General features: G+C 51.5%; 1 pseudogene; it reads left to right on the top strand.

Moving 5' to 3' along the window:
- Window positions 1-7,443: 7,443 nt before the first annotated feature.
- Window positions 7,444-118,852, top strand: LOC146797247 (ATP synthase peripheral stalk subunit b, mitochondrial pseudogene; annotated as a pseudogene).
- The last annotated feature ends 25,327 nt before the right edge of the window (window positions 118,853-144,179 follow it).

The raw sequence follows: 144,179 nt of genomic DNA on the forward strand, positions 1-144,179 counted from the left end.
CTTCAAGGCGAGACGGCGAGGGACAAAGAGGGCGAAGGATGGGCGGGGACAGCCTAAATACCCCTGCCCCCTCCCCCCTCCCCGGAAATGGGTTGACCGGACGTCTTCCCTGGCCGTGGCCCAGGAACTAGACCGGCGACCCCAGTGCTTTCCTGTGGCACTAAGGCGGCCGCCCTTTTAGGGTGGCTTCTGCGCAACCCCCCCGGGCAGCCTTGCAATCATGTTTGTGATGGAGTATCCCAGTCCGTAAAACTCTAAACCAGTCCCTAAATGTAGACTCTTGAGCGACAGTAAGGACCCTGTCATAAAGGGGATGCAGGATTATCTTGATGTGATCTTCGCCAGTGTTTGTTTGGTTCTGGACCAGCAACAGGGGTGGGGGGTGGGGGGGGGGTTGTTCCTGCGCTGTGTGGCCGCGGCCAGGCAGTTCTGGCCGCACAGCTCCTGTTCAGGTTGGGATGAGACTAATTTGCAGACGGTTGGTCTTTACCTGGAGTGGTATAATAGGCAAAACAATGGACTGGAATGTAGCCGTCAGTACTTCGTGGTGGCTTTGAGGTACCCCAGTGTTGCACCCTTGGTTTATTCCTGTCCTCAGTAGATTCTAAAATGCAGAAACTGCACCCTCTTGTGTTTTCTTGTCAGTCCTGGTGGCCCCTGGGAATTGTAGTCTGGTGATGTTTCTTCACTGCTGAGACTTCAATAATCAAAGCTATGCTAGAGTGGAAGCCTCCAGCCTTCTAATTCAATCAAGCCAATTTGGTCTCATTATCTTTCATTTAACAAAATCTCATCCACATTCTGAAGATCGTGAAACCTAAATGGGTGACTGGGAAGCGTGCCAGGAAGAAATGACGGCAATCAGGCTGTGCGTTAACCACCGTGGAGCCGGCAGGAGCATCACTGGCCGCGTGGGCCCTACACACTACTACTGTGATGAGAAGAGCGGGCGACCTCCATGGTGAACTCTGTCTTCATGTCGGCCTGTCTGCGGCCTGGTCTGGTGTAAACTGCTACAATGGTATCAGACTGTAGTTATTTGACTGATGTTTGAGTGGAGCTGACAGGCTGCCTCAGAACACTCAGTGAGTGAGAGGGTGGGGGGGGGGGGGGTTAGAAGAGTCATTGTGAAGATTAGCCTAAGTCCAAATCGAAAGATGGAGAACGGACGCTTGAGGCATTGGCAGCCCTTCCTGTCGTCAATCATCAGATGAAGGGGCTGAGACGTAGAGAGGGTGGAGCCATGGGAGGGTTGTGACCTTCCTCTGAATCTGTTTATCTCGAAAGGAAAAGCAATCAGCTACTCTGGGAAGGGGACTGCGTGCGTCTGGCGGGGAGGCGGGGGAGCACCAGCTTCATCAGACGTGGCTGTGAAGCTCTGTGCACAGGGCCTTCTGGACAACGCAGAGAGTCATCAACCAGTATGCTTCACTGTCAATGCCAAGACACCAGCTCTGAAGAGACTTGACAGGTCTCTCTTACCACAAATACCATCAGCATTGGACTTTTTAAGCAGTCGGGTCATAGCAATCTGGCTCTTCCTGCACTCTCTACGCAGTGTACTTCATTTTAGTGCACTATATAGTGCGGCAGTGTCCTACGGTCAGGAAGGTGGCTATGCGTTAAAAGCAAGTGGCAGGAAGATGCATGATGGGAGTTTCAGCCCTCTGAACCCAATCAGTCCCCAGGGACGTACAGTCAGGTGTTTGTGCTGGATGAACCCACTGAACTCCATGGGGGGGCATTGGAATCAAGGCTTGTCTGCAAGGCGACCCAATGAAACCTACTGGACACATTTGTATGGTTGGCCAGATGAGAATGGTTCCAATACCAGGATATCCAGGAGTTAGCCTACTTTCTGTTTGTGGAACTTTGGTGCTTCCATGCGGACTGCATTGATGCATCCCTCTTTGGACTTGCTAGGCCCCAGAAGGCTGACCTTTGACACAGTAGAGGACATGCAGAGAACCTAACCAGGCTGGCCTACACATGTGCCCGCTACCTGCAGCATTGCCCTTTATTTAACCAGAATAAGACGTCATAGGAAAAGCCAATAATGCATTTATCACAGGTGTGTCCCATCTCCACGTGTCAAACAGAAGCAACCGTAGACACCTCCCCAATCTGAAGCGAGAGATGTGCTAAAATAAACATAACGAAAGAGGTGGAACACTGAGGACAAGTATCAGTGTCTCTGCGACGGCACTGAATGAGCATCAGGTTGCATCTTTCCTGCCCCAAATGACCAGGAGTGGGCATTAGGGATGAGTTGGACTCCCACGTGTCTTCTGCAGATTTTTGCAGATAGGTTTGTTACTCCTCTCGACACACTTAGTGATAGAAGTAGAAACCAGCTCAGTAATGTTCATAAAGGTGCCCCTGGGAAAGGCTGGTAATAAGGGCAACTCCCCCAGACTCGGGCAAGTTTACTCATCACAAGCCATCTACCTGGTTATTTTTCGGACTGAGTGGCTCTTTGGGCTGAAGGAACCTTTGGGTGACAAAGGGCCTAATTCACAAAAGTAATCTGAGACAAAGTCCGAACTTTACGACTTTCGGTATTCAAAGAAGGCATTTTGGAGTACTAAAGTAAGGATTTTGTCTTAGCTAAACTTAAGTTTTGGTCTTAAGTTAAACTTAAGACAAACTTAAGTTTAACTGAGACAAAATACTAGTCGTAAAGTTAGGATTTTGTCTGTGATTACTTTTGTGAATCGGGCCCAGAGTCCTTGACTCTTTGGGCTGGGTCAAGAGTTCCTTTGATACCAGACACAGACCATGTCTGAAGTCAAGAAAGGAGTCTGAACTTACTCCCAGGGTGCCTGTTGTTAACTAGAGGTGTGTGCCAAACTCCACTCCGCCGTCAGAGTTTGCAGAGTTTTGCCCAATCTGCGCTCTGCTTGGAGCATGGAGTTCGGTAAACAATCCGCCAACCACCGGCGGAGCGGAGTTTTCCTCTGTATCCCCAGGTTGGACGCTCATACAAGGTGTGACCAGCATAAAGTGTGTCTCAAACTGAGGCTTGAAAGGCTGGCAGTCCACTTCCTGACAGGGAAAAGAGATTGACTTTCACTTTGTCTTAGAATGCAGCTCTTTCAGAAGCAGGCCCAGACACAAACAGATGTGTCTTGGGCTGCTGCTAGAAAGGGCAGTTGGTCCTGCAGTTTTGGTTCCAACAAGGGGGATCTGCCTGCACAGATCCATGTCTGCTGATGATGAGGTGTGAATTCAGGAGCTCGCGGCCCGGGGCGGCATGCCAGGATCACATGCGTCGAGAGACATGACGTTGACAATGAGACTGATGGCAGAGTGTAGGCCGGAGGTAGGGCTTCATGATATATATTTCACTGTTGGGGTGGGTGCAAGGTGGCTGGAGCGCACGGCGGGGTTGCACGGGCGCAGCGTTCTCTTGCAATCTGAGCAGTGTCAGGGTGACATCTTTGGGCCGAATAGCTGCCACATTGCCTCAGCAACATAGTGATAATTGCCTCACTTGCTAATGACAAAATACATGGGTGATATTTCAGAATTTCAGCCAAGAATATGTTTTGCAGTTTCTGGCAGCGCGTCTCAGTCTAATCATTCGGAGTCACGTACTGTGGTGAGAGGCAGCCGTGTGTTTGTTTTCTATAATTGACACTCATTGGTGGCACGATTGGAGCTGCGATTCTTTGAAATAGGAATGGTAAAATAAATAGACTCTGAAAAATCTGCTATGACGCATCCCTTCCAGGAAAAAAAAATGTGGGTCTTTCTAGCTACTTCTAAAATCAAAACAATCCTCCAAGTACTTTAGTTTCATTCTGACTGTAATTACTAAGGAGAGAAATACAGACCCCGCGCATACATCTTGCTCCGGAACTCTTGCTGTAATTTTCAAAGAAAAGAACCCAGAACATCAATCATTGCTAGCGCCAAAGTCTTGCTCCTCCTATCTGTGGAACTCTGTGGAATTTGTCATCGTTTTTCGATAACTCCGTGAGATTCCGCGGAGTGAAAGTCTGCCAGCTCCGCCCAGGGCTATCGCTAACTAGCATTTGATCTCCTAGGTCAGTGCTTTCCAAATGTTTTAGAACCATGACCCAAATTTTAGAATGACAAAATTTCACGACTCACCCTTGCTTTAATGGAGATGAGGCGAGCGTACTTTTTAAATGCAATAACAGCAAATGTTTGTAAACATCACAACCTTGGAAACGGTCTTCAATAGCGGAATGTGGCCAGGATATTGATCTGCCCAAACAACAGGCAGCTGGTGAACTCCTGAGCTGGAACACTTTTCAGAGTGGGCTGCTGGCCTGTGGCATCCTTCACTAGAAGGACAAGGCGTCTGAAAATTCATGGGGTTGATACCAATGATTTCAGCAAATATGAGAAACCTCTTCTGCCGTGGAGCATGGGCAAAGGCCTCATACCTATTTTTATGTTAAAGTGAAGCCCGGTGGTGCATTTTGGACAGTCTCTCTCTATAGAAACTTATATGTATATTGCAGTTTTATATGGCACGAACACAGTCCAAGGTCATTAGAACACTCTACATGAGCACCAGACTACATTACACAGTGCCAGATTAATTTAATTATAGACACAGGAGAGTAACAGCCAGGCACATGCATCAAAGCTTTTTGAGATCACAAACGGTGCGATTCGCAAAAATCGCCATTTGCGATCGCAAAAATAGCTTTTGCGATACATAAAACAACTTGCCACTCGCAATGTAAGAAATCGCAAATTTTGGCGATTTCTGGAATTGTGATTGCATTTAAGGAATTGCAAATTGCGATACATTAAATGCAATGCAAGATGCCTTTAAAAATAGCGATTTCGCTATTTGGGCCCGCTATTTACCACATGGTAAATAGCGAAAACTTTGAAAAATGCACTAAAGTGCATTTTTCAAAGTTGTAGGTTACACACACACATGTCCTTGGGACATGTGTGTGCGCAACATATGTGCACGGATCAATTTCAGGGGTGCAACAGGGTGTTCTTTTGACACCCTTGCACCCTTGAAGTTGCATGCGCAATTTGCGAGTACCTCATGGGTACTTGCAAATTGCGCTTGCAATTTCCCATTCATTCCTAGGGGCCTCTAGGCCCCTAGGAATGAATGGGAAGCTATTCCTTATTTGTGACTCGCAATTTGCGAGTCGCAAATAAGGAATGTGTAGGAATCGCTATTATTATAGCGATTCCTACATGCATAGGATTTTGCGAGTTCTTAATTGCGAATCCTTAATATTCACAATTAAGGACTCGCAAAATCCTAGCTTGATGCATATGCCTGTATGTGATTTGCCCAGAATCAAAGGACGTTCTGCCAACAATGGACTTGAACCTGATTCTCCAGATCCAAAGTCGACAGCTATGGCTATTTGGCCTCATCCGTATTTCTGAATTTATGTGTGAAGTGATGCACACGTGGTATGGTTGTGTATGATCGCATGTAGTGAGCACATTCTCTGTTGAAGTGACTTTGTGATCTAATAAACACCACAGCAACAAATACTTGAACTTTTATCCGGAGTCTTTCTTGGGAATACTTCATTGCAAGGGTTTGTTTTGATACTGGACTTAGGGACATATATCTGCACCTTTGCTCTTGTTCACAAACAGGGCTAATGATCACTTACATATAGACAAGGACTTTTGCGACCCACCCAAAATCAGCTTGTAACCTCCCGGTGGGTTCTAATTCATAGTTTGGGAAAGACTGTCCTAGGTTGACGTCAGAAGCACGCACAGGATGGCGGGTGATACTGTGGTCTTTTTTTGCAGCAACGGTGTTAGTCAGTGGTCGCAACCCGTGTAGGGTGATGTGGTACAGCGTCAGCTAATGTCCTTCCAATGGAAAGTCTGGGCATCCAGTGGTCACGCTGGGAAGTGTTTTGGTACTCCCTCAAGAAAGAAAACAACGTATATTCAGAATTGTGTCCAGAGGCATGGATTATGTAAACAGCCGTGTTAAGAGTATGCATACATCCTTTGCCTTCACATTGGCATCAAGGAGTGACCTTACTTTATTTTGAGTAATTTTAAGTTGCCTGCAAATTCTTAGCTCAGAAATAGGACCTGTTGTCTGCGTGAAGTTTGTTGATGAGCATCAAGAACCTTCTACACATTTGGAATTGCTTCATCTGCCAACGTGGGTGATGCTATCTTCATTTCAGGATATTTGGATTGGTCTTCAATAAAGTCGAAGAAATTAATGCCAGCTAGAATGCAGCTGAAGTCTGCACTGGCCCAGACCCAATGGTGATATGGGCTGTCTTCTATGAACGCAGTGGCCAGTGTGTCTGGTGGCTTAGCGGCTTAGCAAACCACATACTTTCTGATCATGGCTTTGACCATGTCATCCAGTTTCAGAAACCAGACCTTGTTTCTCAGTCTTGCTTTGATTTTCAGTATTTCCCAGTGACCTGCTTGAGCTAGGGGGAACTCAGTTGGTTAGGGCCATAGAAATGACAGACTTCAAACCCATGACTGAAAACGAGATCTTGAAAATAATAGCAAACTTGAAGCCCACAGTCCAAACTTCCGACCCACTGCCCTCCACCCTAGTACAGAACCTCAACCATATCATCTCCTTTTTCTGGACCAAAATCATTAATGCCTCCCTCTCTTCGGGCTGTGGTCCTGATTCCCTCCACATAGATAAAGTCGCTCCCATTCTCAAAAAACCAGGAATGGACCCCAATGACTTCAACAACCTCAGACCTATCACAAACATTCCCTTCCTAGCCAAAACGGAGGAGAAATGTGTCCTCCTTCAACTAAACCGACACACAGAGGAATTCAATCTCCATGACACTTTCAAATCAGATTTCAGGAAAGGCTGTGGCACCGAAACTGCTACGCTCAGTGTTTCGGACGAAATTCACAGAAACCTAAGTGAAGGTGAAGCCTGCCTCCCATTCCTACTTGACTTTTCAGTGGCGATCGATACAGAGGATCACACCGCTCTACTTGAAACTCTCAGATAGCGCACAGGTGTCCATGGCCTATCTTCAACATCGCGGTCAACAAATACAAATTCACAGTTGTCTCTCCAACCCAGCTCCTGTGACGCAAGGAATACTTTAAGACTCTATCCTCTCCCCGGTCTTATTTAATCTCTTCATGGAACCCCTCACCGCATTTTTTAACCAATCTGGGGTCAAATACCACCTATATGCCGATGACATACAACTCTACTGCGAAATCAAATCACCCTGCGACCTCCGACAAGTGAACACCACACATTAATATACAATCATGGCTCAAAACCAACCATCTTAAACTAAACCCCAAAAAGACAGAGCTTCTTCTCTTTTCCCCTAGAAACAATCCTTTACCTATCCTGGATTGAAGAGAGATGTCAGCTGGTGCCCCTTAAAGCTGCTCTCACGTGGCTGACAGACTCCTCACAGGCACTGAAACATTTGATCACATCCCTAGTCGTAAATGGCTTCCCACCAAAGGAAGATGTTTCTTCAAGACAGCCTGCAACACCCGCAAAGAGCTCCATACAAAGACCGAACATCTAGAAACCAGAATTTCAAGAGCTGGAAGAGCCCGAACTTCTTCTCATTCAACTTCAAGAAGAAATCATCCCAGGCTCGCTCTTTCGCAGGTAATGCTCTGAAGATCTGGAACTCGCCACCCAAAGTCCTCCGCTGCAATTCCTTCGTTCCCTCCTTCAAAAGTGACCTCAAATATCTACTCCTCAACAACAAGCTCAACACCCGCACTAACTGCTCAATGTTTCCCTCATTGATTAATGCCTTCTAGATCATCGAATGACTTGCTGAATCGCCTTTCTATCGCTGCTGATGCTCGTCCCCATTTGCCGTGTTTATACTTTGTGACTTTATAATCACACTGTTATGACTTTGACATTATGACGACCTTCTTGTACCTCTTGTAAACATAATAACATATTTCTAGAACCTGTAAAGCACTCCGATACAAGATGATTGCCCACCCGAAGGCGACTATAATAAGTCACTGCCACTCTGTTGGGGGCATGGTGCAGAAATCAGTGGGGCAGTGTTTATGGAAGAGAGTTTCCCAAGATTCTTTGCAGGTATTTTGCTTAGAAAGCTGTATGCAGCTATCTAACTCAGTACAAGTATCCCCCCACCTCCACAACCACACCAATATATCCTTTTCTTCCTTCGGTGGTCTCACCTCTGTGTCTGCGACAGGCAGACGGAGGCAAGACAGTCTGAAGGGTTTTGGAATACTGGGTGGTATGCAATGGGGTTTAGATGATGACCTTTTTAATAGAGTCACAAGCGAGATACGGTCACTTGAAGACTTAAAGGTGTGTCCACATCAGAAGCGGTGGATGGCTGGGTCATCCTATTCTTCTTGGAATTGTAAGTTCTTCTGTCCAGAGGACATGAGTTGCACGTTGGTGTGAGCTACTGGGCTCTATCCTCCACGTTTACTTAGAGGAGTGGCCTCCCCAATCCTTTAGGATGGGCATCCAAGGAGAAGTTGGTTTCTTAGGTAGTACTGAAGTCGTGGACTGTGGTATCTGCTAAGAGAGTGTCTTCTGGTGCTTGAAAGGCCTGCTGATGCTTCGCACCCACAGTCCAAGGTGGTGTGGATTTGATATGGCCACATGTTAGTTAATTAAGAGTTTCGAGGTTTCTTACAAATCTGTCACAGCATGTGACCATGCCCAGGAAGGTGTGTATCGCTTATACTGCTGATTTTGAATCTGTCGGCTTGATTTTTCACACCTTACTGGGGTCAGGAGAGGAAACTTGAGCCAAAGAAATCAACAAAGGGTCTGAGGAATTCCAGCATCTCCCTCTTCAGATTACGACCAAGTCAGAGGCACTGCAGAATAAACCTCAGGTGGGAGTTTTCTTCTTACATGGTCTTGGAATGAATGAGGATGCCATCTCTCACACTGATGCCCCCCCATAGAAGACTTCTGTGACAGAGTTTTGCAGACCCTCTGTGGCACACTTCGGCGATGCTAAAATGTAATCTCCTGTACCTTTGAAGATGGACAGGAGAGCGCGTTAACTTCCAGCTACAAGAGGCCCCTGAAAACAGGCCCAGCGGCAGTGTTGTGGGGTGTGAACCACTCAGCATCGGAGCACAGGGAGCAATGCGGAAAGAGGAACCTGAGAGGTGAAGTAGCACGTGATGGAGATGTTCCAGAGCCAACTGGGAAGGTGCAGTTGTGGCTAGAAGATGCCAATGCTGAATTCCAGGGCACGGGCGTACAATGCAGGAAGAGCAGACAACACACAGAGACATATGACCAGCTTGAGCTCTGTAACCCAAGTATCCCGCACATGCATTAGAGCCTTTTTATCCAACCAACATAACACCTCGTGGGGAGAACGCTCAACAGGTCCACCTTAGGGGTATCCCATGTTTGAGACCCTTGTAGACCCAACACCACATCACTCTCCCAAATTCTTTGATTCACTTAGTCGCTCAGAGAGCCTCGTTCACAACAGCGCTATTCTTTGGTTGTATCCAGACTCAGAGTTGCACCCGGAGCAAAAGTCTCGGCACTGGGGTGACCTGACCAGATGTCTTGGCTCTGGGGACAGCCTCACTGCAGGACTGAGCACAAGCCTGGGGGAAGCCCACATACTTCTAAGAAGGGGGTCAATAAGGGGCCCCACAGTCCAATCTTGGTAAATTAAGGGTAAAAACATCATCTGTTCTTGGACATGGTAGGCTGAGATCCTATCATATGTCCCACCCCACCACACCGCAACAGCAGATGCCTTGCGTTACATATCTGAAACATTCTGAAAAGACTATGGCTGAAGAAAGCAGGGTTGTGCTGTGCACATGATGCTTCCAGGAAGGTTACACACTACTCTTCGGGCAGTTGAGAGGCACCTCTGGGTGACATGCCCAGTTACCTATGCCAGCTCAGACTGGCATACATGTCGATGAGGATATGGCCGGTGGTACCAACAGCATCTACTTTTGTAAAAAAGCATGTTCAACGCCTTTTCTGGCAGCTGCCTTTTCTGTGTTCAGTTGCTTTTGGGAGGTTCCCAAATCGGCTGCCAGGGATAGCAGCTCCTAACACTGACATGACTTTGGGAACCCCTGACATATACTTGCTAGCCTCAATCCAGGGTCCAGAACAGAAAGTGAACAGGGCTATGATTTGGTATGTTATGTGAATTTGTAGAGTGCATGACTCTCCCGGGAGGACATTCTGATGCTGAAAAGCCAGAGCATCATGGACTGAGCCAAGGCTAAGACTAGGTAAAGAGCCATATTTCAGTTTCTTGTGAAATTCAAGTACTGAGGAGGGAGCTCCAGGCTTTGGGAGTGAGATAGGAGAAGACCTAGCCTCCGGGTCTGGTACTGCATATAAATGGGATGCCTGTGAGTAGGAGTCCAACTTACTGGAGAAGTCCGGTAGGTATCTGGAAGTTAATGTGATTGTTGAGGTAGGTGGGGCTGATGTTGCACAAGCTTTGTATGTGTGTATGAGGAGTTTCACAAGGGCGCTTTTGTGGATGGGGAGCAAGTGGAGCTCTTTGAGGTGCGGGGTGATGACAGTGCGGGGTGGGAGGTTGAGGGTGAGCTTGGCAACTGAGTTTTGTATGGTCCGGAGTCTTCTAGTCAGTTGAGTGTTGATTCCGGCATAGAGTGCATTGTTGTAGTCCAGCTTGCTGATCATGAGGGTCAGGGTGACAGTACTGCAAGGGTTGGTAGGAGCCCACTTCAAGATCTTCCGAAGCATCGTGATTGGAAACAGGATGGGGTGACTGCATTCATTTGGCTTGTCATAGTGATTTGGTTGTCAACTACAAATCTGAGGTTGTTTGCATTGGTGGTTTGGATGGGTGTTCGTCCGAGATCTGCAGACCACCAAGTGGTGGTTATCCATGGTACTTCTGTCTTCTTTGTGCTGAGTTTGGGGCAGTTGGTTTTCATCCATCTGGCGAGTTTGGACATGCAGGGAGACAAATTGGTTCTGTAAATATTTTCAGTTGTTTTTACAGTTTTTTCCAAAGATTCTTGGTTAAGTGAGAGACATGTGATCAAACCAGTAATACCATGAGCAATAATGTGTTGCGGGAAGTTACCTCTGATACCCCAGGAATTTTGGTGAATTAATGTCCATGAATGTCCATTTAGCACTGACCAATGTAATGATTGTTATAAAACTGCAGGAGCTGATATCGGGCTTGGAAGTCCAGGAAATGCAGTCTACGGCCAAAGGCTAGGACTGGAGACCAATAGCTTTGTAGATTATCCCAGACAAATATTACACCACTGGACAGGCTGGAATTGACTCATGGGGCCCGATTCACAGAAGTAATCTGAGGCGTAAGTCTAACTTTACGACTTTCGGTATTCACAAAGGGCATTTGCAACTAATAAAGTTAGACTTGTGTTCTAAGTTTAGACCAAAAGTCTAACTTTAGTAGGAGTAAATGCTCTTTGTGAATACTTAAAGTCATAAAGTTAGACTTTCGTCTCAGATTACTTCTCTGAATCGGGCCCATGGCCACCACACTTAAAAAGTGAGTTCCGCTCAACATAATAGTGTAGTGACCATGCTTGGTGGAACATCTGAGATTGAACACACACTAGCGTACAAGCGACCACACACCGCAGAGCTCCGAAGAGGCTTGTGATTGACACAGATGGAAGGAGGACACATTACCAGAAAGTAAATCAAGCACCCCCAAACACAAGGAACAGAAACTTCTACTAAACATTTGATGGAACATATGAAGTGGTGGAACAGACAACCACCACGGAGACCAACCCACATATAACTGTGGGGCTCAGTCTCTTTCTCATACTCACGTTGCGTATCGACCTTTGGCTCTGGCCTCTTCTCATTGCTCCCGTCTCACCAAAACACCCCTTGGGTGTCCGACCAACTCTAAATCCGGGGGTGCATAGGAACCCTCTGCAAAGATGTGAACCAACAGCTTCCTTAGTGTAGAGGAGGGAACCCCAGGGGCAGAGGACATATCGGAGAGTCCGTGAAGGCTGCGCTGTGGACCTCCGACAGCGAGCGAAGGGCCCTGGATGGCGCCTACACTGCTGCTGGTCAACAGAGGGAGGATACCCGCAGGAGTGACGCGAGCATACGAAAAAGAAATAAAACCCCCGTTAGGAAAAGATGATGTATTATAATAATATTAAAACAACAACAATCGAAGCCAACGATAATACTAATAAAAACAATAACAATAACAATTACCATAATCATAAAATAAAAGTAATAACAATAACAACAATAATTATACTAATAATAATAAGAATCATAACAATAAAAGCCGTAATAATGGTAAAACCAACAATAACAACACTAATGATACTAAAGATCATAAAAATAACCATAAAATTAACATTAGTCAAAATAACACAGATGCTAAAACCAATACTACGACTAATAATAAAAATAAAAATACTATTATTAACGATAATAGCCATAAGAATGGTAAAAAGAGCAATAGTAGCACACATAATAGTAATAATAATATTAACCATTGAAATAGTGAAATGATAACAATAATAATATTAGTAAAATAACACGGATGCTAATACCAACAATACCACTAATAATAACAAAACAACAACAATCCTGGTACTAATAATAACAACCCTCATGATAATGGTAATAATACAAAGAATAAGAATAAGAATAAGAATAGAAGCCACAATAATAATGGTAATAATAATAATAATAATAAAGATGATAATAAAAATAATAATACTGACAATAGTGATCTACTAGTTATAATAATAATAACAAAGCAACATCAATACTAGTTCCAAACCCCCTCCTCCTACTACTAATAAAAATACCAAAGCAAGACCACCAATAATGATAACAACAATACGAATTACCGGAGAGGAAGGAGGTGGTCCAGTCCAGGGCCTTCTCTTGGATCCCGGCGTCGTAGAGGCGTGTTCGTAGTGTGCGGTGGCAGACCGTGTTGAAGGCGGCTGACAGGTCCAGGAGGATGAGGGCCGCGGTTTCTCCGTTGTCAAGCAGGGTCCTGATGTCATCGGTGGCGGCGATGAGGGCATTTTCGGTGCTGTGGTTGCTGCGGAACCCGGACTGGGACGGGTCCAGGATGCTGTTCTCCTCGAGGAAGCGGGTCAGTTGTTTGTTGATGGTCTTCTCGATGACCTTCGCTGGGAACGGGAGCAGGGAGATGGGTCGGAAGTTCTTGAGGTCCTTGGGGTCCGCCTTGGGTTTCTTGAGTAAGACGTTGATCTTGGCATGCTTCCAGCTCTCCGGGAAGGTTGCTGTCAGAAAGGAGATGTTGATGGCTTTCCGGAGACCATTACAATCACCATGAGGGTTGTCTGGATTAGTGCAAGGTGCTTCACTTAAATAAGTGTGCACCAAATTCTAAGCCAGCCTCCTACAAGGTGTTTCTGGTTGCATTGACAGACCCCATTCGGGCACGTGTTTCCGGTTGAAACAACAGATCCCGTCTAAGCCACGTGTTTCCAGTTGCAATAACAGATCCCGCCTGGGTCACATATTTCCAGTTGGATCGACAGACCCTGTCTGGAGCACATGTTTCCGGTTGCACTGACAGGCCTCGTCCGGGGCAGGTGTTTCGGGTTGCATTGACAGACCCCGTCTGAGACACGTGTTTCCGGTTGCATTGACAGACCCTGCCTGGGGCATGTGTTTTATGTTGCATTGACAGACCCCGTTTGTGGCACATGTTTCAGGTTGCATTGACTTACCCCATCCGGAGAATGTATTTATGGTTGCATCAACAGATTCCGTCCGGGCATATGTTTCTGGTTGCGTTGACAGATCCCGTCCAGGGCACGTGTTTTTGGTTGCATTGACAGATCCCGTCCAGGGCATGTGTTTCCCGTTGCATTAACAGATCCCGTCCGGGGCACATGTTTCTGGTTGAAATGACAGACCCTTCGGGGCACGTGTTTCTGGTTGCATTGACAGATCCCGTCCAGGACATGTGTTTCCCGTTGCATTAACAGATCCCGTCTGGGGCACATGTTTCTGGTTGAAATGACAGACCCGTCGGGGCACGTGTTTCTGGTTGCATTGACAGACCCCATCCGGGGCATGTGTTTCCAGTTGACAGACCTCGTCCGGGGCACCTGTTTCTGGCAGTATCAACAGACCCTGTCTGGGGCAAGTGTTTCCGGTTGCACTGACAGACCCCATCTGGGGCACGTGTTTCTGGTTGCTCCGACAGACCCAGTCTGGGGCACGTGTTTCCGGTTGCATCAACAGATCCTGTCCAAGGCACCTGTTTCCAATTCCATTGACAGACCCCGTCTGGGGCGTGTTTTCCGGTTGTATCGACAGACCCCGTCTGGGGCACTTTCTTTCATCATCAATCTTTATTTCGACATTAGTCATAAAAGTATACATGCAGTTGGCATTAAAAAAATAACGACAAGATTAGTGCAAATATACAAGACCATACAGCATTATACAATACCTCCAAACAGTCTAGACTTTAAAAGACCTCTTCATGGCAGCTATGACACTATGACGGGAGGATATAATTTCAAGCAAGGTTGTCACAAATCCTTCTTTTCCTCCACAGGGTCAGCCCTTGCCTGGATATTGTCACTAATGATTATAGTGGAAGGCTTCCTGTGAGGGAACCTAAGGTTTGGGCCCCTTCTCTAACGGCTCTATTTAATGCAGTCCAGAGGGGTATGGCGGTACCTAGCACTTGGCTGGGGGCTGAGATGTCCCAATCTTTAAGAACGGCTCACCTCTCCTCCCAGCCAATTATAGGCCTATCAGCCTTATTGATGTACCTCAAAAAAAATTTGCAAGGCTGATCTTAGATCGCCTTTGGGACTGGATAGAAGAGTGCTCCATTCTAAGCCCTTACCAGGCTGGGTTTAGGAAGAACGTGTCTACTACGGACCAGATATTCCGCCTGACCCTGCTATTTTGGAAAATTGTTAAAACTGAGGGCGGCTCGTTATATACTGTCTTTGTGGACCTCCGTGCGGCGTTTGACCTGGTCCCCAGGGTCAAACTATGGTCTGTCCTTTTATAACTCGGCATTCCTGCTCCCCTATTGAACATGATAATTCGACTGCATAGGGGAAATTTCGCACAGGTCAGGTGTGGGAAAAATGGTGCTTTAACATCTAGATTTCCTGTTGACAGGGGAGCCAGACAAGGGTGTGTTTTGGCTCCCACCCTGTTCTGCCTCTATGTCAACGGAGTATTTACACATCTGAATGAGGTCATAAATAGCGATGCCCCCAAGCTCGCTGGATGTCGGGTCCCTGCGATTATGTTCGCAGATGATACCCTACTACTTTCGAAGTCTCCGATGGGCATTCAACGAGTGTCGGATGGTTTTGAGATATTTTGCCTCGAGCGGGGCTTATAAATAAATACTCTCAAAACAAAATATATGATCTTTAATCCACTGGTAACGACGCGCCCCAACCCGAGCATAGGGAGAGTTAGCCTAGAAAGGGTCCAGACTTTTGAGTATTTGGGGATCACCTTAAATGAAACAATGACATGGGTCCCACACCAAATCAAAGCCCAACTTAAACTAGCCCAAGCAGCGGGGGGGATTATAAGACTCCTAAATAAATCATGTGCCAAACCAATTGGCCCACCCCTTGAAATATACAAACTACAGGCAAGGGGGGGAGTAATCTATGGTGGCGAACTCTGGGGCTTTTATTGCCGTCCAGAGATCACAGTTACAGAAAATACATTTTTAAGGCAGTTGTTGCCCGTCCCCCCCAGCACTCCTTTACTGCCACTGAGACTCGATTTGGGTCTCAGATCTATAGATGAAGAATTGGGTCACAAACCTCTAACATTCTGGCGGAGGATTTGGACTACCCCAGAGCTTCAGGACTATAGAAAAGAACTTTTGGAAGTCCTAGGGCTCCCTAACGCAGGGAAACATCCTTGGTTGAGGTATGTGAAGGAGGAATTGGGGAGAATAGGCCTTCCGCTGCTGTGGTCTGACCCGGCGACAGCGTGTATTAGTGTTTCACGCAAGCATTTGGCTAATTTATATTACAAAGCCAAATTAACTGCCTCTGTACAGAAATCTCAAGCTTCCATTCTAACACAAACTTTCCTATTGTTTAAAGATTTTTATCATTTTGAGGATGTTTTAAACGACATGAGACCATATTTTACAAGAAAATTGTATTTGCAGTGGAGATACGGTACCTTACCTATAAGAGCCTTCACGTGTAAATGGTCTCCGCTCTCTCCAAAAAATTACCCTGGTTGTGATGTCGATCAGGAAACCGAACTGCATACACTATTTTTCTGTCCTGCTTACAAAAAGTTCAGAAGGTGCTGGATTGTTCCCGTCTGCAAAAATTTGGGGTTCAAGCACTGTATGCATGCTTATCGAATTTTTAAAACAGACCTAACTTCTGTAATAGTTTGTGCTGTGTCATTATTTTTTGCTTCCGATTGCATTCACAGACCACTTGCACGAGTTTCCGGCTGAATTGACAGACCCCGTCCGGAGCATGTTTTTCCGGGAGCACCGACAGTCCCTGTCCAGGGAACAGACCTTCATACCCGGTCCAGGGCACAGACCCTGTCCACGCCACGTGTTTCAGGTAGCATTGACAGACCCTATACAGGGAACAGACCTTCATACCCGGTCCAGGGCACAGACCCTGTCCACGCCACGTGTTTCAGGTAGCATTGACAGACCCTATACAGGGAACAGACCGACAGACCCTGTCCAGGGCACAGACCCCGTCCACGCCACGTGTTTCAGGTAGCATTGACAGACCCTATACAGGGAACAGACCTTCATACCCGGTCCAGGGCACAGACCCTGTCCACGCCACGTGTTTCAGGTAGCATTGACAGACCCTATACAGGGAACAGACCGACAGACCCTGTCCAGGGCACAGACCCCGTCCACGCCACGTGTTTCAGGTAGCATTGACAGACCCTGTACAGGGAACAGACCTTCATACCCGGTCCAGGGCACAGACCCTGTCCACGCCACGTGTTTCAGGTAGCATTGACAGACCCTATACAGGGAACAGACCGACAGACCCTGTCCAGGGCACAGACCCCGTCCACGCCACGTGTTTCAGGTAGCATTGACAGACCCTGTACAGGGAACAGACCTTCATACCCGGTCCAGGGCACCTGTTTCCGGCAGCACCGACAGACCCTGTCCAGGGCACAGACCAATAGCCCGTCCAGGGCACGTGTTTCCGGTAGCACCGACAGACCCCGTCCAGGGCACGTGTTTCCGGTAGCACCGACAGACCCTGTCCAGGGCACAGACCGACAGCCCAGGGCATAGACCCCGTCCAGGGCACAGACCCCTTCCAGGTCACGTGTTTCAGGTAGCACCGACAGACCCCGTCCAGGGCACGTGTTTCCGGTAGCACCGACAGATCCTGTCCAGGGAAGAGACCCCGTCCATGGCACGTGCTGCCACGTGCTCTCCCTAAAGAGACGCCCCCCACTCTCTTCCGCCTCTGGCCCAGACCTGCCCCTCTGCTCGCGCCCTGTGTTCCTTGGCACCCCTGAGTGCACTGCTGTGCCCAGCTGTGCCCGGCGCGCCGCCAGAGCACCTATTTGTTTTACAACTTCCCATTAGCCTGAGGTCATTCCGCCCCCAGATGAGAGCCTTTTTCCTACCGCACGGGCTGTGATGTCAGGGCCCGAGCTGCAGGGCTCTTCCCAGGCCGCCGCGCATAGAAAGGGGGCTCTGTGCCTCTGCACAGGGCTCCAAACCCCATGTTTTCCTTGGCAACTCCAAGGCGCACCAAATGATTAATCAGAGCTGGAAAACCTGAGAAAATATAGACAGTTCGAACTCTGCTTTTTTCATGTTTTCACTAAAAGCCATATGGTGTGGACCTGGCCGAGAGCTTGGACGCGTCATCACCTGCACGTGGGGTGGATGAAGACAGACAGGTGTCAATCAACGCAGACGGCAGAACGTGACCTCTGACCCAGGATGAACTGGATTTAATGTCTTCCGCAGTTCAGCGGCAGCAAAGAATACGTCCAGGGACAAGCATCGCTTATATATCGTGGTTCATAAGAGTGACTGTCATAACTGAGCACAGCAGAGCCCCCCACACCCCGAGCTCGAGCATGGGGTCCCCCAATCCAACCTGCTCGTCAATGACGCTCCCCTGCTGGCCTGGAAAATGGCAAGAACCCATCACTCCCTCTGCAGCACTGAACGCCCAGAGCCGGGGAGGGATGGAAGACTGAGCGCCACTGAAGCCCTCGGACCATGAATCTATAAAGGGGGCGAAGGGGGGGGGGAGGGGAGGGGAAGGAGGAGAGACTGGGCCAAGAACTCCGGCTCCGAGCAGTGCACTCAAGGGGCCCGTCCTGAAGCCTCTTCCGTCTCCCATCAGTGCACTCCAGTGGGAAGGGCCAGTCCTGAAGCCTCTTCCATCTCCCAGCAGTGCACTCCAGTGGGAAGGGCCAGTCCTGAAGCACCTTCCGTCTCCCAGCAGTGCACTCCAGTGGGAAGGACCAGTCCTGAAGCATCTTCCATCTCCCAGCAGTGCATACCAGTGGGAAGGGCCAGTCCTGAAGCCTCTTCCATCTCCCTGCAGTGCACTCCAGTGGGAAGGGCAAGTCGTGAAGCATCTTCCATCTCCCAGCAGTGCACTCCAGTGGGAAGGGCCAGTCCTGAAGCCTCTTCCATCTCCCTGCAGTGCATACCAGTGGGAAGGGCCAGTCCTGAAGCCTCTTCCATCTCCCAGCAGTGCACTCCAGTGGGAGGGACCAGTCCTGAAGCCTCTTCCGTCTCCCAGCAGTGCACTCCAGTGGGAAGGGCCAGTCCTGAAGCCTCTTCCATCTCCCAGCAGTGCACTCCAGTGGGAAGGACCAGTCCTGAAGCCTCTTCCATCTCCCAGTAGTGCACTCCAGTGGGAAGGACCAGTCCTGAAGCCTCTTCCATCTCCCAGCAGTGCACTCCAGTGGGAAGGGCCAGTCCTGAAGCACCTTCCATCTCCCAGCAGTGCACTCCAGTGGGAAGGGCCAGTCCTGAAGCCTCTTCCATCTCCCAGCAGTGCACTCCAGTGGGAAGGGCCTGTCCTGAAGCCTCTTCCATCTCCCAGCAGTGCACTCAAGGGGCCAGTCCTGAAGCCTCTTCCATCTCCCAGCAGTGCACTCCAGTGGGAAGGGCCCGTCCTGAAGCCTCTTCCATCTCCCAGCAGTGCACTCCAGTGGGAAGGGCCCGTCCTGAAGCCTCTTCCATCCCCCAGCAGTGCACTCCAGTGGGAAGGGCCAGTCCTGAAGCACCTTCCATCTCCCAGCAGTGCACTCCAGTGGGAAGGGCCAGTCCTGAAGCCTCTTCCATCTCCCAGCAGTGCACTCCAGTGGGAAGGGCCAGTCCTGAAGCCTCTTCCATCTCCCAGCAGTGCACTCCAGTGGGGAGGGCCAGTCCTGAAGCCTCTGCCGTCTCCCAGCAGTGCACTCCAATGGGAAGGGCCCGTCCTGAAGCCTCTTCCATCCCCCAGCAGTGCACTCCAGTGGGAAGGGCCAGTCTTGAAGCCTCTTCCATCTCAGAGCAGTGCACTCCAGTGGAAGGGGCCAGTCGTGAAGCCTCTTCCATCTCCCAGCAGTGCACTCCAGTTGGAAGGGCCAGTCCTGAAGCCTCTTCAATCTCAGAGCAGTGCACTCCAGTGGGATGGGCCAGTTCCGAAGCACCTTCCATCTCCCAGCAGTGCACTCCAGTGGGAAGGGCCAGTCCTGAAGCCTCTTCCATCTCCCAGCAGTGCACTCCAGTGGGAGGGACCAGTCCTGAAGCACCTTCCATCTCCCAGCAGTGCACTCCAGTGGGAAGGGCCAGTCCTGAAGCACCTTCCATCTCCCAGCAGTGCACTCCAGTGGGAAGGGCCAGTCCTGAAGCCTCTGCCGTCTCCCAGCAGTGCACACCAGTGGGAAGGGCCAGTCCTGAAGCCTCTTCCATCTCCCAGCAGTGCACTCCAGTGGGAAGGGCCAGTCCTGAAGCCTCTTCCATCTCCCAGCAGTGCACTCCAGTGGAAAGGGTCAGTCCTGAAGCCTCTTCCATCTCACCGCAGTGCACTCAAGGGGCCAGTCCTGAAGCCTCTTCCATCTCCCAGCAGTGCACTCCAGTGGGAAGGGCCAATCCTGAAGCCTCTTACATCTCCCAGCAGTGCACTCCAGTGGGAAGGGCCAGTCCTGAAGCACCTTCCATCTCCCAGGAGTGCACTCCAGTGGGAAGGGCCCGTCCTGAAGCCTCTTCCATCTCCCAGCAGTGCACTCCAATGGGAAGGGCCAGTCCTGAAGCACCTTCCATCTCCCAGGAGTGCACTCCAGTGGGAAGGGCCAGTCCTGAAGAACCTTCCATCTCCCAGCAGTGCACTCCAGCGGGAAGGGCCAGTCCTGAAGCATCTTCCCTCTCCCAGCAGTACACTCCATCGGGAAGGGCCAGTCCTGAAGCATCTTCCCTCTCCCAGCAGTGCACTCCAGTGAGGGGGGGGCAGTCCTGAAGCACCTTCCATCTCAGAGCAGTGCACTCCAGTGGGAAGGGCCAGTCTTGAAGCATCTTCCGACTCCCAGCAGTGCACTCCAGTGGGAAGGGCCAGTCCTGAAGCACCTTCCATCTCCCAGGAGTGCACTCCAGTGGGAAGGGCCAGTCCTGAAGCACCTTCCATCTCCCAGCAGTGCACTCCAGCGGGAAGGGCCAGTCCTGAAGCATCTTCCCTCTCCCAGCAGTGCACTCCAGCGGGAAGGGCCAGTCCTGAAGCATCTTCCATCTCCCAGCAGTGCACTCCAGTGGGAAGGACCAGTCCTGAAGCCTCTTCCATCTCCCAGCAGTGCACTCCAGTGGGAAGGGGCAGTCCTGAAGCCTCTTCCATCTCCCAGCAGTGCACTCCAGTGGGAAGGGCCCGTCCTGAAGCCTCTTCAATCTCAGAGCAGTGCACTCCAGTGGGATGGGCCAGTTCCGGAGCACCTTCCATCTCCCAGCAGTGCACTCCAGTGGGAAGGGCCAGTCCTGAAGCCTCTTCCATCTCCCAGCAGTGCACTCCAGTGGGAGGGACCAGTCCTGAAGCACCTTCCATCTCCCAGCAGTGCACTCCAGTGGGAAGGGCCAGTCCTGAAGCACCTTCCATCTCCCAGCAGTGCACTCCAGTGGGAAGGGCCAGTCCTGAAGCCTCTGCAGTCTCCCAGCAGTGCACACCAGTGGGAAGGGCCAGTCCTGAAGCCTCTTCCATCTCCCAGCAGTGCACTCCAGTGGGAAGGGCCAGTCCTGAAGCCTCTTCCATCTCCCAGCAGTGCACTCCAGTGGAAAGGGTCAGTCCTGAAGCCTCTTCCATCTCACCGCAGTGCACTCAAGGGGCCAGTCCTGAAGCCTCTTCCATCTCCCAGCAGTGCACTCCAGTGGGAAGGGCCAATCCTGAAGCCTCTTACATCTCCCAGCAGTGCACTCCAGTGGGAAGGGCCAGTCCTGAAGCACCTTCCATCTCCCAGGAGTGCACTCCAGTGGGAAGGGCCAGTCCTGAAGCACCTTCCATCTCCCAGCAGTGCAGTCCAGTGGGAAGGGCCCGTCCTGAAGCCTCTTCCATCTCCCAGCAGTGCACTCCAGTGGGAAGGGCCAGTCCTGAAGCACCTTCCATCTCCCAGGAGTGCACTCCAGTGGGAAGGGCCAGTCCTGAAGCACCTTCCATCTCCCAGCAGTGCACTCCAGCGGGAAGGGCCAGTCCTGAAGCATCTTCCCTCTCCCAGCAGTGCACTCCAGCGGGAAGGGCCAGTCCTGAAGCATCTTCCCTCTCCCAGCAGTGCACTCCAGTGGGGGGGGGGGGGCAGTCCTGAAGCACCTTCCATCTCAGAGCAGTGCACTCCAGTGGGAAGGGCCAGTCCTGAAGCCTCTTCCATCTCCCAGCAGTGCACTCCAGTGGGAAGGGGCAGTCCTGAAGCCTCTTCCATCTCCCAGCAGTGCACTCCAGTGGGAAGGGCCCGTCCTGAAGCCTCTTCCATCTCCCAGCAGTGTACACCAGTGGGAAGGGCCAGTCCCGAAGCCTCTTCCATCTCCCAGCAGTGCACTCCAGTGGGAAGGGCCAGTCCTGAAGCATCTTCCATCTCCCAGCAGTGCACTCCAGTGGGAAGGGCCAGTCCCGAAGCCTCTTCCATCTCCCAGCAGTGCACACCGGAGGGAGGGACCAGTCCTGAAGCCTCTTCCGTCTCCCAGCAGTGCACTCCAGTAGGAAGGGCCAGTCCCGAAGCCTCTTCCGTCTCCCAGCAGTGCACTCCAGTGGGAAGGGCCAGTTCTGAAGCCTCTTCCATCTCCCAGCAGTGCACTCCAGTGGGAAGGGCCAGTCCTGAAGCCTCTTCCATCTCCCAGCAGTGCACTCCAGTGGGAAGGACCAGTCCTGAAGCCTCTTCCATCTCCCAGCAGTGCACACCAGTGGGAAGGGCCAGTCCTGAAGCATCTTCCATCTCCCAGCAGTGCACTCCAGTGGGAGGGACCAGTCCTGAAGCCTCTTCCATCTCCCAGCAGTGCACTCCAGTGGGAAGGGCCAGTCCTGAAGCCTCTTCCATCTCCCAGCAGTGCACTCCAGTGGGAAGGGCCAGTCCTGAAGCCTCTTCCATCTCCCAGCAGTGCACTCCAGTTGGAAGGGCCAGTCCTGAAGCCTCTTCCATCTCCCAGCAGTGCACTCCAGTGGGAAGGGCCAGTCCTGAAGCACCTTCCATCTCCCAGCAGTGCACACCAGTGGGAGGGACCAGTCATGAAGCACCTTACATCTCCCAGCAGTGCACTCCAGTGGGAAGGGCTAATCCTGAAGCATCTTCCATCTCCCAGCAGTGCACTCCAGTGGGAAGGGCCAGTCCTGAAGCACCTTCCATCTCCCAGCAGTGCACACCAGTGGGAGGGACCAGTCATGAAGCACCTTCCATCTCCCAGCAGTGCACTCCAGTGGGAAGGGCCAGTCCTGAAGCCTCTTCCATCTCCCAGCAGTGCACTCCAGTGGGAAGGGCCAGTCCTGAAGCACCTTCCATCTCCCAGGAGTGCACTCCAGTGGGAAGGGCCAATCCTGAAGCCTCTTACATCTCCCAGCAGTGCACTCCAGTGGGAAGGGCCAGTCCTGAAGCACCTTCCATCTCCCAGGAGTGCACTCCAGCGGGAAGGGCCTGTCCTGAAGCCTCTTCCATCTCCCAGCAGTGCACTCCAGTGGGAAGGGGCAGTCCTGAAGCCTCTTCCATCTCCCAGCAGTGCACTCCAGTGGGAAGGGCCAGTCCTGAAGCCTCTTCCATCTCCCAGCAGTGCACTCCAGTGGGAAGGGCCAGTCCTGAAGCCTCTTCCATCTCCCAGCAGTGCACTCCAGTGGGAAGGGCCAGTTCCGAAGCATCTTAAATCTCCCAGCAGTGCACACCAGTGGGAAGGGCCAGTTCCGAAGCCTCTTCCATCTCCCAGCAGTGCACTCCAGTGGGAAGGGCCAGTTCCGAAGCCTCTTCCATCTCTCAGCAGTGCACTCCAGCGGGAAGGGCCAGTTCCGAAGCCTCTTCCATCTCCCAGCAGTGCACACCAGTGGGAAGGGCCAGTTCCGAAGCCTCTTCCATCTCTCAGCAGTGAACTCCAGTGGGAAAGGCCAGTTCCGAAGCCTCTTCCATCTCCCAGCAGTGCACTCCAGTGGGAAGGGCCAGTCATGAAGCATCTTCCATCTCAGAGCAGTGCACTCCAGTGGGAAGGGCCAGTTCCGAAGCCTCTTCCATCTCTCAGCAGTGCACTCCAGTGAGAAGGGCCAGTCTTGAAGCATCTTCCATCTCAGAGCAGTGCACTCCAGTGGGAAGGGCCAGTTCCGAAGCCTCTTCCATCTCCCAGCAGTGCACTCCAGTGGGAAGGGCCAGTCCCGAAGCATCTTCGATCTCCCAGCAGTGCACACCAGTGGGGGGGGGACCAGTCCTGAAGCCTCTTCCATCTCCCAGCAGTGCACTCCAGTGGGATGGGCCAGTCCTGAAGCCTCTTCCATCTCCCAGCAGCGCACTCCAGTGGGAAGGGCCAGTCCTGAAGCACCTTCCATCTCCCAGCAGTGCACACCAGTGGGAGGGACCAGTCATGAAGCACCTTCCATCTCCCAGCAGTGCACTCCAGTGGGAGGGGCCAATCCTGAAGCATCTTCCATCTCCCAGCAGTGCACTCCAGTGGGAAGGGCCAGTCCTGAAGCACCTTCCATCTCCCAGCAGTGCACACCAGTGGGAGGGACCAGTCATGAAGCACCTTCCATCTCCCAGCAGTGCACTCCAGTGGGAAGGGCCAGTCCTGAAGCCTCTTCCATCTCCCAGCAGTGCACTCCAGTGGGAAGGGCCAGTCCTGAAGCACCTTCCATCTCCCAGGAGTGCACTCCAGTGGGAAGGGCCAATCCTGAAGCCTCTTCCATCTCCCAGCAGTGCACACCAGTGGGAAGGGCCAGTCCTGAAGCATCTTCCATCTCCCAGCAGTGCACTCCAGTGGGAGGGACCAGTCCTGAAGCCTCTTCCATCTCCCAGCAGTGCACTCCAGTGGGAAGGGCCAGTCCTGAAGCCTCTTCCATCTCCCAGCAGTGCACTCCAGTGGGAAGGGCCAGTCCTGAAGCCTCTTCCATCTCCCAGCAGTGCACTCCAGTTGGAAGGGCCAGTCCTGAAGCCTCTTCCATCTCCCAGCAGTGCACTCCAGTGGGAAGGGCCAGTCCTGAAGCACCTTCCATCTCCCAGCAGTGCACACCAGTGGGAGGGACCAGTCATGAAGCACCTTACATCTCCCAGCAGTGCACTCCAGTGGGAAGGGCTAATCCTGAAGCATCTTCCATCTCCCAGCAGTGCACTCCAGTGGGAAGGGCCAGTCCTGAAGCACCTTCCATCTCCCAGCAGTGCACACCAGTGGGAGGGACCAGTCATGAAGCACCTTCCATCTCCCAGCAGTGCACTCCAGTGGGAAGGGCCAGTCCTGAAGCCTCTTCCATCTCCCAGCAGTGCACTCCAGTGGGAAGGGCCAGTCCTGAAGCACCTTCCATCTCCCAGGAGTGCACTCCAGTGGGAAGGGCCAATCCTGAAGCCTCTTACATCTCCCAGCAGTGCACTCCAGTGGGAAGGGCCAGTCCTGAAGCACCTTCCATCTCCCAGGAGTGCACTCCAGCGGGAAGGGCCTGTCCTGAAGCCTCTTCCATCTCCCAGCAGTGCACTCCAGTGGGAAGGGGCAGTCCTGAAGCCTCTTCCATCTCCCAGCAGTGCACTCCAGTGGGAAGGGCCAGTCCTGAAGCCTCTTCCATCTCCCAGCAGTGCACTCCAGTGGGAAGGGCCAGTCCTGAAGCCTCTTCCATCTCCCAGCAGTGCACTCCAGTGGGAAGGGCCAGTTCCGAAGCATCTTAAATCTCCCAGCAGTGCACACCAGTGGGAAGGGCCAGTTCCGAAGCCTCTTCCATCTCCCAGCAGTGCACTCCAGTGGGAAGGGCCAGTTCCGAAGCCTCTTCCATCTCTCAGCAGTGCACTCCAGCGGGAAGGGCCAGTTCCGAAGCCTCTTCCATCTCCCAGCAGTGCACACCAGTGGGAAGGGCCAGTTCCGAAGCCTCTTCCATCTCTCAGCAGTGCACTCCAGTGGGAAAGGCCAGTTCCGAAGCCTCTTCCATCTCCCAGCAGTGCACTCCAGTGGGAAGGGCCAGTCATGAAGCATCTTCCATCTCAGAGCAGTGCACTCCAGTGGGAAGGGCCAGTTCCGAAGCCTCTTCCATCTCTCAGCAGTGCACTCCAGTGAGAAGGGCCAGTCTTGAAGCATCTTCCATCTCAGAGCAGTGCACTCCAGTGGGAAGGGCCAGTTCCGAAGCCTGTTCCATCTCCCAGCAGTGCACTCCAGTGGGAAGGGCCAGTCCCGAAGCATCTTTGATCTCCCAGCAGTGCACACCAGTGGGGGGGGACCAGTCCTGAAGCCTCTTCCATCTCCCAGCAGTGCACTCCAGTGGGATGGGCCAGTCCTGAAGCCTCTTCCATCTCCCAGCAGCGCACTCCAGTGGGAAGGTCCAGTCCTGAAGCACCTTCCATCTCCCAGCAGTGCACACCAGTGGGAGGGACCAGTCATGAAGCACCTTCCATCTCCCAGCAGTGCACTCCAGTGGGAGGGGCCAATCCTGAAGCATCTTCCATCTCCCAGCAGTGCACTCCAGTGGGAAGGGCCAGTCCTGAAGCACCTTCCATCTCCCAGCAGTGCACACCAGTGGGAGGGACCAGTCATGAAGCACCTTCCATCTCCCAGCAGTGCACTCCAGTGGGAAGGGCCAGTCCTGAAGCCTCTTCCATCTCCCAGCAGTGCACTCCAGTGGGAAGGGCCAGTCCTGAAGCACCTTCCATCTCCCAGGAGTGCACTCCAGTGGGAAGGGCCAATCCTGAAGCCTCTTACATCTCCCAGCAGTGCACTCCAGTGGGAAGGGCCAGTCCTGAAGCACCTTCCATCTCCCAGGAGTGCACTCCAGTGGGAAGGGCCTGTCCTGAAGCCTCTTCCAGCTCCCAGCAGTGCACTCCAGTGGGAAGGCGCAGTCTTGAAGCCTCTTCCATCTTCCTGCAGTGCACACCAGTGGGAAGGGCCAGTCCTGAAGCCTCTTCCATCTCCCTGCAGTGCACACCAGTGGGAAGGGCCAGTCCTGAAGCCTCTTCCATCTCCCAGCAGTGCACTCCAGTGGGAAGGGCCAGTGCTGAAGCCTCTTCCATCTCCCTGCAGTGCACTCCAGTGGGAAGGGCCAGTCCTGAAGCCTCTTCCATCTCCCAGCAGTGCACTCCAGTGGAAAGGGTCAGTCCTGAAGCCTCTTCCATCTCACCGCAGTGCACTCAAGGGGCCAGTCCTGAAGCCTCTTCCATCTCCCAGCAGTGCACTCCAGTGGGAAGGGCCAATCCTGAAGCCTCTTACATCTCCCAGCAGTGCACTCCAGTGGGAAGGGCCAGTCCTGAAGCACCTTCCATCTCCCAGGAGTGCACTCCAGTGGGAAGGGCCAGTCCTGAAGCACCTTCCATCTCCCAGCAGTGCAGTCCAGTGGGAAGGGCCCGTCCTGTTGTGTCCAAATAATTATTCCAAGGGCCACACTTACCACTGGCCCGCAATATTAGGTAAGAAGGAGCAGTTGGCAACGTGGAAGGTTCAAACGTTTATTAGCCACCACAGAACTCTATATAGAGGAGCCTCGTCGATCCTCACCCATCAGGTGCGCCGAGGAAGACTGCTGGCTCCTTGACAGTAACACACTTTTATACATTATCAGTACAGCATACAAAACCATATATGTGGAAAAGTACCAGTTAGTCCTGGCGCCCCTAATGAGCTCATGCCTATTTCTAGTTTCGGTTACACATACAAAGGGTTACTATCTTTACAGAGAAGGTCGAAAGGGTGACTCCCTTCTCGTCCCAGGCCTAGAGGAATTTGCCTGATACTCCCTTTTAGCAGATGTGACCTTGCTTCTCAGCAACTCAGCCTGTCTCCTAATTAAATGCAAGGAAAAGGGGAAAGCAGAGGGTGTGCGGAAAAGACCACGTGACTCCCAAGTGAGAGAGAGAGAGAGCCGCAATCCAAGATGGAGGCGGTTCGGTTTCTCGGCCCTTTTTGTCGTACTAAACATAATCGGGGATTTCGAACCGTTTAATACACCATAACGAGGTAAACTATCATTAGATATACTGCGCTAATCATATCGTAATATCTTGAATACCTCAGAACAGCCCTTTTAGCGCAGCATAGCTAATAACGGGGTCAGTCTTCAAAAATACCCTCATCAATCTGCATTAAGTCGTGTGTCTCCTTCTGAGCCCGCTGAGTATCTATTCTGGTTTGGACGGGCTCGGGCCTAGGGATGGATCGGCGAACTTGAGCAACACAATATGCACAGCAAGCAGGCCCGCACTGTAGACAAAGGCAGCAGGTGAAAATGAACCCCACTATTCCCAAAAGAATCATGAATAACTTCCATCCCCAGGTGGTCACCAGATCCCAAAACCACCCGGACAAAGACCAAGTACCAGTCTCGGTGTGAATTTCAGAGGCTAGCCGATGCAGTTTCTGAATGGCTAAATGGACAGAAGGGGCGGAGTCAGGTATATATACACAACAGGAGCTGCCGATGACTCTACAAGCTCCTCCGCGATCAGCCAGGATAACATCTAAAACAAGACGATTTTGGAGGGTCACAAGCCGGGTCGCCTGAAGCTCCACTGTGATATTAGTTAATATTCCTGCAGTAGTATTAACCACCCCTTCCACTACTCTAGATAGCCTCCTGACTTCTTTACTATTGAGGATGGGTCCCCATATAGGCAATGCCCCTTTTATGATATCAACGAAGTGTTGGGCTGGAGTGTCAGTCTGGTCAGTGGCATCATTACTGGCGGCTTCAGCTTTTAGGCTCCGCCGATTTAAGGAATGAGATTTGTGATAATCAGAAGGAGCTATGTAGACCGGTGGGTAAAGAAAAGATAAGTAACATCGACCTGCCCATCCCCTGGGTAGCCAAGTGTATGCATTTTCACCGCACACGAAATAAACATTGGGAGGGGTGAGTGTGGGGGGACTACTGAAAGTCTGTAGTTTATAAGTGTAATTACATCTACTATAACCTACGGATAGATGTCCAGTACCCTGCACGCAGAAGGAGGAGGACGTATTCAATACCGGGACCGGAATGATTTTCTCATCTGAGACATTTCGCTCCTGGAAATACTTGAAATACTCAGTAAAATTAAAGGTCATGAAATCCAACACTTCATCCCTCAACCAGGTATCATTCTCATGATCAGTGTATACGTTCATACAGGCGGTAGGATCGAGGGTACCATCCGTCCCCTCAGCATTAGGAGTAAAACCTTGGTGTGTCTCTATATAGGCTAAGATCAAGGCATAATCCTTCTCTGAGAATCGACGTTCATCTATAGCATAGTGTTCATATAACATGGATAACATTTTGAACCAGGCTTCGCAACTACCTAAATAAGACAAGGGCATTGATATGAACAAATCTTGCTTATGCATCACTGACGGGAGAAGACCACAGACCCAACAATCAGTAACATTTGTGGAACTATGAGTCTGGTGTAGCATCTCAATGAAAGCATTATGTACATATGTCTGTCGGTGTCTCTCCTTATGGGGGGCAAAAGTCTGGAAATGATGTTCCTTAGGAGCAGGGGTAGACACTATCAAGGTGTGCACAGAATGGCGAAACTCTAGGTATATAAACAGACCTAAGCATAGTACAAATGATACAATCAATATAGAAATGAAAACAATTTTAACACGTGTTCTCCATGAGGAGAACATTGGCAAATGCGGGGGAATGGTACGAGGTACTATGGGCCGCCCTTCTTCAGGGACAAAACGAGCAAAAGGGTACATTTTCTCACTAAAAGTCCAATATAATCTCGGGAAAAGGGCTACGAGCAGTCCGACCTGCCGGAGGGTGCTTCTTTCCAGTGTCCGTATAGAGCCTCACAGGCAAACTCCTATTGTTCAGAAAAACAAAAAGAAAGAATAAAAACTTCTCGCGTTGGAGTCGCACTTGACGCAACCCTTGTTGAAAGGAAACTCCACCTGGGCCCCCACCAACCGACCAATGTCTCTACCTTCGTTCTGAACAGAGCTCTACTGAAAGTTCCATGCTCTCAACGAGTTCAGTCCAGTGTTCTACCAATCCTCAGGTCTTTGCCGAAGCCTCCAACTTCACTCGCCAAGGCTAGACCTGGGATTCCCTATTTCCGGGGCCGTAGGTGATATCGATCCCGACCAGGGGTTTCAGGATTCACAAACAAAACAGGCACAGTGGGATCAGACGAGGAGCCGGGCTCCCGACCAGACGCCTCGCTTTGAGCAATTGAGTGGCCGCAAAAAGGGTCTTTCAGGCTCACAGCACTCTCCCCTCGCCCGTCAACCTTTCTGCGGGTGTCCAGGGAAAGTCGTTCTCTGGTGCTGGGTTCGCCCTGAGTTGGCAGGCCTTCCTCCTGGTCAAGCTGCTCCCTTGGCAATGGGAGAGGAACTCGCTTAAGATGGGAGATATGGATCCAGCGCTGCTTACCCTCGACTTTCACCGCCGTTCGCGTTGCCAGGAGCACCTGGTACGGTCGGGACCAGCGCGAATCCAAACTCGATTTTCGTTGGTAGTTTCGAACCAAGACCCACTGCCCAGGTTCCACGCTGTGTCCAGGTCCCTCCGGCAGGGGCTGCAGTACGGCAGATATCTGTTGATGAATGGAATGGAGATCTTTAGTCAAAGCATGCAAATAATCAGTCAACATAGGATGGTCGATGTCCCTGAAGGATTTGGGCCGGGGTACTCCCCACACGTTGGCAGGTCTGCCAAAAATTACCTCATAACGGGAGACACCGCTCCGGGAATGGGGAGTAGTTCTTACAGACAACAGGGCCAGGGGCAGGAGATCAGGCCATTTTAGTCCTGTCGTGTCCTGAAGTTTAGCCAGTTTCAATTTCAGAATCCCATTATATTTCTCAACTAGACCCGCTGATTGAGGATGTCGGGCTGCGTGAAACTTCTGCTGAATGGACAGACCCTTGCATACATGCTTAACTAAGTCAGCATTAAAATGTGTCCCGTTGTCACTCCACATCACCCGTGGCAACCCATATCGAGGGAAAAACTCCTTTACCAGAGCTTTCGCGGTTGCCAGGGCAGTATTTTCCTTTGTGGGATACGCCTCCACCCATTTACTGAAAGTACAAATCACCACTAGCACGTATTTCAAATTGTTAACTCGCTCTAGCTGTATGTAATCCATTTGAAGTACTTCAAAAGGCAGGGTGGGCGGCGCAAAACTACCCGCCAAGACGGGAATGCTAACCCCAGGATTATGCTGGAGACAAATCATGCAATGCTGAACCAGGTTCCTAGCTGTCTTATGGATATTAACATTATACCAGACAGGATCCAATGTGGCACAGATGCCCTGAACCCCTACATGTGAAGGTCCGTGCGCCATAGTTACTACTGCATTTACAAATGCGTTTGGCAGTAACCATCTACACCTCTCTGACAAGTCAGTCCAACATCCATTCTCATCAAGCCTCCCCACCTGTTCTTGCCAGTATGCCAGTTCTTCCGGGGTCACCTCCTTTTGTAGCTCTTTCACACTGTCTATGGTGTTGTTAAAAACCCCTGCCTCTATCATTTTTGTCACTACAAGCATGGAAATGGTGTCAGACTGGGCTGTTTCTTTGGCGATTCTATCCGCAAAGGAATTTCCCCTCCCCACATCATCAACTATAACCTTGTGCGCCCTGCATTTCACTATGGCCAGGGTTTTAGGCAATGTTAATGCAGCCAGCAATCGGTCAACTAATGGTCCATTCTTTATCTTTTCGCCATGAGATGTCAAGAATCCTCTTTCCGCCCATAACCTCCCGAAGCTATGTGCTACACCGAACGCATACTGGCTATCGGTGTAGACATTTAGCCTCAAACCTTTCCCCAACTCGCAGGCCCTGAATAATGCAAACAATTCGGCTGCCTGTAACCGGGCCGATACCTCAGGTAGCAAATTGGTTACAAATCTATTAACAAATAAACGTACACCCCCCTCCGTTGCCAAGTCCTGTCCGCTGAAGTCAATGAACACTCCCTCAAACCTTGTGAAAAAATCAGAGACACTCTTGTCCTTCTTTTGCTTACAGGCCGTCAGCTTGTCCCAATCCACTTTCCTGGGTGGGATCAACGAATGCATATAAGTTATTATTCTCTCAGGCAAAACCAGTATCTCAGGTCGGGGCTTGTTCCCTGGTTTACGATCCCGATCCCAATTTCTCAGTTGGTCCCATGTCCCACCAAATTCCGTAACATGGTCCTGGTCATGTACCTGGCGCCAAATGTCCACCGGTACCAATAAGGCAAAGAATAATTCAATGTCTGCCAACGTCATTACTGCTGACGAGGCGGCCTCGGTCAGTTCCTTGTAATATGCGGTGGGGTTCTTTCTAGGATCTGGCAACTGGCTTTTTAGGGATAGTACCTCACTCCGCTTCCAGGGGGTATAGACCCATTGTTCCTGGAACCGGGCGTCTGCCCCCGGACGGGTAACGACGCCGTGGGCATCCACTACTGCAGCAACTTCTGGATGGAAGATAGGGTGCACTTCTCGCATAGGGAACTGGGAGAATCCGGCGGGAGTGGCAGACTGCAAACGAGTTCTATAAGAGACCAAAGTTTGTATCTTCCCATACACCTCCTCCGGTGTCAACTGAGACTTATGGACCTGATCAAGAATATCATATAATATAGCCGGAGCCTTCCCTTCCTGGTGTACCTGTTCCCACACAGAAATAAGACGGTTGGCCATATGCTCCAGAGCATGCTGTTGCATCACCGGTTCATAGTCTCTCATAGTACTCCAAATATCGGCAAGCGTATAAATGGGATGTCGCATCCACTGGGATGCTTGTGTAGCAATAGTTTACCTTTCTTCCGTTCCCAAGGCCGAACGAGTGAACAACTTCCTACCCTCAGTTAGACTGGCCGGACGTATCGGAGTAGTTACAGCTGTTACTGGCGTGGTACTGGCGGAGGAGGAGGGCAGAACAGAAGGGGAAGGCATTGACCCCTGCGACAGCTGAGGGGTCCCGGCTGCAGCTGTTGTCAATAAATTAGGCAGTATGGCCATAGCTTCAGACACAGATGTCGGTAACCGGGAGAGGTTCGGCAGGGAGGGAGGGGTAGTAGTGGCCGGAGGAGCCGAAGCCGAGGCCCCCAGGGACATATTGGGAGCCGGGGCCGAGGCCCCTGATACCTCCGGATATATTCTCTGCGGTACATAAGGGGGTGGTGGCCTGGTGTCCAATAAATCCTCTATCTCATCTTCTGCATTCGGGCGGGTCACATAGCTCTTATCCACCTTTAATCGAAATTCGCGGTTCATGCAATCCAATCCCCTTTCTACTCTGTCTCGGTCATAAGCCATAGCTTTCTGAGTAACATTCTGTCCTGCCTTGGCTCTGGCTACTTTCTCTTCCCTCATTCGCCGTTGTTTGGCCTCTTTCTGCCATGCAATTAGAGCGTCAAACATGGCCTGCCTACTTCGCCTAGAAAACAGCTGTTCCTGTAGGAACGCAATTTTCTTCTCATCAAATGAGCCCGTTTTGGGCCAGCGTAACTCCTCATTGCCCTTGGTATACTTATGCCACAGAGTGCTAAACAACAACGGAGAGATCCCATGTTTGACATACATAAAATGGCTAGGACTGCCCTCCGGCGGGGCAGGTTGGCTCTCAGCTAGTCTGGAGTCACTTGTTCGACAGCAGCAGCCAAAACAGTTCAATTTACTAAAACAAGACATTTTGTTAGTTTTTGGACATGTATACACAAACAACAGTCAACACGAATCATACACAACATACAATCAGTATCAGAGAACCAAGCCCGTCGACTCTGGTTCACAGTCCAAACACCAGACTGCACGCGGGATTCCGGCCACCCTCCTGGCTCACCACTAAGGCCAACCCCAAACGAGGACTTGCCCCGTCAGGAGTATGCCCTGTGGCTACCCAGTCTAGGTCGCGGGCCCTTCCACGCACAATCTGTTTTTTCATTCTTCGGCGCGCCGTTTTTACTCAAATCAAATACAACCTGTACGTACTTCGAGTCAAAACCACGGTAATGCTAACCTCGATCAAGCAAGACACCACCCTCCGGTGCGTGCCTTCAAATCAATGCACCGCTGTCCAGCGCGAGCTTCAAACAAACGTAATCCGTGTTCAAAATCAAAAATGCATCGTTCTCAACAAATGCTCTCAAATCAATCAAATAGCACGCCGTCTTCAACGCGTGCCTTAACCAGTAATGCACCGTTTACAACGCGTGCGTCAAAATCAAATCAATACTCACCGGGTGCACCCAGATACGAATGTTCATTCTCCGCAGCCAACTCCTCCCGACCAAATCGATCCAGTTTCTGGGTTAAGCCCGTAGGACCCCGGTGAAGGGTAACTAGCAGCAGGGGACGTACCGAAAAGTCGTGCAGGGTGGGAGAAATCCTCAGGCTCCTCTCCCGCCAACCGGTCAGGACGCCCCCAACCCCACCACCCGAATACGGGGGGGGAGACCCTTTCACGGGGTCCCTTCGTGGTCGCCAACTGTTGTGTCCAAATAATTATTCCAAGGGCCACACTTACCATTGGCCCGCAATATTAGGTAAGAAGGAGCAGTTGGCAACGTGGAAGGTTCAAACGTTTATTAGCCACCACAGAACTCTATATAGAGGAGCCTCGTCGATCCTCACCCATCAGGTGCGCCGAGGAAGACTGCTGGCTCCTTGACAGTAACACACTTTTATACATTATCAGTACAGCATACAAAACCATATATGTGGAAAAGTACCAGTTAGTCCTGGCGCCCCTAATGAGCTCATGCCTATTTCTAGTTTCGGTTACACATACAAAGGGTTACTATCTTTACAGAGAAGGTCGAAAGGGTGACTCCCTTCTCGTCCCAGGCCCAGAGGAATTTGCCTGATACTCCCTTTTAGCAGATGTGACCTTGCTTCTCAGCAACTCAGCCTGTCTCCTAATTAAATGCAAGGAAAAGGGGAAAGCAGAGGGTGTGCGGAAAAGACCACGTGACTCCCAAGTGAGAGAGAGAGAGCCGCAATCCAAGATGGAGGCGGTTCGGTTTCTCGGCCCTTTTTGTCGTACTAAACATAATCGGGGATTTCGAACCGTTTAATACACCATAACGAGGTAAACTATCATTAGATATACTGCGCTAATCATATCGTAATATCTTGAATACCTCAGTCCTGAAGCCTCTTCCATCTCCCAGCAGTGCACTCCAGTGGGAAGGGCCAGTCCTGAAGCACCTTCCATCTCCCAGGAGTGCACTCCAGTGGGAAGGGCCAGTCTTGAAGCACCTTCCATCTCCCAGCAGTGCACTCCAGCGGGAAGGGCCAGTCCTGAAGCATCTTCCCTCTCCCAGCAGTGCACTCCAGCGGGAAGGGCCAGTCCTGAAGCATCTTCCCTCTCCCAGCAGTGCACTCCAGTGGGGGTGGGGGGGCAGTCCTGAAGCACCTTCCATCTCAGAGCAGTGCACTCCAGTGGGAAGGGCCAGTCTTGAAGCATCTTCCGTCTCCCAGCAGTGCACTCCAGTGGGAAGGGCCAGTCCTGAAGCACCTTCCATCTCCCAGGAGTGCACTCCAGTCCTGAAGCACCTTCCATCTCCCAGCAGTGCACTCCAGCGGGAAGGGCCAGTCCTGAAGCATCTTCCCTCTCCCAGCAGTGCACTCCAGCGGGAAGGGCCAGTCCTGAAGCATCTTCCCTCTCCCAGCAGTGCACTCCAGTGGGGGGGGGGGGCAGTCCTGAAGCACCTTCCATCTCAGAGCAGTGCACTCCAGTGGGAGGGACCAGTGCTGAAGCCTCTTCCATCTCCCAGCAGTGCACTCCAGTGGGAAAGGTCAGTCCTGAAGCCTCTTTCATCTCCCAGCAGTGCACTCCAGTGGGAAGGGCCAGTCCTGAAGCCTCTTCCATCTCCCAGCAGTGCACTCCAGTGGGAAGGACCAGTCCTGAAGCCTCTTCCATCTCCCAGCAGTGCACTCCAGTGGGAAGGGCCAGTCCTGAAGCCTCTTCCATCTCCCAGCAGTGCACTCCAGTGGGAAGGGCCAGTCCTGAAGCCTCTTCCATCTCCCAGCAGTGCACTCCAGTGGGAAGGGCCAGTCCTGAAGCCTCTTCCATCTCCCAGCAGTGCACTCCAGTGGGAAGGGCCAGTCCTGAAGCCTCTTCCATCTCCCAGCAGTGCACTCCAGTGGGAAGGGCCAGTCCTGAAGCACCTTCCATCTCCCAGCAGTGCACACCAGTGGGAGGGACCAGTCATGAAGCACCTTCCATCTCCCAGCAGTGCACTCCAGTGGGAAGGGCCAATCCTGAAGCCTCTTCCATCTCCCAGCAGTGCACTCCAGTGGGAAGGGCCAGTCCTGAAGCACCTTCCATCTCCCAGCAGTGCACACCAGAGGGAGGGACCAGTCATGAAGCACCTTCCATCTCCCAGCAGTGCACTCCAGTGGGAAGGGCCAGCCCTGAAGCCTCTTCCATCTCCCAGCAGTGCACTCCAGTGGGAAGGGCCAGTCCTGAAGCACCTTCCATCTCCCAGGAGTGCACTCCCGTGGGAAGGGCCAATCCTGAAGCCTCTTACATCTCCCAGCAGTGCACTCCAGTGAGAAGGGCCAGTCCTGAAGCACCTTCCATCTCCCAGGAGTGCACTCCAGTGGGAAGGGCCTGTCCTGAAGCCTCTTCCATCTCCCAGCAGTGCACTCCAGTGGGAAGGGGCAGTCCTGAAGCCTCTTCCATCTCCCAGCAGTGCACTCCAGTGGGAAGGGCCAGTCCTGAAGCCTCTTCCATCTCCCAGCAGTGCACTCCAGTGGGAAGGGCCAGTCCTGAAGCCTCTTCCATCTCCCAGCAGTGCACTCCAGTGGGAAGGGCCAGTTCTGAAGCATCTTAATCTCCCAGCAGTGCACACCAGTGGGAAGGGCCAGATCCAAAGCCTCTTCCATCTCTCAGCAGTGCACTCCAGTGAGAAGGGCCAGTCTTGAAGCATCTTCCATCTCAGAGCAGTGCACTCCAGTGGGAAGGGCCAGTTCCGAAGCCTCTTCCATCTCCCAGCAGTGCACTCCAGTGGGAAGGGCCAGTCCCGAAGCATCTTCGATCTCCCAGCAGTGCACACCAGTGGGGGGGGGACTAGTCCTGAAGCCTCTTCCATCTCCCAGCAGTGCACTCCAGTGGGATGGGCCAGTCCTGAAGCCTCTTCCATCTCCCAGCAGCGCACTCCAGTGGGAAGGGCCAGTCTTAAAGCACCTTCCATCTCCCAGCAGTGCACACCAGTGGGAGGGACCAGTCATGAAGCACCTTCCATCTCCCAGCAGTGCACTCCAGTGGGAAGGGCCAATCCTGAAGCATCTTCCATCTCCCAGCAGTGCACTCCAGTGGGAAGGGCCAGTCCTGAAGCACCTTCCATCTCCCAGCAGTGCACACCAGTGGGAGGGACCAGTCATGAAGCACCTTCCATCTCCCAGCAGTGAACTCCAGTGGGAAGGGCCAGTCCTGAAGCCTCTTCCATCTCCCAGCAGTGCACTCCAGTGGGAAGGGCCAGCCCTGAAGCACCTTCCATCTCCCAGGAGTGCACTCCAGTGGGAAGGGCCAATCCTGAAGCCTCTTACATCTCCCAGCAGTGCACTCCAGTGGGAAGGGCCAGTCCTGAAGCACCTTCCATCTCCCAGGAGTGCACTCCAGTGGGAAGGGCCTGTCCTGAAGCCTCTTCCATCTCCCAGCAGTGCACTCCAGTGGGAAGGGGCAGTCCGGAAGCCTCTTCCATCTCCCTGCAGTGCACACCAGAGGGAGGGACCAGTCATGAAGCCTCTTACATCTCCCAGCAGTGCACTCCAGTGGGAAGGGCCAGTCCTGAAGCACCTTCCATCTCCCAGGAGTGCACACCAGTGGGAAGGGCCAGTCCTGAACCCTCTTCCATCTCCCAGCAGTGCACTCCAGTGGGAAGGGCCAGTGCTGAAGCCTCTTCCATCTCCCTGCAGTGCACTCCAGTTTGAAGGGCCAGTCCTGAAGCCTCTTCCATCTCCCAGCAGTGCACTCCAGTGAGGAGGGCCAGTCCTGAAGCCTCTGCCGTCTCCCAGCAGTGCACTCCAGTGGGAAGGGCCAGTCCTGAAGCCTCTTCCATCTCCCAGCAGTGCACTCCAGTGGGAAGGGCCAGTCCTGAAGCCTCTTCCATCTCCCTGCAGTGCACTCCAATGGGAAGGATCAGTCCTGAAGCATCTTCCAACTCCCAGCAGTGCACTCCAGTGGGAAGGACCAGTCCTGAAGCATCTTCCATCTCCCTGCAGTGCACTCCAGTGGGAAGGGCCAGTCCTGAAGCCTCTTCCATCTCCCTGCAGTGCACTCCAGTGGGAAGGGCCAGTCCTGAAGCCTCTTCCATCTCTCTGCAGTGCACACCAGTGGGAAGGGCCAGTCCTGAAGCCTCTTCCATCTCCCTGCAGTGCACTCCAGTGGGAAGGGCCAGTCCTGAAGCCTCTTCCATATCCCAGCAGTGCACTCCAGTGGGAAGGGCCAGTCCTGAAGCCTCTTCCATCTCCCTGCAGTGCACTCCAGTGGGAAGGACCAGTCCTGAAGCATCTTCCATCTCCCAGCAGTGCACTCCAGTGGGAAGGACCAGTCCTGAAGCATCTTCCATCTCCCTGCAGTGCACTCCAGTGGGAAGGGCCAGTCCTGAAGCCTCTTCCATCTCCCTGCAGTGCACTCCAGTGGGAAGGGCCAGTCCTGAAGCCTCTTCCATCTCCCTGCAGTGCACTCCAGTGGGAAGGGCCAGTCCTGAAGCCTCTTCCATCTCCCAGCAGTGCACTCCAGTGGGAAGGGCCAGTCTTGAAGCATCTTCCGTCTCCCAGCAGTGCACTCCAGTGGGAAGGGCCAGTCCTGAAGCCTCTTCCATCTCCCTGCAGTGCACTCCAGTGGGAAGGGCCAGTCCTGAAGCCTCTTCCATCTCTCTGCAGTGCACACCAGTGGGAAGGGCCAGTCCTGAAGCCTCTTCCATCTCCCTGCAGTGCACTCCAGTGGGAAGGGCCAGTCCTGAAGCCTCTTCCATCTCCCAGCAGTGCACTCCAGTGGGAAGGGCCAGTCCTGAAGCCTCTTCCATCTCCCTGCAGTGCACTCCAGTGGGAAGGACCAGTCCTGAAGCATCTTCCATCTCCCAGCAGTGCACTCCAGTGGGAAGGGCCAGTCCTGAAGCATCTTCCATATCCAGACTCTCCAGGATTGCGCGATTGCGCGATTTCGCGGTTTGCCGTGAAATCGGCACTGTTGTAAAAATGCCACGATTTTTACAAAAGTGCCAGCGAAATTGAAGGAATGCAGGGAAAAGGTTAAGGTTGTACATTTCTAAGGTAGTTGTAATTCTTCACTTGCCTGCATGGATGTTACAATACTACAAGCAGTGAAAAATGTTTAGCACTTGTGTTTTCCTGTGTCAAGACCACCTTATGCATCATTCACAAACAAGATGCCTTGTTTTTTGCATTTGTGTCAACAGCACTGTGCGACCACTTCACTATATATCGTTAATCACAGCAGATGTCTGCATTCGATGTGTGGTTTTAATTTTCTCCACTTACATATGATTCTTTTAGAATACTGTGCAAACTGTGATCTTTCACCTACTCGTTCCATCAGTCGCTGTGTATTTAAGAATCAGCAGTTTCCACATAAGCTTTTACCAAAGTCCGTTCTGTGAAAGATAATTTTTGATTTATTCATCGATCACCATATTAATTATACATTTTTGCTAAAACCGGCATTTTTTATTATCTTGGGAATTAGTGTTGTAGTGTTTGTGTAGTGTAGTGTTTAGGGTAGTGTTGCAGTATTTGAGGGTTTAGGATGCTGTTGTAGAGTTTTAGAATTATAAGGTTTTAGGGTAGTGTTGTAGTGGGTAGTGTAGTGTTTTAGTGTAGTGTCATGGGGTCGTGCAGGGTAGTGTAGTGTTATTGTAGGGAGAGGACTTGGAAACGGGGGAGGGTTGTGTAGGGGTAGGGTAGTCACTTACCTTGCAAACTTTCACCACAAGTATAGCTTTACCATGCATGCCTTTGCATTGTAATGACATGCCTGCTAAAGGCATAGTCGTGGTAAAAATTTGCGTTGCAATGGCATGTCGTTGTCATTGATATCGCGTAGTAATACCCACGTTGTAATGGGGTGCATGGTATTACTATGCGATGTAATGACATACATCCATAACCGAGCTGCTGCACCTTGATGTGCACGCTTCTGCCGGGCCTACCAGCTGATAGGGAATGCCACGTTAGCGGGTCATTACCCGCTGATGAATACATGACGATTTACCTCTCACAATGATGCAGCCTTTAGAGTCACCTCGGGTTTGCTTGATCTCCCTCAAACTGCCACCTATTGTCTTCAACTGTTAAATAATGGCATAAATAGATTTAAGTAAAAAAAAAACCAATGCGTTATATTTTAGCCCTTTAAAATAATGGAAGGCCCTGCCTTTTGTAAATTCACATTAATAGCAAATTTTAGGAAGTTTGCTTATTACAAAGAAAGCTTTGGTCACAAGCGAGATCCTGGTTCAGCAACTGATGAAGATTTCACTGCGCTGTGAAGAGGCTGAAGATACCAAGGCCCATGGAGGTAGCTAGGCTTGGCAGTTGGTGATGGCGCAGTGACTCAATCAGGTAACCAGGCCCCACGCTTGGCCGTTGGTGATTGCACAATGACTCAGTGAGGTAGCCAGGCTCGTTGCTTAGCAGTTGCTGATGGCACAATGACTCAGTGAGGTAGCCAGGCCCCTCGCTTGGCAGTTAATCAGACCCTCCAGGATTTTCGCAATGTGCCAGACCTTATCTGCCATCAGGAAGGAAAGTAAATGACCCGAGACACAGAAAACCTGACGCCTGGTTTGTAGGTTCTGGAATACCATTTCCTATGTGTTGGAAAGGCGTTCGCCGGAAGGGGGTTCGATACACGTCCTGCCCACCCCTTTGACCCACCTCTCCCAAGTAAGCCGAACCAGGCGCGCACACCCTGGGACACCACACGTATTCTTTGTAGGACGATAAGTTCTTTTATCGATGATTTCAAGGGATCTTTATGACCCAAAAGGCAAATAGTACAGCAGTGGCACAACGTACCACAAGTCAGTCGTGGGGAATGGGGGTAGCGGGACAGTCTTTCAAGATAGTGTCTCTGCGAAATACCCTGCGGAAGCTCACAATCCTCGAGCCAGAGGGTGTCGTGTCTCTGGGCGATCTCTTCCCGAGTCGTCCTCAAGGGGAGCGCCGCGAGTCTCTCAGCAGGCACAGGTGGTCGGAGTTCAGGAGCCGCGATTCCGTCAGCAGGGCTCAGATGGTTCAATAGCTGGGGGCCGCGAGTCACTCAGCAGGCCTAGGTGGTTCAGTGTTCGGGAGCCGCGACCTCGTCCGCAGGGCTCAGATGGTTCAATAGCAAGAGGCCGCGAGTCACTCAGCAGGCCCAGGTGACTTCAGCGTTCAGGAGCCGCGACAGCGTCTGCAGGCTCAGATGGTTCCAGGTCTTCTCTGTCCTTGTTTCTCCGGCACCCCTTGTTATACTCCGCTGGTTCTTTGAAGTCCGGAGTGCTCGCAGAGGGGGGGACTGGGGTGACGGAGGGGGTTCGGCGGGATTTCCTGCCGCTCACTTCTTTGGTCTTTTCAGGTGGGCCTGGGAGGGAACCCAGACGCTCGGTAGGGGAGGCGCCTGCTCCCCAGGGGCCTGGTGGCCGATTGAGTCCTCCCAGGGAAGGCGATCCGAGGTGTGACTGGGCTGGCGCCTCTGGGTCTGTGTTGAGGGCTCCCGCTTCCTTGGTTGGACATGCGTGGTAGGGTGGTGAGTTGGTCAGGCCTCTGGCCGGCCCGCGGATCGGGGGTGGCTGGGGCGGCCGGAGTCGGGGATGTCGTGTCTTGAGGGTGGTTGCAGGTTGGCTGGATGATGGAGAGGGCCACGCCGTGAGGCCGGTCTCACACTATGGGATGCTTCCAGGACATCTTTGATGGGCTTCTCAGAACCTATACTAAAGCAAATGGAGGATTGCATTTCCAAGTGATAACAGCCTTCACCTGTGGGCTGCTTCCTCTGTTCCATATCCCAGGTTGTCTATTCCGAATTGGAAAACTCTGCTAAAGCAGTTTCCATTGATTTAAGGCTGAAAATGAATGATTATGAGTAAAATAAAGTGCCGCAAAAATGCCACTAAATTGCCATATTTGTGCCGCTAATCTTCCATATTTGTGCCGCTAAATTTGCTAATCCATGCCACTATATCCTGGGGGGTCTGAATATCCCAGCAGTGCACTCCAGTGGGAAGGGCCATTCTTGAAGCATCTTCCGTCTCCCAGCAGTGCACTCCAGTGGGAAGGGCCAGTCTTGAAGCATCTTCCATCTCCCAGCAGTGCACTCCAGTGGGAAGGGGCCAGTCCTGAAGCCTCTTCCATCTCCCAGCAGTGCACTCCAGTGGGAAGGGCCCGTCCTGAAGCATCTTCCATCTCCCAGCAGTGCACTCCAGTGGGAAGGGCAAGTCGTGAAGCATCTTCCATCTCCCAGCAGTGCACTCCAGTGGGAAGGGCCCGTCCTGAAGCCTCTTCCATCTCCCAGCAGTGCACTCCAGTGGGAAGGGCCAGTCCTGAAGCACCTTCCATCTCCCAGCAGTGCACACCAGTGGGAGGGACCAGTCATGAAGCACCTTCCATCTCCCAGCAGTGAACTCCAGTGGGAAGGGCCAGTCCTGAAGCCTCTTCCATCTCCCAGCAGTGCACTCCAGTGGGAAGGGCCAGTCCTGAAGCACCTTCCATCTCCCAGGAGTGCACTCCAGTGGGAAGGGCCAATCCTGAAGCCTCTTACATCTCCCAGCAGTGCACTCCAGTGGGAAGGGCCAGTCCTGAAGCACCTTCCATCTCCCAGGAGTGCACTCCAGTGGGAAGGGCCTGTCCTGAAGCCTCTTCCATCTCCCAGCAGTGCACTCCAGTGGGAAGGGGCAGTCCTGAAGCCTCTTCCATCTCCCTGCAGTGCACACCAGAGGGAGGGACCAGTCATGAAGCCTCTTACATCTCCCAGCAGTGCACTCCAGTGGGAAGGGCCAGTCCTGAAGCACCTTCCATCTCCCAGGAGTGCACACCAGTGGGAAGGGCCAGTCCTGAACCCTCTTCCATCTCCCAGCAGTGCACTCCAGTGGGAAGGGCCAGTGCTGAAGCCTCTTCCATCTCCCTGCAGTGCACTCCAGTGGGAAGGGCCAGTCCTGAAGCCTCTTCCATCTCCCAGCAGTGCACTCCAGTGAGGAGGGCCAGTCCTGAAGCCTCTGCCGTCTCCCAGCAGTGCACTCCAGTGGGAAGGGCCAGTCCTGAAGCCTCTTCCATCTCCCATCAGTGCACTCCAGTGGGAAGGGCCAGTCCTGAAGCCTCTTCCATCTCCCTGCAGTGCACTCCAGTGGGAAGGATCAGTCCTGAAGCATCTTCCATCTCCCAGCAGTGCACTCCAGTGGGAAGGACCAGTCCTGAAGCATCTTCCATCTCCCTGCAGTGCACTCCAGTGGGAAGGGCCAGTCCTGAAGCCTCTTCCATCTCCCTGCAGTGCACTCCAGTGGGAAGGGCCAGTCCTGAAGCCTCTTCCATCTCTCTGCAGTGCACACCAGTGGGAAGGGCCAGTCCTGAAGCCTCTTCCATCTCCCTGCAGTGCACTCCAGTGGGAAGGGCCAGTCCTGAAGCCTCTTCCATCTCCCAGCAGTGCACTCCAGTGGGAAGGGCCAGTCCTGAAGCCTCTTCCATCTCCCTGCAGTGCACTCCAGTGGGAAGGACCAGTCCTGAAGCATCTTCCATCTCCCAGCAGTGCACTCCAGTGGGAAGGGCCAGTCCTGAAGCATCTTCCATATCCAGACACTCCAGGATTGCGCGATTGCGCGATTTCGCGGTTTGCCGTGAAATCGGCACTGTTGTAAAAATGCCACGATTTTTACAAAAGTGCCAGCGAAATTGAAGGAATGCAGGGAAAAGGTTAAGGTTGTACATTTCTAAGGTAATTGTAATTCTTCACTTGCCTGCATGGATGTTACAATACTACAAGCAGTGAAAAATGTTTAGCACTTGTGTTTTCCTGTGTCAAGACCACCTTATGCATCATTCACAAACAACATGCCTTGTTTTTTGCATTTGTGTCAACAGCACTGTGCGACCACTTCACTATATATCGTTAATCACAGCAGATGTCTGCATTCGATGTGTGGTTTTAATTTTCTCCACTTACATATGATTCTTTTAGAATACTGTGCAAACTGTGATGTCCTTATGTTTCAAGTTCGGAATTGTATATCTTTCACCTACTCGTTCCATCAGTCGCTGTGTATTTAAGAATCAGCAGTTTCCACATAAGCTTTTACCAAAGTCCGTTCTGTGAAAGATAATTTTTGATTTATTCATCGATCACCATATTAATTATACATTTTTGCTAAAACCGGCATTTTTTATTATCTTGGGAATTAGTGTTGTAGTGTTTGTGTAGTGTAGTGTTTTAGGGTTTAGGGTAGTGTAGTGTTTTAGGGTAGTTTAGTAGTGTTTGTGAAGTGTAGGGTTTAGGGTAGTGTTGCAGTATTTGAGGGTTTAGGATGCTGTTGTAGAGTTTTAGAATTATAAGGTTTTAGGGTAGTGTTGTAGTGGGTAGTGTAGTGTTTTAGTGTAGTGTCATGGGGTCGTGCAGGGTAGTGTAGTGTTATTGTAGGGAGAGGACTTGGGAACGGGGGAGGGTTGTGTAGGGGTAGGGTAGTCACTTACCTTGCAAACTTTCACCACAAGTATAGCTTTACCATGCATGCCTTTGCATTGTAATGACATGCCTGCTAAAGGCATAGTCGTGGTAAAAATTTGCGTTGCAATGGCATGTCGTTGTCATTGACATCGCGTAGTAATACCCACGTTGTAATGGGGTGCATGGTATTACTATGCGATGTAATGACATACATCCATAACCGAGCTGCTGCACCTTGATGTGCACGCTTCTGCCGGGCCTACCAGCTGATAGGGAATGCCACGTTAGCGGGTCATTACCCGCTGATGAATACATGACGATTTACCTCTCACCATGATGCAGCCTTTAGAGTCACCTCGGGTTTGCTTGATCTCCCTCAAACTGCCACCTATTGTCTGCAACTGTTAAATAATGGCATAAATAGATTTAAGTAAAAATAAAATCAAAGCGTTATATTTTAGCCCTTTAAAATAATGGAAGGCCCTGCCTTTTGTAAATGCACATTAATAGCAAATTTTAGGAAGTTTGCTTATTACAAAGAAAGCTTTGGTCACAAGCGAGATCCTGGTTCAGCAACTGATGAAGATTTCACTGCGCTGTGAAGAGGCTGAAGATACCAAGGCCCATGGAGGTAGCTAGGCTTGGCAGTTGGTGATGGCGCAGTGACTCAATCAGGTAACCAGGCCCCACGCTTGGCCGTTGGTGATTGCACAATGACTCAGTGAGGTAGCCAGGCTCGTTGCTTAGCAGTTGCTGATGGCACAATGACTCAGTGAGGTAGCCAGGCCCCTCGCTTGGCAGTTAATCAGACCCTCCAGGATTTTCGCAATGTGCCAGACCTTATCTGCCATCAGGAAGGAAAGTAAATGACCCGAGACACAGAAAACCTGACGCCTGGTTTGTAGGTTCTTGTTGGACAGGCCTCACAGACGGCTTGCTCCCTCCCCGCACGACAGGGCCCGAACTCCGGCCCACCTGGCATATCCCCGCGACAAGCACCCGTACTCCGTCTCCCGACGGACCCTCTGCCCTCGGACCCCTACTCATCACGGGGTCCAGCCCCACCGGCTTCCCCGGCCGAGTCAAGCCGCCCTCTTGGGCCCTGCACCACGCGGCCGCATGGCCTCACCTCGACCCTAACCCCGGGCCTGGCCGGCCCCGACATCCCGGCACCACCATCCACCCAGGAGGTGAGCGGACCACTTGGCAGGTCAATGGGAGAACGAAGTGTCAAGGGCTCTCCCCCGCCAGGTGCCGATCGCCCCCAGCTCCCCCAGGCACTGGCTCCACCCCCTGCTGGGTGTCTGGACACCTTCATCCCGGACCCTCCGACCTCCAAGTGCGAGGGTCCGGACATCAAAGGGCACCAGCCCTATAACTGAGGCAGCTCCGGAGCAGGAAGGCAGTTGTATCCTGGAGTCGAGAGACACCGAGTGAACTCAACCTTGACGGTCTACTGGCGCTGCCGTAGCCGCTCTTGTGAACCATCGTCCTGCCTGCTGGCGCTGCCGCGGCCTTCTGCAACATTCATCTTCCTGGGACCTGCTGGCGCTGCCGCGGCCCGTTGTAACGACCATCCTCACCGGGACCTGCTGGCGCTGCCGCGGCCTTCTGCAACCTTCATCTTCCTGGGACCTGCTGGCGCTGCCGCGGCCCGTTGTAACGACCATCCGCACCGGGACCTGCTGGCGCTGCCGCGGACCGTACATCTTCCGGGGACCTGCTGGCGCTGCCGCGGCCCGTTGTATCGACCACCCGCACCGGAACCTGCTGGCGCTGCCGCGGTCCGTACCACCTAACCACCAAGCTCGAGGATTGTGAGCTCATCATCATCTCATCCGAACTACCTGATTGATAAATAGACTGTCCCGCTACCCCCTTCCCTACCTTGCGAGACTCTAATCGAGGGGACCCCTGAGTCCAGACCTCCTTGTACCACTCAACCGTATCTTAAATAAGTGCTTATAAAGAACACTGAACCTTATCCGTGTGTGATATCTGTCTGTGGGGGGGAAGTTACTTGTCTGTACGATCGCTGGAGACGGCTCTCCCCGGAGACCTCTCCCCCTGACCCCGGCCGGCCCTCCCGGTCCGTCTACCTTTTCTAACATTGGTGGCCAGCGGCGCGATCCGAATCAACGCGTAATCGTACAGAGAGTAGCTCACCCCACGACATAAGCACGATGTCGACCAAAGATAGCAGCTCCACCGAGAAATTCCAAATGGAGAAATTAGAAGAATACAACCACCGCGAACTGAGACAATTTTGCATAGAACTTGGCATTGCTACCACCGGCCTGAGTACCAAGGATGATCTAAAGCGCGCTCTTGAGTCATGGACAGAAACTGGGGTCACAGGGCCCTCCGACCAAAGCAGCGTCACACCAGACCAAAACAGCATCACACCAGAGGGGAACGCCACGGCTCCCGAGGAGCGGGGAACGGGCCTCTCGCAAGAGGAGATCCGAGAAAGAGACAGAGTCAGATTACACGAGTTGGAGATGGCACGACTCAAGATGGATGGGGAACTCAAGTTAGCTGAACAGAAACTCAACCTCGAGCATATGCGGCTTCGAGAGGAACGAGAAGAAAAGCAGAGACAGAGAGAGCTGGAAGAGAAAAAAATAACGCTCGAGCACGAGCGCCGACTAGCGGAAATAGAACTGCGCAAACAGAATAAGGAACTGGGGGTGCCTGAGCGACCACACACCCCGGGGCCAAGTGAGAAAAAAGTTCACATCCCCAAGGATGTTGTCCGCGAATATGTCCGAGAAGACGACATACAACAGTGGTTTAAAGCCTATGAGATCGCAATGACCTCCCACCGGATCGACCGGAGTGATTGGGGAGCCGGACTTTGGGGGAGATTTATCAACGAGGGTCGCGATGCCCTGCTGCAGCTCCCCGATCACCAAATGTCGTCCTACGACCACATGAAGGCTGCCCTCCTCACCCGCTACGGCCTCACGCCCGAGATGTACCGCCAGAGGTTCAGAGATTGCACCCGGATCCCAGGTACAACTTGGGTAGAATACGTGAACTATTTCAGCCGGGCCTTCGAGGGTTGGATCAAGGGAAGTCAGGGCACCACCTACGAACAACTCTTCAACCTTATGGTATGGGAGCACCTGTCAAACAACTGTTTCGTCGAGCTCAGGCAGCACCTACTCGACAGTAAGCTGACTGACCCCCGGCAGCTCGCCGCCGAAGCTGACCGGTGGGAAAGCACCCGAGTGGGCCGGAGAGGGCCACACGACCAGAACAGAAGCAACCAAGGCCAGCACCGTCCTCGGGGAGGAGGAGGGGGCCAGGGGCGAGGGAGAGACGCCTTACCAGCAACACCCGTGGCCAGCACCCCGCCTCCGGCCGGCCGGGGCAACCCCCCGTTGCGGCCTGGGTACCGAGCCAACGTCACGTGCCACCGGTGCCAGCGACTAGGCCACTACGCCAATGACCCGAACTGCCCGCTAAACCAAACACCCAAGCCCCGCCAGGTAGCTGCCGCTGCCCTAGGGGAAGAGCAATCATCGGAGGGACCCGAAGAGTACGAGCCGGCCCAGCAAGGGTGGGAACCGGCCGCCATGGTCCTGGCGTGCTTAGGGGGAAGAGACATGGTTCCGCGGGCTCCCCTACCCGCCAACACCAGAAAATACGGTCAGTGGGTGACCATTAATGGACAGAGAGCCGAGGCCTTGCGTGACACCGGCGCCAGCGTGACGGCCGTCCGCTGTCATCTGGTGAAGCCCGAGCAGATACTGCCGAACATTCTCTGCCCCGTCCGCTCGGCAGATAACTCTGAGAGTATGTGTAAGATGGCCTGCGTCCCGTTTGAATGGGGAGGGGTCTCCGGCCTACTGAAGGTGACGGTCCGGGACGATGCCCCCGTGGACTGCCTCCTGGGGAATGACCTCGAGAGTTCCCCGTGGGCCACCGTCGAGAAAAGAGAGCACCTGGGGATGCTGGGCCTCCCGGACTGGGCCTGCATAACCACCCGATCCATGGCCGCCCGTGCCGCCCCCCGATCAGAAGAAACCGAATGGCCAGCACCTCCGCCCCCGGTTGCCCCCGTAGAGGACAACGGCGAGTCCGACCTCCCGGACCCGACTACCGAAGAAGACGCGCAACACCAGGACCTTCCGGATCTGGCTCAGTGGCGTCAAGAAGGGGGGCCCACCCAAGAACAGTTCCGCCAGGAACAAAAGACCTGTCCCTCCCTCGAGGGACTCCGCCAACAAGCCAGTACCCAAAACGCCGGGGACACCACCGGAACCCACTGGGTCTACTGGGATAACGACCTGCTCTACAGCGAGCAAAGAATCGCCGAGCTGGGGGCCGGTCGAGTTCTGGTGGTACCGCTCCGCTTCCGAGACTTTCTGCTCAACCTGGCCCACGATGTCCCCCTGGCTGGACACCTGGGCCAGGACAAAACGTACAGTCGCCTGGTGACCCACTTTTTCTGGCCGAAAATGAGGAATGACGTCCTGAACCACTGCCGATCTTGCCCCACATGCCAAGCCAGCGGGAAGAGTGGTCGGAAGCTGAAGGCCCCTCTGCAACCCTTCCCTGTGGTCACCACCCCGTTCGAGAGGGTGGGGATAGACATTGTGGGGCCTCTGGACCCCCGCACGGCACAAGGACACAGGTTCATCTTGGTACTAGTGGACCATGCCACCCGCTACCCCGAGGCGGTGCCCCTACGGACAGTGACAGCTCCGGTGGTGGGCCGGGCCCTGATGGGGATCTTCTCCCGGGTAGGCTTCCCCCGAGAAGTCGTCAGCGACCGAGGTACGAATTTCATATCTAAATACATGAAGTCCCTCTGGCAACAATGCGGGGTCACCTACAGATTCACGACCCCCTATCACCCCCAAGGGAACGGACTAGTGGAGCGTTTTAACCGCACTCTCAAGGGGATGATTGGGGGATTGGAAGAGCCTCTCCGTCGCCAGTGGGATGTACTGCTCCCGTGCCTCCTCTTCGCCTACCGGGAAGTTCCCCAGAAGTCCCTCGGTTTTAGCCCCTTCGAACTCCTGTACGGGCACCCTGTGCGAGGGCCCCTCAGCCTAGTCAAGGAAGGTTGGGAGATGGCCCCCTTAACGACCCCTCCAGACGTCTTCAAATACATCCTGGCCTTACGAAACCAGACCCGGCGCTTCAGGGAGATGGCCAAGGCGAACCTCGAGGCCAGCCAGGAGGACATGAAGAGGTGGTATGATCACAATGCCTCCTCCGTTGAATTCGAGCCTGGGCAGCAAGTATGGGTGATGTCCCCCACCGAACCATGTGCCCTGCAAGATAAGTGGACGGGGCCCTTCAAAGTGGTCGAGCGTAAAAGCCCCGTCACTTACCTCATCGACATGGGGTCCTCCCGGAACCCCCTTCGGGTCCTCCACACCAACCGGCTCAAACCACACTTTGTGCGCTCCGAACTAAGCCTCTTGATGGCTACAGACAGTGGTACAGAAGAAGACTCCGAGCCCCTCCCGGATCTCCTGAAGACTCAGGAGAAGGACGGCTCCGTGGACGGGGTCCGGCTCTCTGACGCCCTCACTTCGGAGCAACGCCAGGACTGCCGGGACCTCCTGCTGCAGTTCGCTGCCCTGTTCTCCCTCACCCCCGGGGTCACCCCTTGGTGTTTGCACGACGTAGACACCGGGGACAGTCCCCCTGTCCGGCACCGGGCCTACCACGTACCAGATCGGGTACGGGCCTGCATACAGGAGGAAGTGGCCAAGATGCTCACGATCGGGGTCATCGAGCCCTCGGACAGTCCCTGGGCCAGTCCGGTTGTATTAGTTCCCAAGGCCGCTGCCCCCGGCACCGCACCTGAACTGAGATTCTGCGTCAACTACCGGGGCTTGAACGCTGTCACCCGGACCGACGCTCATCCCATCCCCCGAGCAGACGAGCTGATCGACCGGCTGGGGGCCGCCCGCTACCTTAGTATCTTCGACCTAACGGCGGGCTACTGGCAGATCGGCCTCACACCCAGGGCTCAGGAACGGTCAGCCTTCTCCACCCCCGATGGCCACTATCGATTTAAGGTCATGCCCTTTGGCATGAAGAATGCCCCCGCCACGTTCCAACGCCTTGTGAACCAGGTCTTGGCGGGGCTCGAAGAATTCAGCGCTGCCTACCTGGACGATATCGCTGTATACAGCCGCCACTGGTCCGACCACCTCCGTCACCTCCAAGAGGTCCTACAAGCCCTCCAGCGGGCCGGCCTCACCATTAAGGCCGGCAAGTGCCAAATTGGCCAAGGGTCTGTGACCTACCTTGGGCACCAAGTGGGAAGCGGGCTGGTGGCCCCACTACAACTTAAGATTGCGGCCATCCAGTCCTGGCAGCCCCCCGTCACCCAGACCGAGGTCCGAGCCTTCTTGGGGCTCACCGGCTACTACCGGCGGTTCGTGAAGGACTACGGCAGCATCGTGGGGCCCCTCACGGGTCTCACATCCAAGAACCAACCGAAGCGGGTCAACTGGACTCCTGATTGTCAAGCGGCCTTCGAGGAGCTGAAGGCCGCCCTGTGCACCGCCCCTGTGCTCCAGGCCCCCGATTACAGTCGGGAATTTGTGGTGCAGACCGACGCCTCCGACCACGGCATCGGAGCCGTCCTCTCTCAGTTGAACCCCGAAGGTCATGACCAGCCGGTGGCCTTCATCAGTCGACGTCTCCTGGCCCGAGAGCAGCGTTGGAGCACCATCGAGAGGGAGGCATTTGCAGTAGTGTGGGCCCTCAAAAAGCTCCGACCCTATCTCTTCGGTACCCACTTCCGGGTACAAACCGACCATCGACCCCTGCAATGGCTGATGCAGATGCGGGGGGAGAACCCAAAACTCTTGCGCTGGTCCATTTCCCTGCAGGGAATGGACTTCACCGTGGAGCACCGACCAGGCCAAGACCACGCCAACGCGGATGGCCTGTCCCGCTTTTTCCGCCTCGACGAAGAGAGTCCCCAAGGAGATGGGTGACTCTCCCCGCCTTCAGCTGGGGGGGACGCATGTTGGACAGGCCTCACAGACGGCTTGCTCCCTCCCCGCACGACAGGGCCCGAACTCCGGCCCACCTGGCATATCCCCGCGACAAGCACCCGTACTCCGTCTCCCGACGGACCCTCTGCCCTCGGACCCCTACTCATCACGGGGTCCAGCCCCACCGGCTTCCCCGGCCGAGTCAAGCCGCCCTCTTGGGCCCTGCACCACGCGGCCGCATGGCCTCACCTCGACCCTAACCCCGGGCCTGGCCGGCCCCGACATCCCGGCACCACCATCCACCCAGGAGGTGAGCGGACCACTTGGCAGGTCAATGGGAGAACGAAGTGTCAAGGGCTCTCCCCCGCCAGGTGCCGATCGCCCCCAGCTCCCCCAGGCACTGGCTCCACCCCCTGCTGGGTGTCTGGACACCTTCATCCCGGACCCTCCGACCTCCAAGTGCGAGGGTCCGGACATCAAAGGGCACCAGCCCTATAACTGAGGCAACTCCGGAGCAGGAAGGCAGTTGTATCCTGGAGTCGAGAGACACCGAGTGAACTCAACCTTGACGGTCTACTGGCGCTGCCGTAGCCGCTCTTGTGAACCATCGTCCTGCCTGCTGGCGCTGCCGCGGCCTTCTGCAACATTCATCTTCCTGGGACCTGCTGGCGCTGCCGCGGCCCGTTGTAACGACCATCCTCACCGGGACCTGCTGGCGCTGCCGCGGCCTTCTGCAACCTTCATCTTCCTGGGACCTGCTGGCGCTGCCGCGGCCCGTTGTAACGACCATCCGCACCGGGACCTGCTGGCGCTGCCGCGGACCGTACATCTTCCGGGGACCTGCTGGCGCTGCCGCGGCCCGTTGTATCGACCACCCGCACCGGAACCTGCTGGCGCTGCCGCGGTCCGTACCACCTAACCACCAAGCTCAAGGATTGTGAGCTCATCATCATCTCATCCGAACTACCTGATTGATAAATAGACTGTCCCGCTACCCCCTTCCCTACCTTGCGAGACTCTAATCGAGGGGACCCCTGAGTCCAGACCTCCTTGTACCACTCAACCGTATCTTAAATAAGTGCTTATAAAGAACACTGAACCTTATCCGTGTGTGATATCTGTCTGTGGGGGGGAAGTTACTTGTCTGTACGATCGCTGGAGACAGCTCTCCCCGGAGACCTCTCCCCCTGACCCCGGCCGGCCCTCCCGGTCCGTCTACCTTTTCTAACAGTTCTGGAATGCCATTTCCTATGGGATGCTTCCAGGACATCTTTGATGGGCTTCTCAGAACCTATACTAAAGCAAATGGAGGATTGCATTTCCAAGTGATAACAGCCTTCACCTGTGGGCTGCTTCCTCTGTTCCATATCCCAGGTTGTCTATTCCGAATTGGAAAACTCTGCTAAAACAGTTTCCATTGATTTAAGGCTGAAAATGAATGATTATGAGTAAAATAAAGTGCCGCAAAAATGCCACTAAATTGCCATATTTGTGCCGCTAAACTTCCATATTTGTGCCGCTAAATTTGCTAATCCATGCCGCTATATCCTGGGGGGTCTGCATATCCCAGCAGTGCACTCCAGTGGGAAGGGCCAGTCCTGAAGCCTCTTCCATCTCACCGCAGTGCACTCAAGGGGCCAGTCCTGAAGCATCTTCCATCTCCCAGCAGTGCACTCCAGTGGGAAGGGCCAGTCCTGAAGCCTCTTCCATCTCCCAGCAGTGCACTCCAGTGGGAAGGGCCAGTCCTGAAGCCTCTTCCATCTCCCAGCAGTGCACTCCAGTGGGAAGGGCCAGTCCTGAAGCCTCTTCCGTCTCCCAGCAGTGCACTCCAGTGGGAGGGACCAGTCCTGAAGCCTCTTCCTTCTCCCAGCAGTGCACTCCAGTGGGAAGGGCCAGTTCCGAAGCCTCTTCCATCTCACCGCAGTGCACTCCAGTGGGAAGGGCCAGTCCTGAAGCCTCTTCCGTCTCCCAGCAGTGCACTCCAGTGGGGGGTGGGGGGGCAGTCCTGAAGCCTCTGCCGTCTCCCAGCAGTGCACTCTAGTGGGAAGGGCCAGTCCTGAAGCCTCTTCCGTCTCCCAGCAGTGCACACCAGTGGGAAGGGTCAGTCCTGAAGCCTCTTCCATCTCCCAGGAGTGCACTCCAGTGGGAAGGGCCAGTCCTGAAGCCTCTTCCGTCTCCCAGCAGTGCACTCCAGTGGGAAGGGGCAGTCCTGAAGCCTCTTCCATCTCCCAGCAGTGCACTCCAGTGGGAAGGGGCAGTCCCGAAGACTCTTCCATCTCCCAGCAGTGCACTCCAGTGGGAAGGGCCAGTCCTGAAGCCTCTTCCATCTCCCAGCAGTGCACTCCAGTGGGAAGGGCCAGTCTTGAAGCATCTTCCGTCTCCCAGCAGTGCACTCCAGTGGGAAGGGCCAGTCTTGAAGCATCTTCCGTCTCCCAGCAGTGCACTCCAGTGGGAAGGGCCAGTCTTGAAGCATCTTCCGTCTCCCAGCAGTGCACTCCAGTGGGAAGGGCCAGTCTTGAAGCATCTTCCATCTCAGAGCAGTGCACTCCAGTGGGAAGGGCCAGTCCTGAAGCCTCTTCCATCTCCCAGCAGTGCACTCCAGTGGGAAGGGCCAGTCGTGAAGCCTCTTCCATCTCCCAGCAGTGCACTCCAGTGGGAAGGGCCAGTCCTGAAGCCTCTTCCATCTCCCAGCAGTGCACTCCAGTGGGAAGGGCCCGTCCTGAAGCCTCTTCCATCTCCCAGCAGTGCACTCCAGTGGGAAGGGTCAGTCCTGAAGCATATTCCATCTCAGAGCAGTGCACTTAAGTGGGAAGGGCCAGTCCTGATGCGTCTTCCATCTCCCAGCAGTGCATTCCAGTGGGAAGGGCCAGTCTTGAAGCATCTTCCGTCTCCCAGCAGTGCACTCCAGTGGGAAGGGCCATTCTTGAAGCATCTTCCGTCTCCCAGCAGTGCACTCCAGTGGGAAGGGCCATTCTTGAAGCATCTTCCGTCTCCCAGCAGTGCACTCCAGTGGGAAGGGCCAGTCTTGAAGCATCGTCCATCTCCCAGCAGTGCACTCCAGTGGGAAGGGCCAGTCCTGAAGCCTCTTCCATCTCCCAGTTGTGCACTCCAGTGGGAAGGGTCAGTCCTGAAGCCTCTTCTATCTCCCAGCAGTGCACTCCAGTGGGAGGGACCAGTGCTGAAGCCTCTTCCATCTCAGAGCAGTGCACTCCAGTGGGAAGGGCCAGTCCTGAAGCCTCTTCCATCTCCCAGCAGTGCACTCCAGTGGGGAGGGCCAGTCCTGAAGCCTCTGCCGTCTCCCAGCAGTGCACTCCAGTGGGAAGGGCCAGTCCTGAAGCCTCTTCCGTCTCCCAGCAGTGCACTCCAGTGGGAAGGGCCAGTCCTGAAGCCTCTTCCATCTCCCTGCAGTGCACTCCAGTGGAAAGGACCAGTCCTGAAGCATCTTCCATCTCCCAGCAGTGCACTCCAGTGGGAAGTGCCAGTCCTGAAGCCTCTTCCATCTCCCTGCAGTGCACTCCAGTGGGAAGGGCCAGTCCTGAAGCCTCTTCCATCTCCCTGCAGTGCACACCAGTGGGAAGGGCCAGTCCTGAAGCCTCTTCCATCTCCCTGCAGTGCACTCCAGTGGGAAGGGCCAGTCCTGAAGCCTCTTCCATCTCCTAGCAGTGCACTCCAGTGGGAAGGGCCAGTGCTGAAGCCTCTTCCATCTCCCTGCAGTGCACTCCAGTGGGAAGGGCCAGTCCTGAAGCCTCTTCCATCTCCCAGCAGTGCACTCCAGTGGGGAGGGCCAGTCCTGAAGCCTCTGCCGTCTCCCAGCAGTGCACTCCAGTGGGAAGGGGCAGTCCTGAAGCCTCTTCCATCTCCCTGCAGTGCACACCAGTGGGAAGGGCCAGTCCTGAAGCATCTTCCATCTCCCAGCAGTGCACTCCAGTGGGAAGGACCAGTCCTGAAGCATCTTCCATCTCCCTGCAGTGCACTCCAGTGGGAAGGGCCAGTCCTGCAGCCTCTTCCATCTCCCTGCAGTGCACTCCAGTGGGAAGGGCCAGTCCTGAAGCCTCTTCCATCTCCCTGCAGTGCACACCAGTGGGAAGGGCCAGTCCTGAAGCCTCTTCCATCTCCCTGCAGTGCACTCCAGTGGGAAGGGCCAGTCCTGAAGCCTCTTCCATCTCCCAGCAGTGCACTCCAGTGGGAAGGGCCAGTCCTGAAGCCTCTTCCATCTCCCTGCAGTGCACTCCTGTGGGAATGGCCAGTTCCGAAGCCTCTTCCATCTCTCAGCAGTGCACTCCAGTGGGAAGGGCCAGTCTTGAAGCATCTTCCATCTCCCTGCAGTGCACTCCAGTGGGAAGGACCAGTCCTGAAGCATCTTCCATATCCAGACCCTCCAGGATTGCGCGATTTCGCGGTTTGCCGTGAAATCGGCACTGTTGTAAAAATGCCACGATTTTTACAAAAGTGCCAGTGAAATTGAAGGAATGCAGGGAAAAGGTTAAGGTTGTACATTTCTAAGGTAATTGTAATTCTTCACTTGCCTGCATGGATGTTACAATATTACAAGCAGTGAAAAATGTTTAGCACTTGTGTTTTCCTGTGTCAAGACCACCTTATGCATCATTCACAAACAAGATGCCTTGTTTTTTGCATTTGTGTCAACAGCACTGTGCGACCACTTCACTATATATCGTTACTCACAGCAGATGTCTGCATTCGATGTGTGGTTTTAATTTTCTCCACTTACATATGATTCTTTTAGAATACTGTGCAAACTGTGATGTCCTTATGTTTCAAGTTCGGAATTGTATATCTTTCACCTACTCGTTCCATCAGTCGCTGTGTATTTAAGAATCAGCAGTTTCCACATAAGCTTTTACCAAAGTCCGTTCTGTGAAAGATAATTTTTGATTTATTCATCGATCACCATATTAATTATACATTTTTGCTAAAACCGGCATTTTTTATTATCTTGGGAATTAGTGTTGTAGTGTTTGTGTAGTGTAGTGTTTTAGGGTTTAGGGTAGTGTAGTGTTTTAGGGTAGTGTAGTAGTGTTTGTGAAGTGTAGGGTTTAGGGTGGTGTTGCAGTGTTTGAGGATTTAGGATGCTGTTGTAGAGTTTTAGAATTATAAGGTTTTAGGGTAGTGTTGTAGTCGGTAGTGTAGTGTTTTAGTGTAGTGTCATGGGGTCGTGCAGGGTAGTGTAGTGTTATTGTAGGGAGAGGACTTGGGAACGGGGGAGGGTTGTGTAGGGGTAGGGTAGTCACTTACCTTGCAAACTTTCACCACAAGTATAGCTTTACCATGCATGCCTTTGCATTGTAATGACATGCCTGCTAAAGGCATAGTCGTGGTAAAAATTTGCGTTGCAATGGCATGTCGTTGTCATTGACATCGCGTAGTAATACCCACGTTGTAATGGGGTGCATGGTATTATTATGCGATGTAATGACATCCATCCATAACCGAGCTGCTGCACCTTGATGTGCACGCTTCTGCCGGGCCTACCAGCTGATAGGGAATGCCACGTTAGCGGGTCATTACCCGCTGATGAATACATGACGATTTACCTCTCACCATGATGCAGCCTTTAGAGTCACCTCTGGTTTGCTTGATCTCCCTCAAACTGCCAGCTATTGTCTGCAACTGTTAAATAATGGCATAAATAGATTTAAGTAAAAAAAAAAACAATGCGTTATATTTTAGCCCTTTAAAATAATGGAAGGCCCTGCCTTTTGTAAATTCACATTAATAGCAAATTTTAGGAAGTTTGCTTATTACAAAGAAAGCTTTGGTCACAAGCGAGATCCTGGTTCAGCAACTGATGAAGATTTCACTGCGCTGTGAAGAGGCTGAAGATACCAAGGCCCATGGAGGTAGCTAGGCTTGGCAGTTGGTGATGGCGCAGTGACTCAATCAGGTAACCAGGCCCCACGCTTGGCCGTTGGTGATTGCACAATGACTCAGTGAGGTAGCCAGGCTCGTTGCTTAGCAGTTGCTGATGGCACAATGACTCAGTGAGGTAGCCAGGCCCCTCGCTTGGCAGTTAATCAGACCCTCCAGGATTTTCGCAATGTGCCAGACCTTATCTGCCATCAGGAAGGAAAGTAAATGACCCGAGACACAGAAAGCCTGACGCCTGGTTTGTAGGTTCTGGAATGCCATTTCCTATGGGATGCTTCCAGGACATCTTTGATGGGCTTCTCAGAACCTATACTAAAGCAAATGGAGGATTGAATTTCCAAGTGATAACAGCCTTCACCTGTGGGCTGCTTCCTCTGTTCCATATCCCAGGTTGTCTATTCCAAATTGGAAAACTCTGCTAAAACAGTTTCCATTGATTTAAGGCTGAAAATGAATGATTATGAGTAAAATAAAGTGCCGCAAAAATGCCACTAAATTACTATATTTGTGCCGCTAAACTTCCATATTTGTGCCGCTAAATTTGCTAATCCATGCCGCTATATCCTGGGGGGTCTGCATATCCCAGCAGTGCACTCCAGTGGGAAGGGCCAGTCCTGAAGCCTCTTCCATCTCCCAGCAGTGCACTCCATTGGGAAGGGTCAGTCCTGAAGCCTCTTCCGTCTCCCAGCAGTGCACTCCATTGGGAAGGGCCAGTCCTGAAGCATCTTCCATCTCCCAGCAGTGCACTCCAGTGGGAAGGGCCAGTCGTGAAGCCTCTTCCATCCCCCAGCAGTGCACTCCAGTGGGGTGGGCCAGTCCTGAAGCCTCTGCCGTCTCCCAGCATTGCACTCCAGTGGGAGGGGCCAGTCGTGAAGCCTCTTCCATCTCTCAGCAGTGCACTCCAGTGGGAAGGGCCAGTCCTGAAGCCTCTGCCATCTCCCAGCAGTGCACTCCATTGGGAAGGGCCAGTCTTGAAGCATCTTCCATCCCCCAGCAGTGCACTCCAGTGGGAAGGGCCAGTCGTGAAGCCTCTTCCATCCCCCAGCAGTGCACTCCAGTGGGAAGGGCCAGTCCTGAAGCCTCTTCCATCTCCCAGCAGTGCACTCCAGTGGGTAGGACCAGTCGTGAAGCATCTTCCATCTCCCATCAGTGCACTCCAGTGGGAAGGGCCAGTCCTGAAGCCTCTGCCATCTCCCAGCAGTGCACTCCAGTGGGATGGGCCCGTCCTGAAGCCTCTTCCATCTCCCAGCAGTGCACTCCAGTGGGAAGGGCCAGTCTTGAAGCATCTTCCATCTCCCAGCAGTGCACTCCAGTGGGAAGGACCAGTCCTGAAGCATCTTCCATCTCCCAGCAGTGCACTCCAGTGGGAAGGACCAGTTCCGAAGCATCTTCCATCTCCCAGCAGTGCACTCCAGTGGGAAGGGCCAGTTCCGAAGCCTCTTCCATCTCAGAGCAGTGCACTCCAGTGGGAAGGGCCAGTCCTGAAGCCTCTTCCATCTCAGAGCAGTGCACTCCAGTGGAAAGGGCCAGTCCTGAAGCCTCTTCCATCTCAGAGCAGTGCACTCCAGTGGGAAGGACCAGTCCTGAAGCCTCTTCCATCTCCCAGCAGTGCACTCCAGTGGGAAGGGCCAGTTCCGAAGCCTCTTCCATCTCAGAGCAGTGCACTCCAGTGGGAAGGGCCAGTCCTGAAGCCTCTTCCATCTCCCAGCAGTGCACTCCAGTGGGAAGGGCCAGTTCCGAAGCCTCTTCCATCTCAGAGCAGTGCACTCCAGTGGGAAGGGCCAGTCCTGAAGCTTCTTCCATCTCAGAGCAGTGCACTCCAGTGGGAAGGGCCAGTCCTGAAGCCTCTTCCATCTCAGAGCAGTGCACTCCAGTGGGAAGGGCCAGTCCTGAAGCCTCTTCCATCTCAGAGCAGTGCACTCTAGTGGGAAGGACCAGTCCTGAAGCCTCTTCCATCTCCCTGCAGTGCACTCCAGTGGGAAGGGCCAGTTCCGAAGCCTCTTCCATCTCAGAGCAGTGCACTCCAGTGGGAAGGGCCAGTCCTGAAGCCTCTTCCATCTCCCAGCAGTGCACTCCAGTGGGAGGGACCAGTCCTGAAGCCTCTTCCATCTCCCAGCAGTGCACTCCGGTGGGAAGGGCCAGTCGTGAAGCATCTTCCATCTCCCAGCAGTGCACTCCAGTGGGAAGGACCAGTCTTGAAGCATCTTCCATCTCAGAGCAGTGCACTCTAGTGGGATGGGCCAGTCTTGAAGCCTCTTCCATCTCCCAGCAGTGCACTCCAGTGGGAAGGGCCAGTCTTGAAGCATCTTCCATCTCAGAGCAGTGCACTCCAGTGGGATGGGCCAGTCTTGAAGCCTCTTCCATCTCCCAGCAGTGCACTCCAGTGGGAAGGGCCAGTCTTGAAGCATCTTCCATCTCCCAGCAGTGCACACCAGTGGGGGGGGGCAGTCCTGAAGCCTCTTCCATCTCCCAGCAGTGCACTCCAGTGGGAAGGGCCAGTTCCGAAGCATCTTCCATCTCCCAGCAGTGCACTCCAGCGGGAAGGGCCAGTCCTGAAGCCTCTTCCATCTCCCTGCAGTGCACTCCAGTGGGAAGGGCCAGTCCTGAAGCCTCTTCCGTCCCCCAGTAGTGCACTCCAGTGGGGTGGGCCAGTCCTGAAGCCTCTTCCGTCCCCCAGCAGTGCACTCTAGCGGGAAGGGCCAGTCCTGAAGCCTCTTCCATCTCCCTGCAGTGCACACCAGTGGGAAGGGCCAGTCGTGAAGCCTCTTCCATCCCCCAGCAGTGCACTCCAGTGGGAAGGGCCAGTCCTGAAGCCTCTTCCATCCCCCAGCAGTGCACTCCAGTGGGAAGGGCCAGTCCTGAAGCCTCTGTGGTCTCCCAGCAGTGCACTCCAGTGGGAAGGGCCAGTCCTGAACCATCTTCCATCTCCCAGCAGTGCACTCCAGTGGGAAGGGCCAGTCTTGAAGCATCTTCCGTCTCCCAGCAGTGCACTCCAGTGGGAAGGGCCAGTCCTGAAGCCTCTTCCATCTCCCAGCAGTGCACTCCAGTGGGAAGGGCCAGTCCTGAAGCCTCTTCCATCTCCCAGCAGTGCACACCAGTGGGAAGGGCCAGTCTTGAAGCATCTTCCATCTCCCAGCAGTGCACTCCAGTGGGGGGGGGGGCAGTCCTGAAGCCTCTTCCATCTCCCAGCAGTGCACTCCAGTGGGAAGGGCCAGTACCCAAAGCATCTTCCATCTCCCAGCAGTGCACTCCAGTGGGAAGGACCAGTCCTGAAGCATCTTCCATCTCAGAGCAGTGCACACCAGTGGGAAGGGCCAGTCTTTAAGCATCTTCCATCTCCCAGCAGTGCACTCCAGTGGGGGGGGGGGCAGTCCTGAAGCCTCTTCCATCTCCCAGCAGTGCACTCCAGTGGGAAGGGTTAGTCCTGAAGCCTCTTCCATCTCCCAGGAGTGCACTCCAGTGGGAAGAGCCAGTTTCGAAGCCTCTTCCATCTCCCAGCAGTGCACTCCAGTGGGAAGGGCCAGTCCTGAAGCCTCTTCCATCTCCCAGCAGTGCACTCCAGTAGGAAGGACCAGTCCTGAAGCCTCTTCCATCTCCCAGCAGTGCACTCCAGTGGGAAGGGTTAGTCCTGAAGCATCTTCCATCTCCCAGCAGTGCACTCCAGTGGGAGGGACCAGTCCTGAAGCCTCTGCCGTCTCCCAGCAGTGCACTCCAGTGGGAAGGGCCAGTCCTGAAGCACCTTCCATCTCCCAGCAGTGCACTCCAGTGGGAAGGGCCAGTCCTGAAGCATCTTCCATCTCCCAGCAGTGCACTCCTGTGGGAAGGGTTAGTCCTGAAGCATCTTCCATCTCCCAGCAGTGCACTCCAGTGGGAAGGACCAGTCCTGAAGCCTCTTCCATCTCCCAGCAGTGCACTCCAGTGGGAAGGGCCAGTCGTGAAGCATCTTCCATCTCCCAGCAGTGCACTCCAATGGGAAGGGCCAGTCGTGAAGCCTCTTCCATCTCCCAGCAGTGCACTCCAGTGGGAAGGACCAGTCCTGAAGCCTCTTCCATCTCCCAGCAGTGCACTCCAGTGGGAAGGGCCAGTCCTGAAGCATCTTCCGTCTCCCAGCAGTGCACTCCAGTAGGAAGGGCCAGTCCTGAAGCATCTTCCATCTCCCAGCAGTGCACTCCAGTGGGAAGGGCCAGTCCTGAAGCCTCTTCCATCTCCCAGCAGTGCACTCCAGTGAGAAGGGCCAGTCCTGAAGCCTCTTCCATCTCCCAGCAGTGCACTCCAGTGGGAAGGACCAGTCCTGAAGCCTCTTCCATCTCCCAGCAGTGCACTCCAGTGGGAAGGACCAGTCCTGAAGCCTCTTCCATCTCCCAGCAGTGCACTCCAGTGGGAAGGGCCAGTCCTGAAGCATCTTCCGTCTCCCAGCAGTGCACCCTAGTAGGAAGGGCCAGTCCTGAAGCATATTCCATCTCCCAGCAGTGCACTCCAGTGGGAAGGGCCAGTCCTGAAGCCTCTTCCATCTCCCAGCAGTGCACTCCAGTGGGAAGGGCCAGTCCTGAAGCCTCTTCCATCTCCCAGCAGTGCACTCCAGTGGGAAGGACCAGTCCTGAAGCCTCTTCCATCTCCCAGCAGTGCACTCCAGTGGGAAGGACCAGTCCTGAAGCCTCTGCCGTCTCCCAGCAGTGCACTCCAGTGGGAAGGGCCAGTCCTGAAGCCTCTGCCGTCTCCCAGCAGTGCACTCCAGTGGGAAGGGCCAGTCCTGAAGCCTCTGCCGTCTCCCAGCAGTGCACTCCAGTAGGAAGTGTGAGAAGTTGGCCTGGTGTATGCTGTCCACTAGTTAAAGTGGGCACCTTGCACCAGTCCAAATAACCCTTATTGATGATTGGGTTAAAGACAACCTTTATTGAAAGCTATCTGTGGTGTTTCCATCTTCCTGCCTTGTGTATATGAGTTGATGTCATGTTAGAATTATATATACATAATAAGGAATTGTAAGTATGTAATGAGAGTTCTGTGTAGAACTCATGGTAACCAGGACAGAGTGTCAGTTTATGCCTCTGCCTGCCAGCTGATGGGTGGGATCTTCTTTCTCTGAATAAATCTACAATTAACAGCATTCCTGTATCCAGCTTTATTTACCTGTGGAATGCTTCACTATCATAGTGGCAGCTATGGAGAGCAGCCTTCAGGCTATGTCACAAAGGAATGTAAAGCAGCTTGTTTTATGGGATCAGAACCTCCTGAATGACCAAATGAAAGGAGAACCACACAAGAGATATATAAAATATATGTATTTATTACTAAACACTCTCTACTAACCTCTTTATGAGATTAGAGCACAAAGCACACAATATTAAATCACAAGAACGACAGTAAATAGCACAATACACGGCGGGCTCCAGGGGGAGACCGAACCATTTCCTAAGAAAGTGGTAAAACAACCACGACTTAACTAGACACAGTGCCCAGAGCACGTAGAATCGCTGGTACCCCAAGAAACCATCCAAAGTAGTGACACAGGGGACCCATGGAGGACGGGTGCAGTGTGTGAACACAGGCGCGAGCTCCGTACAACCCTATTGGAAAGCCGCGGTTGGAATTTTAGAGTTTAAGGACACTTTGGAGAGGACTTTGAGCAAACCCCTTGGAACATCGAAGGTTCTAAGGCCAGCACCCTTGAGAGTACTGATGGAGCATGGACTCGTATAAAAGAGACTTGATCAAATGCAATCTTCTCAGATAACTCGTAATACCATAACAATTGTGTTTGTAAGAACTAATAATGCATCCAGAATTCGTACACTTAAGCTCAGGGGAAGCTTGCCTATGTGTCATACTAACAAGTAACCTGAGCGTGATTAAAAATGGCTGCTAACGTGGGAATCTTTACTGTGCATGCGTCAACTACATGTACGTAGTAATGACGTACCTATGCTTTGGAAGGAAATCTTTGCAGCTGCTCAATTGCTTTCAAAATGGCCGCTTGGAACTAACCTGTTAATGCGCATGCCTATGCTGAAACTAAAATCTGCAAATTTAGTAAAATGCTAATGCAAAAGATTTATATAAGTAAAGGGGGTTTGAGTAGAGATAGGTGGTATACAGTGAAATCATTTTATTTTGAATTTAATATGTCTCTTTCTGACTTCTTTATTAGTTCGTATTTTGGGCCTCAAATGATGACAGATGTCCATACCCCACATGTCCTCTGCACATGCATACTTGTAACCCTCCACGGACCATGACAAATGAATTGAAACTCATCCAAGGCCACGACCTCTGTTTGTCCTGGGAACAGAATCATCTTCCTGACAGATGAATAAAAAGTAATTAAATTGTACAATTTTGATCGATAAAAATGTGAACTCGGGTGGGAAATAAAGCAAGGGAAAGTAAATTAAGGTGTGGGAACATAGAACAATGAGCTTTAAGAAATATTAAACTTAGCATGGTGTGATGATCATCTCCCCTTTTCCTGTCCAATCAGAGTTAGAAGTTTCATAAACTTGAAACATTTAGGGGTGTTGCATGCCATTAGAAAGGTATAATTGAGGTAGTTTAGTTAGTCAGACACCACAGCGAGACGGAGAATGCTGAGAGACCGAGATGCTGTCCGAGAATTAAAGAATACTGAAGAAGATCCATTTCCAGACTTAGAACTTTTGAGCCAATTAATTAGAAGAACATCGCGGAAGAATCGAGGAGGCAGATAATAGAAGAAGATCGCGGAAGATAGTGTCAGAGAGGGGTGCGACACAGGCGTCGTATCTAGAAGAGGTCAACTATCCTGTCCCTGAATCCTGTCCTGAGCCTTTGTCACCTGATCTGCCCCAGGGGACCCTTTCCAATTCCTTGGCCAAGGGGTTGGTTTCCACACCATTCTAGGTAACTATAATCCTTAGTAGTATGTCATTGTACTGCTCTCTCTGCTTCCACCCTATTAAGGTTATGTCATCGTAATAACTTTGTTTAACGATTATTCTAATTACATTTTATTCCATTCGTCTCCTTGAAGAAGACGTGTTCTAACTGTATTTTGGTTCTTGGCTCACATGAATTTAATAGATAAACATTTAAAACTCTCCTGAGTCTGTGGTTATTTAAAGAAGGTTTATTATATGTAAATGTTTACCTATTCAGTTAACTAAAATGTCCATTGACCAGAGGAAAATACATTGGATCAGAAAGGTTTGGTAAGAAATGGTTAGATAAATTCATCTTATAGGTATTAGTAGAATAAATTGACCCCAGCAGTATCTACTAGCCTATATGAATGAGTGTGTGTTTATGGGCCCAGGTGAGTATATGGTAGTTGAGTACCTGAGGTTAGTAACCCGCTGGATCAGTACCGAGATACCCATGTTACCTATCCCAGAGGAGCCGGTTGCATAGGGGTCAAGTGGTGTCAGAAATCTTAGTCGTTTTCAGCGTTGTGATGCGAAAAAGTATTGCTGCCAGGAAGATAAAAAGTATCCGGTGGAATCCAAGCCTGGATCCGAGATGAGAAGAACCTGAGAGCAGAGGGGACAGAGTCTGGGTCACTTCAGGGTGACCAGGGGCACAATAAACAAATGCCCACCGATTTCAGGTGCTTCAGGTGAGATGATGCGATGCTTGACTCTGCAGCCACAGGGACCAGGAGACGTCGTCAACGACCAAAGTCTGGAGGTGTGCAGTCCCACGAAGGATGTCGAGTGCTGGGGGGTCAGTGTCCGGTTTGAATACCAACAAGCCTTGACCCACGCAGGCAGAGGAAATAAGCTTCTGTGAGGACCAGCAACGTCCTGGGGACTCTCCAAGCAATGGAGAGTCAGGGCACATCTGGAGCAACCAGGAAAGCCCATGGAAAGTCAAAGTTACCTTCACAGGGACCCGCAGGCTAACGGACCAGGGACCACGAAGGGACCTCGAGCTAAATCACAAAATACCAGCCCACGGAACACTCGTGGAGTGTAGGCCGGAGAGGTGTGGTGCAGCGGCCGGAGAGGTGTGGTGCAGCGGACAGGGCAGCTGACTTCGGAGCACAGGGCTCATGGTTCGATCCCCGGCTCCGGCGACAGCTCAGCTCAGCACCATGTGACTCTGGGCAATAGCTCCCCTAGGGCCATATGTAGGTACCTAAATACCGGTCGGTAACGGCCAAAAATCGGTAAATATCCCGTTACCGACCGGTATTTAGGCAATTGAGATGTAGGTGGCTGGATTTCAGGATTCGGTAATTTACCGAATCGGAATTTTAAGTAATCGGTAAAATACCGATTCGGTAAATTACCGAATCCTGAAACCCTATGTAGGGGGCACTCAAGTGAGTTCATTTTAGGTTTCTGGATTCGTTATTTACCACCAACTACAAGTTGATGGTAAATAACGAATGCCTTTTAAAAAGCAATTTTGTGCTTTTTGAAAAGTGCCACGTGGCGCACATACATGCCCTTAGGGCATGTATGTGCGCCACATGTGCACACATGCACGATTCAGGGGTGCAACAGGGTGTCAATGTGACACCCTGCCACCCATGAATATGCTCCCCCTATTACCGATTCGGTATTTACCGAATCGGTAATAGTGAATGGCTTCCCATTCATTCCTATGGGCCTCCAGGCCCATAGGAATGTATTGGAAGGGATGCATTATTACCGATTCGGTAAATACTGAATCAGTAATACCGAATATTACCGTTTCGGTAATAATTACCGAATGTTTACCTACATTCTATTTACCGATTCATAAATACCGAATCGGTAAAATTCGGTATTTATGAATCGGTAAATAGAAATTATCTACATATGGCCCTTAATTTCCACAACGGAGACCAGTCCCTTGAGACCGGTAAGGGTGAGTAGTTCGCGCTTTGCAAATACAGATTTCAATTTTGTATTTTTTATTTCTTTTTTAAATCTGCTGGGGGTCAGGACTACAATAAGCCCAAAGCACAGCCTCAGGGATCGCCGAAAAGCATATGCTGCTGCAAAAGTAAACGGTGCACAGGGGTTCGGGTTGCACGGTCCCCACGAGGGATACTGGTCTCAGACTTGCTGAGAGAACAGATCGACCTCAGAGACCTTGGTTACCCACCTCCTGAGTTGCAGAAATCTTCGGAGTCCTCAGGAGCTCGGGAGATGCAAACCGGTCAGATGCGTTAAGGTGCCTGCTGCTGCAGGGGAGTAACTCCTTTACTCCAAGGGAGATTCTTCAGTCATCCAGCGTAGTGTAGATTGTTGAAGTACTTGGTTTCTGTAGCAGAGTTTAGTCCAGGTAAAATCTAAAGTCCTGTAGTCAGGGTTCCTACTTTATACCCAAGGAACGGGTGGGACAAACTCTGGTGACCCACCTATGGGAGGGACTAGACAGAGGGGTGGCTACACCCATGTCCTTTGTCCAGTTTCACACCAACTGGTATGATCTGGACTATGCACAGGGACATCAAAGGTGCCCCCAGTGCAGACTTCAAACACTCTCAGAGTGCACCCACCCAGCCCCAATACACTAAATCCTGTCTGAGAGGTGGCCACACCTCCCTGTGACAGGAAACCTATTGTCAAGCCTTCCCCTGCTTGAGATTGGCTCAGCAGCAGGAGGGCAGGCTCGTGTCTGTGGCTGGCAGCATCCATTTTGTGATGCCCAGGTCGAGAAAACTGGTACCGGGTGCACCGGTGTTACACATAAGTCCCTCTAGAAGGGTGGAATCATACCTCCCACACCAGTTACTGGTGTGAAGGTATGATTCCAAGGTGCTTGACACCAAACACGGCATGTTTCTAAGAAGCCGTTTTAAAGTTAGCATTTACCGCGAGGTTATAATGCACTTAAATATATATGGTTGGCTGCATCACAAACAGCCCCGTAAAATAGGTTCCGAAGGCTGCAGAGGGGCTCTGCTCATGCAGGAGCACCCTCTCACATACAACCCAGCACCCTGCCTTCAGGATTGATAAGGCCGTCCATAGGGGTGACTGGTTTATATGTGCAGTGATTTAGAAAAGATATAGTGAACCTATATCTAAGTAAGGGGTGCATGCACCACCTTACACAATCTGCAGTAGCAGACCTGTGGTGTCAGTTTGAATGGTCTCTCAGGGCTGGCACAATACATGCTGCAGCCCCTGGGAGGCCTCTGGGGTACCTATGCCCTGGGTACATAGTATACCATATACTAGGGACTTATAAGGGTACCCCAGTATCCAATCTGGAGTGTACCTAAAGTACATGTCATCAATTTAGAGGAGAAAGCAGCTAGAATGGGGTCCTGGATAGCAGGATCGCTGTCAGTCTAAGTCGAAAACAGTGATACATCAGCAAAAAGTGGAGGTAACCATAAGAAGCAGATCCTCCTACTCTCCTACACAACCCACCCCCAAACGTAAGGACATTAAACTAACTTTGACCAGTTGAGTCTTCATGTTCTAAGTGGAAATATCTGGAGAGTCCATCTGCATTGGCATGGTTACTCCCAGGTCTATGTTCCATTCTATAGTCCATCCCCTGTAGGGAAATGGACCACCTAAAAACTTTGGGATTTTCACCCTTCATCTGGTTTAGCCATAAGAGGGGCTTATGGTCTGTCTGAACAATTAAGTGAGTGCCAAACAAGTATGGCCTCAACTTCTTCAGAGCCCAAACCCCAGCAAATGCTTCCCTCTCAATGGCTGACCAACGTTTCTCTCTGGGGGTCAGCCTTCTGCTAATAAAAGCTACTGGCTGATTCTGACCCTCTTCATTCAGTTGTGATAACACAGGCCCTACCCCCAACTCAGATGCATCAGTTTGAACAATGAATTGTTTGGAATAGACAGCACTTTGCAGAATGGGAGCAGTGCACATGGCCTGCTCCAGGTCATCAAATGCATTTTGACAGCTAGCTGTCCACTGAACTTTCTTAGGCATTTTCTTGGAAGTCAAGTCATTAAAAGGGGTCACTATTGATCCATATCCTTTGACAGAACTCCTGTAATACCCAGTCAGGCCCAAGAAAGCTCTGACCTGAGTCTGGGTGGTTGGAGCAACCCAGTCCATGATGGTCAGGATTTTGCTCTGCAATGGTTGAACCTGACCTCCCTCCACAAGGTGGCCCAGGTATACAACCTGACTCTGCCCTATCTGGCACTTGGTGGCCTTGATAGTGAGGCCTGCTTTCTGTAGGGCCTCCAAAATATTTCTCAGGTGGACCGCGTGATCCTCCCAGGTGGAGCTAAAGACAGCAATATCATCTAGATAAGCTGCATTATAGGCCTGTAAGGACTTTGTTCACCAACCTTTGAAAAGTGGCAGGTGCATTCTTTAAGCCAAAGGGCATCACCACAAATTGTTAGTGCCCTCAGCTAATCTGATTTGCCAGTAGCCAGCTGTCAGATCAAATGTACTCAGAAACTTGGCTGAGGCCAAAGTATCTATAAGTTCATCTGCCATGGGTATTGGATAGGCATCAGTTCTAGTGACTGCATTGAGACGACCCCTGTAGTCAACACAGAACCTCATCTCTCTCTTGCCATTCTGGGTGTGAGGCTTTGGTACCAAGACTACTGGACTAGCCCAAGGGCTATCTAAGTGTTCAATTACTCCCAAATCCAACATTTTCTGGACTTCAGCCGTGATGCAGTCCCTGACATGGTCAGGTTGCCTGTAAATCTTATTTTCAGCAGGCAGACTGTCACCTGTGTCCACTTCATGAGTGCACCAGGTAGTCTGACTTGGAGTCAGTGAGAACATATGTCTGAACTGATTGAGGACCTTTCTGCAATCCGTTTGCTGCTGGTCAGTGAGGCTGCCTGCCAAGGCTACACCATCAACTGAACCATAATCAGGGTTCTGTGAGAGCAGGTCAGGGAGTGGGTCACTCTCTTCCTCCTGTCCCTCATCAGTAGCCATGAGCAAGCCCATGTCAGCCCTGTCAACATATGGATTGGGCCTGATCACATGGAACACCCTGTGGGCGCTCCGGGGAGTTCCAAGGTCCACCGGTTAGGTAACCTCTCCCTTTTGCTCAATGATTGTATGGGGGCACTCCACTTGTCTTGGAGGGCTGCTGGGGTCACAGGCTCCAACGCCCATACTTTCTGTCCTGGCTGATAAACAGTCAACACAGCCTTTTGGTCATGCCAGGCCTTTTGCAATTCCTGGCTAACCTCAAGGTTTTTGGATGCCTTCTTCATGTACTCAACCATCCAGGAGCAGAGACCAAGTACATAGTCCACAATATCCTGTTTAGGGGGTTTGAGAGATAACTCCCATCCCTCCTTCACTAGAAATAAAGGACCCCTAACTGGATGTCCAAACAGAAGTTCAAAAGGGCTGTAACCAACCCCCTTCTGAGGAACCTCACGGTAGGCAAAAAGAAGGCAGGGCAAAAGTAGGTCCCATCTACGCCTGAGCTTTTCAGGGAGACCTTTAATCATGCCCTTTTTTTTGTTGAACCTTTCAACTAACCCATGGCATTGTGGGTGATAAGGGTTGGTAAATTTGTCATTTTCTCCACACTCCATCCACATAGCAGTCAAGTAACCAGACATAAAGTTTGTATCTCTGTCTGATACTACCTCCTTAGGAAAACCCACCCCGGAAAAGATTCCCAGGAGGGCCATAGCCACAACAGGAGCTGTGATAGTCCTAAGTGGTATGGCTTCTGGATAGCTAGTGGCATGGCCCACCACCACTAGTATAAATATGTGCCCAGATGCAGTTTGAGGATCCATTGGACCAACAATGTCAATCCCAACCCTCTCAAAGGGAACCTCCACCACAGGTAGTGATATCAGGGGGGCCTTTTTAGTACCACTTGCCTTACCACTGGATTGACAGGTGATACAGGAGCGACAAAATTCCTTTGTGTCCTCGAACATATTTGGCCAATGAAAGTGAGGAACACGTCTGTCCCAGGTCTTGTCTTGGCCCAAGTGTTCTGCTAATTGGATGTCATGTGCCAGTGTCAATAGGATGCCCCTAAACTTCAGAGGTATAACCAACCTCCTGGTAGCACCAGGCTTGGGGTCTCTACTCTCTGAGTATAAGAGTCCATCATCCCAATAGATCCTATGGGACCCGCTGGCACTCCCAGCAGCCTCAGCAGCAGCTTCTTCACTTTCTGCCTCACCCTGGTTCTGACCCATTTGTCTGCCTTCTGGCACAATTCTTGGGGAGAGGTCAGATCAGAATCCACCAGGTACTGATGCAACAACTGATTTTGACAGTTATTAAGAATCTGCTCCTTCATAATTAAATTGTACAATCCTTTAAAATCCCACACTTTACTGCCAAGTAACCAGCTTTCCAAAGCCTTAGTAGCACAATCTACAAAGTCAACCCAGTTCTGAGTGTGTGCCTTCTGGGTGTCTCTGAACTTAATCCTGTATAGTTCAGTGGTTAAGTCAAACCCATCAATGAGAGCACTTTTCAGGACTTTGTAATTATCAGCATCCTCTTCTCTTACAGTGAGGAGCTTGTCTCTACATTTGTCAGCAAAGGAGAGCCACAAGATAGCTGACCACTGTTCTTGAGGGATTCTCTTTACTTTACAGGCCCTCTCTAGTGCAGTTATCCATTTGTGGATGTCATCCCCACTCTGATAGGGAGGGACTATCTTGTTCAGGTTCCTATGGTCATGAGTATATTCTCTACCTCTAGGGGCACTGTTGCTGCTACCACTAGATACTCCTGAGACGGAAAGCCGGGAGTGGTACATGTAACGTTCTTGTTCTTCGCATTCCACATACGTTTTAAACATTATTGCACTTTTGCTTATACATTTGTTGTATGTTGCCTTCCGCTCACCGTTACTCAGCCGACTGAGGTGCTGGGGCGAAGAGAGTGATCCCAGGAGTTATCGCTAGTGTGAGCGGCCATCTTGGGAATATTGTAAGGTAGCGGGCTAGTCTTTCCCTTTTGGACCACATAAATGCGGGCGACAACGCGCTCGCGCAGCACTAGATACTCCTGAGGCGGAAAGCCGGGAGTGGTACATGTAACGTTCTTGTTCTTCGTATTCCACATACGTTTTGTAACATAATTCCACTTTCGCTTTGAAATTTGTTGTATGTTGCCTTCCACTCACCATTACTCAGTCGACTGAGTTGCTGGGGGCAAAGAGAGTGATCCCCGGAGTTACCGCTAGTGTGAGCGGCCATCTTGGGAATATTGTACGGTAGCGGGCTAGTCTTTCCCTTTTGGACTACATAAATGCGCCCGTCTGCGCCCGTCCGAGCCCAACCAAGCCCAGAGGCCATAGACCCTGATCAAATTGAGGTAAATATTCCCCACACTTCTCGTATATCATACTCAGCTAACTTTTTACAGATGATTAGAAAGAGCGAACAAACAATCATCGGGATTGCCTTTGTTGCTTGTGGAAGTTCCCAAGTTACTAGAGGGTCCAGTAGCTTGTAGACATTGTCTATTCCAAAGTGATCTGATGATAGCAGGTCCCGAGAACAAAAACAAGAATAAGGAACAAGTTATAAGCGGGTTAAAACAGCTTACTATGTAATGTGAGATCATTAGCAAAACATCCTTTCGAAATCTGGGACATGATCTCAACACACTTCCCGGACATATGTTTCTTCACAGAAACTTGGCTAAACACGACCAACTACCCACTGATAAAGATGGCCATTCCTGAGAATTATACCTTTTTACATCTGGATAGGGAGGGAAAAACAGGAGGCGGGATAGCCATAGCCTTTAAAAATCATATTTCAGTAAATTGGATCACTACCCTAAGTAATGAAAGCATTGAACTGGGAATGTTCAATATTATTACGTCACCCACAGATAGTTGGAACGGAGCACTACTATACCGTCCCCCAGGAACAAAGACTGACAGAATTAATTGCTATGCATGTGCTTTCCTCAAATAAATTCCTTTTGTTGGGGGATTTTAATTTTCATGGGGAAAATCTTATGAACCCTGAGGTTAACAAACTCTTTTCTACCCTTGACATGATTGGACTCACCCAAAGAGTGACAAGCCAAACTCATCTAGCAGGTCATGTGCTGGACTTAATTTTTGCCAATATTGTCACTTAACATGCAACCTCCCAGAGCCTCTTACGTGGTCTGACCACTCAATGATCAGGATTTCCATTCAACTGACCTGCCCAAAGAGTTTGGACATAAGTGTAGGAAAAAAACAAGTAGGGCACAGACCTTGGCGTAATCTTTCTGTTGAAGCCTTTAACAAGGCTTTTCAATTGGAAATGTCAAAGAAGGACACGGAAGACTACATGACGCTGGAAGAATTTAATACTGCTTTTGTCACAGCCTTGGATGCTGTGATCCCCAATAAAAACTATGCCTCTTTCCAACGTCGACCATCAGCCCCTTGGTACACCTCGGAGCAAAGGATTGAAAAATCTAAATGTAAGAGATTAGAGAGACTCTGGCGAGTTAGTAAAGATATACAAAACAGACTGCGGTATAAACAATCCCTGTCTACTTATCATTTGAATTTAAAATCAGCTAGACGTCAATTTATCATTAACCAAATTGAACGTGCCAGTAATGCCCCAAAGGCCCGCGTTAATATAGTAAGAGACTTTGTATCTCCTCAAGTCTGTAGACAATCTCCTATGGAAACCCAAGATTTTTGCAACCTGTTAGCAAGTTATTTTCAAGAAAAGATAATTAAAATCTATGCTAACTTTTCATCGACAATCTTGCAAGATCCTGAAGCCACTATTAGATCAGAGGACCTAGAAAAAATGGCAGGAAGTGCCTTAGGCTGCTTTGAACTAACCACGCTTGAGGAAGTCTCTAAGGCACTTTCCTCTGCAAAATCCAGCTCACCTCATGATCTTTGTCCTCCAAAGACAATGGCTCTCCTAGCCACTCGTTGTGCGCCAGCCAGTCTCAAAATGTATAATTATTCAATACAATCTGGTATCGTCCCAAGAACATGGAAGGAAGCATTTGTACGCCCAATATTGAAGAAACCGACGGCAGATCCCCGAGAACTCGTCAACTATCACCCTATTTCTTTACTACCATTATTAAGCAAGTTGCTGGAAAGTATAATTAACAGGCAACTAAGTCGATACCTGGAGTCAAATGAAATTCTTGATCCATCACAATCGGTTTTCGGCCTGGCTTCCGTACCGAGACTGGTATTTTAGCAGTAACAGACTCTCTTAGACAGGAAATAGACAAAGGGGGATCAGTTATACTGATCCTACTAGATCTCTCCGCGGCATTTGATACCATCTCACATGCGGTGCTCGCGGAGAGACTAGCTTCATGTGGCATTCAAGGGACCGCCTTGAAATGGCTGCAGAACTTTATGTCAGGCAGAACGCAAACTATCATGCTAGGGCCTTATTTGTCAGAAACAATCAGCTTAGACAGAGGCGTACCCCAGGGCTCCTGCCTAAGCCCGACTTTATTTAACATTTATATGGCTTCGTTGGCAAAGATAGTAGAACAGCTAGGCTCTGAGATCATCTCGTATGCTGATGATACTCAGCTTATGTTCACTATTGGCCCTCATATAGAAGCAGAGAAAGTACGGTTTTCCAGAGGAATGCTTGTGATCTCTAGCTGGATGATGCAGAATTGTCTCCAGTTGAATCCCGGGAAAACAGAGGTAATGCTAATGGGAAAAGCCACAGCCAGCTGGTCAGATGAATGGTGGCCCTCCCAACTGGGAGCAGCTCCTGTTCGAAACAGTGTGTTAAAAATCTAGGCCTAAAATTAGATCAGTCACTAACCATGAAAGACCATATTGCTGCCACTACCAGCTCCTGTTACTACAATTTGCGTTTGCTTCGCAAAATCCTTCCTTACATGTCCACGAATCATTGCAGACCCTGGTCCAAGCCATGGTCATCAGCCGCTTGGACTACGGTAATGCTCTGTTGGCAGAAGTGGGAGAGACCCTGCTAAGCAAACTGCAAGTGATTCAGAACATGGCGGCCAGAATGGTACTCAACCGTCCAGTGGGCTCTCCCTCGGCTCCCCTGCTGAGAGAGCTTCATTGGCTTTCGGTGAGAAAGATATAGTTTTTTAAGATCTGCTGTCTCACCTACAATGCGCTTAATGGCAGAGGCCCCCATTATCTTCAAAAGAGACTTATTAATCATATACCTAACAGAAACCTCAGATCCGGTGCACTTGGCCTTCTACGAGTGCCACGTATACGTTTGAGTCGCACCGGGGGAAAAGCATTCTCGTATTTAGCTCCAAGATACTGGACTAAGCTACCAGTTCCCCTACGTAAAATCTCTACATATAGCACCTTTAGAAAACAACTAAAAGCATTCCTATTTTAACTGTGCTCCCGATTTCCAGTTTTCAGGTCAAATTTCTAGACGAGCGCCTAGATGCGCCCGGGTGTGTCGTGCGCTATAGAAATGAATATAACATAACATAACACCATGGGGCTCTAGCCCCAAACTTCTGGAAGCTCTCTGGAGCTCTAGGGATTCCCTGTCTAAGGCCAATTGTTCCCTCTTGTGAGAAGTTGGCCTGGCATATGCTGTCCACTAGTTATAGTGGGCACCTTGCACCAGTCCAAATAACACTTATTGATGATAGGTTTAAAGACAACCTTTATTGAAAGCTATCCTAGTGGTAGCTATGGAGGGCAGCCTTCAGGCTAAGTCTTGAAGGAGTGTAAAGCAGCTTTGTTTACCAGATTATAACTTCTTGGATAACTAAATGAAAGGAGAACCACACAAGGTAAATATATAAAATATATGTATTTATTTCTAAACACTCTCTACTAATCCCTTTATGAGATTAGAGAGCCAGGCACACAATATGACAGTTCTAAAACGACAGTAAATAGCACAATATACAATGGGCCCCAGGGCACCAAAACATATATTAAGAAAGTGGTATAAGAACCACGACTTGACTAGACACAGTGCCTAGAGCACGTAGAATCGCTGGGACCCCAAGGAACCACCCAAGGTAGTGACACAGGAGACCCACGGGGGACGTGTTCAGTGTGAGAACACAGCCTAGGGCCCGTACTATTTATGGGATATTCCTGAATGGGTTGCTGTTGCCAAGGCTTATTGGGTCCAATCCGGGCACCGACACTGCAGCACTTGACATCCTTTGTGGGACAGCTCGAATCCAGCTGCTGGTTGTCTTCGACGCCTCCTGGTTCTTGTGGCTGCAGAGTCAAGTTTCACCTCTTCGCACCTGAAACACCCAACATCGGTGGGCATTGGTCACTGGCAAGTGACTCAGACTCTGTCCCCTCTGCTTTCAGGTTCTTCTGATCTTCGATCCAGGCTTGGATCACACCGGACACTTCTCTCCTTCCCGGCAGTAGCACTTTGCAGCAGATCGCAATTGAAATCAACAACGATTCCCGACACTATTTGACACCTATGCACCCGGCTTCACTGGGTGAAGTAACTCGAATACTACGGTGCTCCTGTGGGTGCTGGCCCTACAACCCCCTAAATCTAAAGGGATTTGCTCAAAGTCCTCTCCTAAGTGTCCTTAACTTCGAAAATTCCAACCGCCACTTTCCCATAGAATAGTACGTGGCTCGCGCCTGTGTTCTCACACTGCATGGGTCCCCTGTGGGTCTCCTGTGTCACTACCTTGGGTGGTTCCTTGGGGTCCCAGCGATTCTACGTGCTTTAGGCACTGTGTCTAGTCAAGTTGTGGTTCTTATACCACTTTCTTAATATATGGTTTGGTCCGCCCCTAGGGCCCATTGTATATTGTGCTATTTACTGTCGTTTTAGAACTGTATTATTGTGTATCTTGGACTCTAATCTCATTAAGAGATTAGTAGTGAGTGTTTAGAGATAAATACATATATTTTATATATATCTTGTGTGTGGTTCTCCTTTCATGTGGTCTTTCAAGAGGTTATAATCTGGTAAACCAAGCTGCTTTACCTTCCTTTGAGTCTTAGCCTGAAGGCTGCTCTCCATAGCTACCACTAGGATAGCTTTCAATAAAGGTTGTCTTTAACCTATCATCAATAAGGGTTGTTTGGACGGGTACAAGGTGCTCACTATAACTAGTGGACAGCATATACCAGGCCATCATCTTCCATCTCCCAGTGAGAGACCACATTCCTGGCCATCATGTGCAGGTGCCTTCTAAGCAGAAACACACGCAACCCCAGAGCAGATTCGGTCGATGTGGGGGTCGTCAGTAGGGTGCAGCCTGAGTCCCATGGCACAGTGAACCCATGACTCAGGGCTAAGAACAACCACCCTACTTAGAGTGTTACACTGCGGAATGCAATGATGTGATGGGTGAATGCTTGAATTAATCTCAGCCACTGGCAATCGCTTGGGCTGCGTTCCAGGTCATAGACTATACTATTTTAGACATGCTAGCCACATGGACTCAAGAGTTCTCCACAAGGGGCAGTACAGTCTAAAATGCCAGGTTCCAGTCGGGTTGCGATCTACTCAGTCGTCATTGCTGCTGTGTAACTTGAGTCATGTTGCACAGTGAGTATCAGACCCAAGCCTGGGTATACCTGCCACTAGGCCTGGGCGTGAAATTCCGCTCCCCTCTCAGAGTTTGCAGAGTTTTTCCCACTCCATGCTTCGCGTAGTGTATGGAGTTACTAAAAACTCCACGCAAGTGGAGATTTTTCCTCACTCGCACTTGCTAATGTTAAGTTGGTGAGCGCAGGTGAGGAAAATCTTGCTTCAGACCACCTCCCAGCAAGATATCTCAATACGGGCAGTCGCGGATGGTCGTTATCGCTCTCATTGAGAAACCTTCAGTTTGCATTGACGAAGCTGTTGTACGAGTAAAACATCTACTCGAGTGGCAGAAAGAAGCAGCTCCCTCTTACCCTGTGCACGGTGCCATTTGCACTGATTTTAGAGCACGGAATAAACACCCAGTGCTAAAAACCAGCACGAATGGCATGACGTTATGCACTCTGCCGCTTGCGGAACTCTTTGCAGCGCGAGAGAGTTTTGTGATCCACACAGGCCTACCTGCCACGCTGTGATGAAAAGAAGCCTTGAATTAACCTCACTAACTGGGGATCGCGCAGGCCGTATTCCAGACCATTGTTTTTCACCCACCATGCCACTCTAGTCAGAGACCCGCCATGCGCAAATCATTTTTCATTTTGTTCCAATAGGATCAGTCCACTCTAAACAGAACAGTGCTTGTGAAAGTCCCACGGGTTGCTACTAATCCAAGTGCTCCACCCACCACTTTCTTGTTTTTGTCACTTGAAGCAAACAGAGTCTCTAGCCGACGATCCTTGTTGCTGGCTCAGACATTTGCCAGGTTTCCAGCAGAGGCAGGAGGTAGTTCACCTTGCAAGTGGAATAGTCAAGGAACTGCAGGAAGATCAGGTATAAAGCTAGCGGAGATCAGACCAGGAGAGAAGGGGGGCAGAGGAATAGCAGGGGTGTGTGAACGTTCAATATAGGCACAGGAAACACTCAGTTCAATAGAAGTCCCTCAGAGAGAGGCGATAGTCCTTCGGAGACAGGCAATAATCCCTTGGAGATAGGAGATAGTCCCTCAGAGATAGGCAACAGTCCCTTGGTCAGACTGATTTGCATATAGCCATGTCTGAACTGGGGTGGCGGAGTGAGCTAAAGAATGATGACTGATTAAACCCAGATCATTTGACTGGGGGTGAGTGCTTGCAATATTCAACACTCCGTCCATCATCCCTTTGGTTTTGAATAGTCCCTTGGAGACAGGCGATAGTCCCTCAGAGATAGGCGACAGTCACTTGGAGACAGGTGATAGTCACATGTTGACAGGCGATATTACCTCTGAGAAAGGCAATAGTCCTTCGGAGACAGGCGAAAGTCCCTCGGAGATTGGCGATAATCCCTCAGAGACAGGCAATATTCCCTTGGAGACAAGCGATAGTTCCTCAGAGACAGACAATAATACTTCGGAGACAAGTGATAGTTCCTCAGAGACAGACAATAGTACTTAACAGACAGGAGACAGTCCACCGGAGACAGGCGATAGTCCTCGGAGATAGACGATAGTCCTCGAAGACAAGCGATATTTCCTCAGAGACAGGCAATAGTACCTCAGAGACAGGCGATAGTCCCTCAGAGACAGCCAATAGTCTCTCAGAGACAGGCAACAGTCCCTCGGAGATAGGCGATAGTCCCTCGCAGACAGGTGATAGTCAGGTTGAAAGGAGAATTCCGAAAGATCAAGTAGTTCAAGCTTAGCCCAACTCCCGGGAAACCAGGGAAAAGCTTTAGCTAGGAAAGATGTCCTCTAAAGAAACCATGTTAACACAATTAAAAGCACAAAGAGGTTGCAGAAATAAAACGGAGAAAAAAACGGTGTTAGCGACAGCTTTCTGGCGATAGCGGACGATTTTCCTGTCGCCTTGCATGCCAGCGATAATTATCGCTAATGGCATGTAAGGTAGGCGTTCCCAACTAAAAGTGACTGAAAACAGTCGCTAACACAACTTGCCCCTATTAGCAACACAGGCGAAGCAATAAAAAAGTCGCGCTAAGCGCGATTATCGCTAGTATTTAACACCTGCTAAAAACATGACTTACCTGTTTCTTCAATGGGAGGTGGATTGTTAGGCTAAGTCCATCATGGCGTTAATGCGTGAATATCGCTGGATTTCCAGCGATATTCAGGCATTTCACTGCTATCGCTTGATATTTTATCACAGTGGAGATAAACGTTGCTAATAGCGTGTTATCTCCGCAAAAATATCCAGCGATAGGCGGCAATAAAAACAAACGCGCTAAACGCATTTTGCGATAATTATCGCAAGTTGTTGCTAATATCCCTCGTAGTTTTGAGAACTTTTAGGCTTTGCAATTTCACACAGCCCCAGACTGGTGACCGCTACCAGTGTCCGGGTACCAGTTTATGGTATGAGTGTCCGGGTACCAGTGTCTGGTACCAGTATCCAGGTACCAGTGTCCGGTACCAGTGTCTGGGTACCAGTGTCCAGTACCAGTGTCCGGGTACCAGTGTCTGGTACCAGTGTCCGGGTACCAGTGTCTGGTACCAGTGTCCGGGTACCAGTGTCCGGGTACCAGTGTCCGGGTATTCCAACGCCTCTTGAATGCAGCTTTTTCTTACCCAGGAATTATATCAAAATGTACTCTCGTCCCATGCAGCAGGGAAGCAGCTAAAAAATTAAAACACTCCACACACAAATAGCACCATGTGAGTGAAACGCATATCCTCCCTGTTAGACCTGTCAGCCCTTTGGGTGGTCCCTCCTCATCATTATTTATTTTGTCCCACTTTTGCCTCAAACCCTGTTATACTTTTTCCTTTTTGGGAACCACCAGACTTTTTAGTGTTGATGCAGGGTCAGGGAGCCATTTTCCCTACCCCTGGAACTTCTGTCTGAGGGCCTGAGACACAAAATGGTGGCCACCCATTGTCACCTGTGACATCATCAGAACCCACTGGAGATTTCTAGAACCTTCCGTAACATTCTGGAACCCTGTGACAGTGAGAGGCAGTTTAGAATGTTGGGAGGCCATCTCAGAGTGGCAGTTGGCAACTGACTGGAGAAGAGAGAGGACGGAGATAGAAGGAGGTCGGAGTAAGGCAGCAGAGGTGGAAACCAGTGCTTGGAGTGGGTCCAGAAACCCACCCTTGATGCTAGTCTCTACTGACCAAGCCCAACCTAGAGCCCTGTGTGGGATCAAGATCAGAAGAACCATCTTAAAGGACTGAAAAGTTGAAACAGGCCTTAAAGAAGAAGAACAGCAAGTTCCTGACCTGTTCAGCAGTGTCCTCCTGGAGTCCTGACGTCGAGAAGCCTGGAGACCTGGGGCCTGAGGTCGAGAAGCGGCGCTGACAGAAAGCAGACGTCGTACCCGGAGCCGCCAGAGGTCGAGTGAGGGCGCCGACGGAGGTCGTGGAGAGGCACCGGAGGTCGAGTAAGGAGTCACCCGAGGTCGGGTGAGGGCGCCGACGGAGGTCGTGGAGAGGCACCCGAGGTCGAGTGAAGAGTCACCCGAGGTCGAGGTGAGGGCGCCGACGGAGGTCGTGGGGAGGCGCCGGCGGTCGAGTCGGGAGTCACCCGAGGTTGAGGTGAGGCGTCGACGGGGAGTGAAGTCCGCCCACCGGAGTCGCCGGAAACCGAGGTGAAGCGCGCCGGAGGTCGGGAGTGGAGATCGCACTCCGGAGACACCAGGAAGTGGGGAGTCCGAGTCCCTGTGACGCCGGAAGGCGACATCGAGTTTAAACCGCCCAGCGACATCGAGTCAAGGCCGCCCAGCGACATCGAGTCGAGACCGCCCAGTGACATCGAGTCGAGACCGCCCAGCGACATCGAGTCGAGACCGCCCAGCGACATCGAGTCGAGATCACCCAGCGACATCGAACCGGAACCGCCTCACGGCATCGACACGGTGCCGAGCGGAGCCGATCATCTTAAAAAGGACAGTAAGTGGTAGAGGGGGCATCTAAGGCCCTGTGGAGCCCTAAAAGACCATTCTAGGGGCTAGAGGGGTGCCAGAACCAGCCTGAGAGTGCCAGGGGTGAACTGAGACTGGTACAGTGACCTACATAAAGAGCTGTGTAGTTTGGAGGGCCAGATCTGTAGGTTACTCTTGTTCTACCTCAGCTTAGGCCCCAGCCTTGACCAAATCTAGGTGGGACACCCCCATGCCATCCAAAGGTCCTTAAGTTGTGTATGGGCAAAGTAAGACCAAGTGACCTCATGTAAATGATTTAAACTGTAACTGTCATTGATTGTGTTACCCTATTTATTGAGGTGCTTTATTTATTGTCATCCACTATTTATTCCTGCACTGTATTTATTGTCTGACTGTATTTATTTGCCATCTGTATTTATTGCACCCTATTTATTCCTTGCTTATTTATGACCTGAACCTATTTATTGAAATCCCAATGTAGTATTATTTATTTGACCTGCTCTCCTAAGGAAAATCTTATTGTATTTATTTTATGAAACCTGCAACTAAGAGAAAATAAGATAAAGACATATATATTTTCAATTTGACTTGCATTATTTTTACGGTGTAGTGTCGTTTTTGGAACGGATGAACGCATGGTTATTGTGAGGGTGCGACGTACGGTTAACACGGTGCCTGACCCCAGCCGCTCGAGCCAAGCTACCATTGTGCTGGGAACCTGGTGACTGCTAACCCGGTTGCCCGGTTTCCAACATAAAATTGGTGTACAGTGGTGGGATAGAGCTGTGCTTGCGTCTACTCGACAATAACTGTGGGTAGTCCATAGGCCTACACCGGGAGTTTTCTCCAAGCGGACTTCCTAATTTTGAGTTTTGTTTTTTCTAAATTTACTTCTGGTGGTGGGAGGAGGTATTACAAAAGGTACCCCCCTGCATAGCTTCTGTAAGCAACTGTCTTCTATCCTGAGTGGGCAAAATGGAGTTTGTATTGGAGGATGTGGAAACTTATACTGTGGCCCAACTCAGAGAGTTTTGTGAGCGAGAGGGGGTGTTTTGTCCCCAAGGTGCAAAGAAGGGTGAGCTCCAGACCAGCTTAAGGGCTTGGGGGGAGGCACGACGAGAAAGTAAGGTGGAGAAGGAAGATAGGGATGGAGAGCCTGTCAGCGAGGGGGCTGGTTTGTACCAACCAGAGGTGGGGGACCTAGTAGCGGGGCCCAGAACACTTTCCAGGAAGGGCAGCAGTGTCTCTAGCAATGGCTTATTAGAAGCAGAATTCACTGACCGGAGGGAGAAAAGACAGCTCACATGGGATTTGGCGAAGCTGGAGAAAGAAAAGGAGGAACGGAGGATGGCTCACGAGTTGAGGCTCAGGGAGATAGATCTCCAGATCCTACGGGTCGGGGCACACCCTGTTCCTAGTGGTGGCAGCGAAGAAAGAGAAATCACCAGGGAATCCAAACCCTATTTGCCAAAAGACATAGTAGCTAGCTATAGTGCAGGTGATGATATCGCCAAGTGGCTAGCGGCCTACGAGATCTCATTAAGAGTCCATGGGGTTCCAGAGAAGTATTGGGGAGGGGGATTGTACAAATACATGCCTCTAGCTGGTAGGGATACATTATTGGCCCTGGAGCAGGATGAGCAGACCCACTACCCCACCATGAAAGTGGCGCTCGTGAGGAAGTTTGGACTAACACCCGAGAAATATAGACAGAAGTTCCGGGGTAGCCACAAACTGGGCACACAAAATTGGGTGGATTTCCTGGACTATGCGAAGAAGGCATTAGAGGGTTGGATACAAGGCAGTGAGGTGAGGGACTACGAGGGGTTGTTTGATTTGATGTTGAAGGAACACCTGCTCGAAAAATGTTTCCCTGAACTGCGTCAACACTTGGTGGATAGCAAGCTGACCAATCCCCGGAAGCTTGCTGAGGAAGCGGACATTTGGGCTAGTACCCGGGTGTCCACAAGGGGGACTGGAGGGGACTCTCAAAAGACCGGACAGGGCGCCCCCCAGAAGAAAGAGGGAGGGGAAAAGAAAACGGAGTTCTCTAAAGGCCCCCAAAATAGTTCCCAAGGGAAGGGAACAGGATTCACCCCTAGGGCTAACCCACCCAGAAACCCTAATCGTGGCCAGAGTCAGCAGCCAAGGGTTGTCCATTGCTACGAGTGCGGTGGTGTCGGACACTATAAGGGAGATGTGAAGTGCCCGAAAAGACCCCCCCCCCCCTCCGGAGGAAAGGCCCCCGGAGTAGCTAGTGTAGTGCTCGGGGAGGAGATGCCCTTAGGTAAGGGAAGGGAGTGGGCGGGTGTCACTTTAGTGTCCCTGGGAGAACGGGAGATGGTTCCTAAGATCCAGGTGCCCGCAAATACCACCAAGTATGGGCAGTGGGTCACCATCAACGGCCAAAGAGGGGAGGCTCTGAGAGACACAGGAGCCAGTATGACTATGGTACGTAGCCAACTGGTGTCTCCAGAGCAGGTGATTCCCCATGTACTCCACCCCGCCGCGATGGCTGACGGCAGAATGGGCCACTATCCGGTGGCCGAGGTTCCATTTGAATGGGAAGGGGTTGCAGGGTTACTTCGAGTTGCCGTAAGCCCTGCCATGCCAGTTGATTGTCTGCTGGGGAATGACATGGAGCATGATGCTTGGAAGGAGGTGGAATACCGGGCTCATGCTGAGATGCTGGGTACACCTGACTGGGCCTGTGTCAGCACAAGGTCTGCGACTACCCGGAGGGGGAGTTCGTTTAGGCGGGAGCCTGGAACAAAGGCACCGCCAGCTGCCAATCAAGGGAAGAACCGAGGACAGGAGGATCCTGCCTCGGCATCCGCGCCCCGCGTGACGGATAGGCCACCGGAGGTGGTGGACCAGGAGTCCGCGGAGGGGGATGTTACCAAACTGGAGAACCTACCCATCCCGGCCGAGTGGCACGTGGAGGGAGGACCGACCAGGGAGGAATTCTGCAAGGGCCAGAAGGAGTGTCCTACCCTTGAGGGACTGAGGCGACAGGCTGAAGCCCAGGCAGCAGGGAACATTGAGGGGAACTATAATATTTACTGGGAGGATGGCCTCCTCTACAGTGAACCCAAGGCACCCATGCACGGATCGTCACGGGCCTTGGTTGTCCCTCAACGTTACCGAGCCTTCCTTCTGGAATTGGCTCATGAGATCCCCTTGGCAGGACACCTGGGGCAAGACAAGACCTTTGCCCGTCTTATCCCACACTTTTATTGGCCTCAGATGAAAGTGTCGTCCGACACCTACTGCCGGACGTGTGTGTCTTGTCAAGCCAGTGGGAAAACAGGGGTGAAGCTGAAAGCTCCCCTGGAACCACTTCCTGTCGTTAGCACCCCCTCTGAAAGGGTGGGCATCGACATTGTGGGTCCGTTAGATCCGCCTACTACAGCTGGTCACCGGTTTATCCTGGTTTTGGTGGATCATGCCACACGGTACCCAGAGGCTATACCTTTGAGGACCATTACTGCACCTGTTGTGGCTAGGGCCCTGATGGGAATCTTTACCCGAGTGGGTTTTCCCAAGGAAGTTGTGTCCGACAGGGGGACCAACTTCATGTCAGCATATATGCGGGCGATGTGGAAGGAGTGTGGAGTGACCTACCGGTTCACCACTTCTTATCACCCCCAGACCAATGGTCTGGTGGAGAGGTTCAATAAGACCTTGAAAGGCATGATCAGAAGTCTGCCTGAAAGACTGCGGAGGAAATGGGACTTCCTCCTACCCTGTCTATTGTTTTCCTACAGGGAAGTGCCACAGAAGGGAGTGGGCTTCAGCCCCTTCGAGCTTTTGTATGGGCACCCTGTGCGTGGACCTCTCAGCCTGGTGAGAGACGGATGGGAAAGAACTCCCAGAAAGCTTCCCCAGGACGTGGTGAGCTACATGGTGGCCTTCCGGAGCCAAATGGCTAAGTTGTGGAAGCAAGCTTCTGACAACTTGGAAGCCAGCCAAGCAGTAATGAAGGCGTGGTATGACCACAATGCTCACCCAGTGGAGTTGGAGCCTGGCCAGAAGGTGTGGGTGATCGAACCAGGAGAGCTTAGCGCCCTCCAGGATCGCTGGTCAGGACCCTTTGAGGTGTTGGAGAAGAAGGGTAAGGCTACCTACTTGGTGGACCTGAAGACCCCTCGTCAGCCCCTACGGGTGCTGCATGCCAACCGCCTCAAACCCCACCACGAGAGGCCCGAAGTCATATTGCTGATGGTGACTGACGGAGCAGAGGACGCGGAAAGCGAGCCTCTCCCCGACTTATTTGCGTCTCAAGAGAAGGATGGGTTGGTGGAGGGAGTGATTCTCTCCCCGTCCCTAACTCCTGAACAGCAGGAGGACTGCCGCCAGGTCCTGGGGCAGTACTCTTCGTTGTTCTCCCTTGTTCCGGGTAGGACTCACCTGTATGTCCATGACGTGGACACAGGAGACAGCCCACCTGTGAAGTCAAAGATCTACCGGATGACAGACAAGGTGAAGGCCAGCATTCACAGTGAAGTCACTAAAATGCTGGAGCTAGGAGTAATTGAACCTTCCAGCAGCCCCTGGTCCAGTCCGGTGGTACTAGTACCAAAAGCTGCACCACCGGGGGCCCAACCGGAACTGAGGTTCTGTGTGGACTACCGGGGACTGAACTCAGTAACCAAGACTGATGCTCATCCGATCCCGAGGGCGGATGAACTGATTGACCGGCTGGGAGCTGCCCAATATCTGAGTACCTTTGACCTTACTTCTGGGTACTGGCAGATCTCTCTGACTGATGGAGCTAAGGAAAGGTCAGCCTTCTCCACGCCCAAGGGCCACTACCAGTTCTGCGTGATGCCCTTTGGGCTCAAGAACGCACCTGCCACGTTTCAGCGTCTGGTGAACCAGATCCTCACTGGAATGGAGAGTTTCTCTGCTGCTTATCTGGACGACATTGCCGTCTTCAGTAACAGCTGGGAGGATCACTTGCGTCACCTGCAAGCTGTTCTCCAGGCCCTGAAACACGCTGGTTTAACGATCAAGGCCAGTAAATGCCAGATCGGGCAGGGGTCGGTAGTGTACCTTGGACACTTGGTGGGTAGGGGAGCGGTGCAACCCCTCCAGGCAAAAATCGAGGCAATCATGGCCTGGGAACCCCCCAAGACTCAGACTGAGGTCCGAGCTTTTCTGGGCCTCACAGGATATTACCGCCGCTTCGTGAAGGGGTATGGGACCATTGTGGCCCCCCTCATGGAGCTTACGTCCAAGAAACAACCTCAACGGGTAGTCTGGACGGAGGCTTGCCAGCAGGCCTTTGTGAAACTGAAGCAAGCCATGTGCGAGGCCCCGGTCTTAAGGGCCCCAGATTTTTCCAAGGAGTTCATTGTCCAGACGGATGCATCGGAACATGGCATTGGGGCAGTGTTATCGCAACTCAATGAAGAGGGTCTGGATCAACCCATGGTCTTCCTATCCCGGAGACTACTTCCCAGGGAACAGAAGTGGAGTGCAATAGAGCGTGAAGCCTTTGCCGTGGTATGGGCTCTGAAGAAGTTGCGGCCATACCTGTTTGGCTCGCACTTCCTAGTTCAGACCGACCACAGACCCCTTCGTTGGCTGATGCAGATGAAGGGGGAGAATCCCAAGTTGCTAAGGTGGTCTATCTCCCTACAGGGAATGGACTTTCAGGTGGAACATCGGCCTGGAGTGGACCACGCCAATGCAGACGGTCTCTCAAGGTATTTCCGCCTTAGTGATGAGAACTCCCAAGGGGTTGGGTAGCTCTCCCCACTTTCAGCTGGGGGGGACGCGTATTAGACCTGTCAGCCCTTTGGGTGGTCCCTCCTCATCATTATTTATTTTGTCCCACTTTTGCCTCAAACCCTGTTATACTTTTTCCTTTTTGGGAACCACCAGACTTTTTAGTGTTGATGCAGGGTCAGGGAGCCTTTTTCCCTACCCCTGGAACTTCTGTCTGAGGGCCTGAGACACAAAATGGTGGCCACCCATTGTCACCTGTGACATCATCAGAACCCACTGGAGATTTCTAGAACCTTCCGTAACATTCTGGAACCCTGTGACAGTGAGAGGCAGTTTAGAATATTGGGAGGCCATCTCAGAGTGGCAGTTGGCAACTGACTGGAGAAGAGAGAGGACGGAGATAGAAGGAGGTCGGAGTAAGGCAGCAGAGGTGGAAACCAGTGCTTGGAGTGGGTCCAGAAACCCACCCTTGATGCTAGTCTCTACTGACCAAGCCCAACCTAGAGCCCTGTGTGGGATCAAGATCAGAAGAACCATCTTAAAGGACTGAAAAGTTGAAACAGGCCTTAAAGAAGAAGAACAGCAAGTTCCTGACCTGTTCAGCAGTGTCCTCCTGGAGTCCTGACGCCGAGAAGCCTGGAGACCTGGGGCCTGAGGTCGAGAAGCGGCACTGACAGAAAGCAGACGTCGTACCCGGAGCCGCCGGAGGTCGAGTGAGGGCGCCGACGGAGGTCGTGGAGAGGCACCGGAGGTCGAGTAAGGAGTCACCCGAGGTCGGGTGAGGGCGCCGACGGAGGTCGTGGAGAGGCGCCGGAGGTCGAGTGAAGAGTCACCCGAGGTCGAGGTGAGGGCGCCGACGGAGGTCGTGGGGAGGCGCCGGAGGTCGAGTCGGGAGTCACCTGAGGTTGAGGTGAGGCGTCGACGGAGGAGTGAAATCCGCCCACCGGAGTCGCCGGAAACCGAGGTGAAGCGCGCCGGAGGTCGGGAGTGGAGATCGCACTCCGGAGACACCAGGAAGTGGGGAGTCCGAGTCCCTGTGACGCCGGAAGGCGACATCGAGTTGAGACCGCCCAGCGACATCGAGTCAAGGCCGCCCAGCGACATCGAGTCGAGACTGCCCAGCGACATCGAGTCGAGACCGCCCAGCGACATCGAGTCGAGACCACCCAGCGACATCGAACCGGAACCGCCTCACGGCGTCGACACGGTGCCGAGCGGAGCCGATCATCTTAAAAAGGACAGTAAGTGGTAGAGGGGGCATCTAAGGCCCTGTGGAGCCCTAAAAGACCATTCTAGGGGCTAGAGGGGTGCCAGAACCAGCCTGAGAGTGCCAGGGGTGAACTGAGACTGGTACAGTGACCTACATAAAGAGCTGTGTAGTTTGGAGGGCCAGATCTGTAGGTTACTCTTGTTCTACCTCAGCTTAGGCCCCAGCCTTGACCAAATCTAGGTGGGACACCCCCATGCCATCCAAAGGTCCTTAAGTTGTGTATGGGCAAAGTAAGACCAAGTGACCTCATGTAAATGATTTAAACTGTAACTGTCATTGATTGTGTTACCCTATTTATTGAGGTGCTTTATTTATTGTCATCCACTATTTATTCCTGCACTGTATTTATTGTCTGACTGTATTTATTTGCCATCTGTATTTATTGCACCCTATTTATTCCTTGCTTATTTATGACCTGAACCTATTTATTGAAATCCCAATGTAGTATTATTTATTTGACCTGCTCTCCTAAGGAAAATCTTATTGTATTGTATTTATTTTATGAAACCTGCAACTAAGAGAAAATAAGATAAAGACATATATATTTTCAATTTGACTTGCATTATTTTTACGGTGTAGTGTCGTTTTTGGAACGGATGAACACATGGTTATTGTGAGGGTGCGACGTACGCTTAACACGGTGCCTGACCCCAGCCGCTCGAGCCAAGCTACCATTGTGCTGGGAACCTGGTGACTGCTAACCCGGTTGCCCGGTTTCCAACACTCCCTGAAAGAGTTTGTTCCATCCATCCATCCACTCTTCCATCATCCATCCATCTATCCATTTGTCCATCCATCCATCCACACTGCCATCGTCCATCCATCCATCCACCTACCTGTCCACTCATCCATCCATCTATCCATCCACTCTCCCATCCATCCATCCACCTACCTGTCCATCCATCCATCCATTCACCCACCTGTCGATATGTTCATCCATCCATCCACCTACCGGTCCGCCCATGCATCCATCCATCCATCCACTCACCTCTCCGTCCACCCATCCATCCATCCACTCTCCTATCCATCCATCCATCCATCCATCCACCTACCTGTCCATCCACTCACCTGTCTGTATGTTCATCCATCATTCCATCCAGCTACTCTGCCATCATTCCTCCATCCATCCATCCATCCAATCTACCATCCATTCATCCATCTACCTGTACATCCATGCATCCATCTAACCATCCACCCACCCATCCACCATTCCTCCATCCATCCATCCATCCATCCAATCTACCATCCATTCATCCACCTACCTGTACATCCATGCATCCATCTAACCATCCACCCACCCATCCACCATTCATCCAACTTCCACCTATCCAACCCTCCATCCATCAATCCATCCAACCATTTATCCATCCATGCACTCATCCACCTGTCTGTCCGCTCACACATTTCATCCAACCATCCATTCATCCATCTACCTGTCCATATGTTTATCCATCCATCCATTCATCATCCATCCATCCATTCACTCACCTATCCCTCCATGCACCCACCCACATATCCATCCGTACACTCACTCATCCTTCCATCCATCCACCCACCTATCCATGTGTTCATCCATCCACCAAGCCACTCATCCACCATCCATCCAACCCCACCCACCCATCCATCCATCCACTCATCTATCTATCCACCCACCTGTCCTTCCGTCTGCTCACCCATCCATCCATCCATCCATCCATCCATCCATCTATCCATCCACCCACCCACCTGTCCTTATGTTTAGCCATCCAGCCATCCATCCACCCAGCCACCCATCCAACATCCATCAAACCCCACCCATCCATCCAACCATCCATAGATCCATTCTCCCATCCACCTGTCTGTCCATCCATCCATCCATTCAACCATCCATCCATCCATCCACCCACCTGTCAGTGTGTTCATCCATCCATCCACCAAGCCACCCATCCACCATCCATCCAACCCCACCCACCCACCCATCCATCCATCCATCTATCCATTCATCTATCCATCCACCCACCTGTCTGTCTGGCCACTCACCCATCCTTCCATCCATCCATCCACCCACCCACCCACCTTTCCATTTGTTCATCCATCCACCCATCCACCCACCCATCCACCATCCATCCAACATCTATAGATCCATATTCCCATCCACCTGTCTGTACATCCATCCATCAACCCATCCATCCATCTGCCCACATGTCCATATGTTCCTCCATCCATCCATCCACCCACCCATCCACTATCCCACCCATCCATCCAACCCCACCAACCCATCCATCCAACCATCCATCCTCCCATCCACCTGTCTGTCCATCCATCCATCGATCCATCCATCCATCTCATCCACCTGTCTGTGTGTCCATCCTTCCATCCATCAATCCATCCATCCATTCAACCATCTATCGATCCATGCACCCACCCACATGTCCATCCATCCATCCATCTCCTTCCAGGATGGGAAAAGGAGGTAACCCACCCCCCGCTTCTACGCCCCTTATTTAACAGACGTTAAGGAGAACCTGTTCCTGGATGGGACACGTTTCCTCCGAGGAGAAATGAGCGGTTCTTGGTCCTCACGCACATTTCTGCACATGGAGAGTGCGGGCGCCATCAGAAGCTCCTGGCTGCAGCTCTGCGGCTGTTGTGGGTTTGTGAACGTCAGACGTCACGTCTGCTGTGAAGCTGGGATTCAGTGCTCCCCCGCCTCCCCCCCCCCCCCCCCCCCCCCCTGAAATGTCCTTAACTGAAACGCCTTTAGCCAAGTCCCGAAGGGCCGGCGCTCGGGAGTATAGACAGCCTGTCATTGAGAGAAGAAGATGCTGACACAGCGCCTCGGCGTTTAATCAATGCAATTTGAGGCGAGGCGCTGTGTTCGCGGATTGGCCGAGCAGTAAACACGCACTGCGGGTCCCAGGCGGGGGGGGGGGGGGGGGGAGATTGCGCTCTTCACGTGCAGTCATTCATGGAAGGCGCTGCGCATTAGCCGGACGTCGAGGAGCATGAATGGCGCCTCGGCGTTTTCATTCACCCCCCCCACCTCCATTCAAGGGTTTTCCTCACTCGAAAGAGGAAGGAGCAAGAGAGAGACATCACACCGGCCCCTGGCCGTGTCTAGACACTGCGCCGTCACACAATGCTGCACCATCACACAATACCAACACACAATGCTGCACCATCACACAATAGCAACACACAACGCTGCACCATCAAACAGCGCTGCACCATCACACAACGCTCCGCCATCAGACAACGCTGCGCCACCACACAGCGCTGCACCATCACACAACGATGTGCCATCACACAATGCTGCACCATCACACAATACCATCACACAACGCTGAGCCATCAAACAACGCTGCACCATCACACAACGCTGCACCATCAATGCAGCACTACCAAACAGTACTGCGCTATCACACAAAGCTGCACCATCACACAACGCTGCACCATCACAGAATACTGCATCATTACACAGTGATGCGTTATCAAACAACGCTGTGCTATCACACAATGCTGCACCATCACACAGTGCTCTGCCATCACACAAAGCTGCGCCATCACATTATGCTGCACCATCACACAACGCTGCACCATCAAACAACGCTGAAGCATCACATAACTCTGAACCATCATATAAGGCTGCGCAACCAAACAGCACTGCGCTATCACACAAAGCTGCACCATCACACAACACTGCGCCATCACACAGTGCTGCACCATCACCCAGTACCCTCAGTCATCAATGGTACAAGTTAATAATTTGTATGCTGGGCCCCAAAAGGTGACTCAACCTTGAACAAATCAAAACATAAATGACATTAAAAATAACAGATTTTTTCAGACACAGGTATATCTGCTTTTCTCAAGGTTACACTATTTTAATGTAAACAGAAAATGCAAAAGGGGTACAGTCAGAAACAATAAAACATCATGATTGAGGATACATGAAAGAGCCTACAAATCGATGTAAATATCTATTCCAAAAACTCAAATACAGAAGTGAATCTAAACCAATAGAGAACAATTCCTCAATAGCCAAACATGCTGGGGAAGGAGATGTGGAAGTCAACGTTTCGGTCTGTTGTGGCAGTATCGTCCGTCAGACCATCTTCAGGACAAACAGTAAATTGTTTTAAAAGAGACCCTTAGATCGTGTTCGCTGATCAAGTCGAACCAGATCATTCAAGTTAAAAGTAAGAGAAAAATAGGACGGGCCTGGATAGAGGGTTCATGGTCAGAGGGGGGAAGCAGTCAGTGAAAAGACGTCAGTTTTGGAACCGCGGGCAGCACTTTGATGCAGAATCGCTTTGAAGTCCCCTTTTACGCTACCTCGAAGCCTGGGGTGCGTTGGAGAAGCTGCAGCGGACCAGGGTTGTAATAAATAAAGTCACATAATGTGAGAAGTTGGCCTGGTATATGCTGTCCACTAGTTATAGTGGGCACCTTGTATCAGTCCAAACAACCCCTTATGGTGATAGGTTAAACACAACCTTTATTAAAAGCTATCCTAGTGGTAGCTATGGAGAGCAGCCTTCAGGCTAAGACTTGAAGGAATGTAAAGCAGCTTGTTTTACCAGTCTATAATCTCTTGAATGGCTAAATGAAAGGACAACCACACCAGGAATATATTTAAAATATATGTATTTAGTTTAACACACACCCCTCTAGTCTCTTTATGAGGCTGGAGTTCGAAGTACTTAAGTTACAAGTCAGTTTTCCACAGTAAAAGCACAAATACACGTTTGGGCCCTAGGGGCATACCAAACCATATACCAAAAAAGTGGTATAAGAACCACAACTGAACTAGACACAAGGCCTAGAACCTGTAGAAGTGCTTGGACCACAAGGAACCACCCAAGGTAGTGACACAGGGGAACCACGGGGGACGCATGCAGTGTGAGAACACAGCCGCGAATCGCTGTTAACTTCTATGGGGAAAGTCGCGGTTGGAAATTAAGAGTTTAAGGACACTTATAGGATGACTACGAGCGAACCCTTTTGGACTTAGAGGTGTCTAGGGCCAACACCCACGGGAGCAACGGAGTACTCGAGTTACCTCACCCAGGGAAGCCGGGTGCATAGGTGTCTTTTAAGCAAACCCTTTCAAACATAGAAGGTTCTACGGCCAGCACCCTTGAGAGTAACGAGGTACCCGTGTTACCTATCCCAGGAGAGCAGGGTGCATAGGGGTCAAGTGGTGTCGGAACCGCTAGTTGATTTCAATGGCGTGATGCGAAGAAGTACTGCTTCCAGAAAGATGAGAAGTGTCCGGTGTGATCCAAGCCTGGATTGGAGCTGAGAAGAACCTGAAAGCAGAGGGGACAGAGTCTAGGTCACTTCCGGGTGACCAGGGGCACGGTAGATGAATGCCCACCAATGTTGGGTGCTTCAGGTGAGATGAGTTGAAGCTTGACTCTGCAGCCACGGGGACCAGGAGACGTCGACGACAACCAAAGTCCACATGCGAGCTGTCCCACAAACGATGTCAAGTGCTGGGGGGGTCAGTGTCGGGATTGGAGACCAACAAGCCTTGGCAACTACAACCCATGCAATCAGAGAAAAGATGCTTCAGCAAGTTCCTGTGGACTACCCAAGCAATGGAGAGTCAGGGCACGTCTGGAGCAACCAGGAAAGTCCATTGAAAGTTACAGTTGCCTTCACAGGGACCCACAGGTCGACGGACCAGGGATTGCGAAGGGACCTCGAGAGGAATCACAAAATACTAGCCTACGGAACACTCGTGGAGTGTAGGCCAGTAATCTTTGGTGGAATCACTGCTCGGGGTCTGCACTACAAGTAGCCCAAAGCACAGCCTCAGGGATTACCAAAAAACATATGCTGCTGCAAATGTGCATGGTGTCCAGGGGTTCAGATACCAAGACTACTGGACTAGTCCAAGGGCTATCTGAGGGTTCAATCACACCCAAATCCAACATCTTCTGGACTTTTGTCCTGATACAGTCCCTGGCATGATCAGGTTGCCTGTAAATCTTATTTTTAACAAGCAGACTGCCCCCAGTTTCCACTTCATAAGTGCACCAGGTAGTCTGACTTGGAGTCAGTGAAAACATATGTCTAAACTGATTGAGAACTTTTCTGCAATCAGTTTGCTGCTGGACAGTGAGGCTGCCTGCCAAGGCTACACCAGCAACTAAACCATGATCAGGGTTCTGTGAGAGCAGGTCAGGGAGTGGAACACTCGCTTCCTCCTGTCCCTCATCAGTAGCCATGAGCAAGCCCATGTCAGCCCTGTCAACATATGGTTTGAGCCTGTTGACATGGAGCACCCTATGGGGGCTCCTGGGAGTTCCAAGGTCCACCAAGTAGGTAACCTGTCCCTTTTGCTCAATTATTGTATGATGGCCACTTCACTTGTCTTGGAGGGCTGCTGGGGCCACAGGCTCCAACAACCATACTTTCTGCCCTGGCTGATAAACAGTCAATACAGCCGTTTGGTCATGCCAGGCCTTTTGCAATTCCTGGCTAACCTCAAGGTTTTTAGTTGCCTTCTTCATGTACTCAGCCATCCTGGAGCGGAGAGTAAGTACATAGTCCACAATATCCTGTTTAGGGGGTTTGAGAGGTAACTCCCATTCCTCCTTCACTAGACACATTGGACCCCCAACTGGATATCCAAACAGAAGTTCAAATGGACTGTAACCAACCCCCTTCTGTGGAACCTCTCTGTAGGCAAAGAGAAGGCAGGGCAAAAGTATGCCCATCTGCGCCTAAGCTTTTCTGGGAGACCTTTAATCATGCCCTTCAGGGTTTTGTTGAGCCTTTCAACTAACCCATTGCATTGTGGGTGATAAGGGGTGGCAAATTTGTAATTTACTCTAGACTCTTTCCACATAGCAGTCAAGTAACTAGACATGAAGTTTGCCTTTCTGTCTGATACTACCTCCTTAGGAAAACCCACTCTTGAAAATATTCCCAGGAGGGCTCTTGCCACCACAGGAGCTGTGGTGGTTCTAAGGGGAGTTGCTTCTGGATTCGTAGTGGTATGATCCACCACCACCAGTATAAATCTGTGCCTAGATGCAGCTTGAGGATCCATGGGACCAACTAGATCAATCCCAACCCTCTCAAAGGGAACCCCCACCACAGGTAGTGGTATCGGGGCGGCCTTTGTGGTACCACCTGCCTTACCACTGGCTTGACAGGTGACACAGGAGCGACAAAACTCCTTGGAGTATTTCAGATATGTGAGGCCAATGAAAGTGAGGGACAATTCTGTCCCAAGTCTTGTTTTGGCCTAGGTGACCTGCTAAAGGGATGTCATGTGTTAGTGACAATAGGAAGCCCCTAAACCTCAGAGGTATAACCAACCTCCTGGTGGTACCAGGCTTGAGGTTTCTACTCTCTGAGTAAAGGGGTCCATCATCCCAGTAGATCCTATGGGACCCACTAGCACTCCCAGCAGCCTCAGCAGCAGCTTGCTGTCTGAGGGGTTCAAGAGAGTGGCAGCTCAGCTGCTCCTGGCTCAGATCTGCCCTGGAAGGGCCCCCTGTCCCCAAGAACTCAACCTGATCAGGTTCAAGCTCGTCTGGGACAGTTCCTTCTTCAGGACTAAGATCATCTCCTTCAAAAGATTGATCTGTTTTCTGAGTCAGGGGGGAAGACACTGCCTTACCCATACTGCTCCTCCTCTTGGAAGGCGCCTGGTCCTTTCTTCTAGGTTCCAGTGTTAGACATTTTTCTTTTTTTTTTTTTTTTTTTTTTTTTTGGAAACCGTTTATTGCAGTTTGTAAAAGTTACAGGTATGGGCCTACAACCACCCGGCCGGCCGCTAGAATGACAAAAGCATATTATATACATACAGTAAAAGTCTCTCGGCTGTGCGGAGCAGTGAAAACAGGAGTAATCAATGGTGCAGGCCTCACAGCTCCAAGCCCACAGTACGGTTCCCTTTTCTTGAAACAACAAAAAACCACACCCGCAAGGCAACCCGCGATCCAAAGTGACAGCATGTGCTCCAGAAGTGGGGGATCCGAACCAGCAGCAGAACTCTGAGGAGGGGAATGGGAGTAGGTCAGGGACTGGGGGACCGCGCGACCGCGGCCGAGGGAGGGGGGCCGTCTAGGGAGACGGAGCAGGCGAGGCAGCCGGTAGCAATGGTGGCTCACAAATACCCCCGCGGTAGGCGTTCCAGGGGCCCCAGAGTTTCACCCACGCCCCAGGCTTACCCCTCGCCACATACACCACCTTTTCACGAAACATACACCAATCCATATGCTCTTTCCAGGCCGACACCGCAGGGGATCTCTGGGATCCCCACAATTGAGCAATGTCCCGTTTAGCTATCATGTATCCCAGAGTCACCCACCGCGTCTGCGGGACTGAATAGTCGTTCGGTTCCCATACATTCAGCAAGCATCTCCTCGCTTCAGGCAGCAGCGCGACACGCGTAACCACACGCAGGACCTCATGCACACCACGCCAGAATCGCTCCACCCTCGGGCACTCCCACAATATATGCATGAAAGTCGCCAACGCACCACAGCCACGCTTACACATTCCGTCACCAGCAAAACCCATACGCAGAAGCCGTGGCCCCGTCACGTAAACCCGGTGAAGGATCTTGAGCTGGACGAAACGAAGGCGAGCCGGGATGGCCACCTCTTTCGGGGAGGCCACCGCGGAAATCCAATCCTCGTCGTCCAGCTCCAGCCCGTCGGCAACCCAGGCCTCGCGGAGACTAGTCAGCAGGCACGATCTATCGTTGATCAGTTTTTTGTATATGAGGGAGATCGTGCTGTCCGGTACATGGCCATCCAGCACTCTGTCCTCCAGGGGGGAAGACTCCGGAATGGATGCGACGTCCGGAAAGACGGAGCCCAGCGCATGGCGAATTTGTAGGTACCGAAAGTACTCACTGCCCTGCAGCTGAAACTCCGCCTGCAGCATCTCAAAAGTCTTGAATCCCCCCCTCGTCCAGAGATCTCCCACCGTGCTGATTCCAATCGTGTCCCACTTCTCGAAGCCCTTCGACGTCCACAGGGAGCCCAACCTCTCAGACGCATACAGCGGTGACGCCCGGGTCAAACGGTCCTTCCACCCCATAGCTGCATTAGCCGCGTGCCAGACACGCACCATGACACGTGTCGGTCCCGTCAAACGGGAGTCGGGCGCGCCGGAATAGAGCGCGCGATTGTAATCGCCACCGGGTAGGAGCATCTTATCCATCTCAAATGCCGGGTTCAAGGCGGGCCCATAAAGGCCGTGATTAATTGCAGCTAGTTGGGAGGCCCAGTAATACCGTTTAATGTCCGGGAGGGCGACCCCCCCATCGTACCACGGGAGCGTCAATTTAGCCAGAGCAATGCGCGGCCTCCCGTCCCAAAACAAGCGCCGCTGGAGGCCCTCCACCTCACGGAAATACCGTGCCGGGACCAAGTCCATAGTATTCTGGAGGGCGTAGAGGAAGCGCGGCAGAGACATCATTTTAAACAAGGCCGCTCGGCCGAGCGGCGAGAGCGGCAGACGCCGCCAGCGCACCACGTCCTCCTTCAAGCGCTGGAGGGGGGGCAGCAAATTCCGCTCATAGCGGGCCTCCGGGTCAAGTGTGATATAGAGACCCAGGTACCGAAAACCTTGGGAGGCAATCTGGATCGGACAGTCCCGTGGTAGGGCCGGAGCCTCCCCGGAAAGCACATAGACACAGGATTTCGCCCAGTTGATGACCAGGCCTGAGTTGCGACCGAATGAACGCAAAACATCAACCAGGACGATCAGTGATTTACGCGGGGAGGCGAGATACAGAAGGATATCGTCAGCATAGAGGGACACACGGTCCTCATGCTCGGGAGTCCAGCGGAGACCACGGATAGAGGGGTGCCACCGCAGCCACTCCGCCAGGGGCTCCAGGGCCAGGGCAAGGCGACAGGGGGCAACCCTGTCGCGTACCCCTCCCCAGCGCGAATGGGGCCGAGACTCGCCCATTCACCACCACCTGCGCCAAGGGGCCCGAGTATAGCAATTTGACCCAGCTAATGAAACCCGGGCCGAACCCGAATTTCGCCAGCATCGCCCAGATGTAAGGCCATTCAAGCGTATCAAACGCCATGGTGGCGTCCAAGGACGCCAAGATGGCCGGCTCCCGCACAAATGGAACACGCGCGAGCACCCTGTGCAAGCGCCGCAGATTGAGCGCCGTGTTGCGGTGCGGTATAAAGCCAGATTGGTCTTGGTGGACCAAATCGCCCACCACGCCAACCAACCGGTTGGCCAACACCTTGGCGAGGATTTTGGGCTCCGCATTCAAAAGCGAAATCGGCCTATAGGATGTGACCCGTTCACGGGGCTTCCCCTCCTTGTGGATCACCACAATTGTGGCCAGACGCTGGTCCGGCGGGAGGGAACCCTGCGAGTGGGCCGCCAGGAACATCGCGCGCAGGTGAGGCGCCAACACATCCGGGCGTAGCTTGTAGAGCTCGATGGGAATACCATTGGGGCCCATGGCCTTGCCGGATGCAACCGAGCGAATAGCCAAGGCAATTTCGTCCGAGGTGGGAGGGGCGTCCAGCGAGTCCCTGTCCTCCACCGCTAGGGAGGGCAGTGCGATGTCCCGAAGCAGGGCATGGGAATCTTCCTCCGAGCAGGGGGAAACCGGGGAGTAGACTTCGCGGAAATAATCCGCGAAGCAGGTGACAATGGCTTCCGGCTCAGTGACACACGCACCATCAACACTCTCAATCAAAGGCACCACGCGGCTCGCTCTCTCCCTCTTATCCAACCACGCAATCAATTTGCCAGCCTTATCACCCACATCATACAATCGCCCCTGCTGCTCTCTACCGAGGCCCCTGGCCGCCTCCGTGACGAGGGCCCGATAGGCCGCCTGCTTTAGGTGTAGAACATGCAACTTGGCGTCTGTTACCCCGCTCCCCAGGTCACCCTCCAGTTCTGCAATCTCGGCCTCTACCCGGGTCACCTCCTCCCGCTCGTGCCGCCGGGCATGGGAGATAAAGGAGAGGGCCTCCCCTCTAAGGACTACCTTGAAAGCCTCCCACAGGGAGATGGCCGAAGAGACCGACCCCACATTCTCGTCGAAATATCGCTGTAAGGATTTGATCAAATCGGCGCGAATGGTGGGGTCGCGCAAATACCATGCATTGATTGGGGCCACCCTGCCATCCCCCCTCGGGAAGACATCGAAATGCAACAACAATGGGGAGTGGTCTGAGATACCCCGCGCCAGATGGCGCACCTCCCCCACCCTCCCTGCATGGGCCGCCGGGACAAGGATGTAATCAAGCCGCGAGAGGCTACCATGGGCACCCGAGTGGAAGGTGTACTGTCGCAATGCGGGATGCTTTAATCGCCAGCAATCCACCAGGCCCAGCGTGTCCAGAAGGCCGGGCAGCCACGCCTGTGCCCGGGGGAGGTCCCTAGGGGGATGGCGATCCATAGACCCAGAGGCTACCGCATTAAAGTCCCCTCCAACCACCAGCAGGCCACTCGGAAGGTCCAGAAGGAGGCGCCCCAGGTCCGCGAATGTGGTGGCTTGTAACCCAGGCGGGACGTACACTGATATAAAGATAAACACTCTACCCTCCATTCTTCCCACCAGAACCGTGTAGCGTCCCCTCCCATCATGGCGCACCTCATCAATCTCCAACGGGAGCGAGTTCTTGATCATAATACCCACCCCCCGCGAGCCCGAGGTGAAGCCGGAATGGGCAGCCAAACGATATCCCCGCCGATTCATTGCAAGAAAGGAGTTACCTATAAGGTGCGTCTCCTGCAGGAAGACAACATCTGGTGAAATACGTTTTAAGTACTGCAGGACCACACCACGCTTAATCCTGTCCCCCAGGCCGTTAACATTCCATGACAACACAGTCAAATCCCTACCCCCATCATAAGTCGAAACAATCGGTCGTCCCCCATCGAGCATCCTAAAAACAGCAACATAGTAGCGGGTTTGCCCTGCGGTGTTAACAAACAACACCCCCCCCCCACCCCCCGGTCCCAACAAAACTCCCCCCTCCCTGCACCCCTGCATGAGCCCAGACAGCCCCCCCAAAGTGCAGTGTGCCTGTCGCCCCATAGCTAAAATACTAACTAGTCCCCCAGAGGAGGAGGGAAGCCCCCAACAGACCCCGCACGACCTCCATAGGAGGGTAACATACGCAATCAAGAAATGGTGAAGGAACAACGTCCAGAGCAAGGCCTATTCAGTCACCCCTCAATTCTGGTCCGGCGGGCCCTCCTCGCCAGCCGCGTCCCCCCCACCCCCCCGGCCCCGATCTCCAGGCAAAGTGTCCAGCCAGTCCCCAGCCGCCTCGGGCCGGTCAAAGAAGTGCGTGCGACCATCCACCTCTATCCTCAGCTTAGCTGGAAAGAGCATCGAGTACTTGAGGTTTAGGTCCCTTAGGCGACGTTTAACACCAAGAAAGCTCTGTCGCTGCTTCTGGACCGCCGGAGTAAAGTCTGGGTAGAAATGTACTTCCATGTTGTCAAGCTTGACCGGTCCCTGTTGCCTGGAGGTCTGGAGGATAGCATCTCTGTCCCGAAAGTTAAAAATCCGGGCAATGAGAGGCCGTGGCGGGGCACCAGTCTTAGGTCTGCCCCCGGGGACCCGGTGAGCACGCTCCACCGCAAAAAACTTACTCAGCCCCCGGGGGTGGAGATGGTTCAGGATCAATTCTTCCACGAAGAGATCCGCCGCCTCCGCCTCTCGGCCCTCCGGCACCCCCACAATACGGACATTATTCCTCCGGGCCCGACCCTCGGAGTCCTCCAGTCGCCGGTCCATCAGGGCGCTCGCCTGGCCAAGCCGTCGCACCTCCTTCTGGAGGGCCACCACGTCTGTCGTGAGGCTCGTCGTGGTGTGGGCCAGGGAGTCGACTCGGTCGTTTGTTTTGGACAAGTCTGCCCTCACAAGGCTCACATCCACCAGGACCGAGTCTATTTTTTGCGCTAAGGTGTCGAAACGCTGGTCCACCGAGGCCTTCATCTCTGCGATGGCGCCCATGACGTCCCGGAGGGTCAGATCCACCGGATGAGCAGATGCCTCCGTCGGGCCCACCGGGGATGCACGCGATGTCTCCGGAGAACCTTTCTGGAGCGTGTAGCGGTCCATACTGTTGGCCTGGTGCGCCGTGCCACGGCGGGTCGTCTTCACCTTCGCCCGGTCGCCATCTTGTTTGGTGGACATGCTGGCTCTTCCACCGTTGTGCCAAGCTCCCCAAACGGGCCGCTATACCAGGTCACGGGTGCCAGGGGGGGGGGCAGGGGCGACCACCGAACCGCGGGTTAACCCACCGCCGGCGGGTCAGCCGGGCTCCCGGACAAGGCCACACCACCGCACTCCGCAGCCCGACCCCGCTCAAGAGCTGGGAGGGCGCAAAAGCGAAAGTGAAAGTGCGGGGTACGCCAGTCGCCCAGCCCCGCTCGCCGCTGTTATTCACTTTGTCCTGGGATCGCCCCACTACTCCAATCCGGGGGGCCGGCGAGGAGAAGGCCGCAACCTTCGATCGATGCTCCCACCGGCGTTCGGGGTCCGATTCGAGCCCAAAAAACGGGTGGCGCCTCAGCTCCGGTTCCCCAACACAGTCCCCTCAACAAGAACAGGATATCGCCAGGATTAATTCAGGAGGTCGCGGAGGTCCTCGGGAGCCTCGCACCTACGCGGCCATCTTGGTTGCGCGCTAGGCTCCTCCAGTGTTAGACATTTTTGCCTGTGACCTAGTCACAGCAAACACATCTGCAGGGATTCCCAACATTTCTGCATGAGTCCTAAGTTCCACTTCATCCCAAGCTGAAGTTTCCAAATCGTTACCCAGCAAGCATTCAACAGGGAGGTCTGCACTTACCACAACCTTCTTAGGGCCAGTTACCCCTCCCCAGGTGAAATTAACAACTGCCAAGGAATGGTCTGTCCTGACATTGTTAGCATTGGTCACTTGGTACATCTCATCAAGTATGATTTGCTCAGGAGCCACAAGATCTTTTGTCATCATTGTGACACTTGCTCCTGTGTCCCTGAATGCCAAGGCCTCTTTTCCATTTATCAAAGGCTGCTGTCTGTATTTGCCCAGATTACTGGGACTGACAAATAGGGAGGCAATATCCGTGCCTCCATCACAGATCAGTACAGCCTGAGTAGGAACTCTGACTAGGCCAGAGTCCATCTCAGATCCCAGGGTTAACCCTACTACACCCTTATTCTGAGTACCACCACTTAGAGGTGAACTAGGGGGAACAGTTGCCTTAGGGGCAGTGCTGGCTGGAGTTGAGTCCGTGGACTTGTTACAATCACTTGTCCAATGGGTCTTCTTGCCTTTTCCCTTGTTGGATTGTGACTCCCCACCAGATGCAGATTTTGGGGCCCTTGAGAAAACTTCTGGTCTTTACCCTTCGCCCCACCCTTATCAGAGTTTTTAGAATCTTGCTTCTTGGAGTCACCACCTTGGTTCTGAACCTTCTGCCTCACCCTGGTTCTGACCCATATGTCTGCCCTCTGGGGACCCTTCTTCCTAGTCAGGATAAGGGATTTACACACCTAAAATAACCCCTGCTCACCCCCTTGGTAGCTTGGCATGAGCAGTCAGGCTTATCTTAGAGGCATTGTGTAAAGCATTTGCACATAACCAACAGTAATACAGTGTAAGCACTACAAAAGGACACCACACCAGTTTAGAAAAATATCTAATATTTTTATATACTTAAGACAAGACCAAAAACAATACAGTACTTAGAAATCTTCAGTTATCAAATATTTTTGAAAAACAGTTCCTTGATGTCGATAGCTCCGTCCGGGACTATCACGGGGTCGTGAACAAACAAATCTAAACAGTTTCTGGCTGACCGCGGCGTCGCGGGTCAGCTACGATGTCGGGAAGACCCACAAACAGTACCTTTAGAGATGCAGGGCGCCGATGACCTCTCGTTGAGTGTCTGAAAGGACGGCGTCCGTAGGCGTCTGTTCTGGAGGTTAGTGCAGGAGTCGCCGGGCCCTCAAAGTCACATGCGTTGCAGATCTAACTCCTCTCTGTTGAAGGTAGGAGCGCTGGCATCGGTAGGCGTTGGGTGCTGCGGTGCAAAGTGCAGTGGTGCGGCGTGCGGTACCCTCAGGTCACAGTGCGAGGTGGTGTCATCGGTGAGACCAGGGTCATGGTGCGAGGTGAATGCAGTGCTCGTTGCAGTGCTGGCAGGTCGCGGTGCAAGCAGCGTTGTCGTTGTTGCTGAAGCGCTGTCGTCGGCTGACAAACTGGAGTTGTTGGCGCCAGCGTCCCTAGCCCAAGGCTGCGGTGCGGGATGAGGGCAGTGCATCGTGTAACTTTACGAGCGGTGCCCTCGAACCACAGTGCAAGCAGCGGTGTAGATTTCGGCATGGAGCAGCGTCGTTGGGGATACCAAGGTGTCCTCCTGAAGCGAGGCGGTGTGAAGTGCGGTGCCCACAGGTCGCGGTACGAGCAGCGGCTTGGTGGCGGCATTTGCAGGCATCGTCGGTGAGACCAGGGTCATGGTGCGGTGTTTTGGCGGTGCCCTCTCCGGTTCCGTCAGGACACAAAGTCGGCAGTGGCGTCGTCGACATCGTCGGGTTGCTTTTTCTTCTGTTGCAGCACAAAACACACAGTTCCCAGTGCTGAGGGCAGAAGAGCTTGACGTCTTTGCTGTTCCTGAGACTTCTAGAACAGGGGGCAAGCTCTACCTCAAGCCCTTGGAGAAACTCCAACACAGCAAAGCACACAGCAAAGTGGTAGTTCCTCCTCACAGCTTCTCCAGCTCTTCTTCTTGGTCCAAAAGAGTTCTAATGTTCAGGGGTCTGGGCTCCAATATTTATATCTCAAAATCCTTTGATCTCTTAGGCAGAGAGTGTCTGTGCCCAGCCAAAACCAGTGTTGCCTTCTCTGGTGTGGCTTCCTGGCAGGAGGTGGAGAGGGCATGGTCAGAGGCAGACCAGGCCCTTTGAGGTGCAAAGCAATCTCCTCCCCCTTTCACAATTGCAGCCCAGGTCTATTAAGCCCTTTCCAGACTCACAAAGAATATCTGGAGCCACTCCTGCTCTCCAGCCTTCTGTCATCTAAAACCCAGACAGGCAATCCACATTGCAGCAGAGGCACACGGGATGACTGAGCAAGAAAATACCTACTTTCTAAAAGTGATATTTTCAAACACAGAATGTAAAAATCACCTTCACTAAAAGATGCATCTTTAGATTCCGAGTTCAGGCATACTAGACTTCATTTTCCTACCTAGTTCCCAGGGCCATTTATGTTTATAAGATGTTATAAACAAACTCCCCATTCTGTCCTATGGGGAAGGCTTGCAGTAGTGAAAAACTAAATTAGCAGTCATTCACTATCAGGGCATGCCACACACACCATGGCATGTCCAAACTTTCACATACACTGCAGCTTGCCCACAGGAGTACCTTGGGTCTACCTTGGGGGTGACTGACATGTAAGAAAAGGGAAGGTTAGGGCCTGGCAAGTGGGTGCACTTGCCAAGTCGACATGGCAGTACCAGACTGCATACAGGCTCTGCAATGGCAGACCGGAGTTACATGTATGGGTTGGTTGTGTGGGTGGCACAATCCAGTGCTGCAGGCCCACCAACAGCATTTGATTCACAGGCCCTGGCACACGCAGTGCACTTTACTAGGGACTGACACATAAATCAAACAGGCCAATCATGGAAACATCAATCCACAATACATTTTACCAAAGGAACACTTGCACTTTACCACTGATCAGCAGAGAAAAAAGAGCGCAGAAACACTAAATCAGCACAAACAGAGTCAAAACCGGAAGGTCAGAAAGCAAAAACTCAGGGAAAACATGCCAAATGATGCCAAGTCTAATAAAGGTGTATCCCTGTGTTTTGGAAATGACACAGCTCGGTGCAGCAACATTGCTTGCAGCACCACACTGCACCATTTCATGGTAAATCTGCCCCGTGGCTGTGCGGCCTTTAGCTTTCCAGCAGGGAGGGAGTGCTTAGGGGCAGGGATACGATCTGGAAAGTCCAGTAAATTGATCCATGTTGGACAGGCCACATGAAGGGCTTGCTCCCTCCCCGCATGACAGGGCCCGAGCCCCGGCCCTCCAGGTGTTACCCACAGAAACAACCCGCACCCCGTCTCCAGACGGGACTCCTGCCCCCGGACATCTCTGTATCATGGGGCCGAACCACTACCGGCTCCCTCGCCCGGCCCGGCCGCCATCTTGGACACTGCACCACGAGGCCGCGTGGCCTCAGCTCGACCCTAACCCTGGGCCTGGCCAGGCCCCGACATCCCGGCACCACCATCCACCCAGGAGGTGAACGGACCACTTGGCAGGTCGATGGGAGAAAGAAGTGTCGATGGCTCTCCCCCGCCAGGTGCCGATCACCCCCAGCTCCCCCGGGCGCTGGCTCCACCCCCCTGCTGGGTGTCTGGACTCCCTCATCCCGGACCTCCCGACCTCCAAGTGCGAGGGTCCGGACATCAAAGGGCGCCAGACGTATAACTGGGGCAGCTCCAGAGCAGGAAGGCAGTTGTATCCTGGAGTCGAGAGACACCGTGAAGAACTCATCCTTGACGGACTACCGGCGCTGCCGTAGCCCTGCCTTGTGAACTTTCGTCCTGCCTGCTGGCGCTGCCGCGGCCTTCTGCATCCTCCATCCTCGTCGGGACCTGCTGGCGCTGCCGCGGACCGTTGTGACTACCACCTTCGTCGGGACCTGCTGGCGCTGCCGCGGACCGTTGTAACGACCACCTTCACCGGGTCCTGCTGGCGCTGCCGCGGACCGTTGTAATGACCACCTTCACCGGGACCTGCTGGCGCTGCCGCGGCCCGTCCATCTAGAACACCGAGCTCGAGGATTGTGAGCTATCCATCATACCATTGCATCTACCAGATTGGTAACAAGACTGTCCCGCTACCCCCTTTCCCAACCAAGAGACTAGAATCGAGGGGACCCCTGAGTCCTGACCTCCTTGTACCATTCTATCGTACCTAAAGATTGCTTATAAAGAACGTTAAACCTTATCTTTGTGTGGCGTACATCTGTGGGGGGGAAGTTACTCGTCTGTACGATCGCTGGAGACGGCTCTCCCCGGAGACCTCTCCCCTTGTCCTCGGCCGACCCTCCCGGTCCGTCTAACATTGGTGGCCAGCGGCGCGATCCGAATCAACGCGTAATCGTACAGAGAGTAGCTCACCCCACGACGAAACCACAATGTCAACCAAAGAGAGCGGATCCACCGAGAAATTCCAGATGGAGAAATTGGAAGAGTACAGCCATCGTGAATTGAAACAACTCTGCATTGAACTAGGCATTGCTACCACCGGCCTGAGTACCAAAGACGATTTCAAGCACGCCATTGAGTCGTGGGCAGAAACCGGGGCCGCCAGATCCCCGGACCAAAACATTGCAGTATCAGAGAGGAACACCACGGCTCCCGAAGAGCGAAGAACGGGCCTCTCGCAGGAAGAGATCCAAGAGAGAGAAAAAAACAGACTACATGAGTTAGAAATGGCACGGCTCAAAATGGACGGTGAACTAAAATTAGCCGAACAAAAACTGAACCTAGAGCATCTGCGGCTCCGAGAAGAACGGGAAGAAAAACAGAGGCAGAGAGAGCTCGAAGAAAAGAGATTAGCATACGAACACGAGCGCAAACTGGCAGAAATAGACCTACGGAAGCAGAACAAAGAACTGGAGGTGCCCGAGCGACCGCGCACCCCGGGAGCGACAGAAAAGAAAGTCCACATCCCCAAGGATGTCGTTCGAGAGCATGTCCGAGAGGACGACATACAACAGTGGTTCAAGGCCTACGAGATCGCCATGACCTCCCACCGGATCGATCGAAGTGACTGGGGAGCCGGTCTATGGGGGAGGTTCGTCAATGAAGGCCGCGATGCCCTGTTACAGCTCCCAGACCATCTGATGTCATCCTATGACCACATGAAGGCTGCCCTCCTCACCCGATATGGGCTCACACCCGAAATGTACCGCCAGAGGTTCCGAGACTGCACCCGGATCCCTGGTACAACTTGGGTGGAATATGTCAACTATTTCAGCCGAGCCTTCGAGGGTTGGATCAAGGGAAGCCACGTAACGACCTACGAGCAACTTTTTAATCTCATGGTGTGGGAGCACCTCTCTAACAACTGCTTCGTCGAGCTCAGGCAGCACCTCCTCGACAGTAAATTGACTGACCCACGGCAACTCGCCGCCGAAGCTGACCGGTGGGAAAGCACCCGAGTGGGCCGGAGAGGGCCGCACGAACAGAACCGGAACAACCAAGGTCAGCACCGTCCCCGAGGAGGAGGAGGAGGAGGAGGCCAGGGACGAGGAAGAGACACCGTCCCGGCCGCTCCCGCTGCCAGCACCCCGCCCCCGGCCAGCCGGGGCAACCCCCCGATGCGCCCGGGGTTCCGAGCCAATGTCACGTGTCACCGATGCCAGCGAGTCGGCCACTATGCCAATGACCCGAACTGTCCACAGAACCAAACTCCGAGACCCCGCCAGGTAGCTGCCGCCGCTCTGGGGGGAGAACAAATCTCCGAAGAACGGGAAGAATACGAGCAGGAACAACAAGAGTGGGAACCGGCCGCCATGGTTCTAGCGTGCCTAGGGGGAAGAGACATGGTCCCGCGGGCTCCCCTACCCGCCAACACCAGAAAATATAGTCAGTGGGTGAACATTAATGGACGCCGGGCCGAAGCACTGCATGACACGGGGGCCAGTGTGACGGCCGTCCGCAGTCACCTGGTAAAACCGGAGCAGATCCTGCCGAACATTCTCTGCCCCGTCCGTTCAGCCGACAATTCGGAGAGTCTATGTCGGATGGCCTGCGTCCCCTTCGAATGGGGAGGAGTCTCCGGCATGTTGAAGGTGACGGTCCGAGATGATGCCCCCGTGGACTGTCTCCTGGGGAATGATCTTGAGAGTTCCCCGTGGGCCGCCGTAGAAAGAAGAGAGCACCTGGGGATGTTGGGCCTCCCGGACTGGGCGTGCGGAACCACCCGGTCCATGGCCGCCCGTGCCATCCCCCGACCAGAAGAACCAGAATGGCCAGCACCTCCTCCCCCGATCGCTCCAGTAGAGGACACCGACCATACCGACCCCCCAGAGCAAACCCCCGAAGGGCTCACTCAGCCCCAGGACCTTCCCAACCTGGCTCAGTGGCGTCAAGAAGGGGGGCCCACCCAGGAACAGTTCCGTCAAGAACAGAAGACCTGTCCCTCCCTCGAGGGACTCCGCCAGCAAGCCCTCGCCCAGAGCGCAGGGGACACCACCGGAGCCCATTGGATCTATTGGGACAACGACCTATTGTACAGTGAACAGAGAATCGAGGAGTTAGGGGCCAATCGAGTGCTGGTGGTGCCCCTCCGTTTTAGAGACTTCCTGTTAAATTTGGCCCACGATGTCCCTCTGGCTGGACACCTGGGCCAGGACAAAACCTACAGTCGCCTGGTGACCCACTTTTTCTGGCCAAAGATGAGAAACGACGTCCTCAACCACTGCCGGTCCTGCCCCACGTGCCAGGCCAGCGGGAAGAGCGGCTGCAAACTCAAAGCACCTCTGCAACCCTTTCCAGTTGTCACCACCCCGTTCGAGAGGGTGGGAATAGACATTGTGGGGCCCCTGGACCCCCGTACAGCACAAGGACATCGGTTCATCCTGGTACTGGTGGACCACGCCACCCGCTACCCCGAGGCTGTGCCCCTGCGAACTGTAACAGCCCCGGTGGTCGGCCGGGCCTTAATGGGGATCTTCTCCCGGGTGGGCTTCCCCCGAGAAGTCGTCAGCGACAGAGGCACAAACTTTATTTCGAAGTATATGAAGTCCCTCTGGCAACAGTGCGGGGTCACCTACCGATTCACGACCCCCTATCACCCTCAAGGAAACGGACTAGTCGAGCGGTTCAACCGCACGCTCAAGGGAATGATTGGGGGGTTGGAAGAGCCCCTCCGTCGCCAGTGGGATGTACTACTTCCGTGCCTCCTCTTCGCCTATCGAGAAGTTCCCCAGAAGTCCCTCGGCTTTAGCCCTTTCGAACTCTTGTACGGGCACCCTGTGCGAGGGCCCCTCAGCCTAGTCAAAGAAGGTTGGGAGATGGCCCCCCTAAAGACCCCTCCAGACGTCTTCAAGTACCTCCTGACCCTACGCAATCAGACCAGGCGATTCAGAGAAATGGCGAAAGCGAACCTTGAGGCCAGTCAGGAGGACATGAAAAAATGGTACGATCAAAATGCCTCCTCCATCGAATTCGAACCTGGCCAACAAGTGTGGGTGATGTCCCCCACCGAACCATGTGCCTTGCAGGACAAGTGGACGGGGCCCTTCAAAGTGGTCGAACGCAAGAGCCCCGTCACCTATCTCATCGATATGGAATCTCCACGGAACCCCCTCCGGGTCCTCCACACCAACAGACTCAAACCCCACTTTGTGCGCTCGGAGCTCAGCCTCCTGATGGCTACAGACAGTGGAGCGGAAGAAGACTCCGAGCCTCTCCCTGATCTCCTGAAGACTCGTGAGAAAGATGGTTCCGTGGACGGGGTCCGGCTCTCCGATGCCCTCACCCCGGAACAGCGCCAAGGCTGCCGGGACCTCCTGCTGCAGTTTGCTACCTTGTTTTCCCTCACCCCAGGGGTCACCCCCTGGTGCTTGCACGACGTGGACACTGGGGACAGTCCCCCTATCAGACACCGGGCGTACCGCGTACCAGATCGGGTACGGGCCTGCATCCAAGAGGAGGTATCAAAGATGCTCACGCTCGGGGTCATCGAGCCCTCGGACAGCCCCTGGGCCAGCCCGGTCGTGCTGGTCCCCAAAGCTGCTGCCCCCGGCACCACTCCTGAGCTCCGATTCTGCGTCGACTATCGGGGCTTGAATGCTGTTACCAGAACCGACGCTCATCCCATCCCCCGAGCGGATGAACTGATCGACTGCATGGGGGCTGCCCGCTACCTCAGCATCTTCGACCTGACAGCGGGCTACTGGCAGATCGGTCTCACACCCCGGGCCCAAGAACGATCTGCCTTTTCTACCCCCGATGGCCACTACCACTTCAAAGTCATGCCCTTCGGCATGAAGAATGCCCCAGCTACTTTTCAGCGACTGGTGAACCAGGTCTTGGCGGGGCTCGAGGAGTTCAGCGCCGCCTACCTGGACGATATCGCTGTGTACAGCCGCCACTGGTCCGACCACCTCCACCACCTCCGAGAGGTCCTGCGGGCCCTCCAACGGGCCGGCCTCACAATCAAGGCCAGCAAGTGCCAAATTGGTCAGGGGTCCGTGACCTATCTCGGACACCAGGTGGGAAGCGGGCTGGTGGCCCCTCTGCAACTCAAAATCGCTGCCATCCAGTCCTGGCAGCCCCCAGTCATGCAGACCGAGGTCCGAGCCTTCTTGGGGCTCACCGGCTACTACCGGCGGTTCGTGAGGGACTATGGCAGCATTGTGGGGCCCCTCACGGGACTCACATCCAAAAACCACCCGAAGAAGATCAACTGGACCCCAGACTGTCAAGCGGCCTTCGAGAAGCTGAAAGCCGCCATGTGCACTGCCCCTGTGCTCCAGGCCCCCGACTACAGTCGGGAATTCATCGTACAAACAGATGCCTCCGACCATGGCATCGGGGCGGTCCTCTCCCAGCTGAACTCCGAGGGACTTGACCAACCGGTGGCCTTCATCAGCAGACGCCTCCTGGCCCGAGAACAGCGCTGGAGCACCAACGAGAGGGAGGCCTTCGCAGTGGTGTGGGCCCTCAAAAAGCTCCGGCCCTATCTCTTCGGTACCCACTTCCGGGTGCAAACAGATCATCGACCCCTGCAGTGGCTAATGCAGATGCGGGGGGAAAACCCCAAACTATTGCGTTGGTCCATCTCCCTGCAGGGGATGGACTTCACTGTGGAACATCGACCGGGCCAAGACCATGCCAACGCAGATGGCCTGTCACGCTTTTTCCGCCTCGACGAGGAGAGTCCCCAAGAGGATGGGTGACTCTCCCCGCCTTCAGCTGGGGGGGACGCATGTTGGACAGGCCACATGAAGGGCTTGCTCCCTCCCCGCATGACAGGGCCCGAGCCCCGGCCCTCCAGGTGTTACCCACAGAAACAACCCGCACCCCGTCTCCAGACGGGACTCCTGCCCCCGGACATCTCTGTATCATGGGGCCGAACCACTACCGGCTCCCTCGCCCGGCCCGGCCGCCATCTTGGACACTGCACCACGAGGCCGCGTGGCCTCAGCTCGACCCTAACCCTGGGCCTGGCCAGGCCCCGACATCCCGGCACCACCATCCACCCAGGAGGTGAACGGACCACTTGGCAGGTCGATGGGAGAAAGAAGTGTCGATGGCTCTCCCCCGCCAGTACCGATCGCCCCCAGCTCCCCCGGGCGCTGGCTCCACCCCCCTGCTGGGTGTCTGGACTCCCTCATCCCGGACCTCCCGACCTCCAAGTGCGAGGGTCCGGACATCAAAGGGCGCCAGACCTATAACTGGGGCAGCTCCAGAGCAGGAAGGCAGTTGTATCCTGGAGTCGAGAGACACCGTGAAGAACTCATCCTTGACGGACTACCGGCGCTGCCGTAGCCCTGCCTTGTGAACTTTCGTCCTGCCTGCTGGCGCTGCCGCGGCCTTCTGCATCCTCCATCCTCGTCGGGACCTGCTGCCGCGGACCGTTGTGACTACCACCTTCGTCGGGACCTGCTGGCGCTGCCGTGGACCGTTGTAACGACCACCTTCACCGGGTCCTGCTGGCGCTGCCGCGGACCGTTGTAACGACCACCTTCACCGGGACCTGCTGGCGCTGCCGCGGCCCGTCCATCTAGAACACCGAGCTCGAGGATTGTGAGCTATCCATCATACCATTGCATCTACCAGATTGGTAACAAGACTGTCCCGCTACCCCCTTTCCCAACCAAGAGACTAGAATCGAGGGGACCCCTGAGTCCTGACCTCCTTGTACCATTCTATCGTACCTAAAGATTGCTTATAAAGAACGTTAAACCTTATCTTTGTGTGGCGTACATCTGTGGGGGGGAAGTTACTCGTCTGTACGATCGCTGGAGACGGCTCTCCCCGGAGACCTCTCCCCTTGTCCTCGGCCGACCCTCCCGGTCCATCTAACAATCCATATAATCACCCTTCTGTCTGCTACCCAGGCTCATATCAGATATTTAATCAGCTGCAGCTTGCAGTTTAGAGGCTAACAAACCTTCAGATGCGATGCCCTGATTCCCTCCAGCTGCAGCTGCTGACCAGGAATCCAAGGAGGCCATCAGCTGGTTCACCTGCATCGGCGAAGCCCCTGGGCCTTTGTGGGTGAGGCTCACATGCCCGTCCATGGCCCTGGACCCCGCAGCAGGACTTCCCCTGCCTCTCCCCCTCTTGGACCAACTTAGCAAACACTCCACCCAGCCACCTCCAATGAAGAGGTCTTTATGACAGGCTGAAGGTGAATTATAGAATTAGCAGATGCGGCATTATCCAATAGCAGAACTTCAGAAGGCTGAAGGTCCTTTTCGGTCTTTCCTCAGTTTGAGAAAACAGCAACAGAGGAAGGAGTACCCTGGAAGGCTGAGGTATATGGGCCACATGTACGTCCACCAGATTTTGCAAGGTTCCTAACTGCAACTTTTTCCGACACAATTAGGAAATCGCAAAATGCAATGTACCAATGTGTTTCTCAGACACATTAGTGATTCCCAATGGGGTCGCAATTGACCTACCTCAACAGCGGGTCATTTGGAATGGCAAATACCACAGGGATAGTGACCTGCTGGGGACAGCAGACCACCATGTCTGTGTTTGCTTAAATAATGTTGGACTTGGCCCTTTTTCTCAGAATTTTTTCGTTTTTTTTAATGCATGTTAGATCAAATAACCAGTGTTTAGGTGCAGGTGTTCCCTTCTCCCAAGATGGCTCCAACAGGCCCCTGCTACTGCAGAGTGGTCTTTCTAGTAGCACCCTAGCTGCCAGGAGCTGGCTGGAACCCCACAACAATGTTGCGACACCAGCCCGCCTTTTTTGTCCCATAGGTAGAATGGGGAAGCTCCTGGAATGTGCTGGAACCTTCTAGAAGGGAGGTGGGTTTTTACTTTTGCCGCCTTGGATAGAGGTCACCTGACCTAAGGCTACTTAACAGAGGGAGGGAACATTTTCTAATCAGTTGGCCAGTTGGGGTAAAGCAGACCTGGAGAATCCACGCTGGAGTTTTAGGCGGTAGGGCCTAGCCAGGGACTTATGCCTCTGAAAGTGACAGGACTTAGGTACTGCCTTTTAAGTGAGTGAGGGGTCCTGTACAGCCCACTGATCTAGCCCAGCGGTAGGCGGACCCAGGGGCCATCTGCCAAACCTGACTAGGAGGGAACTAGTCACCAACTCAATCCCTACCCCCAAGAAACAGAACCCCTAAGGGAGCCAGAGACATCTGCGCCATTAAGATCGCTGGAACTTTATGCTGAAACTGAATGCTGAAACTAAACGCTGGAACTTCATGCTGAAACTGAATGCTGAAACCTAATGCTGAAGCTCCCTATTGAAACCTAAGCTGAAAGTGACTGCTGGACTGCTGGGGGATCAACCAGGTACTAGCGCTGTGACCCCTGCGCTCCCCGACCTCGCCTGGGATCCCCCCGAGTCAGTCCCGCATCGGGCGCTGAGCCCGCCGTAGCCCCTGCTTAATTTGTCAACCCCCCCTGGCGCGGGGACCAAAGGCGCACTCACCGCCGCGGCCCAGGACCCAGAAGTCTGCCCCTCATTGAACCGGGGCCCGCGGAGAAGCCCGGGGCCCAGCCGCTGCCGTCGCAGCTGCTGCCGGAGTCGTGGAAGACCGTGAAGCCGGCTCCTGCACCCACGTGACTGCGCGGGCATCGCCGCCCCCGCCGCTGAGCGCTCTGACTGCGGGGCCGGAACAGTGAAGATCCCCAGAGTGTCGGTCTGAGGAGGACGCCAAGATCAAGGTAACCCCCGGGGCTGGGAGGTAGCGTGGCCGTGCTGAGGCCTGGGACTCACCCCCCTGCTCCCCGGGAGGTCTGAGGGGGACCCGGTGCGCCCCCTAGCGATCGGGAGCCGCACCGCACTACTGCGACCGCTTCCCGGCGCCCAACCGAGACTCTGGTTCCCCTCCGTGGGATTGCCCCCTTGTTCCTTGACTGCCGCGTACAAGGGGACCATGTGCTTAAGGCCTGATTATTACGAGTAGCGCTGTGTTCCCACGTTCTGCTCTGAAGTGCTTACGGCCTGATTATCACGAGTAGCGCTGTGTTCTTAAGTTCTGCTCTGAAGTGCTTAATGCTGATTATTACGAGTAGCGCTGTGTTCTTAAGTTCTGCTCTGAAGTGCTTAATGCTGATTATTACGAGTAGCACTGTGTTCTTAAGTTCTGCTCTGAAGTGCTTAATGCTTGATTATTACGAGTAGCGCTGTGTTCTTAAGTTCTGCACTGAAGTGCTTAATGCTTGATTATTACGAATAGCGCTGTGTTCTTAAGTTCTGCTCTGAAGTGCTTAATGCCTGTTTATTCTGTGTATATATTTGAAAACACAAGGGGACCCAAAAGGTAATCAAGGACCTTGGGTAATTATGTTATAAAAGAAACAGTGGTCCTTGGAAAGAGAGAGAATATACACTTAGGATAAATATAGTACAGAATCGAAACTATATTGTATTTTGGGATGTCCAGCCGGACAACCCTATTTATTTCTTGAATGAAGAAATAACGATTACAATGACATACTAATGGTGGGACACAGTCCTGTATCCTTTGGGGAAAAAAAGGGGAAGACAATACATGTAAAACAATTACATACAAAGGGGCATTTCAGGCAAGAAGTAATGAGCTTTGTTACAGATCCAATGTAAAAGCTTTTAGATTAACAACAGTTGCACTTTTTTAACACACTGGCTTAATGTGCAAGTTGTTAACATGGGTCGACGACGTTTCGATCCTGTCTAGAATAATAGGATCATCATCAGGACAAGAATAATTTGCTAGCCTGAGCATAAGAAATTGCCTGTAAAGATAAAAGGGAAAGAGTAGGTATGAAGGAAGAAGAAAAATAGAGTTTTTAGAAACAAGTTAGCACGCTGAACAATATGCATGCGAGCGGTGGTGAGTAGGCGCCACGAGCGTGGTGCTAGGAAAGAATATAGTGGCCCATGTTATGATTCCGTATAATCAGAAGGAATAACATGCAGACAATGGAGTACGTGTAGGGTTCGACGCACTATAGGGGCCTGTGTACTAATTCCGTATAGTCCGTACAATCAGAAGGAATAACATGCAGGCATGGAGTGAATGCGTGTGGGATTCACCACACTAGAAGGGGACATAAAGTGACTAGAAATGGACCTGCGGCATGCTTGGGGGGCCGGCAGCAGTGTCGAAATTGATCGAAAAAGTGGGAGTCATGCGTTGAGTGAGGTATGATCAAGAGTGATGTGGGATCCTTTTAGCGATTTAAGTGTGAGTGCATGAAGCGAGGAGAGAGAGTGGTCGCAATTCGGTACGCAACGAATGTGCTGCGGCGAGTCAGTGAAAACAGAGCGACCGTCACAAAATTACCATGGGGAATTCAGCAACGGGTCGCGGAGGCAAGTCCAGTTGGCCGGGTCGATGAGAACGGACTCATACAGGAACAAGGTCAGGTGTAGCTGACCTAAGGTACAATAAATCAGAAGTGAAAATTAGAGTTAGAATTAAATTAAAATTAAAACCCTTGTACGGGGATGCAGTTGGAAGGACTACGAAAAGCAATTGGGAGGGGGTACCTGTGTGATTACAGGTCGGGGGTTCCTGACCAAGGGTGCTTCATGCACTCACACTTAAATCGCTAAAAGGATCCCACATCACTCTTGATCATACCTCACTCAACGCATGACTCCCACTTTTTCGATCAATTTCGACACTGCTGCCGGCCCCCCAAGCATGCCGCAGGTCCATTTCTAGTCACTTTATGTCCCCTTCTAGTGTGGTGAATCCCACACGCATTCACTCCATGCCTGCATGTTATTCCTTCTGATTGTACGGACTATACGGAATTAGTACACAGGCCCCTATAGTGCGTCGAACCCTACACGTACTCCATTGTCTGCATGTTATTCCTTCTGATTATACGGAATCATAACATGGGCCACTATATTCTTTCCTAGCACCACGCTCGTGGCGCCTACTCACCACCGCTCGCATGCATATTGTTCAGCGTGCTAACTTGTTTCTAAAAACTCTATTTTTCTTCTTCCTTCATACCTACTCTTTCCCTTTTATCTTTACAGGCAATTTCTTATGCTCAGGCTAGCAAATTATTCTTGTCCTCATGATGATCCTATTATTCTAGACAGGATCGAAACGTCGTCGACCCATGTTAACAACTTGCACATTAAGCCAGTGTGTTAAAAAAGTGCAACTGTTGTTAATCTAAAAGCTTTTACATTGGATCTGTAACAAAGCTCATTACTTCTTGCCTGAAATGCCCCTTTGTATGTAATTGTTTTACATGTATTGTCTTCCCCTTTTTTTCCCCAAAGGATACAGGACTGTGTCCCACCATTAGTATGTCATTGTAATCGTTATTTCTTCATTCAAGAAATAAATAGGGTTGTCCGGCTGGACATCCCAAAATACAATATAGTTTTGATTCTGTACTATATTTATCCTAAGTGTATATTCTCTCTCTTTCCAAGGACCACTGTTTCTTTTATAACATGTTTATTCTGTGTAGCGCTGTGATCTCCAGTTTGGCTCTGAAGCGCCAGCGGTGTCATGAGTAGCGGTATGCCCGCAAGTTGTGCCCTGAAACGCTATTAGATTCCCAGGTGGGGCGCTACGTTTCCCAGTCCTATGTCAAAGCGCTATTAATTACTAAATACCGCGCGAGGTGCCCACAGCGGATTGAAACGCTAGTGGTGGGAGGGGCGCAGCGCGCTGGTTAACCGCTGTGTTTACCGCTCCCCCAGGTTCGCCAGGTATTGCCAATGGAGCTATGATGAATTGCTGGTGAATCTGACGCTAATGTATTCAGGTACTGCCTATTGCATCATAATGAAGTGCTGGTGAATCTGACGCTAATGTATTCAGGTACTGCCTATGGCACCATAATGAAATGCTGGTGAATCTAACGCTAATGTATTCAAGTAATGCCCATTGCCATCTAATGAACTGCATTTGCATCTAACTGCTGAGATAAACTTGATTGATTTTCATTGAACCAACGGTGTGGCGTCCATTATTGTGTGCGTTTCCTGCTTCAGGGGGATGTGTGTGTTGTATGGTCGCTTTACACTTAAGCCTTCGGGTGCCCACCCGCTCGAGTCACGTTACCCCCTTAGGGCCCGGTGACCCCCAGGTCTTACAAATAATTTTTTTTTAATGCAGCCCGTTTTCCTCGAAGGAAAAGGGGGTGCATTTCAAAAAGAAAACTGAAACTTTTCAATCTCATTTTTAGGTCGATCCTAGCGCCGCACGCATGCGCTGCTCTGCTCGACTTTATGTAAAGGCTTTTCAAATCTCACCACACGCTCGCACACTCTCGTTCGCGTGCTTTTCGTTTTGTCCCCGGCTATTGGGCTTTGCGTGCGTCTTTTTTACAAAGACAGCACACAAGTGGGCAAAGGCGGGTGCATGTCCCACCTTTGCTCTGCCCACGGCCTATTGCGTGCGGTTACCCGCACAGGCCACATCTGATTTCAATTATCGTGCCCAGACATGGGCGCGATAATTGAAAACAGATTGCTCGCTGTGGCGCGAGCGCGCACGCACCACTCGCGTGCTTGTTCTGTCTGGGGTTGCTGATTTATTTGCTCAGAAAACAAAAGTAGAACAGCCTGCTCAGCGCACACACCAAGAAAAGGAAAAGGGAGCTTTGAAGCCGTTAATACTCAGCACGCAAGCTGCGCGTTCACCGCGCTTTTTGAGGGACGCTGCGACGTTGTTGGTTTTACACAGGCAATTGAACGAAAAGTGTGGGATTTCGGGTCATGTGGTGTTAATCTCATGACACTGTGTTATTGTCATGGTACGCACATGCATTGCACCTTGAGATTCATCGAACTCATAACTGAAGTGATGAGGGGTGAGCAAATCGCTTTTTCAAATAATCAGGTCCGGTCCATTCGCGCTCTCAAAGATCAGTGTATGAGGTGCTTACCGTTCAAACCAATTCGTGCTCACCCGGCCTCTCTCGTGGTTCTGAGGTCGATAGACGGTGTGACATGTAAAGGACAACAATAGCGCTATAAGGTATTTATAGTGCTACAAACCAGTGCTTCGACTGGATGGTTGGTGAACTAAACACCCGCTGCTGACGACATGCAGTGTTCTGAACTTTAAGAGTTGAAATGCTCTATATATAGGAAGCCTCGGTCCTTAAGCCTTTAAAAGAAGATAATTGACTACCATGAATCGAGTATTATGACCTCGTTTTGCTACAAAATTTAGAAACGCAGAAGTGGGGCATATGTGGCCATATAGTGAAAGAAAGTTATTAATATTACACATATGCGCCAATGACACTTAGGGCACAAAGAAGTGTCCGCGAGACTGGCGGTGACAGCAGTACACTGGAGACTTGCAGGCATGTTGTTCAGGGCGGCTCTCAGTTTGGCTTCTCCCTTAAAAAAATCTCGTGCCCCTCAGCGTCAGTTAGGCAGAGGTTGTGGGCTTACGACCACAGCTGCCGACTTTAGAGCCGGGGAACCAGGTTGACTCTCGGTGTCGGCTCAGTGTCCTGTGTTTCTGGGCAAATTACAATCTCCCCGTGCCTACCAAAAATGAATGTGTCCTTGTGTAACGTAACTAGTGCTAATGTAAAGAGCTCCAATACCTTCTGGTCGGGTTCGCGCTATGTAAATCTGCACTACCTCTCCACACCGACCAGCTCCCGTGCCACCACTTCCGGAGAAAGGAGGGAAAGTGTGCCACGAATCTTTTCAGTTTCTTTATCCAAATACAGAAGTTACAGGCCCCCATGTGCAGGGCACTGGGCGGCTGCTGTGCATGCCTTAAAAATAAATCTATGTAATTTACCTTTGCTGACACATCCATTGGTGTTTCCATAATATATGGAATTATGAAATTTGGATGCAAAGTAGCAGCTTTTGCTGATAAATTGAACGAGAAGAAACTTGCTGAAGCCCACGAGATGAAAGATTCAGCAATTAATGCCCTCAATCAGGCTATTACAGACGAGAGCAAAGTACAGTGGCGGGTTGGACACCATTACATTTTTGATGCCAAGAGAAACACCGTTGTCATGGTACTCGAATCAAATTACCGGGAAGGCTTCTCACCGTTCATCACGAGACGCAGATGCGCTTAGACTATCACGACAACCTGCGGCACGTGAAGTTCCGCCGGGAGCATGGTGAAGGTGGCATGTTGAAAAGGGTGGAGAAAAACGTTGTGCAGAGTATCTCTGTGTAATAGGAGAAGGGGAGTACAGTAAAGTGTATTTCGGGCATCAAGGCACTATCTGAGACTGTATAAGCCAGCTTGCAAACTTGAGACTTCACAAGTCCATGTGAGAGAGGAACTGGACTTGAGCTGTTCAGATACCGTGCCCTATAATAATCTAAAATATATATATATATTTACAGCTAAGAAAGAAAAAAGAAACATGATGATGATATACCCTGGACCCTCGATTATAGATTGCATTGGCATAGCCAATAGGTCTCGCCTTTGGGACCTTATAGGTGTTTAGCCACGCAACAGTTGATGTTGTTGCACCAAGGATATTGTGCTGTATAACTAAACACTTAGAAGGTCCCAAATATGAAAACATTGGTCCATTATTCCTATAAATATTATTGTTCATATCTTGCACAAATAATTTCACAAGTGCACAACAATAAAAATATGTTTTAAAAAAACATTATTTCGCATACAGATTTTATGGACTATCGTGCAAAGTAAATATAAACAATAGTAATAACAAGGTAAAACAGTCATTGAACAAAATGCAAAAATGCTATTACAAAAAATTTAGATTACGTTTACAAACATGTACGCCCACACATACAAACGTTTTGCTTTACGTGTATTTGCTATACAAAAATAGCCAATAGGTTTCGACTTCCAGATTATCAAGCTTTAGCCATGCAACACTTTCTATTACTGCACAAATATCTGCTGGAAAAGTAACCACTTACAAAATACCAAAAGCGAGACCTATTGGCTATGCCAATGCTTGTTTAAGAGTAGGCAGTGGTCCGTGGGATCCCTGCCTCCTGTTTAAAAACGTTTTCATGGCCATTCACCAAGGGGAAGGGGTCCCCTGGAGACCCCTTTCCATTTGTGACTTGCTTACCACCTACTTGAAGGAGGGAGTAATTCTGCATTCCGGTCACAAAACATTCATACATCCCGCTGTGACTCTCTATTAGGAAATGACTCCTGTGATACGCCCCTTCCCAATACTGACTCACAAACCCTATTTTGCGAGTCAGCAATAGGTTACCGACTCACAAAATAGGGTTAGAACATGCGAAAAGGCTCTTTAGAGGGCACAAACTGCCCGATTCTCTGTTTACGACTGCTAAAACCCATTATACATGAGGCCCTAAGTCAAGGGCAGTACCAGTACTCCAGCTCATCTGAGTGACCTTAGCATGAAACCAGCTGTGGGATACTGAGTTACATCCGCACCCCCTACTCCAGCAGCCGGAGCGGGAGGACCGCGCGCCCCTGCCCTGGGGTGCTATGGGTGCCCCATGCCGGTGCACTGAATAATATAAAGCGACCCCTGCCACTCATTTAATATTCATTTTTTTTTATGTGGTGAGTACCCCTGTGCCCACCTGGGGCACTGAAATGTGTTTTAATGTTAAAGTCCATGGTCACTGCCAACTCCCTAGCCGCCACCACGGAGTCGGACATTTATTAAATTCTTTTACATGGGTGTCCTGGTGCCCACCCAGGGTACCCACATGCACGAAAACGTTGGGGCATGTGGAAGGAGGACCAGGGCTGTGCGGCGCAAGCTGGCACCCCAGCCGGTATGCGGCTATCCCCATACTGTGTGGTGGTGGCAGCCGGCTCCGTTACTTTTCTCCCTCCCTGGCGGGTGCAGCGTTTTTCACTGGTCCCGCCCAGGCAGGAGCAAAGTTTTGTTTACTGCCCAGAAGAGTGTGGGTAGGGTATGCCAACACTCGCCCGGGCAGGAAACTAGTGTCCCAAGGATGGTGTCCCGAGGACACTGCAAGGATATGGGCCCCAGGACAGATCAGCGGCTTGGGGATGGGGTCCGCACACACCTTCCCTTATTGTAATTACTAGCCCTGGGTCATGGGGTCCCTGGGCTTGTCCAAGGCTCCAGGGGAGTTCACCCCCCTCCTCATTATGTAAATACTGTCCCCATGGAACGGGGTCCCAAGGACATTACGAAGCCCGGGGAGTAGGGCGTGTGGCTCCTTCCCAAAATTTTACTAGTCAGCATTTTTTTTATCAGCGTCTTAGGGAGACAGGATATTCCTACTCTGCCACCATATAAGTTTTCCACACTTATTTGTCTTAAAATCGCTGCCATCACATCTTTGTTGATTAGATCTCATCTTAAGATCTGTTTGCTTCGTGGATTCTATTACAGGACCGGAGGCTTCGGATTATGCTTTCTCCTTCTTTACTGTATCAACTCACAGCAGCCAATAAACATACAATTAGTAACACAACTACATTGTCCATGTGACTTTGCGTCAGCCACGCCTCCTTAGCCCTCCATAAGAGCCCTGGTCACTGTCCCAGCCTCCTCTTTCTTTGCTGCTCACAGCACGAGCTAAGTACCCCTCGATTTCATTATTTTTATGTGAGACGATTTAGTCGTAATACTGTTTCAGCGCGCTGCGCTTTGCCAGAGTCAGTGCTTACTTGTGATGGTAGATAGCGAGGTTGGTCACACGCGATTCAGCGTTGGTGGAGGGGCGCTCTGCGCCGCTAGCTGGGGATCGTCGATATTACTTCCCCGATGTCGATGGCATCGCTAAGAAGCGCGAGCTTCTCACACTTGTACCGCGCCGCTGGGCGGCATTAAATCGGACCGTTAAGGCCCAGCGCGCTCAGCGCGGTGTCGAGGGCTTCCCTCATCGCCCGAGGACACGTAGAGCCGGATGGTTACCGGCCGACGTGTGCAGCTCCCGCGAAGCCCATTTGGGCTGGTTTTCAGTAGGATTTGGGCTCGCGTTGGGCTGCACACGCCGAGCTCGGCTTCCGGGGGGTTTCGGGAGCGCATTTTCGCTCCGTACTTGTGACGCCTGACTGGCTGAAAGAGAAGTCGCCCTAGGAGTGAGCACACACTCCAGAAATCGTTTAAAATTGGCTCTGACGCCTGAAAAGGCTGCAAGAATATAAATACAGCATCTGCTGAGGGGGCTAGGTACAAGATTGTTTGTGTGCACCTGGGCTGGCCCCCCCCATTACTCCTCCAGGAATATATCATTATTGGCTCCTCTACCACTGGTGGATTGGTTCAGTTCCTACACCTTGCAAGCATGAATGAGTGGGTACGGTACGAGGAGGATGAGGAGGATGTCTATTATGAGGGACAGCAGGAGACTGTCCTTGAGGACAATATAGTAGAGGCTCTGGACGCTTCGGTCCAATCCTCTGTCAACAGGGCACTGGAGACTACAGTTCCTTCGACTGTACATCAAGCATTGGCGGCTGCTTTAAAACCGATTACCAAGCAGCTGGAGAGTTTTGCTAAACGCCATGGTTTTACCAAAGAGAAGTACGGGGGACGCTCGAGCACAGAGCTGGCAAAAGTGCGCCGCTGGCCACATGCCACGACCCTGGATACTCTTCCTCCACCCGCGGGTGGCGACCACGCGTATTCGGCTGGCGGAAAGGCCAAGAGTAAGCAGAGAGTCTATGCGGACACTGATTCCACCACCACTGCTACTGATACCGATACCAATACCACGGACGAGGAGTCCCCCCCTAAGAAGAGGGCTAAGAAGGTGGTTCCGGCTCCTTCGGAGACGGCGTCCACTACTCCTTTCACTTTCAACCCTAGCGAGATAGTGCACCCGAGGTCTACTGACTGGGCTCCAGCACCGGAGGTGATCGACTACCTACATGAGAATATTCGAAAAGGGTTTGACAAGGAGGTCAGGAATAGACTTCGGTCGGAATGCCCTCGACCGGATCTTCCGGATAAGGTAGCAGAGACACCGGAGATAGACGTAAGCTTGCTCACGTTTTTGAAAAAGTTCGCAAGAGACCCCAAAAAGGGGATAGACAGGGCCTGGCGAGGGTGTCAGGATAAGCTGCTTGACGTCGTGGGTCCCCTCGCGAAGATTCTAGAGATGGCTTTGGTGGCCAAAGAGTCGGCAGCTCCAGTGGATCCGGATATCTTAGCCGGGTGGGCACAGCGAGCAATCTGCTTGCTGGGTAATGCCAACTGTGCCATATCAACAGAAAGGCGCAAGTCCCTGCTCATGCGCATGGACACTAATCTCACTGATTTAGCCGCGGCTGAGCCAGGCCCGCTGGCGGAGGGCAATTTGTTCGGGGACCGTTTCGTGAAGGACGTGTCAAAGTATGTAGGGACTTTCACGTCGCTGGACAAGGCCCAATCGGGGATAAAGAAGGTGTTTACCCAGAGCCTTTTCAATAGGGCCGGACGAGGTAGGGGACGCTCGTCAGGCCGCTTCGCCAACCAAGGTCCCCCAAGAGGTGATTTCGGACGAGGAAGAGGTGACTGGGATTCTACCAGAGGGGGTACCTTCTACCCCACCCGCCGCCGCTTCAACAAGCGCAGATTCCAAAGTGGCGGGAACAGAGCTGGCTTCCACGCACAGAATTCCACAGGTGAGTGTAACAGATTTGTCTCTTCTGCCATTGGGGGGTCGCACTCAGTATTATCTACACAATTGGCGCACTCTGACCCAGGATGCGTGGGTGCTTCAGACGGTTCAGGGATTCCATCTGGAATTTTACGAGCCTCCCTGTCAGGACACATGGCCCAGGCCTCTCCATTTTTCCCAACACGAATGCAATTTTATAGACGAGGAAATAGAGGCCTTGCTGCAAAAGCGCGCAATAGCTTTGTGCGATCACAAACCTCACGGCTTTTGCAGCAACGTGTTTCTGGTCCAGAAAAAGGGAGGTGGATACAGACTAGTCTTGAACTTGAGGGATTTCAACCATTTTCTAGTATACAAACACTTCAAGATGGAAGGGATACACCTTCTGGCAGACCTCTTGAAACCGGGAGATTGGCTGGTCAGGCTGGATCTAAAAGATGCTTACCTGTCCATCCCTATTTTTCCTCCGCACCGCCGTTTCCTACAATTTCAGTGGAAAGGTCGGTGGTTCGAGTATTTGGCCCTTCCTTTCGGGCTTTCCTCGGCTCCCTGGTGCTTCACCAAGGTGATGAAGCCGGTGGTCGCGCATTTGAGAGAGCAGGGGATTCGCATGATCATTTACCTGGACGATATCCTGATCATGGCTCACAGCCCGACTCTAGTTTTGCAACACTTGCAAATGGCAATGGCTCTCTTACAGAGTCTAGGATTTGTAATAAATCAGACCAAATCTGCTCTCACCCCGTCCACCAGCACCGAATTCCTGGGGTTTGTGATAGACTCCAAGAAGGCGCAGTTGCACCTTCCCAAAGCAAAACTCAAGGATCTCAGGAAAGAGATAGTAGCCATGTTAGACAGGCGGATGGTGTCCCTCAGGACCATAGCCAGAATAGTGGGCTTACTGGCATCCTCCATACAAGCAATATTTCCAGGACCACTGCATTACAGGGCATTGCAGAGACTAAAAATTCAGCACCTTCAGAAGGGTCTAGCTTATTCGGACCTGGTACCGATCTCTCAGGAGGTTTGAGACGAGATGCAATGGTGGCTGGGGCACGTGGAAGCGTGGAACGGCAGGGCCATCTTCGGCTCCTTGCCGGAAGTAGTCATCGAGTCCGACGCCAGTCGTTGGGGCTGGGGAGTGCGTTGTGGCGACATTTCCACAGGCGGAAGATGGTCTCCCCAGGAGTTAGAATTACACATAAATTGTCTGGAGCTCCTAGCGGGCTCCTTTGCAATTCGGACGCTGTCACCCAAACAGACAGCTTGCTGCATTCTGTTACGAATGGACAACGTGTCGGCCGTGAGATACATAAACAAGCTGGGGGGAACGAGATCGCCCCTGTTAGTGGAGATTGCCAAGGACTTTTGGCACTACTGCCTGCGTCACCAAATAACAGTAATAGCGGAATACATTCCAGGGCAGTCCAACCTCATAGCGGATTGGAACTCCAGATATCTGAGGGATTACAGCGACTGGAAGCTGATGCCGAGCATGTTTCACTGGCTGCAGAGGCTTTGGGGGCCGTGTCAAACGGACCTGTTTGCCTCCAGATTGAATCGACAGATTCCCCACTTTTTCAGCTGGAGACCGGATCCAGTGGCGACAGCCACGGACGCGTTCCTCCAGGATTGGTCGGGAGCAGTGAATTATGCCTTCCCGCCGTTCCTCCTCATTCCGAGAGTAACCTCTCATGTTCTCAGGCAGAAAGCGGAGGTGATCTTAGTGACACCACGGTGGAAATCGCAACCATGGTTCCCGATACTGCTGGAAATGAGCTGCGATCTTCCCAGGAGACTCCCTTGGGCGGAGTCTCTCCTCCTGGGACCTCACGGGGAGCAGCATCCTCTGATCACATCGGAGAGGTTGTCGCTGATGGCATGGAGAATTTCCGGCAACAGTGGGAAATGCCGGGAATTTCGGAGGCAGCTTCAGGCTTCATCAGGCAAGCGTGGGCTCCTTCCACCAGGAAGCGATACTCATCAGCCTGGACAAGCTGGATGGGTTGGTGCGTGGAACGGAGTCTGGATCCCGTGGGGACCGGACTATCCGATATTGTGAATTTTCTTTCGGAAAAGGCTGCGAGTGGCCTTGCCTATCGCTCTGTAAATAATTTCCGATCGGCCATTTCGGCGGGGCACGCGCCGGTGGATGGAAAGCCGGTGGGCATGCATCCTATGGTATGCAAGCTTCTTAAGGGTATTCGGATGGCAAATCCTCCCAAGCCCAAATACTCGGGCTTATGGGATGTGTCCTTGGTCATTTCTTTGTTCAACAGTTGGCCAGTGAATAGTCAGTTGTCAAGAAAACAGCTTTTCGCAATATTGGCGATGCTGTTGTGCCTCTCGGCCTGTAGGCGCTCATCGGATGTGCGGGCATTGGATATTACAGGTAGAGTATTTACCCCGGAGGGGGTTTCCTTTACTATCACGGGTCGTACTAAAACACTGTCTAGACACATTGAGTATAATGCTTTTCCGAGTAATGAAAAATTATGTGTGGTCCAATGCTTGAAAACCTATGAGGAATGTACCCGACCTTTGAGGTCTGAAGGTTCTACGCAGCTCCTGCTTGCAATACAAAAACCTTTTAAACCGGTGACTGCTGCAACTATAGCCAGATGGCTGCGTTATGTTATGAAGGAAGCAGGTGTTGATGTTCAAATGTTTGGCGCACATTCTGTGCGAGGTGCAATGGCTTCAAAGTCATTTATGCTGGGTTCTAGTATTCAGGACATTATGCATTGTGCGGATTGGTCTTCAGAGTCAACATTCAAACAGTTTTATTATAAGCCGGTGGGAGATATAACATCTGTGGTATTTAATAAGCGTTAAACTAGCATAATCCGAAGCCTCCGGTCCTGTAATAGAATCAAAAATTAGCTAGCATTCGCGCCAAGAATTTTCAATTCTATTAAGGACACGGAGGCGAGGATTATCCCACCCGGCTATGCACAATATGATTGTTCATGTTTACCCACCCGTTGATGATTATATAAACCTTTGTGGTAAATGGAGTTTACGGGTTGTTCATGTTGGTTTTTTCCTAGGTGCAGACAAGAAGTCTGAATGAAGAGGCCTTCACATTGAAGCTTTTTGAAAGGAAGTTGTGTTCCGGTTAATCGTTCACATCAGACGGAAAGTCTGGAAGCGGATATCTTCACGTTGAAGACTGCGCAGAGGACTTGGGTTCCTGTTAAACTTCCAGGTTGGAAGAGTTTGTGAAAGTTGTGGATTATTAGACTTTACACAGTTCGAGCAAAGAAAGAGGAGGCTGGGACAGTGACCAGGGCTCTTATGGAGGGCTAAGGAGGCGTGGCTGACGCAAAGTCACATGGACAATGTAGTTGTGTTACTAATTGTATGTTTATTGGCTGCTGTGAGTTGATACAGTAAAGAAGGAGAAAGCATAATCCTCGCCTCCGTGTCCTTAATAGAATTGAAAATTCTTGGCGCGAATGCTAGCTAATTTTTGATTCTCCTCCGTGGCATGAAATATCCATTTTTTAGCCTTTATCTCCCAAGAACGTGTTCACAGATTTACACCGAATCGCAAGAAGCGCCCTTTCTGGACCCAGCTCTAGCTCTCTGACAGATTCCGTGTCAGTCTGTCCTGCAGTTTCTTCAGGATCGCGGCTCAATTTTCCTACAGAAAAATTAATAGGAAAAACACATTTTGAACCCGCTGTTTCTTGGCCCCTGCTTAACGGATCACCCTGAAAGGTTCCAGGAAGAAGCTGAGGTGGATAAGAGTTTTGGGGAATACTTTGTGAAGATTTGTCAAATGATGCTAAAGTTATTAGCAAACCAAAAATGATTTTCTTATGGACACGTGGTCCACATGGTTAAATATTGATGCATTAACAACCCTTTTCTTGCAGAGTTGCTGTTGGCGAAGAAGAAAAGTGGAACAGCCAAAGGTATTTTTGGCTGCGGAACGGATAATGCCTGCACCCGTCGTTAGTGGCGCCATTATACTCTTAACTCCAGCTCTGAACGCCGTATTAAGTGATGGGCAGGAGACCAGGAAGAGTTACACAGTGTACCGTGAATTATTAGAAGGCATTGTCAAATAATCTTGTGTTTTTGTATGTATATGTGGCAAATCTACGGTGTGAACCTAGCCAACAGGCAGCAGAGCACTTTACAAGGCCAAAGACACGCATAATGTCCGTCAATGAATAGGAGGCAAGGTAGCTGGGTTGAGAAGGGTTAATGCCTCGTCATTTTCGTTAAAGAAATGCGTCTTCAACTCTTCACTAAATTGACCAGTGCTGGGGCAGCCCTGATGGAAATGAGGCTGTTGTTCCGAATCCTGGGTGCCTTCTATCATTTTTCTCCTTTTTTCACTTCTTCGACTGCAGTCTGATGGTGCCAGGGCTTTGTGTGTTCCAAGAACCACCAAGGATGGGGAGCTTGTCTGCACGGTTAGTGGCGGTGCTGATTGTGGTGGCTTCTAAAGGATGCCGCTGGTTTTGAAGATGATGCGGGAGCCGAGAGGAGCCGACAGAGTTCCATCGGGATGGGGTTGATGTGATCATATTACTTTCAGCCCTCCATGACACATGCTGCCACACATAGGGTACCTCTAAGGGAGTCTGGGAGGCCATGGGACAGGTATTCGCAGCATCCAGACGCCAAAATCCAAGGGCTTGAATAGCAGCTTCGAAGGTGCTTTCTGGAAGGAAGGGTTTGACTTCCTTTAGACGAGAGCTGCGACCAGGTCGTCTTTGTTTTTTTGGCGATGTGTTCTTCGAGGGTGAGGTTGGTGTCCTGGGTGTTCTTCGAGGGTGAGGTTGGTCCTGGGTGTTCTTCGAAGGTGAGGTTGCTGTCCTGGGTGTTCTTCAAGGGTGAGGTTGGTGTCCTTGGTGTCCGGGGTGTTCTTCGAGGGTGAAGTTGGTGTCCTGGGTGTTCTTCGAGGGTGAGGTTGGTCCTGGGTGTTCTTCGAGGGTGAGGTTGGTGTCCTGGGTATTCTTCGAGGGTGAGGTTGGTCCTGGGTGTTCTTCGAAGGTGAGGTTGCTGTCCTGGGTGTTCTTCGAGGGTGAGGTTGGTCCTGGGTGTTCTTCGAGGGTGAGGTTGGTGTCCTGGGTGTTCTTCGAGGGTGAGGTTGGTCCTGTGTGTTCTTCGAGGGTGAGGTTGGTGTCCTGGGTGTTCTTCGAGGGTGAGGTTGGTGTCCTGGGTGAATCCAAGGGACCTGGCTTTAGGTGAAGTTGGGGTTTGAAGCCATCAAGGTTATTAGTCACAAATTGCGATTTTGTTAATGGGAATGTGTGTGCGTGAGTTCCCCATGTTAGCGGCTCCAGGACCCGGCTCCGAGGTCTTTGGTCCCTCAGCCTCAGTGTGCTCGTCTGGTTGGGTCCGTGGGGTCCGTGTGGAGCACTTTATAGGCAGGAGAAATATGCCCATGTTGGATCTTAGAATAATAAATGTTCATATTTTGCAGTTTTTTCTTTGCCTAGGCGCGCCCTCCAATACATGATGTGACACTTCCTTGTTTACATCTACCGGAGCCCACCAACCAATGAAGCAGAAGATGGAATGTCACAAGTCCACAGAGGATACAACAGTTCCTAAGTTTACTCGCAGGAGGTGCAGGGTACAGATGAGGTGAGTGAGGGATGGGAGCTGCAGAAAGAAATCTAATTCACTCACAAGGGTAAAGCTTGTATAACTCACCTGACCTCAGGAGAGAGCTTTGGATGCTACTATGGGGGGATTGAGGAAGAGTGACTTGGGGTGAAAGAGAGGAGAAGCTACTATATCCCTCTACGATGCTGCCGAGGGCTATACCGGTTGTTAAAGGCCCTGAACCCGAGTTTTCTATAACGAGGGAGAGGGCCTTTAACAACAGGTATAGCCTGAGGCGTACAGTCTATAAGGCTATTAGAGCATTCAACCCACTGAGGATGGAATGTTCTAGATTAAAAAGGAAGAAACATTAAGCCAAACTTTGGGATGTTGGATCTCCGGGCTTTTACCGGCCATTATCGGCCCGGAGCGACTCCATTGTCTTCAATGGAGCTCTCAACATTTCAATGTTCTACAATGGGATCCAAGCTGACCCTGGAGTGACTAAAAGAACAGACAACAACCACCGAGAAGGGGGGGGGGGTGAGAAAGTGAGGGGGGCGGTCGTGAACATTTGAAATCTACTTGTTGCAAATTTCTCTTACGTCTTAGACAAGAAACCTACAAAAATTGCAAAAAATAAAATGCGCAGAATGACGTCATGAGGCACGTGTCAGTCAACTCTCAGCTTCTCAGTCAAAGGCCTCCGGCAACAAGCAATAAAGGGCGCGCCTAGGACTTGGAAGGGAAACCCCCGGTATTTTTAGCAGCATTTACGCGGGGCGGAAGCCGGTGATAGGAAGGGATTTCATAACAAGGAAAGAAGCCAGCGAGAAAGGGGTCAAGTTCAGTCAGACCACACCCGGAGCTCTGGCGAAGCCTCGCCGTAAAACTGTTCAGGGAGCGCTCGTGCCAACAGGAAGCTTGGCAGCCTCACCGGAAGTGAACGCAAAAATAACCTTCGGAGTGAGGCCTTGAGAGGAGAACAGAAAGGCTGTAGTAATCCACAGGGTAAGGCACAGGATTTACAGGATCAATGCCTTACTTGTAGAACTTATGGTGCTGTAAGATTTCAAAAAGTCCATATTTACTTTGCTGCAAGAGGATTATTGGGACCACGGTCATCCTGGGTTTAGGGAGGTGGGATCCAGGCCAGATTTTCAGGACAGTCACTCACCTTCGGAGGGAGATCCGTCTGGTCACCTTCACATACTTAATCTTAAGTGGGCACCATGGACGTGTGACTTGGACCCAGCCCTTCCGGGCCCTCCTGAGTCAGGGGAAACAGCAGAGGGGTTGGGGAGGGATTGGATATGAGCGGCTTTTATGGCCACCGCGGGGCTTTCCTCGAGGGTTGGACACCCAGACAGAACCAAAAGAGATGGTGACATTCCTGCACAAAGGCCTCAGCTGCAAGACACTGCCAGGAAACTGGCGACGCTTTCCTCTGTCTCACATTGTGGACTGTCACTAAACAGCAGAGAGGTTGACAACACATGTGCATTTATCAGACTTCAGGTCCAGGCTGTGAGTACTTCTGTGAAGTCCTCACCAAGGGATATTTCAACTGAACTGCAGGCGCAGTCTTGGCAGGAATGAGCGACTGAATACAGATGACTAGAGGAGGGTTGGTGAATATGGCAGAATGGCCCCAGTGTCTCCTGGGGCTACAGACACATGGACAGGGCAAGTGGGGTCTGTAAGTGATGCAGACAGGTTCTCGCCCCCTGGCGTTTGGTGGACTTTGCAACCTTTGAGCTCTGAGTTGGGTGTTATTTCTTCAAAGCACCACACATCATAGGCCCGCCCTGCCTGCATCAGTAGCGGCATCTCCTGTCACAGACCATCCAGACACACCCGATCCACTGGACCTTTACTTACCCACCTCCCACATATACACAGAACTTTTGGGGGGCTATGCAAAAAGAGACATTTCCTTATCTCTACGGTAACTGTACCTCGCACCCACGCCGTGCACAGTCTTGTCATCAATGATGTCAGTTCAGATGTTGCCGTGATGTCATCAATGACATCATAGAACATGTGGGGTAATTAGCAGAGCGTGGCGAGGGCGCCAGTCATAGTTACCTTAGGGCGCGAGTAATAGTTACTTGAGATGGCTCTACCTGGTGAAGTTCAGGGGTTTTGTTTGTGTAAATACTGTGCTTTAACGGACACGTTCACCTAACTATAATCTCACTTTAACCGTTGTATTTCTCATTGAATTTCTACGCTTTTGTTTTAATGTAAAGTAACAATTATTACAAATCCTAACTATGTCACTTTAAACATTGTTTTTTTCAGTGAATTTCTATGTTTTTTTAATGTAAAGTGAGCTGTCCATCGCCTTGAGTGGCTGGAGGTTGGGCGTCCAACACCCGTGGGTTCCCAACCACCGTCGTGCATGGCTTGCTCTATCATGTATCAATATAAACGGTGTCGTTTGAAGTGAGACAGACCTACCAGCTTTGTCAAAGGCTCAAAGTAGCAAAAGTTCAAAGCTGCTGGGTCAATTGGCTTTATCAAGGGTCAGGACATCAACAAATATAAAGCCGAGCCATTGGCTTTGTCAAAAGTCACCAATAACTTCAATCAAATGTATATTTCGTGAATTCACATAATTGCAATTTTTAATAAGAGTGATTGTCTCAAATGATTTTCAAGAAAGCATTAAAAATATCATTAAACAGAGGCAAGATGGCGGCCACTACTGTGGCCGAGTGAACACCTGTAACTGAACCTCTCCGATACCCCACCCCCGAATTCCCTTTGATTTGATGCGGGTTAAGACGCGGTTGAAGCGCTATGGATGTAGATTAATGGAGAGCAAAATTGAATAGTGAAAACGCGCAAAGATCTGTGATGCTTTGGAGCATATTCACCTACCGGTGTTCGCCGTTGTTTGGTCCCCGGATTCCGCTTTTGCGCTTGCTGTGGTCTCTATCACAAGGAGCTCAGTGCGCTGTCTCAGAGAGCTGGCGTGGGGCTGTGGGAGGGGAGATGCCTCCTAAAGGTGACCGCGGAGTCAAGCAGCATGGTGGAGACACCGCTGCAACTTTGTCGAAGCTGACAGAAAGTGCCCGAGAAAAACGACGACAGGGAGCGGTTACAGCAGACCCAGGAAGTAACCCACGACCCGGGAATAATCGATCTACGGGGCCAGGAAAGAAAGTTATGCCTGCTATTTTTCTCACTGGCATGAAAGGCAAGAACTGCAACTCAGAGGGGACTGTGACTGTGACGAAGGAGGCAGTTGTAGATGCACACCAGGACGAGGTGAGCAGGGGGGGTGCAGAGCCGTATGACTGTAACGGGCAGGCAGCAGTAAACAAACAGAGGCAAGGAGGGCAGCGGGATGTCGACCCTGTTATCCATACCCCAGAGGTCCATGATTAGCCAAAGGGGGGAAAGTACTGCTAATTGTATTTTGGAGGGGACAGAACACGGTACAAATGTGGCAGGAATAGATGGTGGCAATCCAGAGATGGTTGAAAGAGCCTGTGATATGTAGCCTGTGAGCAAACAGGTAGATCAGAGCAAATCCCATGATCTGCCTCAAATGGACCTGGGTGAACCTTTTTTTTCACTTTCTGATCATTCTAACTCGTCTGGGGATTAATCTGTACAGCTGTCCGATGGTCCCTCCAGCTCCCCAGGTGGGCAATGGAGTGAGACTAGCAGTATACATCAAGATGAGACCCTGAGGAATTGGACTAGGACGCCTGGCTTAGACACAATACAAAAAAATAAACCAACAGCAATTCCCGGAGAGGACGGGGCGGTGTCCCTAACTAGTCAGATACAACCTGTGTCATCAGAGGGGTTGTGACAAGATCAACATAACTCATTGGGCTGCACGGAAGAAATCTCTTTGGCTGTCATCTATGAGACAATAATGTCACACAGAGAGGAAACCCATGCTGAGAGCCAGAAAATACAGGGGGCGTGCCGCAAGTCACAAAATTCACTTTGACGGGTGGCCAAGTCTTGCTCTGAATTCGCTGAGCGGATAACAGAAGCTGAGAACAGGATCTCCACTCTTGAGGATCAAATGACCGCCCAGAAGGAGTAACAGAGGACTTAACAGCACAGTGACATGGCCTGGAAACTCGAAGACATGGAAAGTAGACTCTGGCGAAATAACTTAAGAATTCTAGGAATCCCTGAAGGCATCGAGGGGTCCGACCCACAGAAATTTATGGTAGGGCTTCTTACAGAAGCCTTTCTGGAGCTGACACAGTGGGCATGGGACAATGAGGTGCAACGGGCCCATCGGTTCCCTTTTCGGCAAAATACCAATCATGAGGCCAGTAATCCTGCTCAACCTAGAGCAATTGTCATTGCTCTGTCTAGCTTTTTATCTCGGCAGGCTCTGTATGATCTGGCTAGGCCAGATAGGAAGAGAAGGGGGGATGGGTTTGAATTCTTTGTGCACCCTGATTATTGTCACCAAACAGTGGAAAAGAGGTGGCAGCTTCGGCAGTTAATTTCCACCTTTCAGGTCAAAGGTGCCCAAGTATTTCTACTGAATCCTGCCAAACTTAAGGTCATATACAAGGATAGTACCAAGTTTTTCACATCTGCAACGAAGGCTAAAGAGTATCTCCAGAAAATTATACCTTAAGTTTGAAATTACAATAGAAGGCATCTTGAATTATGGATTCTTAGCATGTACCTATAGTATGTGAAAAAACCTTTGTAAGTCTTAGCACAACTACAGGTTTTGGACTAGGCTTTTCATCTTTTTTTTCTTTTTCTGTAAATACTCGCTGAGTGCTGATTTATTAGCATATCGGTGGGGGAATTGCGGGAGGGGAGAGGGTGGGAGGGGGGCGGTCAGTGTTGGGACAGGGTTCTCCATCACCCGAGACTTATGGGTCTTGCAGCCTCCAGGGTTGGGTGGGCAGGGGAGTCTCTGCAGGTAGAAGAGGCAAGGGGGTGGGGAAGGGTGGGGTAGGAGGGGGGTGGGTGGCTGCCAGAGGAGCACAGGGACTTACAATTGGGGTAAACAAGCCAATAAATAAGTTTATGCAAATGAGCAGAAGTAATTTGCTATGCTGGGAGAGAGGGTGGTGTTTTTTAAATTTGAAGAAAGTTAATGCTGGGCATGTTTTCGATATGTTCATTTAATGTCCGGGGCCTCAATGAGAGGACTAAGCGACACAGGGTAGCGCAGGAAATTATAGATATGTCTCCTGATGTGATATGTCTCCAGGAGACCCATATAACTTGGGCTAAATATAAGGGGGCAGATTTGCAAGGTCTGGCGCATCTCTGCAAATCAGCAGGGATGCGCCACAACACTTGCAACCCGCAAAACCACCTGTGCGCCACCACTGATGCGCCACATTTATAATGCGGCACGCTGTGGCGCATGGATGGGCAGATGCGTGTCGCATCCCCCGGCGGAAATGCGGCGCATTGCTGGAGTCGCGTCGCAAGCGCGACGCGGCTCCAGGAAGGCACGGGGGTGCCCTATGGCTAACATGCTGCGTCAATCCTTACGCCTGCTTCAAGCAGGCGCAGGGTTTTGATGCAGCATGGCCGTAAAAGTGACTCAGTGAAATCTTGTAGATTTCACGGCGTCACTTTTACGAGGTGTACCTGCGAGGGAACGCCCACTCTGCGCTGGAACGCCCACATGAAACCTGACCCAGGTTTCATGTGGTGCAGGGGTTTACAACGTGACGCATCTCCCTAGATGCGTCACGTTGTAAATACGGCGCAACATGGCATATGATTTACGCCGCCGCTGCGTCACAGAAGTGACGCAACGGCGGCGTAAATGTGTCGCAAGGGGCTTGCAAATCTGCCCCAAGGTACTTACAGAGCTAGGGTATGAGTTATTGGCTTGCACTTCGCATGGGACTATAACCAGAGGGATGGCCATCTTGGCTAAAAGAAGCAATTTATTGGTAGGGAAATATTTGGCGGATAAATATGGGCGCTGGGTAATTGTTGAATGTGTTGTAGCTAATAAAAAGCTTACAATATGTTCGGTTTATGGATCCAATCATGACGAAGCTCAGATACTACATTACCTGAATACTGAATTAGCTTTTTGGTAATCTCCTCTGATACTATGTGGGGATCTTAATATTCAGTTGGAAGAAATTTTTAAGGGCCCCTTCGGAGAAAAATATATTGGTCAAAAACCCAAGGTTTATAAGGCATTACGGCAAATCCTATACGAGAATGGGTTGGATGATGCTTGGCCTAGATTAAACCATTCAGATCCTGGTTACACTAATTTTTCTTGCCCATATCAGAAGCTAGCAAGACTCGATTACTTTTTGGTCACTGAAACACTCTTATAGGAAGCACAAATACAGGTTTTTCCAAGAATTACTTTGGATCATAATCCATTATTATTAACGATTAAAATGCTAGGAGTGGGTCGGACCCGGGGGGACTTCTCTTTTGATCGAAAACTATTGTTAAACGATCAGTTTGTTAGTCATATACGACAATGGTTAAAAGAATTTCTGGTTATAAATCGGAACTCAATGAATAGTTGTATTATGTGGGACGCGTTAAAGGCCGCACTCAGAGGGGAAATTCTAAGTTTCGGACTGTACGCTCAAAAACGGCAGAGACAGCTTATTTAGGGATTGTACGATAACCTCAAACAAGCAGAATATGCGTTAATACACACTGTTAGGGAGATGTTGGATAGTTCTCAGGCACAAACCGAGGTAGCACGATGTAATGCAAAGATAAATGAGAAATGGGCTATAGATAATGCTAGTAAATATCAAACATTTAGAAGGGAGTGCTATGAGAATGGGGAGATGACAGGAAAGTGCGTGGCTTAGAAAATTAGGAGCAGAGAGATAAAAAATGTCATTACTGCAATTAAAGATGCTAACGGAAAAACGGTAGATATTAAGTGTGGCTGACAGTGCACATTTAGAAGAACCTATAACCCTGGAAGAATTAGAAGAGGCGGTTAGATCATTAGCAATAGGGAACGCTGCCGGGCGTGATAAGCTCCCGCTTGAATTCTATAAGAAATTTCTAACTGAGTTACAAATAGACATGCTAATGGTTCTTCTAGAGGCTCTGAAAGGGCATGCCCCAGCGTCATGGGATGAAGCAAGTATAGCTTTTTTTTTTTTAAAAAGACAAGTCATCTTTGCTGCCGGGATCGTATCGACCCATTTTGCTTTTAAACTGTGATGGGAAGATATATGCAAAAAAATTGGCAACTCGACTCTCTCGAGTATTAACTCCGATAGTCTCTGTTCGACAGCATGGCTTTATTACAGGAAGAGGCACGGTAGTCACCACGCTGGATGCCACTAATGTTCGGAAAGCTCCGTGCGGTGTGATGCGACTCGATGCAGAGAAAGCGTTTGACCGTGTCTCTTGGCAGTTTTTATGGGCTACGATGCGATGGCAAGGTTTTGGATCCGGTTTTATCCAAGCTCTCCAGACTATGTACCACTCACCTAAGGCAAAGATATGTGCGCTGGGGCTGGAGTCTAACTTTATCACAATATCAAGAGGTACCCGACAAGGGTGTCCCTGCTCCCCTTTATTATTTGCCCTATATCTTAATCCTTTATTAAATTTACTGGAACATAGGCTAAATAGTTTGTTGTCGAGACCCGGGCTGGAGGTTACTATACTAGCATACGCAGATGATATTGCCGTTATTTCACCGGATCCAATCAAACCAGTGAAAGAGATTGAACAATTAGCGGCTGAATATGGGGAAAGTTCTGGATTTAAATTAAATATAACAAAAACGCAAATAATCTGCACTGAGCAAGTATGTATCAATGACTCCAGGGTTACAGAGGAGGCCACATATTTGGGGATCCGTATTAATGCGTGTTTGGACAAAATGGTACTATCTAATCGGGAGCCGTTAGTGAGCAAAATAAAAAAAGTCTTGGATAGAATGGAAGGCCTACATTTATCAATAGTTGGGAGATATAATGTACTAAAAATGGATATCTTGCCCAAAGTGCTGTATTATTTTAGGTGTGTCAACTTGGAATTTACGGTGAAGCAACTTCAAAAATTACAATCTATCTGTGGTAGCTTCCTGTGGGCGCAAGGTAAACCCCGGCGAGCAATGAGGTATATGACCCTGCCTCGATCACGAGGGGGGTGAATTTTTTGTTTTATTACTGGGTGTTTATGTTACAGCAAATGGACATTCTGTTGGTTGGGGAAGGAGAGGGAAAGGTAGAAGAATTTCTGGATATTTTTCAGATGTTGCTGGGCTCAAAAACAGAGAGGAATCTTTTCTTAAATTTGGAGCTCAGCTATTATAAAAAAAACTCGATTCAAGGTGCTTCAAGCCGTCTACAATGTATGGATACAGGTTAGAAAATATTTGAAGCTAGGTAAACTTAATTTCTATACACCCACCTCATCTTTAGCACTACCTCCCCTTATCTTCTCTAATAATGTTATAGCTAGATGGAGGCGGAAACGATTTATGACTTTGGGGGATTTAATTGACTGCAGTGGTATCAAGACTTTTTCCTCGCTAATATCTGAATATATGATCTCCCCAAAACTGATTTTTTTAAATATCAACAAATTCGTGATTATTTACAAAAGAGAGTAGAAGTATTGAATTTGTCTAAAAAAAGTAACTTGTTGGAGACAGTCGGGAGCATGGGAGGATTGATGTTTTATACCTGGATCTTATGGAATTGCAAGGGGACGATCTTGAAATACAGAATCTGAAATGGAATAAGAGATTAAATCAGGCAGAGAATGTTCTACAACAGTCAACAGCACTGTCAGAAAAGCTCTTGGTTTCCTCTAGTCTTAAATCGCGACATTATAAAACTATATTTAATTTGTATTATATCCTGCCAAAATTGCACAGTGTGCGGGGCTCAGATTGAAGGTCAATGTACGCGCGGCGGGACAGACCGCGCTGTGAGCCTTCATATGTTTTTGAATGTCCAGATCTGGGACAATTTATAAATAAGATGGAGATTTTTTTGAGAGAGGCGACAGGGGTGTGGATTGGGATTACACCTACAGGGATGATGTTGGGAGTATTGGAAGAATCATTAGCCACACAGGGTACGCACAAATTTAGGTATTTTATATTCATAGCTGTGGCGGTGGCTAGATTATGTATAGCGTCATTATGGAGGGAGAAAGAGCCACGGGGCATATCATCAAGGCGGCGCTATGAAATTATTGCCGCTTTTGTGTCCGTTTTCGGGCGAAAAGCGGTGATGATTTCATCAATTTATCAGCAAAGACACACTATCGCATGTGTTGCTGACTTAGCGCCTGTCACAACAACGCCCCGCTTTGCATCTCTAATGAGATGCAAAGTGGGCGTTCTGTCCCAAAATAACTGGAGAAGTGTCGGTAACTGACATTTCTCCAATTATCAATGGGTACGCGAACAAGCATAGCGATAAGAAAAGTAGCGCTTACTGCGGTTATCGCTACTTTCCTTACGCCTGCTTTTAGTTTGACTTAGCCATGATATCCAATGTACGGTGGATATCATGGCTACGTCTGCCCTGCCCTATCAGCAAGCTATCGCCAAATGTTGTGCGATTATCGCTGGATTTCCAGTGATAATTGCACATTTGGCAGCTTGCGCCTGGAATTTTATCGCTTTTGAGATAAGCGTTGCTGATAGCACGCTATCTCAGCGAGAAAATTCAGCACTAGCCGGCGATAATAATCCTCGTGCTAAGCGCGCTGAGCGATAATTATCACCGGCCCTTGCTGATATGCCCCCACCATCCTTTAAAATGTGGAGGGGCAGACTTTATTCCATATATAACCTAGAATATAGTCTTTACGCTTTTAAGGGACCACAGAAACGCAGGTTAGGTATTAAGATATGGGGGGCGTTAATAGAGTACCTGCGATAAATCCTATCTTTCCTAACCCACATGTTAACATGCCCTGATTTATATTTGATTTCTTCCTCTGTTCTCTTTTTTTTTAAAGATTATAATTACATGGAATGTTTGGTCTCTGACATAATTTATATTTTTGTGAAATATGTTAAAAGTATAGGGCGACGAAAAGTATGTATTGATCCCTATCATTCTATCTTGTTTTTCTGTTTTAATGACCTTAATACAAATGTATGTTGATTTTATTGGCTAAAAAAAAAGAAAAGAAAAAAAAATCATTAAACATGTCTTTGAACCTTTTTTTGACCTTTTTTCAGGCCACAAAGTGCAGCACCACAAGAAGTCCCTGCAGTCCAGCCAAAGAGCATGCAGCTGCAGCTGGGAGCGCTTTAAGAGAATATTTCAGCTCTCCGGGAGTTACAGATAAAATGATGCAGGAGCCTTACTGTGTATTTTTTCAATCTGGCTGGAGGTTGCTGCAACCCCTGCAGCCCCCCAATGCATTAAAAAATGGTCTTTTTCTCGGCCCCCACTTGAAGGTTCTCCCCAGGAAGGAGCTGAGGCGGAAGAGACATATTTTAGAAAGTTTTGTGAAGATTCATCAAATGGCGTCAAATTTATAGGCAAACTTAAAATTGTATTTCCAATGGAAATGTGGCCCTAACCCCTGTTCCCTGTAGTACGCGCCGCCACCCCGCGCCATGCTTAATGCCTTTGGAGCGCACACATATTCTGAACGGCTGAAAATGAATAACGACAGCTTTACTTTCAGGACGCCTCTCTTGTCTGTTTAAGAAAGCTTTCCTTACAGATGGACTCTCTAGTAAATATATTACAAATGCTGAAATAAAGTGGAAAATAGCAGCAAAGTGTTTTAAAAGTAGAGTGGATTTTTTTGTTTTTTTTTATAATTACGCTCACTAGGCTACTTGGGCGAGCGATATTGGTCTTGAAATGGAAGCATTCGCACCACACGCGGACGCATCGCCATTCCTACTTTGAAGTATGCAATAGAGCCCTTTTTGTAAATTGCACATGTTTGTAGCAAGGAGCCTTGTTCATGTTTTGTTTATACGTTATGGTTTAGTTGAATATCGCTCAAGGAGTTGGAAGGTTTAGTGAAGGGAAGCAGAGGTAGTTGGTGGAAATAGAGAAGTATTGGGATCAGGAGCGGCCCGTGCAGGTTAGACAGGTGGGGTGGGGTGGTGGGGTGGGGGAGAACTCGGCGGACAACAAAAAGGGAAAATTAAATAAATAAATAATTGTCCCTTGTTGTCGTCTGTCAAGTTCCTCACCCCCCCCCCCCCCAGCCCCACCACTCTTACCTGCACGGGCGCTCTTTGATTGGGAACCAGGACAGGTTGGTGTTGTAGAGGTTTATAGATCTGCCACATGACTTCTGAAATGAAAAATGCAAAAAGAACAATTGATGGACAGAATGTAGAACAATGTCATACATTCACCCAGTACAGAGATCTGGGCCTGAATCCATCGTTTTTTTGTTCCCCATGCCATTCCAGTTTGGACCCAGCCATATGCAAATCAGTCTTGACCCTGTGCCTCATGGGAACAGTCCAGCCCGAACTGGAGTGGAAACAAGCATCCTAGGACCGGTTTCAGGCTGAAATAAAAACCTAACAATTAAAAATGTGATGTGAACAAAAGGACACCATTTTTTTGGGTTCCATGCGTGGCTTTGACCAACAAATCTCTCAAAAGGATAGTGAGGATAAACTGTATTTGCAAAGCACGCTGTGGTTTTCTGAAGCGGGCGCTGAATTGCGTTTACGTAGGAGGAACAAAGTCAGCTGAGTGGACGCGCAAACATGATTTTGGTTTGAGAAAGACTGCGTCCCAACCATACATATAACTCTAAATGATATTCACTTTGCAAGTGAAGTGAGTGAATCCTGTCGCGAGCACTGAGGGAGCGTGGTCACAGCTCACACTGCGGCGTTGTACCAAGGGGCGGAGCTGCTGTATCCTGGGTGATGTGGAGACCAGCCAGTCGAACACAACCTTCAGACACTGTTGTGGTTGTAACATTAATACTATTTTTTTTGTATTAATACACTACATAATGGTTTCTCAATCTCACGGCCACACAGAGCCGGCGTAACATATGTATGTGTAAAGCCCACGGTCCCCCGAGGGTATCCTGGCACTGAATGATAGATGTTTATTGTTACCCAACTCAATGGTACTCATTTTATCAACCTCAGAAGGATGAAAGGCTGAGTGGACTCACTGGGGTTTGAACTTGTGATTGTGGGTGCATTAGTCCTGTAGCCTCCAGACCCACAGTGGTGCAGCACCTCGCCTCTTACTCTGTACAATACTCCAGGGGGCAGATTTATGAGCCCCTTGTGCCACTTTTGCATCACTTTTCCCATGTTAAAAGTGACGCAAAAGTGGCGCAAGGGGCTCATAAATCTGCCCCCAGGTTTCCCTCAGTGGCGTAGCTAAGGGGAGCCGGTTTGACGGGCGGCACCAGTTTTGGGGTGGCAGTCTCCCCCCCCCCTTACCAGCGGCCGCCGCAGGGGGCCAACGCAGGGGCTGCCACGGGCGGCACGGGCTGCGCCCCTGGTTCCCCTCCATCTCACCTCTGCCCGCTGCAAAGGGCCCGCCCTTCAATAACAAGGACAGCACTTTGGTGTTTTTCACTTGGAGATGACCAGTTTCTTTCGCTTCACGAGTTTCTGCTGGGATTACTTCTGGCCCATGATGTACTTTAAATACTTGAGTCTGCCTTTTCTTCCTATTTTCACTCCTTGGACGGGCACGCCTGGCATTATTTGTTACTTGTTTTACATTTTACATTACCAGATTTTCCCTGATGCACAGGAGACATAAAAGGAATATGTGACAAACAAATGCATCACAAATGAATGATCTTTCTATGCTTAATGGATCATGAAAATACATAATGACGCTGCCAACGAGTCCCCAGACCCGTAACTGGATGATTGATGAACGAGGCTTCTGCTGCTATTGTTTGAGCGAAGAGAGAGGGACAAACGTGTTTGAAACTTTTCACCAACAGATGACAGACCTGGCAATAGTGCACCAGGCGACCGCCCCTCCACCAAGAGTAGGGCTGCTTTGTAAAATGGAGTCAGAGCAAAATAACTGTCCATCCCTCCGTGATGATAAGGAATCCTAGGCCTTCCTCAGGAGCCCAATGGAATACTGCTGCGGCGCGGCGACAAACAATGACATTTTTCAATGTCATCCTTCCTCCGCGGGTGCCAACCGCACGACGGAGGATCGCAGGGGCAGATCAACAAGGCGGCAATAAAAAACTATCGCCGCTTTTGCGTCCGTTTTCGCACAAAAAGCGATGATAATTTTATCGCTTTATCAGCAAGGTCACGCTATCGCGTGAATCCTTGCCTTAGCGCCCTTTCCCGTAACGCCCACCTTTGCATCTCTAATGAGATGCAAAGTGGGCGTTCCGTCCCAAAACAACTGGAGAAATGTCGCTGACCGACATTTCTCCAGTTATCAATGGGCACGCTAACAAACATAGCGATAAGAAAAGTAGTGCTAACCGTGGTTATCGCTACTTTCCTTACACCTGCTTTTCCTTTGACTAAACAATGTTAGTCAATGGGTGGTGGATTATAGGGCTGAGACCACCCAGCCCTATCAGCAAGGATATCGCCGTTTTCCATGGAACACCGCTGGAAAACCAGCGATGGTCCATGGAAAACATCACTTTCACAGGAATGATTATCGCCATTGCGCTATGCGTTGGTAATACAGCGCTAGCATGGCGATAATTCTCTGCGATAGCCGGCGATAAAATTCCTCACGCTAAGGGCGGCCAGCAATAATTATCGCTGCCGCTTGTTGATATGGCCCTTGATACCTTAATATCAGGTTACACGGTTGTAATCGTTCCAACCTTATTTGTTTTTTCATTGTTTGTCACCACGCAGTAGCAAGATTTCATAGTGGTCCTGAGGAAGGCCTAGGATTACTTATAATCCATGTAGCTGAAACATGTAGACCCAGTTATTACATCCTTGCAGTTATTTTGTTAAAACTGCTCTTGCACTGTTTTTAATTTGGATAACAGGAGATACCTATTAAATCTTTTTTCTCCTGCTACCCACTTTTATTTTCACTTTTCACATTCATGCACTGCGCCCATCACTCTTATACATAACATTTTCTCACATCTGTTGGATCATATAGAGCTCTCCCTATACATCATATTATTTTGAAAGCATCCGCGAGCTCCCCTCTCTTAGGGAGGGGGTTGCAGCCCTTGGTTGCACTAGTGTGTAACCAGGAGGAGATCCCAGATGATGGAGCTCATCACTTCGGTGTGTGATGGGTATCCGTCCTTTTGTAAGGATTTTCCTAATCTAAGGATTTTCCTTTGACAATAGGATCACAGTCAGTTAGGTCATTTAGGTCTGGTGTTTTTGAGGCTCTGTTTAGACTCTTAGACCTTGGATACTTTGTTGTATTGTGAGGTGTATTTTGGGACATATATATCACCCTGGTCTGTAAACGTTCCCTTAGACCAGGGGTACTCACAACTTTCTCTCGGGGGCCAAATTTAGAGTGTGGTTTGTGACCGGTCCATCATCTCTCTCTCTCTCTCCATCCATCCATCCATCTCTCTCTCATCCATCCATCTCTCCATCCTCCATCTCTCCACCCATCCATCCATCCATCTCTCCATCCATCCATCCATCTCTCCCATCCTTCCATCCATCTTCTCTCCATCCATCCATCCATCTCTCCATCCATCCATCCATCTCTCCATCCATCCATCCATCTCTCTCTCCATCCATCCTCCCTCTCCATCCATCTCTCCATCCATCCATCCATCCATCCATCTCTCTCCATCCATCCATCTCCATCCAATCACTCTCCATCCATCCATCTCTCTCTCCATCCATCCATCTCTCCCATCCATCCCCTCTCCCTCTCCCCTCTCCATCCATCCTCTCCTCTCTCCATCCATCTCCTCTCCCTCTCCCTCTCTCCATCCATCCCTCCCTCTCCCTCTCCCCCATCCTCCCTCCCTCTCCCTCCCCCTCTCCCCCTCCTCCATCCATCTCTCTCTCCACCATCTCCCTCTCCCTCTCCCCCTCTCCATCCATCTCTCTCTCCATCCATCTCCCTCTCCCTCTCCCCCTCTCCATCCATCCCTCCCTCTCCCCTCTCTCCATCCCTCCCTCTCCCTCTCCCTCTCCCTCTCCCTATCCTCTCCCTCTCCCTCTCCCTATCCCTATCCTCTCCCTCTCCCTCTCCCTCTCCCTCTCCCTCTCCCTCTCCCTTCCCTATCCCTATCCCTATCCCTCTCCCTATCCCTATCCATCTCCCTCTCCCTATCCCTCTCCCTATCCCTTCTCCCTCTCCCTATCCCTCTCCCTATCCATCTCCCTCTCCCTATCCTCTCTCCCTATCCCTCTCCAATATCCATATCCATATCCCTCTCCCTCTCCCTCTCCATATCCCTCTCCATATCCATATCCCTCCCCCTCCCCCTCCCCCATCCCTATCCCTATCCCTATCCCTATCCCTATCCCTATCCCTCTCCCTATCCCTCTCCCTATCCCTCTCCCTATCCCTCTCCCTATCCCT

This window comes from Triturus cristatus, chromosome 9 (assembly GCF_964204655.1).
Source record: "Triturus cristatus chromosome 9, aTriCri1.1, whole genome shotgun sequence".
In the NCBI taxonomy this organism is placed as follows: domain Eukaryota; kingdom Metazoa; phylum Chordata; class Amphibia; order Caudata; family Salamandridae; genus Triturus; species Triturus cristatus.